The sequence below is a fragment of the Juglans microcarpa x Juglans regia genome, chromosome 3D, assembly GCF_004785595.1.
Source record: "Juglans microcarpa x Juglans regia isolate MS1-56 chromosome 3D, Jm3101_v1.0, whole genome shotgun sequence".
Taxonomy (NCBI): Eukaryota; Viridiplantae; Streptophyta; class Magnoliopsida; order Fagales; family Juglandaceae; genus Juglans; species Juglans microcarpa x Juglans regia.
Genome location: NC_054598.1, coordinates 29,659,761 through 29,781,656, shown reverse-complemented (window position 1 = coordinate 29,781,656; position 121,896 = coordinate 29,659,761). Strand labels below are relative to the sequence as shown.

The following is a 121,896-nucleotide window of genomic DNA, read 5'->3' as shown; positions in this document are numbered from 1 at the left end:
TTTTTATTTTAATTTGTGATTTAATGTAGAGTTAAGATTTTAATTCTATACTCCTATTATAATATCACAGTTAAATCAACACTTATTTTAAAATTTTGAACCGATAAATAAATTTAATTATTTAAATGATTACTAAAGAGGACAAAATATCCAGATCTAAGACCAGGCCTAGCCCATTGGGTGGGCCTCCACTAAGAGACAAGAGGAAAAATAGGAAGATAAGAGAGAAGAGTGCGTCAGAAGGCAAGGGGGACAATGTCAAGAGAAAGTAAGAAAGAGAGATGTGATCGGACACGCATAGCAGATTTCCCTCACCACTACTGAGGTGTACACGAGAAGAGGATCGGATAAAAAAAAGGGGCTAGACGACGAAAAGGGGACTGGTTCAACTTCGACTTCTTCTTCAACCCATTGAAGGGGAGTTCCAGTGAAGGCGTTTTCTCCAGTAACTATATTCAATATCTTTATTGTATAGTGAGAAATGAGAGGCTATGAAAGATTATAAACAAAGTATATTACAGTGAATTCCTCCTCCTCAAACGCTTGTAAACGTAAGCAATATGTCAAACCGCGTAAATCTTCCTGTCTCAATCTCTTTACTTTTCTTACATTTATTTTATATACATTCCCATAGATGTACGTATCAATATCGTATAATCGTACTGAACCATTGCCAGGGTAGCAAACCACACCGATGTCCAAATTGTCACAGCGAGTCAAGAATTACTTTTTCTCGCATTCTGACTTATTGGGCCATTTTTTAGCCATCAACAATTACTTTTAACATAGTCTGTAGCCTTCTAATACATTTAAATACTGATCCATTTTTTTTTTAAACATATATTGGTCTATTGACCTTACTGTTGCGGTGGATTTGAGTAAAGGGTCCGAACACACTACGAGATTGCTGAGGTTTTTCTTTTCAGCGGACTGGAAAATCTGATCAAACTCAAAGTCGAGGTGCTATGACTGGATCTATATATATAACGGTTCTTCTTGAAAAATAATGTAGAATAGGCCATAGGGAGGGAGAGTGCTTCCTGTCCTAAACAACAGCGGTCTGTCTCCTCGAACAACCAATTCTCACACGCACTCTCTCCGTCTCTTTCATTTCCCCCATAATTTCTTCTCCCATCAAGCCTGGGTCGCTAATTTATATAATTTGTTATAGTCTATTTCGTATTATTGATATCCGATTCAAGTTATTGTTGTTGTTGTTGTTCTTCTTCTTCTACCTGTTGTTGCCGTTTTCTTTTCAGTTTTTACTTCGAGAGATTTTCTTTGATTGTAAAATCTTTAAATTGATCACCAATCTGGTAGATTATGATCGTCGTGAGTGATCTTTTGGGAGTTGGTATGTTGCGAGACCCATTTTTGTGAATGAAGAAGGATGGGATTGGAATCGGTTGGGGTTGAATTCGTTGAATTGGAAGAGAAGCTCGACACCCAGTTCGACAATCGGGTTGGCGAGTTGGTCCGATCAGTGATCGGTTAATTGAATTTTTTTTGGGGTTCTCTTTATTTTGTTGCTTGTAAAGAAGCCTATGATGTTGGAGGCATTGGGCGAGGTCAATTTCCTGGTCGGTGCTTGATTTTGGGGCTTCTGGGTCTGGGTCATGGATGAGGTCGGCCCAAGCAATGGACAAAAAGAATCAGGCGGTGGTGGTGCTGAGGAATTATCATCGTCATCGGCGGCGGTGCCAGGGGGTTTTGATTGGAGGCCGAAGCAGCTCGTTTTTAGTCTATATGAGACTGTGAACAAGGCGCAAGCTTTGCGCGTTGTTGTGCGGAAACCGGTTAGTATTTTGACCTTTTGATTTTGTTTCAAGTCTCTTTAGCTTCATATACAGTTGGCATTTGAAAATACGAGTTTTGGGTATTGGGTCTGCTGGTACTTAAAAAGGGAAAAGGAGAGTCTTCTATGTGCTTATGAGTTGGAAACTCCATTGGCATGATTAAGAAAGAGCTAGCTGCCTTGACAATGGAGATGCCCTTACAAATTGACGGTGGGCCAGTTTTAGAGGATTTTTTGCTAGATGAAGTGTTTAGGATGTCCCAGTTATCAAAATGCAAGTTGGTGAGTGGTAGTTTTTTGTTTCCATTTAAGCAAGACCCTTTGATTTTAAATCAGGAAAATGATATCTCCCAGCATTTGAAAAAAAAACTGTAATAATATCACAAGTAATGATGTAAACGATTTCCTTGTTTTTAAATTATTCCTATATGCTTTTTTTAATTGCTAAGTAACATACGGATCACATGAGATTGCAACCTATGAACTCGCCATTTGACCAAAAGGCCACAAGAATGATCCCCTCAATGTGCAAGAATGTCTAGGAGGAATATTTTCAATGAGTGGCCCTTTCTATCTCGAGCATTTTCATCAATAGAGGTATTTTAGAAAAGAAGGGACAGAATGTTTGAGATAGTTAGGTGACTTGGGTTTAGAGGAGACCCTGTTTTACAACAGGAAAGGATTATGATCCAATCGCAATTTGTGGCTAGTTTATATCAATTGCAACATGAGATCATTAATACTTAAATCACCACAGATCCAACTTTGAATTTCATTGACCTTTTGCACCCATTCAATCAATGATGTCTACAGAAAAGTCGATAAAGGGAGGTAAGTATCTATCCATTCAGCATACTTATAAAAAAAAAAAAAAAGATCATGCCTATGGCCCTCTGAACTCTCCTGTTCAGGATGGTTAGACTATGCTTGTAAAAAAAAAAAGAGATATGAGATAACTTTATAAGAGAGTAGAATGTAATAAGGCAGTCTCCTTTATTTGATTATTCTTATAATTAAATGATGCAAAATGTGCTTCATTCAACCTCACCACCATGAATGATGATGTCTATAACCCTTCTGAACTCTCCTCTTCAGGATTGAGTTAGGTATACGTGATGCCCATTTTGCTATACATATCTAAAAGGTTTTCATGTAAACATCTCCCAGCTGACAGTTAATTTGACTTAAAGTGCCATTATCTACTTCCTCCCAACCTTATCTTACTTAAAGTGACATTAAACCACAGTATACTTAGTTTACATGAAATATAGGATCAAGTTCCCACAGGTTGCATAGGTCTTGGTCCTGTCCTCTACCTTCCCACTGGATGTCACCATGCTTGTTCCTTTTTTTTTTTTTTAATTGTGATTCCAAGCAACAGTGTTACCTCCTCAAAGGTATACAGACCAGGCTTAGAACTCCTATCTGCTTAGTCTACATCTATAAAGGCAGTGGTATCGAGATTATTGAGAGGGTTCATTCAAAGAGCATTATCCTAAGTTGGCGTCTTAGGGGTTGCATGAATTGACTCATTACGCATACAGCACAAATAAGATAAGGCCTAATGGAAGTCTAACTAAATTAGTTACCCAGAAGTCTTCTATCATTGCCAGGATTAGTTTACGGCATCCTCGTCTCTTTGAAGCTCAATATAAGGGTAGAGGTCTATCAGAATGCTCGTGTTCTTTAGGTTTTAAATAATTTCACAGCAATGTTTTCAATTAACTCGATCATTTTATTCAAATTTTGCATTATGATAGCATATCATATAGCAAATTGTACAAAGGCACTGACAAGACAGCTTTCATAAATCAAACATAATGATGTGGCATGAGGCACATGCTAATCACTCATAGCATATGACCAGAATTTATCAACAAGGTTTATCGGGGAATTTTTGACAATGTAGTAAGAATGTAATTCAAAAATACTCGGCAACAACTATGAACTCACATTGCTAAAAAAATGATATAGCTCAAATTGTAAATAGTTTTGATTGTCTTTATTAACCTTGAAGACTTGAGTTCCTTTAAGAGTTTAAAACCTTCTCATGTGAATTGTGGGGTATTAAACTTATAGTCTTAGAGTTTGAGCCTTACATAAATATAAAAAATCTTGGGAAGGAAAATTTTATTTTTATTTTTATAAGTAATAATCTTTATTGATGTGAATGAAATTAGGCGAAGCTCAAGTACACAGGAAATATACTAAGTGAGGCACCTAATTACATTCTAGTAGACTAGAAAGAAGATAAAAACTCATGAACATTCCCTCCCTTCAATACAATAGCAGAAAACCACTGGAAAATAGAGAATACAAAAAAGTTCCAGATTTCTCCCATTGCACGCTCCTTGTTATTAAAACACCTTTCATTCCTTTCTAACCATAAACACCACATTAAGCATAAAGGAATCATCCGCCACACGGCTGCTAGTTGGACACTACCATGAGGTCTGTTCCAGCATGCTAATAAATCCACCACACTCTTGGGCATAGCCCAACTTAGCCCAGCTCTACCAAGAATACCAGCCCAAAGCTCCCCAGCCACCTCACAATGTAAGAGCAAGTGATCTACCGATTCCCCACTCTTTTTACCTTGGGAAGGAAAGTGAACATGCAACTTAACTAGTAAACCTTGCATTAAAGAAACATGGGGGATTTTAAACTCGGAATGTGTGGATTGGGCAAAGGTGGTTATCTCCTCCAATTAGCCTTGTCAGTTTTTGAACCATTTAGGATTGTCATTTCTCTTAGCTGCAAATTTGTAGTATGGAACAACTTATGAAATAGGCAGGCTAGTGTGACCTTTCCATTCTTGTCTAATCTTAAGGTTTATCTGAATTTGTTTATGGATACAATTGTGATTGGATTAGTGTTAAACTTAACTGCCCACATAATATACAACAAATTAATGTAGTCTAGCCAGATCCTTCAATCTTCTTCTTCTTCTTCTTCTTTTTTTTTTATTTTTTTATTTTTTTTTAAACTTGAAGTAAATTTCATTGAAAGAATTAAAAGCTGCAACACAGGTATACAGGATGCATACAAAAGAATGTCTATCTAGAAGTAGAAAAATACAACAAAATCATGAAAGTTATGCGTACTAAAATCTATAATAGCTGTTCAAAGGAAGAGAGTATTGAAATAGAAAATATGCAAGTCTGAACTTTTGTAATGCCTCAATAGAAGACCCAAATCACATGGTCTATACTCCAAAATAACTAGTCAATGAATCAATTGGAGTCTCGTTAGAGCACTCTCATTGAATTAGCTAAAAGCTAAATCCAATGAGTATTTAGCTATTAGAGAGCAAAATATGCTCACAATGGATTAGCTAAATTCCTAACTATAGTGACTTTCAAAAGTTTTTCCCAATTTGAAGGTTACTGTACATATATCAAATATATATTTTTTTAATTATTTATCTCTCATTTTCTTTCTATCACATATTTTATCACAATTGGTATATTAATTTGAGTTAGTGATATATTAATTTAATAAGAATATGATTATTAATTAATATATAATAGGTAGAATAGTAAAATATGATAAAATAAAATAAAGTAATAATTAAAAAATTAAATATTTTTGAAATTATTAGTTATTCATTACTATATAATGAATAAATGTATAATCTAATGTGGAGATTTGATGTGAATAACTAAAACGAAATTCATCTTATATTATTTTATTGTTATATAATGAAAAAATAGCTATTTTATTGTGGAGATTTATGTAAATGGAATAGTCAAAAGTCAAATTTCTCTTATATTCATCAAAAATATCTTTTAACTTTGGTTAATCTAATGAGAGTGCTCTTAGAACCTTATAAAGAGCAAGAACTTTTCATTCCCAAGCAATGTAAGATCTCATACACTATCTACTCTTATCCTTATCATATGAGATATCACAATCTACCCCCTTTAAATTTTTGACATCCTCATTGGGCCTGTTCGTTGTAGGTGGAATAGCTCAAGTCTCACATTTCTGGTTGAGATATGCTCTGATATAATTTGTAATGCCCAAATGGAAGACCCAAACCACATGACCTATACTCCAAAAGGACTAGTCAATGATACAATTGAAGCCTCATTGGAACCTTATAAAGAGCAAGAACTTCTCATTCCCAAGCTATGTGGGATTCCATACACCATCTACCTTTATCTAGTCAATGATACAATTGGAGCCCCATTGGAACCTTATAAAGAGCAAGAACGTTTCCTTCCCAAGCAATGTGGGATCTCATTCACCACCTACCCTTATCCTTATCATATGGGGTATCACAATCTCCCCCCTTAAATTCCTGACGTTCTCGTTGGGCCTGTTCGTTGTAGGTGGCAAGGCTCAAATCCCACATTTTAGGTTGGGATAGACTCTGATACCATTTGTAATGCCTCAATGAAAGACCCAAACCACATGGCCTATACTCCAAAAGGACTAGTCAATGATAAAATTGGAGTCTCATTGAAACCTTATAAAGCTCAAGAACTTCTCCTTCCCAAATAATGTGGGATCCCATACACCACCTACCCTTATTTTTATCATATGAGGTATCACAACTTTAGACTTACAGAACGTTGGATGCTAGAAAGGAAAAGTAATTTTTTTTTTTTTGGGGGGGGGGGGGGGAGCGTAACTTGGGGTCCATTTTCCTGATTGGTTATGGTGTTTTAATGGTTGGCGATTCCCTTAGAACACCACTCTGTTGTTCTGCCCAGAAGTGGGTAAAATCCTTGATTCCTCTCATTAAGTTGTATGTAATCTTATTTGCACCCTTCAGTCAATGAAATAGGTAGATATAAAATAAAGGATAATATCCAAATTATTCCTTCTGCATTTCTTGCTCTTTGTTATATCACATAGTGAATCAGTTGCCACTTTTCTTATTAATACACTCACACAACGGACATAATTCTAATAGTATAGCAGCCTTTGACATTTTATGTGGTTTGAAGAATATCTAGATCTGAGTTGTGTGAAATTTGTGATGACATGTTTTTAATTGTGCAGTTGGTGGCAAGACTAACCAAGGGCATAGTTGAGACGTACCAAATATGCAATCCGCAGTTTAAGTATTCAGAGGAACTAAATCCGAAGAGATATTTGACCAGCCCATCCATTGGAGTCCTAAATGATGGCTATGATAATGTGAACTCAGATCTTATTCTGACTGTGAACTGTGTCTTAATCAATTCAGGAACACAGCGAAGGTATGCTATTCTTTAGTATCTTTTTAATCCATTTTCCGTTCATCTATTTGTTTAAACCCTTTTCTCCTCTTGCCATACTACAAGCTACAAAGGGCGTTCCTGATTTTGGTTGGAAGTGAAAGAACTTGAGATCGTCTTCTTGCATGTTAATATGGTTATTTGAGTGATGCGGACGAGTTAAACGTGTCTGGGGTTTAACTGGGTTTAAAGACATGCTGCGTTTATAGGGTCTCCAGGATTCCTTGTCATAAAAAAATAGTTTTCAGCACTGCAAATTACAACTTTTAATCAATTGAGATATGATAGATGCAATCAGAGGGTTCTGGCTCTGTCCAACCTGGAGTGCCTCCCCTCGTGTTCCTATTTCAGTGTAGGATTTTCACTTTTCAATGTGAACCACACCAAATAATATTCTATTTGGTCTTTTGAATCTCCTATATTGATCTATGGATGGGGGATTTAGCAGAGCAAATGGATGAATAAGGAAATGCTGGATAAGGAAATGCAGGATAAGGAAATGAAGGAAGAACTTTATTTAATGAAATCAAACTATGCAGATAATCTAACATGCTCATTTGGCATGTTTGATCTCCATGCCTGAGACTGAATTTAAGTTTCTTTGGTTAGTGTTCATCCCAGAAGTTAGGAATGCTGTTGTCTAATCATTGTCAGTGCTGGACTCGGCATAGTTTTTGAAGATACTTCTGTGAAGTTGCTAACAATGTAATGAAATAAAATTTTTTCTGATAGATTACCTCCCTGGAAGCAAACTTGTAAATTCCTTAAGTTGTATCTGATGCTTGCTTGCACCCGTCTACCAGCATCGCTGCCTAATAATCATGCATCAGTTACTGGAAACAAACAGATATAATTGGTTATGGATAAATGAAGATAAGTGGATATGAAATACCTAAGGGTAACCTTTGCACGCCCCTGTTTCCCTTTGGGAGGCCACATCTGTTACTGGAAACAAACAGATATGATTGGCTATGGACGATTGAAAATAAGTGGATATAGGAGCCCAACGTAACCTTTAACGCGTCTGTTTTCTTTTGGGAGGTCAGGGGTCTATGCCCCGTAGAAACTATCTACCTAAGGCTGTAACTTGAACTATAGGTCTTAACATGTGGTTAAAATTCTAACTCTTTTTAGAGTAGCATCTCATTGGTATCTCATAGAAATATCTACCTAAGGCAGCTTCTTTGACCTTCACCTAAGTTGCACTGTAAAAAATGTTGACTGATCCATAGGCAGGGAGGAATTATTGTAATTCAGTCCAATTTGTGAAGTAAGCAGAGACAAGGATAAACTTTCTAAACTAAACCTCAAGTTACTGGTATGAAGGCTAAACCATAGTTTCTTTCCTGTGGATGATGAGGCTTTACGGGGATTTAGATGTTCTGTTAACACAAAGGGTAAGCAGACCTAGGGAGATGACCCAAACCTATCAGACAATTGGAAGCGGGAAAGATAGTGATGAATAGGTCAAGCAGCTATCCTTGACTCACCTATATATCCATCGAAAGCCCACACTAGAACAAGCACACGATTTATTACCTAGAACAACATTCATGAGTGAAAAAAAATAGTACCTGCAGCCTCATGGACTCATCATTTTTTAAAAGGAGAGGAGTAAGGGATATCTATTTTAAGTCGCAGAAAACGGTTGCATGTATAAGTCACAGAGAGCTGGGAAGAGGAGAGATCAACGACAAAGCTGCTAGCTGCCGACTTTCATATTGATGCCTTTATAAGGCCTGAATCAAGCACTTCCTTATCAGTTATTTAAAAGGCTGGAACCTCTTTGTGAATGGTTTTTGATCCTGTGAGCAGGTCTAGTTGATCGAAGTCGAATTGAAGGTCTTGAACTTGAGACATAATTGTTAGCTTGCCATCATCTTGTGTGATAGGCAAAAGTTCGTCTCCGTGCAAAGGTTGATTCATTCGAACAAACTACATTGCATTTCAATGCAAAAACCCATATTATATTTTCTAAAAGGTTGAGCATATGTTGTGTTCAAAACTTCAATTTAGTCCTTTATCTATTTGGTTTCTCCTTCTTGCATTAAATATTCAATTGGATTGCTATGATTTGCAGATACATTGTCAACGATGTTCTTGGTCACGGGACATTTGGGCAGGTTGCTAAATGCTGGGATGCAGAGACAAACTGTTTTATTGCTTTGAAGATTATCAAAAATCAACCTGCCTACTATCAGCAGGCACTGGTTGAAGTATCTATATTGACAACGGTAATTATTTCCTCCCTTAATGAGATGTTTCTTATGGTAGTGACGTTGATGGTGAAGCTTCTGTATTACTTGTCAAAAGAAAATTAGTGTTGAAATGTGTGCATTTATGCTTGCCTTTTGCAGTTGAATAAGAAGTATGATCCGGAGGATAAGCATCATATTGTTCGTATTTTTGATTACTTTGTATATCAACGACATTTGTGCATCTGCTTTGAACTGCTTGACACCAATCTGTAAGTTACTGGGACTACTATATCTTGTCATCTATACTAGACATACACAATTTTTTTTTTTAAATCTTGTGTGGATCATGGTTATGAAATGCTTTTTTATTTTATTTTTTATTTTTGCAGGTATGAGCTTATAAAAATAAACCACTTTAGGGGATTGTCTTTGAGCATTGTCCAAATGTTTTCTAAACAGGTATCGCATTTATTGCATGGGATTGGATATTGTGGTGTAATGGGATCTACTTACATCTTGCTCTCTGGATTTTCTTTTTCTGAACATAGATTTTATGTGGACTGGCTCTGTTAAAAGATGCTAGGATCATTCATTGTGATCTGAAGCCAGAAAACATCCTTTTGTGCACGAGGTGAGTTACTTTTGACCATGGTTGAGGACTACAACTGTGAAATGGATATATATTTTTTTTTCCTGAAATGGGTTTTTCTGTCTTGTGAACAATAGTGTGAAGCCAGCAGAAATTAAAATTATCGACTTTGGATCAGCATGCATGGAAGATCGCACCGTTTACTCCTACATTCAGGTTTGCAGTTATGCTTACTCCCAGGCTTTTTTTTTTTTTTTTGCTCATAATTTCATGTGGTGGATGATCTCATAATTGCATTTTTTTTTTTTTTTGCATCCATTCTGCAGAGTCGTTACTACAGATCTCCTGAAGTTCTTCTTGGGTATCAGTATCCTTCTCAATGAAGTGATTGCTCCACATGTCAGTATAGTTTTGTCTCTCTCGGTTAATTTCAATTTCTGCAATATTTCTTTTGGCTTTACCTCCCTGTTTGCTTTTTTCCTGGCCTGCAACTTTGTTGGAATCAAACTGATCAGCTAGATTTAGGCTAAACTCTCACAGTCTATGTTGGGAAGGGATTGAAGATAGAACCCCACTACTATTGAGGACAGGTTCAGTTGTGGCACTCATGCAAGGCCTCCAATGACCTCTAATTTTTCACAAATTTTTACAGGCTGAACGATTTGCAAAAGTTAACCAAGGTTAATCCAACTGGAGCCACTTATAGAGTTGGCTATTAGGCTCCCAGTCAACTGGAAATGCATATTTTACATGTGGTACTCTCAACTGGAGAAGATTCGTTGACCGATCCATTAGAATGTCTGTTTTTGAAATTAATTATTGAATGATTCTTTTGCTAGTTTTTTTTTTTTTTATAAGTAAAAAGAAATTTTATTGACTAGTAAATATGCATAGTCTAAGTACACATGAAGTATACAAGAGAAAACACCTAAGTATAAGCTAGGAACTAGAGTAGGCTAAAAGCAAATCATGAAGATATCTCCGTTCAATACAAGAACCTTAGCCCAAATACATAAAGTACTAAAGAAAAACTCTCTAAATTCTCCCATCGAGCGTTCTCTATCTTCAAAGCACTGCCCATTCCTTTCCATCCATAAGCACCACATCAAACATGAAGGAATCATCTTCCATATCGCAACAATGTGATGACTCCCCTTAGAACATAATTCTTTTGCTAAAAATTATGTTCTAAAAGAGAGAAAATTATGTACATGATTTTCTTATTTCTTTTATAGCAAATTAGATAGGTTTTATCTCTTGTATACAACTTTGTGTACCTGGGCTATGCCTATTCTTATTAATACTACCGTTTACTTATAAAAAAAAAAAAAATTATGTTCTAAGAGAGGTAAGTTGTGTGTTTGGTGCATTAGAAATCTTAATCTTGATTTCATTTTTCCGAGTTGTCTGTTTGGTCCTTAGCCCTTTCTTCAGATATACTACAGCTATCGATATGTGGTCATTTGGCTGCATTGTTGCTGAATTGTTTCTAGGCTTGCCATTGTTCCCAGGAGCTTCAGAATTTGACCTCCTTAGTCGGATGATTGAAATACTCGGGTATGCCTTTCTTTTTTTCTTGGTGATTAATATGCAATTGTATGCATTTAAGTTGTCTTTCCATCACACTTTATCGGGGAGTTTACTACCCAAGGTCTTTGATTGTTGCTTTCAAATATGTTTTTGTACTCTGTGTTAGAAAATTGGAATAATTAGTTTAAGGCAATGTAGTGGAGGTTGTTATTGTTATGTACAATTAGGAAATGTTGCAGAGTCATCTTTTTTTACCCCTTTTAACCCTAAAAAGTTTAAAGAGAATGTCTTATCTTAAGTTTTTTCCTCTGAACAAATCTACACGAATTGGTATTATGGTGATCGCTGGCCAGTGAAGCTAGAGAATCAAGAGTTAGAAAGTTTTAAAATCATTATTTTCCTTTCTTTCGCCTTGACTTTTAAATTTCTCTCTCTTTTTTTTACAAAAAAAAAAAAAAATCTTCCAAGAGTCTAGAGTTTATTTTAAAGTATGATTTGCCGTGAATGTTCTCAATTGGTGGATGGTGTCACAAATTTAGCAAAGAATGGAGTGCTGTATGAGGATAAGGGATTTGGTTTCAAATTTCAGAATGAAGGTTGTGCACAAGGATAAAGGAACATAGTGTTTTGGAAACTCGAATGAATTGAAGTATATCCATTTGAAATTGCCCATGCAAAAGTGCAAGAATGGGCGACTACAACCTTATTAGATGCAGATGTCATGATTGCTTAGATTAATTCCTTATTTTATGTCCTTTCTTAATCTTCTGAAAGCCATGGAGGTATCTGCATGCCGAGATGTTTCAAATGTTTCTACACTTAACATATAGATGGCTGCAAGAAAGATTCTCCAAAATTAGGAGCATCTAGACTTGATTGCAAAGGCAATGAAGGAAGCTCAAAATTTATACCATGTTCACACCATAATAGATTTTAGTTAACATGGAACCAAAACAAGTGGGGGAGGGAGACATTTCTACCTTGTTTGGAGGAAGGGAAAGTTCTACCTTGTTCACACCATACTAGATTTTATGTTAAGTTAACATGGAACCAAAATGAGGGAGGGAGGCCTTCTATAAAAGGCAAGAATTTCTCCTTTCCGAGTGAATGGGGATTTTATTCACCACCCTCTCATTCTATTTCAATCTCCTCCCTTGTCGGGCCTTTTCATCATTGGTAGCACGGCTCAAATCCCCTTTTTGTCTGAAATGACCTAAGAAACCCTAGCTACATCTAGGCATATATTCCATAAGGACGAACATTTTTGCTCCACTTGGTTGTAAGATTGATCAAATTGATCCATCTATAAGAGATGCTGCATTACTACCAATGAATGTTTGATACATGTTAGTGGAAAGGCCACATGTGTGCCATGTGTATTAAAAAATAAAAACATTATAAAAAATCTGGAAAATTAAAAAAAACAACTGCTAAATAGAAAATTCTACACAAAATTTACAAATCTTAAAAAATCTTAAACTAACAAAAAAACCTAACAAAACGGTGAAAAAACAACAAAAAATATTGAAATGCCAAAAAAAAAAAAAAAAAAAAAAAAAACAAAGGGAGGTCTGTCATGTTAAAAAAAATTTTAAAAATGTTTTCTAAGGTTTTTGTTATTAATTTTTAACACATGGCGTGCCATGTTAGCATGTTTAACAATTTATTAATGGAAATTTGACAAAGGAATCAATTTGATCAATCTTACAACTAGAGGGAATAAAAAGTTCAACTGAAAATATGGCGCAATTTGACTTAAGATCAATTGTTAGGACCAATTTAGTTTTTAACCTCCTTTCTAGCTTTTCAGATTTTTTGAATGGTTTTTTCTCTTATTCTATTGAATAAGGGTTCTCTTGTGCACTTCTTGTGTCCTAAGGTTGCTTCCCTTTGTGTTTTTTAATGCATTTACATTACTCATATAAAAAGAAGTTGCTTTCCATGCACGTAGATTGGTCTAAAATCTTTTCTTAAACTTCAATTGTTGTTCTACATGTCATTTTTTCATTTATGTTGTTAAGTTGGCATTTGCAAAACCTCTTTTTATGGCTGTTCAACTGGTCTTGATTCTAACTTGGCCTGGTTGCACTTCGGTGAATAGGAATCACTGGGGATACAAGCCTATCCTATTAAAAAGACATGTTTGAGTTCTTTAGGGTAATAATGTCCTGAAATTGGTTTATCATTTGGACTATCTGTAATTTTTCCAATATTTGAGCCACATGCAGGACTCTTTTATTTGCTTGTGCTTTATCATTGATCTAAAATGGAATTGAATTTATTTTGGTTTTATATTGTGGAGACTAGTGATTCCTTCAGTGATGTAAAATGTTTAGAATTAGTTGGATAAACACTAATTTTTTTTGTTTCCCATCCTTGAGGTAATGAATTGTGTAATAAAATAGATATGAAAGGTATTGATATGTTGTTTATCCACCCGCAATTACTTTCTGAGATTGAGTTTGGCACTTCTATTGTATTCTTTTTCTGATGCATTGTCTAAGTAAATGAGTACTCAAAAGTTTTGGCATTTTCTTTTGCTCAGTTTCAATAAAATTTATTACCAGATTTATATATGTGAACCGGAGAATTTTCTTATTAGTCATTATTTTTTTGTATGTTGTTGCAATTGATTAAAAAATTGGACAATGTTTGATATATAGTCAACATTTTGTAGAGGACAACCCCCAGATTATGTATTAAAGGAGGCTAAAAACACAAGTAAGTTTTTTAAGTGCATTGGGAGTGTCCACAATATAGAGACTGGTGAAGTTTCGACAAATGGCAGAAGTGCTTACCGAGTATTAACAGAAGAAGAATATGAAGTTGTAAGTGTTCATATACTATAGTTTTCTTTAATAAGAAATTTAATGTAGAAGTGAAAATATTGATTATCAGACTTATCCAAAATAATAACAAAATATTGACAATAACGATGTATACTTTCTTTCTTATTCGGCCCTTTTGGAAAGATTCTACTTATGTTGTAGTTTTTTCTGTTTGATTATTGTGTTGCTGGTTTTTGTTCAGAGAGAGAAGAAAAAGCCAGTGATTGGAAAAGAGTATTTCAAACATATGAATCTTGAAGCAATTGTCAGAAGCTATCCTTACAGAAAGAACTTGCCTGAGGAAGATATTTTAAAAGGTTAGGTTGTATCTGTCTGAAGTAGCAGACACTAACATTTTAGCTAAATGTTGCTACTAGCTTTTGATAGTGTCACTGATGGCTGTCCGATCATGAACTTGTGGCAGAAAGGCAAATACGATTAGCTTTGATTGATTTCTTGAGGGGTCTTGTTGACTTTGATCCTGCAAAGCGGTGGTCGCCTTTACAGGTTATAGAATTTTGCTTCATCTGTTTTGTTGTCTCCTAAACTAGAGTTCTTATGGGTTGCAATACATAATTCAAGGTTTTGAAATTAGACTTTGAAATCTATGTGCATGCAGGCTTCAAAACATCCTTTTGTCACAGGGGAACCTTTCACATGCCCTTACAAGCCTCCCCCAGAGACCCCTCGCGTTGTAAGTTGATCTGTTCATCAACTTTCTGTATTGATTCATCAAACTTTAACCCAAGTTTTTGCCATTGTGTTTCAGTCTCCCTGTTATTCGTAATGCTCTACCACTTTTGCAAAGTACTTTTCTGTAAAGTCCAAGTCTTAAATTTCCTATGCAATTGCTCTTTATATCGTCATACCATACTTTACCCTTTTTTTCTTTTTCTTTTTCTTTTTCGATGAGTAATTCTTCTACACTATAGATAATATTTCCCTAGTTAGATTTTGGTATATCTTGTCTTCTTCTCTTTTTTCCTCTCTCTCTCTCTCTCTCTAAATCCTTATCTTTTTAAATTTGTTTCCCCATAACGTTATGTGCTTTCTATTCTGTTACTGGTTCCTGACATGTGATTTATTCAAATAGAGAGAAAGAAGAGTATGAAATGTTTAGCGAGTAAAATCTTAATTTTTCGACATTCTGAACCACTATTTCTTTTGGAGTTCACAATGCGTTAATACGAATTTTAGTTGTTCTTTTACTCTCTTATGGATAATACTTCGAGTCCTAAATGATTATTTATAATTCCTTAAACTTTTTACGAGTATGGAAGTTCCTGGATTGTGTAGAATAAGAGTAGTACCAAAGGCATATTGAATAATATATTTTGCTTTTAATTAAAATATCTATTTAGCTGTGAGGTTGGCTCCAATTGAGAGATCCATGAAAGATGGTTTACCCAATGTAGATGGAGACCGATGATTGGTGTAATGAGAAAGAGGTGAAATAAAATTGGGTAAGGGCTGGCAGTAGGCTTAAGTATTATGGATTGACACAGTGGAGGAAAGTATGTGATAGATGGGAGGAGCTGATGCAATGTATGATTCAGATAAGATATAATGGTAGAATTGGATATGTTGAGCCAACCTCAATTAATTGAAAAAGGATATATACTTGGGCTCTTGCCTATTCCTATGATCAATAAAATTTTATTTACTGATAAAAAAAATTAAATGGAGAGCACAGATCAATTGGACCCTTGTATGATTGGATGTGTGCGATATACAGTTTCTTCCCACTTCTATTCTTCTTTTTTGAATTGTTGATTTTATGAAGTTTAGATTGAGTTATTTTAGGAATACTTTTGTACATATTATCTACTTATATTAAGGCTTTGCAACCCCAAGGGGTTGGCCCAAGTGGTGAAGGCCTTGGTTTTGGGGTATCACTCACTTCAAGGTCCAAGGTTCAACACCTCATGGGTGCAAAAAATCCTTTGGGGCCACACCTCCTGGTGAAAAGCCAGCGATTTAACTAGTTCCATGTAGGGAAACTTCTGAGGGTGTGGTGCATGGGACCGTGGTTTACTCTGCAAGGGTGGGTCCGAAGGGCCCTGCCTTGTAGAGGTTCCCCGACATAAAAAAAAAAAAAAGGCTTTGCTGAGTTGAGACTATTAGGATTTTAAGAAACAACACTGTTATCTCCATCCTTTTCTAACATTGAGTCTCTAGACTGTCTCCCGCGCTCACACAGTCAAACCACAATGTGGCACACACTTATCAACCGTATAAACAGTTTCATATTGATATAAAGTGTTCACTGTTTGACCTGATGTAGTTCCCTAAATTGTCTATATAATGTGATATGCATATTGGTTATGTTTTCATATTGTTTTTACCCGTTTGTTTTCACCGTTTTGACCTTATGAAGTTCTCTCATTTAATATAAGTATGCAGTATTGATTCGATTATTTTATGAACTTTCTGTTCCAATATATTTTTCATACATAGGTATTGCTCAATCACAAGTTCTGTAGCAGATGATATACGGTTAACTGTTATTTCTCTTGTCCATGTGGGTGTTTAGCCTGTAGCTCAAAATATCAAGGTGGACCACCACCCAGGTGGAGGGCATTGGTTTGCTGCTGGTCTCTCTCCTAATGTGAGCTTTGCTGTGCCTTTGATCATGCCTTAATTTTAATTATTGTTGATTGTTTATTTCTAATTTTTTTCTTATCAGCATTTACTACACTATTCTCTCACTGAAGGATATCTATGTCATGCAGATTCCTGGCAAGAATAGAGTCGCTCTTCATAATAGCCCACACTTTCAGATGGTGCCATATCAACATGCCCACAGTTATGGCAGTGTTGGAAGCTATGGTAGCTACAATGATGGTACAGGGCTTGGAAGCAGCTATGGAAGTTATGGAGATAGTAGTAATGTGTTTGCATATTATTCGCCTGTTGGTCCATCTGGAATGAACATGCATCCACATAGCAATGTGTCAATGCTAGGAAGTAGTCCTGATACAAGAAGAAGGGTTATACAATACCCACATGGAAATGGACTTGGTATAAGTCCCTCGGCAGGAAATTTTGCGCCACTGCCTCTTGGCACTAGCCCATCACAATTTACTCCACCAAGCTCCTATAGTCAAGTTTCTGCTGTCTTTCCTGGACAATATGGTCCAACCTCTCCAGCAAGAGGTAGTCATGGATCGTCTTTAGGAAAGATGGCTGCAGTTAGCCACTTCAATAGAAGAAAAAGTTCGGGATATTCTGGAAATTCTCAATCTCAAGAGAGCTTGTCATCTTCTCATTGGCAAGGGCAATTTAGCGAGGGCTCCAGCTCTTCACATGCTGAACTTGGTGGTTTTCCATCGCATCTGCAATCAAACTCCAATGCTGCGAGCTGGAAGCAACATCAAGGAGGCACCGGAATCTCAGCTGGTTGCCATGCTTTTCAGAGCATGCCAGGAACCTCTATTCCTGGCTCTCATATTCTATCGGCACAAAATGCAGGAGCAGCTAATGACAAGCCTGAGGCTAACCTCTCACTGCCTGACCCTCAAGATTGGGATCCCAACTATAGGTAAGCAGACTAGATATTTGAGATAGCAATCTAGATTTTCATATACGTGCTTTAGGTAGGATATATTTCGATTAAAAAGGTGCACACACCACTAACAGAACACCTAGCTGTGCCTGTAACTTTGTAATTTGATGTTTGTAGACGAACTTACCATAAAAAAGGTCTTTGTAAGTCAAACCGGTACAGGTAACTGCCCAACAGGTTAACACCATTGCCTGTGCGGTGGGTGTTTGTTATGGGGTGTGGTGACTTGTTTTCCTTTTAACCATATCGTAATTATTCCATAGTTTTTATACGAGCCTAGTTGATAGTCGTTTGTTGTATCATACTCCTATGATGAATTTACTACAAGACTACTAATAAAAAAAAAAAGAATGATGAATTTACTTCAAGACTAATTTTTGTACTGGTTACATGGTGGGGTGCTTTCTAATTCAAGAGGCTGGAGCAATGACGTTTACTCCTTGGCCAAAGAAGCATTGCCCTTTGAATTGAAGGCAGATTCCAGATCATTAGACTGAGCAGTAGTTGGAAATGGATTAGGCAATAATGTAGCTGTGCGTTTGAATTTTCAATAATAACATGCATTTTGAAGCTAATGGATGACATAGTATACTTATCAAGATAACAAAATGGTTAAAGAAATCAACTAGAACTAAGACGTGCAAATTATTCTGTCATTATTATCATCACCCAGACCATTATTGGTTAATCTATAGAAAACTAGTCAATGATATACATGTAAAGAATGTGTAAGTTTTATTTTCAAATCATCATCAAGCTTAAGGTTGTTCGACTATTAGTTTGAAGATCTTGCTTAGATTTTCTGAAGTCCTTGTGTCCTGTGACAAACTTAAGGTTCGACTATTAGTTTGACATTTGCATATTTCTGTTTTAGTGATGATCTTCTTCTGCAAGAAGACAGTTTGGATGTGAGCGAGATGACAACCGACTTCAGAAAAAACATGCGTCTTGTATCTGCAGATGGAAGATTCAATCATATCTCAAATACAGTTTCAATTTCATCCATACAAAGGTAGGTTGTGCCCTGTTTAACTATTCACACAGTTGCACCAGAAAATGTATTTGTGAGAAGTTGCACGGCATCATTTCCTGATATATTCACTATTGTTATTTTTTTATTTATTTCATTTGCTTCACAAGTCTAAAAAATCTTCAACTGGATTTGATGTTCTCAATTATGAAGTACTAAATTTACTACTAGCTTTACTTTATTAGCCGCTTTTATGTTTTGCGCTGGGGGGCGCGGGGGGGTTAATTGGTAAAATGAGGGACCGTCTTCCAATTTCATTATTTTCAATTCTTTGTTTTGATTATGGTTTTACTTATGTGCTTCAGACAAAATGGACCTGTTCAAGCATTTTCACAAATGGAGGTGGGTAGCCCTCCTTCAGGTCATGATCCACATCCTGGAGGATATGTCCGCCCCATGTCAAAGCCTTCTCACATTGCATCTCATATCTCACAAAACTCTCCTAGCCGTTTGGGTCAGCAAACTGTTCAGCGGTTCAATAATGGACGACCCCCCAACAGTCGGACTGACGAATGGAATCATATGAATGTTCATCCTCCTTTCTCCAGCTTTACCTCTGGGGGTCCACGTTCTCCTGGAAATAGCTCATTGAGCAATGGCATGTCATGGGGTATTTTCTGACTTGACTGTGCAGCCACATCAATGTTTCTTAGTTTCCTTTCCGGCTAATAAATTCTAATTACAAATGTTGTGGTCAAAATATAAAAGAATACGCCAGTCTGCATATTTTATCTCTCTGTGGAGGGTGAATAGAGGGGATGTGATGAACTCTGATAACATTTTGAATGATCTTGGCATTCTTTTGTAGGTCGTAGGAGTAATCATCCTGTCACAAACATGCCACCAACATCCCGTGGAAGGAAAGACTATGGAAGGATTTCCTAATGTTGAATCAGCTTATTCTTTTTACCATGAGGGATCTTGTCTGTGAGTTGGAAGAAAGTTGTACTCAATAGTTCAGATGCCCAATGGGCTCATGTTAGAGAAATCCTCCAGACCATGCTCATTCATTGTGCTTGCATAGATATAATTTATGATACAGTTTATCTTGTCTTCTTACGTATCCATGCAATCAATATTCTTTTTGACCCTCCAAGGCCTTGATTGTTGCATCTGTATCTTGAGTGCCTGAACTTTAAGTTCAAATATTGTACTGGTACTATGATTTTTTTCCCTTTCCCACTTTGTAGGAATCTAACCTTATTATTGAAGTATTTTCATTGCAGCTGCCGGAAAGAATTGCAGCAAGGTATAAGTTGTTCTACGAGTAGCAAGTGGGCCGCGTGGCTGATGGCGTGATCGTAAACAGACACTTGAAAAAGATATATTTTTCATGTTTAATTATTTCTGGTTGACAAGCCAAGTAGGTTACTTGCAGATATCCCGAGCCACTGTAAATCCGGTATACCGAGCATGTAAATTAAACAAGTTTTTCAGCCCTTAAAATATAAGATCATGCTAGTGATTTTTATTGACTGTGAATGAACAAGAGTTGAGAGCTAGACTGAACAAACAAAATGTAAGTTTTATGGTTTGCACTACATGATGATATATTTGAATACAGAAGGCTGCAGTCAACTGCGCATACAGTCGAGTGATAGAGAAATGACCAATTACTGGTGTGCATGATTTGTGTCATCTTTATTATCAATTTTACATGATTTCTGTCACCTTTATTCTCAATTTTTGTGAAGCTTTTCCAGAGCCTGTCATCTCCCTTTAACCCAGAAGTTTTGGTCAGTGACTCATTGTTAGAGAGCATTCAAGTGCAGAGTTCATGACCCTTTTTGCTTTTCTGGCAATGGCAACGCCAAGAGCACTTTGCATTGCCCATAATAACACCGTGAATGATGTTCTATCTTCACTGAAACGTGATGACGTCCGTCCCTTGCAATTAACATCTCTGCATCTCATGCTAGCTTCTTGGTTACTTAATCTTGAAAATGTCAGCAAACTCTGGTTATTGAATCTAATGATTAATGGACATATGGAATGAAGAAAAATGCTATATATTACACTCTCATTTCATTCATATTTTACTGTATTGTTGTGATATCAGTACTATATAAGCATGCTGAATGTCACAGCCAACAATTTCAAAAATAAAAATTAATAAGAAAAAAATTTTAATCAAGGAAAATGATAAATGCACAATCATTTTTCAGACGCGTCGGTTGAAATGCATCGTTAAACGGTGACGTATCAAGATGGTGGACATAGTCATGTAGGTCCCACACTTAATAGATTATTACTCTTATTTTGAATAATTTTATATATAATCGTGAAGTGCGTAAATACGACCATAATTATTTTAAAAAAAAGTAAGATTTATTATTAAAAAATTAATTTTTTTCATATGAATTTTATATTTTATTTATTTATTTTTAAATAATTATGTACGATTGTAAATATTTTTTCCTCCCCCTCCTATATGTTGTGTTTGGATGTTAAATTGAATTGAGTTGAGTTGAGTTAAGATGATAAAATATTATTAGAATATTATTTTTTAATATTATTATTATTTTAGGATTTGAAAAAGTTGAATTATTTATTATATTTTGTGTTGAAATTTAAAAAAATTATAATAATAAATTGAGATGAGTTGAGAGAATTTAGCTTCTAAACGAAGCCACCATGAATGTTCAATACAAGCAGTTTTGCGTTGGTTTTTGTGTCTCGATTCTTGCCTTGATTTGGTGGGTTTGGTGGCGAGTGGCTCACCAAATTCCAAGCAGATTTTTGCATAGAAAATAAGAGAGACTCTCAAAAAAAAAAAAGTGACCCATCCAAAAAATCAACCCAAATCGAAATGGATTGGAAGAGACAGACAGATGGAAGCCTAAGGAGCATAGAATGGCACATTCTGCACCACTCGAACCTGGACCCAATATCTCTTCCAGCCAATCGCATCTCTCCCTTCCATATCTTCAACTTTCTTCTACTGCCCATTCCCATTTTTTCCTTTTTTTTTTTCTCTATTTTTCATAACAAATACAAAAAAGAAAATACAAATCTTGTTAAAGATAATATATATGACCGGAAAACAAGACGACAGAAACAAAGAAAAGTTTTCAGTTTCATCCATGCAAATAAAATAAAATAAAAGCAGAGTCGGTTCGAGCTCAACTGGCTGTCCTACTATTTCTCGTCACTTTGGGTTCATCGTCTCTTCCTTTTCTTCTAGACTGACCGAAAAAGTTTCCATCTTGGGGTCTGCCTTTCTCTATAGTGGATTCCGGTATGCCATTCTTGAACCCCCACAGAGCTTTTTTTTTTCCTTTCTTTAATGGATGTTTTTCTAAAATAGTAACTAGATATAATTCAGTTGGAACCACTTCGCTGCTCTGCCTTCAAAATTACAATCCTTAATGTTGAGACTGTTGCAAGCTTAAATCATCTTCTTCCGTTTTCCTTGGTTAATGACTAGTTGGATGATTGGATCTTCTTCCTTGTGTTCACGATCCAGTTGGGACGTAAAGAGAAGGGATCCCAGATAGAGAAACCATGTGATTAGAATATGGAATACCCATGTGTTCATTTCAGATTGAACGACCCTTCATTTTTAATACCAAAACTGTTCATTCGTTGAATGTAAGCAGTAAATATTGGTTTCTGTAAAGAATTTAGTTTAGTATTCGTATATGTTTGGAACTTTGGATACCTGTTATTCTGCAATTCATGAGACGCATTACATTTATGAGTTGTGTCATATCTATGTATGAGATGCTGAATTGGTGTTGTTCTTATGGGAAGAGGGAGGGAGAAAGTTCCTTGACAGATATAGACGGATATACGCTGTAATTTTTCTTTTTCTTTCACAAAGGAGGAAATCCTCGATCATCAGTACTTATTATGAGCTAAATATGCTGTGAAAAAGATGTTGAGTTAGTTTATTCAATATGATATTCGCCTGGTTGTACTTATCAAAAGAAAAGGATATTTGCCAAATTATCAAACTAATAGTTCACCACATAGGGGTCTGCATAATTTGGATACACTCCTTATACCCCATGTCAAACCAATCTTGTAAACCAGTTCTTTGAGAAACGAGTACTTAGCATTTTGTTCCTTGTTTTTTTGGGTTTTAGCAGAAGATATGTTATAAGGGGTACATCTTGGAGAGCAATTTTAACAATTCACCGGGGCTGTTGAAGGAAGCACACTAGAAGAAATAATTGCGTGTATTTGGTTTGACAAAATTGTTAAAGACGTGTTATGTTATTTGTACATACATCAGAAGAAGCCATATGATGGCCGCGGCTGCAGTAATTGGGCTTAGTTCAGGGAAGAGGCTCTTGAGTTCCTCCTACTATTACTCAGATCTCGCGGAAAAGATCCCGTATGCCAATGATCATGCAGGAGCGCACTATCAAATAACTTCATCCAAGAAAGTGATAAGTGCAAAAAAGTCAGCTAATTTTACTCCCGGTTTTCAGTCAGCTATTCAACAAACACAGTCTATCAAGGCTGTCAAAGAACATGTGGATATTGTTTCCTCTCCTTCAACTGCAGAGCCATGGTTTCAGAGATCCAATGAACTTGAAGAGGAAAGTTCTGATCTTCATTATTCAATGGAGGCACTTCTTTTGCTGCAAAAGTCTATGCTGGAAAAGCAATGGAATCTTTCTTTTGAGCCGAAGGTACTAACTGACTCACCAACAGGAAAAAATCGTAGGAAGATACCTGTCACTTGTTCTGGAGTATCAGCTCGGCAAAGGAGAGTGAATACTAGGAATAAAATTCTGAACAAAAGTGGTTATCTGATGCAACCTTCTAGCGGTAAGCAGTTGAGATCCATGATCAGTCCAGAGCTGCTTCAGAGCCATTCAAAGGGTTATGTCAAGGGCGTAGTAAGTGAAGAATTGCTTACTCATGCAGATGTAGTATGCCTGTCAAAGAAAATTAGTGCTGGTCTTTCCTTAGAGGAGCACAAATTGAGGTGATTACATATCTCTCCATGTGATGAATAAGTCTAATTTGGTGAACTTTCTTAATGTATTTAAGACATTAGCCTTTTTTCGAGAAAGCGGATCAGTTTTCTCCTTTACTTATCGATCCACGCGTTGAGAAGTTTAGCCTATAGCAAGTGATGAAGATTTGACCTTAGGATACATTTAGTTTTCCCAATAGTAGAATAACTGATGATGGTATGATATTTGAATAATTCCAATGTGTTCATATCATTTGCATAGCAATATCAAGTGTACTTGAGTTCTTCCCTTTTTATTTCTATCTTTTGCATAACAAAACATTGTTTGTTCCTATTCTATTCCTTCAACATTATGTGAATAGAATTCATTACTCCTGTTAACTTGTTCCATGGGAGGCCCTTAAAATCGTCAAATTATGGTATTCATAATTACAAATAGAAGGTTGAAAGAGTATGAGACAAGTGTATGAGAGAGAGAGAGAGAGAGAGAGAGAGAGAGAGAGAGAGTCATTAGTTTATACTTTTATGTCATTTCTGGCAGGAGAAAATCTCTTATGTCTTTCTTCTAATTTTTATAAATGGAACATCCAGATTGAAGGAGAGGTTAGGATGTGAGCCATCTGATGACCAACTTGCAACATCTTTGAGGATTCCTCTCACGCAATTACAGTCAAAATTCATTGAGTGTTCTTTAGCAAGGGAGAAGTTGGCAATGAGCAACGTTCGTCTGGTCATGTCTATTGCTCAAAGATATGAAAACATGGGTGCTGAAATGTCTGACCTTGTTCAGGTGATTTTCTGGTTCTTGTATGACTTCAAATAAGGCATATCAATTTATGATGTATCATAAACTAAACTGCAGCATGTAATGTAGATTTTTATTATAGATAAATATTGTTATTTTTTATGTAGGGTGGTCTGATTGGATTGCTGCGTGGAATTGAGAAATTTGATTCTTCAAAAGGGTGCAGAATTTCAACATATGTTTATTGGTGGATACGTCAGGTAGGGCTAATATTTCCCTGCTAAGATTGTAAATAACGCAACCTACGGAGAAACTCAAACATTGTCATGTGTTAGAGACTACAACTCAATGCAATCAACTGTGTTAAATTGCTTACCCTTACGAGTTAACCAAGTATAGTTTTTAGTTCCATTTTATCATGGATGAAACAATAACAGCTCAAGATGGTCAATCGGCCTAGACCATCCGCACTAAAATAATCAAGGTGCGTAGATATTCCTAAAACAGATCCTATATGAGAATATCATCTACCTCAATATTGTGGATACACACGTCCATTTTCAAAGTTCATACTGACAAAAGCTCTCAATTATTGAGTCGACGTTCGAGTTGTTTACTCCTGATCATCTTGTTTGACACTACTGATGTGTAAGAGCAGTACAGAGCAAAATGCTGATCACATCAAATTTTGGAGGAAGAAAATAATCAAATTGCTTCTTCTTCTGTTTTTCCTTGAGAGTTTATACCTTATTTGGCAAGTCGGGAATATCTGTTACATGTCATTTTCACAGTAGTATTAAGTCGATTACTAGTGTAAATTATATCTTCCTGCTCATGACTTTGAAACCAATTCCTTCATCAGTTATGGAAAAGCTAATACTGGCTTCCTTACCAGGGTGTTTCACGAACATTGGTTGAGAATTCCAGGACATTGAGATTACCTACCCATTTGCATGAAAGGTTAGGTTTAATCCGGAATGCAAAAGTTAGACTGCAAGAGAAAGGAATAACTCCATCAATTGATGTAAGTTTTCTACAGTTATAAGCAATTACATTTACTATATTTTAACCTTTGCATACTAAAATATCAATCAACATGCCTGATACCACCTATCATGAATGAGGCACAATATAAGCTGCTTTACATTTTTGTTGTTTTCATCTTGCCTACCAATTATCTTGTTGTTTCCACCTTTTTCTCAGAGGATTGCAGAATGCCTGAACATGTCAAAAAAGAAAGTCAGGAATGCTACACAGGTACTAAATGTTTGAAATTGTATATTGTCTAATACATCATGCTTGGTTAAATTGTACAAGCATGCTCATTGTATGGTGTCATTTCATGCAGGCAATGAGTAAGGTCATCTCTCTTGATAGGGAAGCATTTCCCTCTCTGAATGGTCTTCCAGGAGAAACGCATCATAGTGTAAGTATTGTTGATGAAACCTTACTTCTGCAAACCCAATTGTGGAAACTTTTCCAATGTCGCAAAACTGCTTCCCTATGCTCTTGGTTGACCTTTTTTTTTTTTTTTTTTTTCTCTTTACTATTTCAGTACATTGCAGATAATCGCCCCGAGAATAACCCATGGCATGGAGTAGACGAGTGGGCACTCAAGGTAAATAAACTAAAAGAGAATGTATGTAAATAAGTGGTAATTCAAACACCTTTTAGTAGTTCTCTTGAAAGTGTTCCAAATCAAACTGGATTTGTAGATATTAATTGTTGTAATCTCCAAAGTAATTACAAATCCCTTTTAATTTTATTCTCAGGGCCTCATCTTAAACCCTATGGCTCAATTGTTAACACCATTAGTCACAATCCTCATCCCTTTACCGAGCCTTTTTCTTTATTGTTCCTAGCCAATGTTTGAGCCAAGCATAGCCCCAGTGGATGGGGGATTCTACCCCCAGACCCTTACACCAACAGCACCATAAGTACCATAAGGCCAATGGCCTATTGGCGCTTTACCGAGGATCTTATTTTAAAGTATACTAATACCTCATACCATTTCTCCACAGAAAATATTTTAACTCCAAAGCTGAAACTTTGTATCAAGTTTCTGTACGCATTCAAAGTTTTTTCTTAAATGATCTTAGTAATATTTGGGACTACTATCTGTTTTCAGACTACTCAAGTAAAACTCGTGATACTTATGTCATGGTATTTATGCTAACATCTTACTTGTAATGTATTTGCAGGATGAAGTAAACAAGCTCATTAATATGACACTTGGGGAACGGGAGAGAGAGATTATACGTCTTTACCATGGTCTGGATAATGAATGTCTTACATGGGAGGATATTAGTAAACGGTAAGTGCACAAACTAGACAGTATTAAATAGTAAACAAGCATAACTAAAAGCTGCATCATAATTTTCTTTAGTTACCAAAAATCCTTTCTTACTGACCACTCTTGTTTTTTCAAAAAATAAACTGCACATGTTTATCAATGGTATATATCCTGTGGCCGTAAAATCGGATCAAACATCTAGCTCTATGATTGAAAGACTACTGTTTCAATTTCTGGACATGATTGTCTTTCAAATGAAAACATGTTTTATGGGGTTAAATCATAAAGTTTAGATCACCATCTGGGATCCTTTTCTTGCATGCAGAATTGCATTAGTTATTTTTCTCCAGTTGGTTTTGATGAATATATATATTGTGCTTACTCTTCAGCATAGGTTTGTCCAGAGAAAGGGTAAGGCAAGTCGGACTTGTTGCATTTGAAAAACTAAAACATGCCGCGAGGAAGAGCAAGTTGGAGGCTATGCTGGTGAAACATTAGTTTGCTGTGTTTCATCAAAGACGCGATGATAAGATGCATGACTGTATATAGAGAGACAAAAGAAAACAATTTGTTTTTCCCATCAGAAAAAAAATTTATACAAGATTATGCCAGGGTTTTGGACCCCAAGTTTCTGTAACAAGAAAACACTAATTAAGAGCTTGTAATTGGGAGCGGAAATTTTTTTATGTATCAAATTTTAAGAGACTAAGTTCCGTTTGGGTAGTGAGGTATTCTGAGGGGTATTCAGAATACCTGAGAATACATTGACACCCAAACTAGGTAAATCTCTTATGTGAAGCACATCTCATTATCTTTGGTGACGATAATAAACCAAGAATTTCATTGAGGACCTTGAACTACCAAGTCTAATTACTTTTCTTTTTCTTTGTACAATCAACCTTTTTTATTGAAGCACTTCTTCTTTACCAACATTGGAAATGTTCAGATATTAATGCTCACAAAGTAGAGAGATCTATTGGATGACCAATGGGCATTTGGCATTGAGTGTAGAGTTCTCCTTACCTTTTTGATACAGTAAAAATACTCGATAAACTTAAACCGAGTCCAGTCATGGTTGGAGCCGAGGAATGGAGTCAGATTTGCTCAATGAGTGCTTGTCATGCCTCAGATTTGCACAAACGCATCGCCAACTTGGAAAGCAAAACTACCATGGAGGATAGAACATAGTTTGGATCAATAGAAACAATGTTCATTTTGCAGATGATCGATCACTCAATTATTTTCTAAACTAATGCTAAGACAGCTATGGTAGTACTGCATGTAATGCACATCTCATAAACAGGACAATGCCACGACCATGAAAAGAAGTTCATGCCTTCGTTGGGAGAGGCAACAAGGGGGCACAAACTACATTCACAAAGTTTAGGTTCCTCTAGTAGAAGATCTAATAACAAGGAGCCTTACAAAATGATATCGCTTAACCCAGTAAAGGACTACAAGCAAAAGCTTTTTATCACGAAAATTTAGCTAAAACGAGCATGTTTCAAGTCCCAGCCTGCTATAAAAAGAAAAGGTCACATATTTCAAGCATCAGTTTAGTGCAGTGGGTAAATTTAGAGGGAAAATTGATTAATTATAACTAAGTATATAACTCTAAATGACACTTTTTGGACATATATGCATTAACTCTTAAAATATCATTAAAAATGCTATTTGGACAGTAAATGCATGTCAATAATCTGCTAATGATGGCACCAATCCACACCACACATACAGTCATACAGGTTCTTAGGAAGGTCAAATGCAAATGCACAACAATGCGTTTTTGCTCTAGTAGACAACAGATTGTTTCATTAAGAGGCTCAACTAACATACTTTGTAATAAGTTTCAATTACCACCTCAAGGTTCAAAGTTTGATATTGAATAAGAAATTTAGCGGATAAAGTAAATCATTTGCTAGAAGATATGTAGACGTCTTGGGAAACATCGAACTTGGCCTTATCCATGATACATGTCAACAAAAGAATGTCATCAATATCTGGAGGAGGTAAACTTTACAACTTTGTTGAAAGCAACACCATCTTCAACTTTAAAGACTTCTTGCTCTTGAAAGTTGACATTTTTGGTGAATATTTGGGTTCTAAAGCTTCTAGAGAACGATAAAAACGCACTAAAAAGGCTCTGTAATAACCTTTCCTAGGGGTCAGGGAAGTCCTTTTTGCTGTGCTATATGGAGGTGCACATGAAACTCCCATGGTGAGGTGTTTCCAGTATTCATTTAATATATACTCTGACTGTGTACTATGCTTACCAATAAATTAGTAATTGATACCAGTATTATAGAACCATCTCTATTGAAAATAGTATTCAAATTGTACAGATGAGGATCCAGTCACAACTATGTATGCATTTCAATGAATGTATCTACTATCCATTAAACAAGCTACCTTAAGACCCAATATCGTTAACACGAAGAAGATCCATATTTACAAGACCAGAAAACCGGAGAAAAGCGAAATGAAAACCTATGTTAAAGTCGCTTTTCCAAAAAAAAAAAAAAACAGAGAGAAAATCTATGCTGGTGTCAAGGAAAATTAGACTTGCCATTTCAATTCGTACAACAAAAATTCTAGCCACCACAAGCTGGAAGAATCAGGACAAGCTAACCTTTTGAGTCCTGAATCTATGCATAATGAATAAGGCCTACAAATCAGAAACACCGTTCCACCTCAGCACAGAGTTTCTTCACAACCTAACAACTTTTTGTAGGGCACTCTACAACTCAGCGTCTCTTTGTAAGAAAACTATTGTGCTTGTCCAGCAAATCTTGAAGGGATACAAGGGACCACGCTTCATCGGTTTGGGAATACACCTTTTGATTCAAAGAGTCCATTATAATGCTTACATTACCGAAACCATATATCTGGTGACCATTGTGCATCCTGCCAGGTTTAGGCTTAAATAGTAATCCATGCTGTTGGGCATGCGCCTCAATAACTTCTTTCAAGCTCATGTCAACGGCACCACCCATACCATCCATATTTGTAACACCACTGAGGCTTGCAGCTGCTTGCTGTGCCGCTGCTTTCTGCTGAGCCTCAAATTGCCTCTGCTCAAGTACCCTAAAGTAGCTGATATTCTCTTTCAGACCAGGTTGGACCACCTCCAAACCTTCTACAGCCTGGTTCATCATCTCAAGACCAAGGTTAAGCTGATACCGGATACTTTCATTGGCCAGCAGCTCCTTTGGAAGAAGTTCCTTCCAGCCCAGGTACCATTTTGTAATCTCCTCAAAGTTTGGGTTCGACTGTAACCAGTGATATAAGACCTGTAGCCACTTGGGAAAAAATAACTTCTCCATCATATCAACCATAAGATGAATTGGTACATCAGAAGCCCAGTTCATAACCCAATAAAATTCATCAAGCTTCTGAATTGACGGGTTTACTTGGAATTCCTGAAGAACAAGCTGCAACTTAGGAACTATAAATCTACGCATAAGCTGATCCCAACTCACTGAATCAAACACAGTCCTCCAAGGCGACAATATAGTATACGCAGACACATCACTCGGATGCCAAGCACCAAGAATTTGACTCAACTTGACACGTATCGTCTGATACATACCCTCCAATTTGTGTCCCAAATACGGTAACCATGGATGCATCCAAATGTGGATCGGAACAGTTTCCCGCAGTGGTTCCCAAGAACCCACAGCACTACTCAATTTCGGCATCACAATGTTATCTAAGATATATTGGAGAACCGAAGGAGGTAACAACTTTTCCCAGGAATCCAAAAACCGTAGCATCGGTTCCGGGTCTCTGGCCTGCCAAGTATTGACGCCAGAAATTCTCACAGCCGGTAACACAACTTCAGATACCAATTGGGCATAAGGCGACGAACCAGTATCCCAGATATCGTGAGAATTTTCACCCTGAAGCAAAGTCTTCCACAAAGACACAACCTCCAACCCGTGAAAGGGATTCTGAAGAGGGTCCCATCCCTGAAACACTCTAATAAACAAAGGCAAAGCATATGAGCATGCAATGCAGGACAAGTTACATAACTTATAATCATCAGGAAATTTTCTCTGTAAATCCCCGAAACACTTCGCAAGCGAGTCCAACGTCAACTTTCCCATCGAATTCTCATCTCCTAAACGGTCCAACACGCCCAATATCTCCTCCATACTACCCAACTGCTGCTTCTGCCTCTCGGCCTCAACAACAAACTTCTCCTTCTGCTTGCTCAGCATCTCCACCGCCTCCTTCTCGTGCCTCAAGTCCCTGTCAATCTTCTCAATTTCGAGCTCCGCTAAGTCCACAACTAACCTCAAATTGTGCTGAAGCTCCGGCATCGGCACGTCTTCCTCCCTCGCCTTCTCCTCTGCATTCAAATTCTCCAAATTAGTAAGCACCCGGACCTGCGGACCCCTCATATCATAAACCTTCTGAACCACTTCACCGAACCCCTGCTCCGCCTTCCTTTCCAACAACTCTTTGGCAGTCACATACTCCTCCTTCTTCTTCCTGGCCTGCTTCGACCACCGCCTCTCCTTCACTCTCCCCACATTCTCAGTCACACCCCCCGAACCCTTCTTCTCCTCGAGCTCCTTCAACGCCGGCGGCAACTTCTTCGTCTCCTTATAATCGTTGAACCCCATGCCCATATTCTTAGGCCGCAACTTCGCCTCAATTGGGGCCACAATCCCTTGCGCATTCTTCCCAAGCCCACCGCCCTTGTACCCCATTTTCTCCAACAACTTCATCCCAATCCCCTTCGTGTGCTTCTCAAACCCACCAACATCGCTCCCACTTACAAACCCTTGATCTTTCACTCTCTTACCCTTATCCACTTTCGACTTCTCCGCTCTCTCCTTCTCCCTCCTCATAGCCCCTTCCTTAATCTTCTTTCCAAACGCCGATGGCAAAAAAATGTCATCGTCATCATCTTCACCTCCACTATTACCCTTGTTACCATTACCGTACTCTTCATTCTTACGAACCCCGTTAGAACTCGAATTGAACCCTAGACCCAGCCCAGAGCTAGAGGAATCGAACCCGAGCCCCAACCCAGGTTTGTCGTCGTCGTTCTCATAATCTTCGTTGTTTTCTTTCTTGGAATTCTGATCGATTTCCTCTGTGGGCAATACGGTCCCGGTGGAAATGAAATTGACGGGCTTGGAGAGGTCGGCCTTCTTGTAAAGATTGGGATCCTTACGACGCTTTTTGGTGGAGTAATCGCCATCGGAATCGGAGGCGGAGTCAGCGAAGACGCCGTAGAGTACGTCGTCTTTGGTCTGAGTGCGCTTCTCCTTGCGCTTCCTGTAGTAGAACTCGCCGCCGATCCATTGCCCGTCGTCGAAGTCGTTCTCCGTCCCGAACCTCTCCATCTCCTGGTAATCATCCATCTTGACGTAAAGCCAAAAACAAGAAAAAGAGCTAAGACTTGAATATCCTATAAAACCAAAACCCTAATTCTGTACGCAGAGTCGGAGATTGGCACTCGGGTACATCAGATTTCTTGCCTGAAAATGGATCGTTGTGGTATTCTTCGTCTTGAATAATGCGGATCAAGCTGATCCAAACCGACTACCGGGTGAAATGGGCTTCGTCTTGGGCTTTGGGCTTGGGCTATTGTAATCACTTCTAAAGTATTTTCCTTGTCTTATATATTATTCATCACAATTATAAAATAATTAAATATTTTGAAGTAAAATATTATAAGAAAGTCTTACATTACGTGTATCCATCAAATCAACATATGATTTATTATTTTTATCATTTTATTTTTCTTAACTGTCAATCATTTAACATTACGACAAGAAATAATAAAATAATAATAAAATGGTGAATAACATATTTAATGGGAGGAGACAATTTATTCCAATTTTATTTACAAGTTAGTATGAAAAACATATTATACACCCTACTAACATGTTAAAAAATATATATATTTTAAAATTTCTCTAACAAATCAGATTATATTATATTGAATCTTGATTAGGTGAAGGTCACAAATCGTGACAATTACAAACATGCAACACTTCCTTCCACTTTTACATATAGGAAATTTATGCCTAGTTTTAGTTAAATAAAGTTCCTAACTCTCTAAATCAAAGTTTTAAATACCGTGTCGTACAGGTCGGTATGGTCAGTATTTATTGTGCCAGGTAGTGATCGGTATAGGAAATATATGTGTTTCGTACTGGATCAAATACCGATCATACTGGTGTGTTTTGGTCAATACCGGTCGGTTTTCAGTGTACTGGCCAAAATTAGTGAATTTTTTTATTTTTAGTGTATTTTTATAATTTTCACTCAAATTTTCACATTTAAAAACTATTTTCTTGACTTTTTTAATCCACTTTTCTCGAGGATTGAAAATCAAATCTCTTCTCTCCTTTCGTGATGAAGATGAGTGAATATTTTTTTTAATAGTTGGATTGAGAACTTAAAAGTATTATTGAGTTTTATAAATATATGTTTTAACTTTTTAAAACTTGCATTAATGTTATTTTGAAATATAATTTATATATATAATTAATTTATCTATATATAAACTATCCTGAAATAGTATCAGTATCGAAATATTTTGTTTCAGTGCCTTAACCAAAACAGTCACCAAAACGGTATTCAAAACTTTGCTCTAAATACCATATCCCACTGTCTTATTCTAAATAGGGGTGTAATTGATTCAATTCAGTTTATTTTTAGACCTTTTAGTGAATTGAATTGAACCAATCGATTTCATAATAATCAAAATTGAAACCTCAAATGTTTTGATTTTTTTTTTTTTATTTTTTTATTTTTTTTCAATTAGGTTCGGTTCAATTTTTATGCATTTTTTCATTTTTCTCCTGAATTTTATTTTATTATTATTATTATTATTTTTACATTGTATAAATGAAGTTCCTTAATCTAATTGTGTGTAATAAAATGTTAATGTCATGATACTCTCTAAGATATTAAATTACTAATATGTAAAGTAGCATGTAATGGAAGTTGAGTTATACTTAGATAACTTAGGGTTTAATATATCATTTAATTAATGAGTACTATATAATGTAGATATGCAAGTGCATCAAGAACATGGTTGGCCAGATCTACTTTTCGCTAGAGCTCCTCATTCTCCTTCTCTCACTCCTCCATTCACCTATATTGTTTATCAAGGTTTTTTTTTACTTAATTTTATTTTATTTTCTTCAAGGTCGAAAAAAACAGATTTATAGTTTTCCGGCAACTCCCAAGAGACACACGCGATACAAGCAGATTCACAAGTCGAAAATTAGTTGGAGGAAAGTGGTAGTTTTGCGAAAATCATCGTGTGTGGTTCTCACGCACCACCCACATATGTGTGTGGTCTTCACATATCATCCCTTTCGGCAGCTCTTTTCGACACACGCACCAAATCACCAGATTTGCTACCACTAGACCTTTCAGATTTGACATTTATGGCTGAAAAGAGACAAGTATGTTGCTTTCATAGGCCGTCACAAATTTTGAAGTCTACCAAAGTTGGTCCAAACCATAATCCGTCATTTTTCGCATCTATCTTATTGCTTTCATTTTTAGTTTCCTTATTGTTAATTAAAATAAAAAAGAGTTTATCTCTCGAACTTTTATCTGTAGAGGTTGAATCTTTATTTAGGTAGAGAGTGTTGTCTCTTGAAAGTTTATCTGTATAGAGTATCAGTAATAGTGAAAACTAGACTAGTCACAAAAGAAAATAGTGTACTGGTAGAGCTCCAAATGTATTATTTTGGTTTATGATGTCATGTTTAATATGAGGACATTCTAGAATATATCCTGTTATAAATGTAAGTTTCTCTAATGAATGAATGATAACAATTTCTCTTAAAAAAAAGTAAATGATAGGTGATAAATTTGATAAATACTACCTAGCAACCATAAATAGTAGCATATTAATATCTTAATAATAATGATACATACAAATTTTAAATATACAATTTTTGCATAATTTTTTTGTGAAAAAGTAGACCTTGTTATAAAAAAGTGTAAAAAACTCACTAATTCCCGGTAGGATTTACTTTTTTATAAAAAAACTTGTATAAAATTTGTGCATTTAGATCTTCTCCCATCATTACTCATATTTTAATATTAATATTAAGTAATTATAAATAATAAAACTAAAATTTCGTGATATAATTAATATCTATTTAATATATAAAATTCAGCGACTTCATTCCACGTGTCCTCTCCGCACTCCCACATTTCTCGCTACCCAATCTGGAGTGAACAACTTTTCGCGCTGCCACCCTCCTCCACTCCCTCTCTCTCTCTCTCCCCTTCAATCATCAAGCTCCTTTCGTTCTTCCGTATTGAACGACATAATCCTATCCTTAATACTTCTTCAATGGCCAAGTCTCTCGTGGTTTCCTTTGGTAGTCAGGCGCCGGTTGGTCCTCAACATCCTTCCTTGTCCCCAAACTACTGCCACGCACTTCCACCACCAAAGCCCTTCCTCTCTTCCACCCTCCAAAGCCCCCTCTCTTTGAAGTATGATTCTTTCACTCCTTTGCTTCACCGCCGAAACATCCGTTTTCCGGCTCCTTCCGCTCTTGAATCCGACGTCCCACATCCCCTTCACGAGGTACTTCCACTCCGACTCCGAGCTCTTTATGTTGTAGTCTACAGTTTTATTTTCAATAAGTTTAACCAATGCAGTGTTTGTCGGGCCGAGAAAATGGAATGAGTTTACCGATAAAATAAGGGAAATCCCCGAACAGTTTCTGGGCTTTCCATTTCTCATTCTCTAATTCACAATTTCAAGCAAAATCAATAGATAATCGGTATTTATTTTGTCGTGGTTGGGGGATAGACAGTTTACAGAAGACCGATATCATTAATCCAAGCTAGTCAGCTGAATAATCGTTGTACTCACTTTTCCAAAAGATTCGATTTAGTTAACGTGGCGTAGTGGAAGAGCCATTTCTTGTTCTCTGATGGTTAATCTCAAGAAATTAATACCTAAGCAAATTTCTGGTTGAGATTTTCTTTTTGGTGGTGGAGGGGTACGTACAGGACCGGTCAGTTGAGCAAAATGATTGTTGACACCTAGTTGAGTAGGATCTCGCTTTTTCAAAAGATTCAATTTCCTTTCTCCTTTTTCACAGTTGGCGCCAACGGAAAAGCTAATAGATATGATGTTATAACTACTAAAGCTTTGGTTATAGGAATTTTCTTGTTTTTTTTTTTTTTTTTTGGCTTTGATATATAACTTGGTATAAAATGTTAATGAAATTTTAATTCTCAGTCCTGTCTATGGTAGAAATTAATTTGAGGCCTTACGTCTTGTGTTTTCTGTTTCCTAACAGAAGCTCAACTTAGTTGAGCTGAAAATTGTGTAAAGTGGCTCAATTAATCCTCACATTTTCTAGAACCAAAAACAAATTGTTCTCCTATGATGTTGCATTTTTCATTTTTTATTTTCCTCTTATCCTCTGGCTGAGGTTTTAATTCAATGTACTAATGGATTCCATTTGGGGGTTTTGAAAGGGATCAGTGAAATATGGGGGCAGTAAGAGCTTTGAGCAATGGGATTCGTTAACTGCAAAGTTCTCTGGAGCATCAAATATCCCATTTCTGTTACTGCAAATGCCTCAGATCATCCTTAACGCTCGCAATCTTTTGGCTGGTAACAAAACAGCCCTTCTAGCTGTCCCATGGCTGGTAAATCATTACAGCAGCGTCTTTGTTATTTATAGCAATACTATGTAATTTTGTCATGCTCAGCTGAGTGATGTCTCGATCCTCTCCCATGATTTTGTCATGCTCAGCTGAGTGATATCTCGATCCTCTTCCATTATTACATCATGGAGAGTCTAAGATTCAAAACTTCAAACAATTTTATTTTCCTATTTTTTATAACCAACCAGGCAGATAATTTGCCTTTGAACTTAAGGAACTGAATGTTGCAAATGCAGGGGATGTTTACTGGTTTGCTGGGAAACCTTTCACTCCTCTCATATTTTACAAAGAAGAAGGAGAATGAGGTGATCGTTGTACAAACATTAGGCGTGCTATCACAATATGTGGTATTTGCACAGCTTGCACTGGCTGAAGCCATGCCTCTGCCTTATTTTGTGGTCACTTCAGTTGTTGTCGCAGCGGGGCTCATATTGAATTTCATGAATTATTTTGAGTGGCTCAATTCTGGATTATGGCGTCTTTGGGAAGATTTTATTACTATTGGCGGGCTGTCTGCACTTCCCCAAGTAATCTCCCCCCCCTCCCTTCTATCAACCTGTCTATTAGCACTCCCAAACACATGAACATCAAGTATATATTTTGGTATTTAGATAATGATGATGTTTCTTAAATTTTTGGTTCAATATTGACAATGAAAACATGTAATACAGATTATGTGGTCTACCTTTGTCCCATATATACCAAACAGTATCTTGCCTGGGGCAATAGCTTTTGTTATAGCAGTGGCGGCTGTTATTATGGTAAGTTTACACTACCTGTGGGCTGTTTATTTGTTTTTATATATGTCAGACTGATGAGTTATGAACTTATGAGTCATACATGAGGAAACCATTGGCACACAGCTCAGTTTAATTCTAGGTGCATAAAGGTTCCTTTCTTTTGTCTATGGCGTTGATAAATTAATATTCTTACTCATGAAGGAGGAGAGAAACCCATCCCTAAGAAACCATACATTAAGAGTTGACAGAGAAATTGTGGACATTGTCTTCCAACATGATTAAACTTTTTGTGCTTTACAACGAGTGAATCTCTTCATCAAAACAATCAAGACATTTAATAATTCTTCATTGTTAGATTCCTTAACGTTTCACATTGTTGAACTCATCGACTAAGACCCACTTTAGAGTCACTTTCCAAACCATAAGAGTTCCTTCCCTTTCTTATTTTCAAAGGGACTTTTCAATATTGTTGCCTGTCATGCAAATAGAATTATGGATATAATGTACTTCTTGTTATCACGTATTTATTTCATGTAAAAAATTACCAAAGGAAAATGCATGATATGATTTGTAGATAATCAGTCACAAAGAAAAATTGCTCAATTTCGAATATGTGGTCAAACTAAAATTAAAGTCAGAAAGGGTCCTTTATGTATTTCAGTTGGTTTAGATCAATAGAAGTGGAACAAAGAGAAGTGTAACTGTGTCAAAAATTTAAAAATTTAATCACATTTCTTCTATGGATATTTAATGAGAGAAGTGAAAAAGGCTCCATTATATTTCTGTCACAATTGGAAGGATTTGTGAGAGGTGGAAGGATATTGTACTAGGTGTTAGAGGGCATTACTGTAATAAGTATAACTCATGAGGGTATAATCGTCAATTGTATTTTTAGTATATATAGTGGAACAGTAATGAATAAACAGTAGGGTTTTGAACAAATGGTTTTTCCCTCTTGTTTCTGTTCTCTATGCTTTTCAACACTAGGTAAGTGTAACACACCCTTAGTGGACCCTATTTTTTACACTTATTTTCTCCTCTCTTCCTTTCATTACTCAAACTGTGACGCCCCGACTCCTACATACAAAAACACGGAAATCGTGACGTCAGAATGATGACAACACGGGTCACGCATCCCAACGAAATGTGCTCAAGTGTGTGCAACATGCACAAGTGCACAATAAAAATCGCAGCGGATAATATAAATAAGTCATCTAAGTACCAGAAGTTTAAATACAAATATTCAAAACATATCATCTTTAAAAGGTTATACAGTCATCCCAAAATATATTACAAATGCAAATACATAATAATTGATAAAACGAATCTCGATATACGGGAGCAATCCCAGATCACTCCTCAAACGGAGCCAAACTTAAGGCTCGTCATCCACATCTGCATCAAAAGCTGTGATACCATAAAAAGGTACCACAGGTAAGTAATAATCCAAATAACTTTCGCGATAAAAACGCATTAATGCAACCAACAAACAGATCCCAAAACCTCATTTTCTCCGAAAATGATTATTTTCTAATACAAGCCAAAATCCCAATTTGGCCCAAAAATATAATCCGTAATTTTTTCAGAAAATGATTCACACAAAAATCAACCATTTATCGGACACTGTAGGCGGGAATCACAGGCGGGACACAACCACCATCCCTACCGCGTGCACCGTAGGTGGGAATAACAGGCGGGACTCTACCACCATCCCTACAGTTCCTTTCCACACAATAAATACTTATCAGAGTACTGTAGGTGGGAATCACAGGCGGTACTATACCACCATCCCTGCTTACCACCATCCCTACCGCGTGTGCAGTAGGCGAGAATCACAGGTGGGACACAACCACCATTCCTACCGCGTGCACCATAGGCGAGAATCGCAGGCGGGACTCTATCACTATCCCTGCTTACCACCATCTCTACAGTCACCATCCCTACAGTCACTTTTCCTTTTTTCTCAAACCAGTCAATCCAGTCAAACACATTCAAAATCATTTTATATGAAAATTCAATTTTCAAATAAACACATGAATATGTATGCAATCACGCGAAAACCCAATTTTCATTTACAAACATGAACATGCGTGCAAATGCAATGAACAAGACATGACACCAATATCCAACAACCAACAATGTCAACACAATCCAATCACATAAATAACTCCATCCTCCAATCCATCTGACCCTCGTACTCCTCGGACTCAGTCCGGCATAACCAACCAGTTCACAGATAAAATAAGTTAGTGCAAAAATACATTTAAATCACGAAAGTTCTTTGGGAAAATACTTACAGTGCTATAATATAATTTCCGAAGGATCACGGAGTTGCAAGAAATGGTGGCTCAGCAATGTAACAGTGTAAAATACACTGTGGCCGTGGGTCTCAAAAATGCACTTTTGAACAGGGACAAACCAAGACCCGAAATTGATAGGGTAGGGCTTAGAGATGTCGGTGAAACTAGTGGTGTGGTGGTTTGCCGTGGGCGGCGGCGTAGGAGGCGGTTGAAGACCAAATTTCTCAAATCGGAGATGGAGATAGATAGGCTTCATCGGTGGTAGATCGGGGCTGAGGATGGGTGCATTGGGTTGCTAGGAGGTTGAGGATGAAGTGGTGAAGAAATGGTGGCCGGAGGTGGTGCAACGGCGGCGCGCAAGCTCAAGAGGTGCCGCGGCTTGGTGAAGGGCGTGGGGGCTAACGGCGGCGTGGAAGGAGCTTGGAATGGATGGGGGTGGTCGCCGAAGGGAGGGGAAGAAGGTGGGCTGGGCGGTGAGATGCACGGTGGCGCGCGGTGGTGGTTGGGTGGAGGAGAAGAAAATCGCACGGGAGAGAGGGGAAGCAGCGCGCAGGGAGAGGAGAGAGAGAGAGGAAAGAAAAAGAAAAAGGAGAGGAAAGAAAAAGGGAAGGAAAAAGAAAAAGGAAAAATGGAGGAAAAGAAATGAGGTACAATTCTCACATCTTGGGTCACAAAAATGATCAAACAAAAAAGATTTTAAAACAAAAAGTCAATTAAAATAATTTAAACGTAATGATAAAATGAAAATAAAATAATTAAATCCAACAATCAATTAATTTAAAATAAAGAACAATTTAAATGCATCACAATAATAAATATTAAGAAAACATATCAAATTTAATTTTCACAATTTAAAGATCATCAATTAATTTAAAATAAAGAACAATTTAAATGCATCACAATAATAAATATTAAGAAAACATATCAAAGTTAATTTTCACAATTTAAAGATCATAAAATGAACCATTTAAAAATCCGACAATTTTAAAACAAGAGAATAAATTTTTGAATTAATAAAAATAATCATTCAATAAAAATATACTAAAATACGGGATGTTACACAAACAAAATAAAATACTATAAAAATTAATTCTCTTTTCTTCCTTTTCATCAATTCTTTTCTTTACAATTGAAAAATTAAAATCAAAGGGGCTTATCTTGGTACATTTCCATCCAGACAAATTCATCTCAAAACATACTGTGAGATTAGGCGCCTTTGATATGAACATAAACAATTCAAGGTTTTTAATCTGGTAAAAATGCTTGTGTTTAAATGCTTTTTCAGATTTGAAATTTCTTTAGAAGAGAGATTGAAAATTTGTGTCGTTTCTAAACATGTAGCTGCTAAGATTTGCAGGCAAGACTGGGAAAACTTTCAGAGAAAGGTGCAAAGTTTGTTGGAGCAATTTCTGGGTGGACAGCTACCCTTCTCTTCATGTGGATGCCAGTTTCACAAATGGTAAGCTAAGCTTGTCTTGCTGTTATAGAATTGCAACATATTTAACAGGGAAATCTCTTTTATATTTACACTGAGAATATGTGCTCCTGTTCAGTGGACAAATTTCCTAAATCCTGATAACATCAAGGGCTTATCAGCTTTCTCAATGTTGCTTGCTATGATGGGAAATGGACTTATGATCCCACGTGCACTCTTCATTCGTGACTTTATGTGGTAATGCTCTTGTCCCTCCAGCCTTTTTGTGTTTTCAATGGTGATATAAGATAGTCATTGTTCTGTATAACTTTGCATCGTACGGTACATCTATATCTCTTACTATATTTTCGAAACAGCACGCTTTGTATGAAACCACACATCCTTACTCAAATCATAAATTTTGGAAGCTAAAATGTTTGAACTCAATCATGACCACTCAACCTTTAATCCATTAGAAATTGTGGTAGTTTAGAAGTCATTTGCTATTTCAGGTTGATTATTCCTCCACATGAAAATTGTTATTTAAATTATAATTAAATAAAATATGTTACTAAGTTAAAGTCATTTAATGACAAATAATGTATCTACTTTAATTACTAACTTTTATTTAGGAGTACTGGACTTTTAGTCTCAAAAGGGATGTCTTTCTGGTTTTCTCAACATAGTTTTTTTTTTTTTTTTTTTTTAAGTTTTGTACAAATGGATTTATAAATTACTGTTAGTCCTTCCCTTTACTCAAGTAAGATTTGTGAAGATTCTCAATACTAAGATAGAAACAATGGATGATAAGGAGAGAGGAGATCAAAGTTCTCAACCAAAATTTTGGGTATCAAAATGCTAGCATTGACACTCTTTTAAAGGTTTTATTTATTGCATAATCCTAGCATGACATATATTGCAAAGACTACCATATACCTTAGTACTTGCAGTTAAAAGAAGGGCTCTCCTATGAAGCAATTGTGATTCTTGATGTTTATTGACTCCAAATCTGTTGGTGAAATCCACCTTTTTTTTGTGGGAAAAGAAAGGTTGTTGCAGTGGAGTGGTCTGTCCAAATGGCTACTCTCTCCATCAACAGAAAATCTACATGCATAAATTATCTATGATCAATGTAAAATATTGTTTTATCATTTTTTGATTGAAATGGAAAGTATCACAGAATTCTTGTACATATATCGTTTGGCTTCTTTAGACCGCCAGGAGGTTATATGCCAACCAATAAATTTTGATGAACTACTTCTCGACCTGGTTTAACACACCCTTTATTGTTGAACTTATTCTTTGATGTCTAGGTGAATTATTGGTATATACACATTAACAAAATGATGGTTCATCTACGATTGCAGGTTCCTTGGTTCATCTTGGGCTTCTTTGTTTTATGGATATGGGAACATTTTATGCTTGTACTGGTAAGAAAACCCTAACTACTGGTCCATATCTACTGGTATCTTTAATGTTTTTTGAGCAGCCATTTGGATCTCAAACTGAAACAAGGTATTGTATTGTGATTGCAGTTTCAAAGCTATTAGTAAGGAATTCTTCTTTGCAGCATCAACTGGTTTGTTTTTGTGGATAGGTTGTCCCTCTTCCTCAGCAGTACAACAAGCCGATTACTTTTTTAGAGTTATATACAGAAAAAAAAAAAAAAATGTTTTGGCCCATCTATTGATTATAGTGTTTCAGGTGGAAAATATCTCTGATATAATTATCCTTGTAACAGGAATGGCTCTGTGGAGAGACACGGTAGTTTATGGTTATGGCTCACCTCTGACATCTTTAAAAGAGTTGGTTTTTGGATCTTAATCCAAGGTGATTGCTGCAAATAGATCCCAACTGATGCAGAAGTGACCTGGCCTCTAAATCCTGAGCATGAAATGTAGCAAATTATCCTCCGATGTGATGCCAGTGCTAGATTGACAGACATCTGCGACACTAGAATGCCAAGAGGTTCAAGTATAAAGCATGTCTCTCATATCATAATCATTGCCGAAATTTTATCTCCAGGATTTTGCTGGAATGAATACCTTGCAACTCTTACAGGTTGGTTATATAGGGGTTGTTATTGTCAATCAATTATGAAACCACATTCCAACTCGGAAGACAATTGTGCTCAAAATTTTTTCGTGCAGTTACGTGTAACATTGTATAATCTCTTATAATTATTTGTCCGATTCCACACCCTGCTTGTTTTTTAAGCTCTCTCTCTCAGGGTGGCAAATGCCTTGTTGTGTGTTTTAAACGAGTTTCCTTCTGGTTGACAAGTTATGGAGCCATTATATTGAACTGATAATCTCATACATCTTCTATCTCAGTCTTAAGAGGAGTTTGCTCTTTGACTACATTATTAGTCCAAATCCAAAAACTACACTCAAAAAATGTTGCAAATGTGAAAAATTTGCTCCTTTTGCCATGTGCGTTGAAGAGGAATGCCTGCTGCATGCTTCTTTTCATCAAACAGTATTATTTAGGCCCTGTTTAGATAGTGAAAGTATTTTATCTCATCTTATCATTATAATTTTTTTAAATTTCTACACAACATATAATAAACAATTCAATTTTTTAAAATCTCAAAATAATAATAATATTAAAAAATAATATTCTAATAATATTTTATACAATTTTCATCCCAACTCACTATCTAAACGGCATAAATCATGGTTGTGGTATGAATATGAGGTATTAATCGATTCCATAGGGTCATAACAAGAGAATTCTTATCAATAATAAAGAAAACATAAGTAAAGTTGCATTACACACAAATATATAAACATAAAAAATAAAGAATTAAAAAAAAAAAAGGTAAATAGAAGTGCTACATATGAACTATCTTATGCCCTGAAAAATGCAATTTGCATATTTTCAATGTGAAAAAATAAAATTTGATCATCAGAAACGAAGGTGTGTTTGTATGTTACCAACTAACTACTTGTATTCCCACGCAATGTACATGAATAGTTTGAGCTATTAAACAGAAAAATGTAAGGAATTATGTAAGCATACCAGTGGCCATTATGCAATAAACAAAACATTTACAGGAAGAATGTTAGCACCTTAATTTCTAAAATATTTTTAGTACCTTGATTTTCTTTTCTCTAATCATCCTTTGCAATTCAGCCCATTTCTTAGAAGTATAATGTTAGGTATATAACAGAACTACCCAATTCAACTATACTTCTAAAGGGAAATTTTTTCCCAAGTGTCCCTTTCATCTCCTGGTGGAAGTCTTCAAACGTCTTGGAAGGCAGCTCCAAGAAAATGCCTCAGCATTCTCTCTCTTTAGTCCAGACAGCTCTTACATTGGTACTAAACCCCTTCCAAGATATTTGCAGAAGTGGGAATGCATGCAAGACCACATAGACCCTGTCTTCTTGAAATAAACCAATCATGAATTTTCCATGAATCAAAGTGTTTTCGATGATCCAAAATGAAAAAGCCCAAGATGATTCTGCAAAACAATGCATGTCAAGCGCGCCACGAGAAGCAATATCCAGGGACAACTAAAGCGATCCATAAAGAGAATAATCAACATGAACTTTAAACTATGGGTGGATTGAACTAAACTTAGGTTTAATCTCAATTCAAAATTGATAGCAAAGATTCAAATAAAACATGAGTAAGAGGATATCAAATATAACATGAGTAAGAGGGTTAGCAATCAAGTCTTCCTAATTTTGCCCCTTCCATCCCTTGAGGATTAATGATGGGTATTCTTGTCGACTCGAGAACTATGAATCAAGGATTCACTCTTACCTATTGAACCAGAAACTAGGGTTGGAATTATATGGAGAAAAAGACACTTGGCATCAACAAAACTTCAATCAATTCTAGAAAGTTATATTACTTTTCAATTCATAAGTTGCGATCAGAAAATCGGGAATTTTATTAAGGACAAAGTTTGGTGACAGAAGATAGAGTTGGCAGAAGCCTAGAAGGTCATATAGGAATAGATATGTCAGAAGCATGATTTTAGTACCTTAGGCCTATTTCAGAAGGTCTTTGATGTAAGCAATTCCCAAATCTGACATAACTCTAGTGCGCATTTGATGCTAACAAGAGAACAAAGAAATTTCAAGTTTCAAATAACCACTTTCATTTATAAAGATATGGTTGTAAAGCAGGAGTGTAATACTACTAACAAGAGAACAAAGAGATTTCAAGTTTCAAATAACCACTTTCATTTATAAAGATATGGTTATAAAGCAGGAGTGTAATACTAAAGTGTAATATTATTTAACTAACCAGCAGTAAATATCCAGTTAACAAAGATATACAAAATAGTGGAATGAATAAATCATTGTATTACCTTCTCGCATCTCTGTCACCTTAGTCCCGTTTTGTGCCCTTCAAACCAGTACTGAAATTCCATACAAGACAACAAGGTTTGAATTATACAAGTGCTTTTTAGAGCTTTCGATATGCCAGCATATGAGGCTTTCAGTGGCTCCTTTTCAGGGCCTATCTTTCCTCTCCAACAGTTAAACCAGCACAACATGGCTGGAAAGATTATGCTGAAAGGCCAGAAATGACCTAAAGCAGAGTGAAGAAATCAAGGAACAAAACCTCTAGAGCACTAAAATAAGTAATTTATTAAAGATTGTATAGTATAACACTTACAAGCAACTAAATTCTGTATAATGTAGTCTGTCCTTTGCAAAATGGCAGAGCTATTGACACTTCACTATTTGCATCTGCTGCTCACAAAGTACAAAGGGTACAGATACCCATGGAAGGGGGGAATGCATGAAGCTAAAAGGGGGAGAAAATAATCGCATTATGTCAAAATTGGTTTCATGACTTTGTTCTCAGTCCCATCATGCCAAACGCACAGAAGGACCAAAAACTTCTTATAGAGGTACATGTGCAGCCTAAAAAATAACGAAACGACGTTTCAAAAATGCAGGGTATAGACCACATGTTTCCGAAATGATGATTTGTGGATCTTTGTCAAGACTATAGTGAAAAAATCAAGAGCAGAAAATAATGAATCCTGTGTCCATAAGGGGTGTTCCTTGACCCTAAATTTCTTTTATTTTTTTTTATTTTTGTTTTTATTCATGGTCCCAAAACACAGTATGGGAAATCATTACCTCTAATTAGGAAACAAAGTTTTCCAGGGTGAATGTTCCCCCCTTCTAGGAGGGCAGGTCAAATTCTCTTTCTGCTCTGAAGCTTTGACTGGTAGTTCAACATTTCTTTTCCTTCCCTTGATATCCAAGAACCCAGAGAAATGGAAATATCCTTTTCCTATAGACTGCCAGAAAGGGATGAAGAACTTCTGCAAAGTTAACGGAAAAATATATTATTTGTAAAATGTAGAGGGTAAGTAGCAAAAATTGAAAAGATTCACCATGTCTCTGGGAGACGAAGTCAAAAGGAATGAATGCAGAAACTGCTCTTTCAACTGCAATGATTCTACTTCACCAAAATACAGGGCATCTCAAAGCTAGAAGAATCAACAACTAACGAAACTAGTCAGGTACAATAATTTGGATTGTAATTAGAAAATTTGAATATAAAATAACTTACAAATATTTCAAAAATAAATCAAAATTAATGACAGGGATCTAGAATTGGTGCTTTCCTTTCTCAAAGCAGGAAGCATAAGTGTGAATGTGTGTGTGTGTGTGTGTGAGAGAGAGAGAGAGAGAGAGAGAGAGAGAGAGAGAGAGATGGTATCAGTGGATGTTAAAATAACAGTGAAGAAACCATGCACGAACAGTATAATGAATGTGATGATAAAGAGGAAGAAGATGAAAGACATAAATGAGCATCCTGTGTCACGAAAGAATCTACTGAGTGCTTAAAGGTTTCAGTAAATTCAGTTCATAAGAACTTCAATGGGAAACTACAAAACTTAGGAGCCGTCATCCCTGCCATGCAAGATGAAGATATCCAGAATAGGATAGAGCCATGCCCTCTGCAAATTATAAGTCGTATCGGTTTTTGTTAGTGTCCTAAACAACATTTTCTTTGGCCTTTCTTGTCCTTGTGATTACAACATTTCATGATATTTGGAAACTGTACACCTCAGATGTCCTAGAATTAAAGAGACCGAAAATCAGTAAAAGAGATACTGACTGTCAAGAATACAAATAAACTCAAGGTGGTTTGAATAGCAATCTTGGTACTGTAAAGTTGAGGTGAGGGGGGGCTTGAAGAACGATGTGATAGTGGTCACAATACTGCTGAAAATGATACTGGCTGCAGCTGTTTCTGAACACTTACCAAATGAGGAATTGGGAAGGGAGGTGAGGCTCCAATGCAAAAGATAATACAAGGGTGATAAGTAAAGGGAGGTAAAATTATAAGAAACAAGCAGGCCACTTCTCCTTGCAGCTGCTTTTTCCTCATTTAACGCAATAAATGTTTTTCCTAAAAAAAGAATAAAATATTTTTATACTTATTAATGCAGTTCAGAACTCTATTGTTCAGCTTATTGTTAGTGTTAATTACGAAAAACACCAAGTAAGAATAGATAATGGCTGAATTCTAATGCTCTTAAGTTTTTTTCTTTTGGGGGTAAAAAAATGCTCTTCAAATATAGAAACAGACTTTGATCAGTTTAGAAGAAATGCGATCTGATAATATAAATGCTCTAGGCCAATACAAAGGCAGCAAGAATGCATACCGAAAATACTTCAGGACCTGGTGTCTAAATATAGAATTGGAATGTTGCAGTAACACATACTTCCATTAGTGCTCAAGTGGTAGGCTATCCACAATAGACATCTCCTGTCTTCTGTTTTGAGCCAATCTATCATATATTCTTTCTCTTATACATTTCCTTTACCAGTTTCTGAGCATCAACCTTCTTTCCTGGTCTAGCAAACGTAGCACTAATTCGTAAAAGGGTACTTTCACATGGAACAAACCCTTTCTCTTGCATCTCTGTGAATAATCTTTTTGCCTCAGCTCGATATGGCATTTTCCATGCCATGTCCAACTCTGGCCGATTAGATAGATTGCACCAGCCACATATCAGTATGTCATAAGTTGAAGAATTTAGAGACACCCCTCTTGCCTGCATCTCATTTAAAAGCTCTCTAGCTTGGTCCATCTTCCCCACCTTAGCAAAATCACTAATAAGCACATTGTAGGTGCTAGTTTTGGGAACAAAACCTTTAGTTACCATTTCGCAGTAAAGTTTTATTGATTCCTTCTTATTTCCAATCTTGCCATGTCCAGAAATTAAAGTATCATATATAGCAGCATTAGGGACAAATCCTCTTTCCTGCATTTCACCAAATAAATCATCTGCCTCTTTCATCAAACCAGCAGCCGAAAGACCTCCTAGAAGGAGATTGTATGTAGCAATATTCGGAGAAACTCCTTGAACCAACATCCTAGAATACACAGTGAAGGCCCTCTTTACATGGCTGCTTACACAATACCCACGTATAAGGGCATTGTAAGTAATAGTATCTGCTTCAAGCCTTCTTTGTGTCATATCTTTCAATACTGATGTGGCTTTCCTGGTCATCCCTAGCCTGCATAAGGTAGTGATGAGAGTGTTATAAACCGCCCGATCAAGTTTAAGCCCCATACCTACTAGTTGCTCATGCATATGCAAAATTGAATCTGCCCTCATACTCTTTGCAGATGCACCAAGCAGAACTCTATAAGTGGTTAAAGTAGGGTGATGACCCAGCATCAACATTTCATTCAAAATGTCCATTGCTCTCTTAATATCACCATCTTCACAAAGCCCCGTAATCAGAATGTTCGAGGAGATTGAATTTGGCATCAAGCCTTGGCTCTTCATCTCATTCCAGAGTTCAAAAGCATTTTTGAAGTTCCCCCGCTTACAATAAGCATTAATCATGGTGTTGTAAGTAGCATGGTCTGGAGACAAACCCAAATCTCTCATTCCGGTATAAACAGGTTGTAGTTCATATTTTCCCAGCTTCAATAGACCGTTAATCAAAACATTATATGCAACAACATCAAACCTAATATTTCTCTGTGTCATTTCTTGGGCCATGTTAAGAGCATCTGACTCCTTACCAACTTTGAAGAAGCCGTCCATTAAGGACGTATAGTTAACTTGGTCAGGCAACAAGCCCCTAGACATCATTCCTTTGAATAGTCCCTCAGCCTCCACCATGCTTCCTCCTCTTTTCCAGTTGTTCACAAAAGCATCAAGTATAAAACGGTTTTCTTCTAATCCTCCCACTTTCATCTCATTATATAGATCAAGAGCAGCTGCTTGCTTACCTGCCTTGAAATGACCATCAATTAGTGTTGCGTAAACAAAAGCATTTGGCAAGATATTTTGCTGAACCATCTTCCTCAGTGCATTAACAGCTTCACCAAGCATTCCTTTCTTTGTATACCCATTTATGATAGAGGAGTAGGTGATAACATTTGGAAAAGCATGCTTCTGCACCATTTCTTGCAGCACAGACTCTGCAGTATTCATGTCTCCTAACTTGCAAAGCCCATCAATTAGTGCAGAATAGGTGATAGAATTTGGAACTACGTTAAGCTTCAAAAATGTTCTGAACATGCGTGCAGCCTCACTGGCTTTCCCAACCTTAAAAAGTCCATCCATAAAAGCACTAAGTGTGACCACATCAAAAATAATGCCACGAACTACCATTTGGTTCTGAAGAATAAAAGCCTCGACATCTCTTTCTGCCTTTAACAGAGAATCAACAAGGATAGTATATGAGACGTGATTGGGATCCACACCCATCTTCTCCATCTCCATCAGAAGAGCTTTTGCTTCAGCTAATCTCCCATGCTTGCAAAGGCCATACATAATGGAACTGTAAGTAACAACATCGGGGAAGAACCCGTTCATAACCATTTCCTCGTACACAGAAAGTGCTTCCTCAAGCCCTTGCTGCTTACAGGATGCACTGATGAGGGTAGTGTATGTAATAAGGTTCGGCTTCAAATGCACACTGTCAGCCCCATCCTCAATATCCTCCGTTTTCAAAACCGCACACTCCTCATTTGTCTGAGACCCCAAAACCTCATCGATAAGACTCTTGGCCTGAACAAAATCACCCATCTTGCAAAACCCATTTATCAAAGTATTATAAGTAACAATGTCAGGCAAAAAACCGTTATTTTTCCTATTCTCCATCCATTTGAATGCGTGGTCAACTTCCCCCGCTTTGCAATACCCATTAATCAAAGAATTCAAACCCATAGTATCTCGACGAATCCCCCCACTTACTAAATCATCCATGACCCACTCTGCATGCTTTACCAGCCCAATTTTGCAAAACCCATTAACCAATATGTTTACAGTAATAGAATCTAGATACACCCCTTCTTTACCATTTCTGACAAAAACCCAAAAGCCTGATTAGCCAATCCTTGTTCACAGAACCCCCAAATGACAGTATTATAGGTAACAGTATCAACGTCCGCACTCCGAAGAAAATCCAATGCCAGACCCAACTTCCCCACTTTGCACCAAGAATGAACCAATATGTTGAAGGTGAAAACATTAGGCAGAACCCCACAAGCGAGCATGTCATTGTAAAGAACCCATACCTGATCAACCAAACCAGAGGCATTGAATTCGTATAGTAGCCGATTCCACAAGGGCACAATGGGAACGATACCGTGGTTTCGCAGAGAGAAGAAGGCTTGAGAGGCTTTGGAAAATCTTCCACACGTCAAGTAGAGGTGGATGAGGGTGCAGAAGAAGGAGGCATAAAGATGGGTCTTTGATGATGAGAAGGGGATGACATTTGTGTCGCTACTGGGATAAGGAAGGACGTTTGTGAGAGAGGAAAGTGGATTTTGATTGGGTTTTACGTATGATGAATGGTTGGGGTGTTTGGTGGAGGAAGAAAAAGAGAGAGACTGGAAGAGACATGTAAAGGAAGTGAGAGTCTTTGTTTGCTTCTTCAAGAGCTGCACCATTTTGCTTTGATTCGCAGCAGTCAAGACAGATTTCCACTAAATATCCTTCATTCGTCCGATAACAGAGGCAGAGTAATATAGTGAAAAAATTCAAACCGGACTTGGTGTTTAGTTGTATTTTACACCTCCTAAAACAATGGATCCCTTTCTCCTCTCTCCGTGTCTCGATTTCAGACTGTCAATTCTTCTTCCTCTGCCAGGCACTCGCGCCATGCCGTGACACCAGCGAGCCACCCACTTCTGGAAGTAACCACCCAAGGACCATGATGCCGCCCAGGACCTCCCCCGCGACAACTACCGTAAGCCACAATCACCCCGGTCTCTACTCTTCTAAACAGAGCGTCTTCTTACTCCTCAACCCAGCCCCGTCGCACGCCACCATACTCACATTTGCTTGACCACCAACGTCGTGCGAGAAGCTCCCTCACCTCCACTCTCTCGGATGCAACCCGAAGCCACCACAGTGGACGTGACTCAGTCATCCTCCAGCAAATAGGGAACTGCCCTAGAACCGCTCATCGCCTAGCCGTCTTTGACCACCGCCAGGTTGCGCCTCCATTCGCAGCCAATAGCCCTTGCCCAATTCAATGGTCTAACTTGGGAAGAAATTATCGGCCAGTTGATTCAAATCCGACCTTTGGTTTGAGGGTAGAGAGAGAGAGAGAGAGGGTGGGTGTAAACCCGTGTTTTTGTTGTTGGGGGGGGGGGGGGGGGGGGGGGTGGTTATGGAGTTGCTTATCGATGTTATTTTTCTTAGGGAAGTGATATTCGCACTTACAAATTCACCAGTTTTTTTTTTAAAACAATATAGATATAAAATAATCACATAAAAAGATCTCACAAATAGATGTGACACACTAATAATATGCCACGTCTAGTTAAGTTTTTTTTTTCTTTTTTTTTTTTTCCCTCCTCAGCCCCAATTCCCCTTTCCCCTCCCCCTCCTTTCCCCGTCGCAAACCCACGCCGTTTTCTCCAGTAAAGAGTCAATGTTCTCTTATATTCATTCTATTTTCTTTTGCAATTTGTCAACAAACAAACAGATTAGGATTTTCCCTCTCAACAACCAGACAGAACAAATTTTATTTTCCATTCATTTTCTCAACAACCCAACAAGAACAAGCTGCAATTTTCTCTCTCAACAATTAAATAGAGAACAAATATTATTTTCTTTTCATTTTCTCAACAACCAAACAAAATTTTCTATTTCATTTTCTCAACAATCAAACATAGAGAAGTATTCAACAGCAGAGGGATGGGCAGAGGGATGGGCAGCGGGGAAACAAAATGGGTTGTGGGCGACGATGGTACTGGGTTGACGCCAGAAAGACGTCGGGAGCGACACTGGGTAGAGAATCTCGTCAGCAGCACTGGGAGGGTCATGATTGTCGGCTGGCAGTGAGGAGAGTGGCAGAGGAGGGGCTTCCGTGCGTTGCCGGCTGGTAGTGAGGAGATTGACAGAGGAGGGGGCTTCTGTGCATTGTCAGCGGAGGAGAGTCACGATCGTTAGCGATGCTAAGGAGAGTGGCCTTCGTAAGGGTAAGGGGAGAGGAGGGGAGAGGCACGAGAAGGAGGGGAGAAGGGGAGAGGGAAGTAAAAAGGAAGGAAAAAAAAAAGAGATTAAGAGAAAGGGACGTCGAGGAGAAAGGAAAAAAAGGAAAACAATATAGATATAAAAGAATCACACAAAAAGATCCCACAAACAGATGTGACACACTGATAATATGCCATGTGTTATTTTTTTCTTTTTCCCTTTCTCCCCAACGTCTCTTTCTCTTAATCTTTTTTTTTCCCCTTCCTTTTTACTTCCCTCTCCCCTTCTCCCCCTTCCCATGCCTCTCCCTTCCTCCCCCTTACCCTTACGAAGGCCAATATCCTTAGCACCGCCGACGATCATGACTCTCCTCCGTCGATAACGCATGGAAGCCCTTTCTTCTGCCACTCTCCTCATTACCAACCGACAACGCATGGAAGCCTCTCCTTTGCCACTCTCCTCACTGCCAGCCGACGATCGTGACCCTCCTAGTGCCGCCGACGAGATTCTCTACCTAGTGTCACTGTCGACGTCTTTCTGGTGTCAACCTAGTACCACCATCACCCACAACCCACTCTCTTCCCCCCACTGCCCATCCCTTTGTATCCGAATACTTCTCTATGTTTGGTTGTTGAGAAAATGAAAGGGAAAATTTTGTTTGGTTGTTGAGAAAATGAAAAGAAAATAATATTTGTTCTCTATTTAGTTGTTGAGAGGGAAAATCGCAGCTTGTTCTTGTTGGGTTGTTGAGAAAATGAATAGAAAATAAAATTTGTTCTGTGTCTGGTTGTTGAGAGGGAAAATCCTAATCTGTTTGTTTGTTGAAAAATTTGCAAAGGAAAATAGAATGAATATAAGAGAAAGCTGGCTCTTTGCTTGGGAAAACGGCGTGGGTTTGTGACGGGGAAGGGATCAGGGGGAGGGGAAAGGGGGAATTAGGGCTGGGGAGGGGAAAAAAAAAGAAAAAAATTTTAACTGGACGTGGTATTGACACGTTAGTTTGTGGGATCCCTACGTTCCTCTAGCAGTCCTCTGTTTAATAGTTAAACAAGTATTTTTGTGATTTTTTTTAAATATTATTATAATTTAAAAAAAACTAAGAAAAATATTTTTGCACTATCATAACAATCAGTGAGATTTTTTTGAGTAATATTATATACAGTCGTGGAGTACGTAAGGGTCACCCAATTATTTAAAAAAAATAGGGGTTTATTATTAAAAAATTAATTTTTTTCATATAACTCTCGTATTTACACTTTTTTAAAAAGATTATACGATAGTTACATAATTCACAACTGTAAATATCATTTTTCTTTCTCGATATACAAAGTAGGATCTTTTTTATTTGTTAGAAGGTATAGTATCATGAGAAGATTGGAATGTAGAAATTGAATGGATAATGATCGACTTATTATTTCTTACCACTCATTTATTACTCCATAATGTATTTTTAGTTTTATTTTTATTATTTTTAAGTATTTTTTTTAATATCCTTAATCATTAATAAAAAATTAAAAATATACAACTTCACAAATAATCACTTTTTAACCATTAAGTAAAAATAAAAATTTTAAAAAAATAAAGAGAGTAGTAAACAAGTAGTAAGTCTATCATTATCCAAATTCCGTTGAATCCCTAACGCCTCTTGTAATATTATCTAAGAAAGAGAAATGATATTTGGAGTCATAGAGTACGTAGGCGCCGTGCACTTTTTTTGAAAAAAAATGATTAAATATGAGACTCATATGAAAAAAACTAAATTTTTAATTGTGGACCTGACTCTTTTTTTAAAAGAATGCACGGTGTTTGCATAATCTATAATTGTATCTAACATTAATTTTTCTGGAAATGGAGAGAAAAAAGTAAGTGGGGTCTTCCCTCTCGATGTCCCCATTAATTGATGAGCGGTGCTATTCTACCGCCTGAGTAGCATCGCTCAGTCTTACCTTCAGTTGCTTTTGCAACTTCTTTTTTTTTTCATTTTTTTATTCACACGTTTTTAATATATTTTAATAATTTTAAAAAAAAAATACATGAATATACTTAAAATCACTTTCTTAATCATTAAATAAAAAAAATTATCAAGCGGTATACTTGAGCAGTGTCATTGGGGCAGCAAAAATAGTGTTTCTCTTAATTGATATACGGAATTGGAAAGAAATTTTAGATCATTCAAATTTCAGGCTGGAAATTAATGGAATCGGGAGGGAGGAAAGAGTCCGGTCTCAGGCCCATTATCTCCTTCTCCAAAATCATAGAAAATCCACATTCCTATTGATTGATTTATCTCCTATGATTCTTACTTTCTGTTGTATGATATAAAGAGTCTTGTTATACATCAACAACTTTTTCCACCCCACACTGCACACAACTTTTTGTTTTTTTTAGATGTCAGACCCTCATCATTGAATCCAACCGATGTCTCTCATCTACATCTCCCTCCTCAATCTCTCTCTTCGACCTCTCTCTCCTAAAGCTCTCTCTCCCCCTCTCTTTCTCTCTTCGACCTCTCTCTCTCTCTCTCTCTCCCCTCAAGCTCTCTCTCGTCAAGCTGTTCAGTTGATTCAACAAAGAGGAGAAACTCAAAATACAGAACCAGTTGACACGTAGAGTATGGGGTGTAGGGTTTGGCACAATGGCTGATGCATAAGAAGGTTTTCTCTAATGTAAATCCCGTAGCGGATAAATTCCAATGACCATTTCAAACTATTACTTTTTGTAATTGACTCTATAACTTCTCAATAAACGCTGGTTCTTCGATCAAGTTTTGAATGACAGATCATTCCTGCATTTTGGATATGAAGTCTCATTTGAAGCTTTAGGTGCCATTTGGATAATGAGTTGAGATAAAAGTTAAATAAAATATTGTTAGAATATTATGTTTTAATATTATTAATGTTTTAAGAATTAAAAAAATTGAATTTTTTTATTATATTTTGTATTGAAATTTGAAAAAATTGTAATTAAAAAATGAGATAAAATGAAACACTTTCACTATCTAAACGTGATCTTAGACAAACGTGCTATTGAGATATTGGGCCCTTATGGTATCTCGTACACATTCCGACAATTGGCCGAGCGAATAAGGAGTCGTTTAGATTGAGAAACACTCTTAACTTATCTCATCTTATCTCATCTAATTATTACAATTTTTCTAGATTTTAACACAAAATATAATAAATAATTTAACCTTTTCAAATCTTAAAATAGTAATAATATTAAAAAAATAAAATTATAATAATATTTTATTCAACTTATCTAAAACCATCTCATCTCATCTCACTATCCAAATACCTCATAAGTCAACTTCAAACTGGATTTATTGTTTTCATTAAAATTAACTTCGGATGAGAAAGTTTTCATGAAAATTTTCTTTTATAAACTTAATAAGAAAAGAAAATACGTAGTCGAATTAAAGTCTATCACATGCCAATATAATTTCTTTTTTAAAATATAAGTTAATTTCTTTATAACAGAAAAAGATTGATTTTTTATTTAAAAAAAACACTCTACAACATAGTTACTGGCTTCTTGTAATCGCTGGTGGATCGAAATCTAAGAGTATTGGCATTGGTTTAATTAAAATCATCTCTAAAATTTAGATAAAAATACATATTTTGTATAAAACCAAAATCATTAAGATATAATTTCATATTGGATTAGTCAAAATAATAATATAATATTTTTTAATAGTTTTTTTTAAATTTTTTTCATATTTTGTAACTACACTAACCATATATTAATTAATAATTTAATTTTTACTTAAATTATTTGTTTCCCAACTACTATTTTTCCTCAACCTATTATTTTTCATCTATAAAAAACGTGTCGAAACCATACCTCCTGCTTGTATATTAGTTTGCACAAAACTAATATATAAAAAATGTTACATTTTTTAGTTGCTTTATTAGTTGCCCTATAGCGCTGCAAATGAACAGAGAATCTCGTGAACAGCTCGAACTCGACTCGTGTATACTTAGTTTGAGTACGATTCATTTAATACTGAGATATTTGTAAACACTAATATAGGTTCAAATATTAAACGAGCAAAACTTGTATAAAATTAACTCGATTTAGGCTCGTGAACAAAGCTCATATAAGCTCGACTTGACTCATTTGAACTCATTTCAAAGCTTGTAATGTGTTATATATGTATGTGTTATATTTATTACATATTAGTTATATTTTATATATTTAATTATATATTATTAATTTATTTATAATTTACATTATTTAATATCTTTATTATGTTCTCAAAGTGTGTATAGGATAATTTATATAATAATATATTATACAACTAGAAATTTTGATTTATTATCTTATCTATATATATTAAATGGTATAGTTTATTATATTTATCTTATGTATTATTTTTTAAATTTATAACTATAAGTTAATTTATTTCATAAAAAAGTTATACTATAAGAACTTTTTAATCAAAACTATTTCCTTGAATACTTAAATGTTACTGTTGTTTTTAAAATTTAATTTTTTTTTTATTAATGAAAACATAAGATTTAGAATCTTAAAAAAAAAAAAGCTTCGGTCGCTGTTTATTTTTAGTCAATTTCGAGCCGAATTCAAACAACATTAATGATTAACAAGCCGAATTCAAATAAAGATATTTGAGTTCGAGTCGAGGTCGAATGAGTAAACATGCTCATTGAACTCGAGTATCCTTGTTCAAATCCGACTTGACACGATTGGTTTGCAGCCCTACTGCCCTTTGAACATGCTTGATCTTCTCATTTTATAGTTTTGACAACATCTAGTATCATAGATCATTTAGGATATTCATGATATTGTTCACTACTATCCTTGAATCCTCCTCCAACTCTAACTTTCCTATATCCCCAACTCAGAGAAAACTTGTGTAGCTAAATATGCACCCCATGATTCTGCTACAAGAGGATGCAGATTTGCCGCCATTGGTACTTGACCAGGAATAACTCTTTATAGTTCGACGTTCGCTCAATGCAGAATCCTCACAACACTGTTAAGACTCTTCAAAGCTCTTAATGCAGCAAGTAGCTAGGCCATTATACAATATATTAATGCATTTGAACTGGTTTAGTCTATGAATTTTCATGCTGATCTGTTCTTATTTCTGAGATTTTCAGATTGAAACTCCAAAGGATGTCCGAGAAAAGTTTGGCCGGATTGTTGTTGAGAAGTACTTGTTGTGATAATTCGATTTTAGGTCCACTGCCATGCTTCCAATTACCTAGTCACATTTTCTTGAATGGGAAATAAGGTTGCACTCCTTTAATTTACATATTCGATGCTGAATATGTAGATTTTGTTACATGATTATTTGTTCTTTACAGTGATTAGAAAAAAGAAAAAAGAAATAGAGAAATGTTCTTTACCCATCTATGTAGGTAGTGGTTGTTCTAGTCACTGCAATTGTTTTTTAAAAAATTCTTCTCATCGGTTACTATTCACTATCTTATACCTCACACCATATAAAAAATATACACATTCTATAAAAAACACCCCTACACCAAAACTGTAAGTGTGAGGTGTGAGAGTGAATAGTGACTAACGAGTAGAATTCATTTTTTTTTTCTCCGTTTTTGTTGTTGTTGTAGGTATGCAGCTTTGAATTCACCATCTCACCTTTGATACCATTCTTGCAAGGGAGAGGAAGTGCCTTTTGGTTTAAAGAGCATCTATTGTTCTCTTGACGATAGAAAGTGATGAATGTTGTTGTCATAGTAAGCTTTTTATTGCTCTAATGAAATAGATAAAAACAAAAAAGAAAAAAGAAAAAAGGAAAAAAAACCAACCAACCTTAGTACAATGATATGGATATCATCAATCATGTTCCTATAACTCTTTTCTTTAACTTTGGCTAAGGTTCTTTTGTTTTCTTTGTAAAAAAAAAAAAAAGTTAAAAAGAGAAATTCCCCTGTGGGAGGAGTATGTGGAATTATGAGATTGCATATACAAAATCCGGATTATTCCTTTCACTCTCCAGAAAATAAGCATACAATCTTGAGTAACGATCTTCTTCATCCAAGATGCTGTTATCTCCAATCATACTTGCTAATGTCTCACATTTACTGGTTGTCATTTAAGTAGATCATAGAATAAGCCACTCGAAATGTGCCACGTCAACAAGTGTGATGGGAGATGACAATGTTTAAAATGAAAAGTAACATTGTTCTACAATCTTTGGGTGCCTCCTTGGCCAAGAAGCTTTCTACTTTTATTGTCCAAATAATTCTTTAACTCTTTACCAGTGTGAATAGACAATATGTTTTTTTGTTAATACTCCTTATTCATTAAGGTCCGGATTGGATACAAAAGTCCTCCTAACTCGTCTTAACTTATTTCATCTAATTATTACAATTTTTTAAATTCTCACACAAAATATAATAAATAACTCAACTTTTCAAATATCAAAATAATAATAATATTAAAAAATAATATTTTAACAATATTTTATTCAACTTTCAACTTTCATCTCAATTTATCTCATCTTAACTCACTATTCAAACCTCATCTTATATCGATTAAATTCCTTTGAGAAGGTATTAACAGTCTCCATACGCGAAGCATATTCATACTTAAGGTGTAAGAAGCTCATGGTTGTGTTTATATATTCACGAGAAATTTAAGTTATTCTTGAATTTAACTCATTTAATACATTAATATTATTAAATTGACTTGAATACTATCCATTTTTACCAATCTAATTAACACGATCTTATATCTTATAAGCATAAACTATGTCAATTATACAAATTTCCAATCAAATTCATGATAAAGTAAATTTGATAATTGATTTCTATAGCAGTAACTAATAAACATAGTCCAACTTCAAGGCAAATATCTAAGGAAAATTATATACACCGTAAAATCATCTAACTTTCATCCCACTATATAAAATGTATCACATTTAGATTATTCAATGGTGATAAATGTGTTACATCTTAAATAATAGGATAAAAATGAGATTGAAGTGTGATATATAATATTACTCAATATCTAAATATCCCACTAAATCCAATAAAATTCATATAAATAAAAAGAATAAAAAATAAAATCACATTCCAGCAAATAATAGGATAAAGCCTCCTCACATGGCATCATCATTAATTATTAAAAATAATTCTTAAATTGGTCTTATAGGTTTAATTTTTAATTATTTTTAATAACAAAAATCTAATCTAATTATGCGAGGTTAACACAATTGATTTATTTATCAAGCATACCTAATCAAATTGATCATCTAACCCAAACTTTATCATAATGAATTATATATAATTCTTCAAATCTCATGTCCAATCACTTGATCTAATCCGACGTCAAGTTTATGCAAGATATAGGGTTGGCGATAAAAAAAAAAATTAAAAAATTTCATTTTCATTTTAGATTTTATCATTCTCGATCATATATGTTATATAATATATTTTAAATAACTCTTATATTTAAAATGCTACATATTAACATAATTAATATTGTAAATTTTATTTTCTTTAAAAATATAAATTTAAGAAAAAATAAAATAGCATTTCAATTCTGTTAAAGTTGAGAATTGATCTCAACTCATCTTATCATTACAATTTTTCTAAATTTTAATATAAAATATAATAAATAATTTAATTTTTTAAAATTTTTAAATAATAATAATAAAAAATATAATATTTTAATAATATTTTATTTAATTTATCTAATCTCAATCCAATCTAAATGGATGATCATATTTGGGAAGAGAACATCCTCCACAAAGGGAAGAATATTCTGCATACCATTGATAATGGAAAGATTCAAAAGAAAACAAAGAAAATGGACACCTCACCCCGGCACGTGTCATTTGATAACACCGCCAACACACGACAGCTTCCGTACCCTTGTACATAAAAATGAAAACTTTCCTGCGCAAACACAAAATCCCCCATTTTTTTCGGTATTCGAAAGTATAGACTCTCACTGGTCGGAGGAAAGAGTACGGGAAGCAAATCGGGGTCTCGCCAAAATGGTGTCGTCGGAGAGTGGAGACCCAAACCCGGTCCGGAAGCTGCTGGGGCTTGGGTTCTGGGTGCAGGGCTTTAGGTGCTTTCCTTGGATGGCGGTGAACTTCTTTCTCAAGGACGGCCTCAATGTGGACCCCTCCACGCTTCAGCTCCTCCAGAACTCCGCCAACCTTCCCATGGTCGCCAAGCCCCTCTACGGCCTCGTTTCTGACGCCGTCTACATTTCCGACCAGCATCGCATTCCCTACATCGCTGTCGGAGGTAATGAAAAATGAAAATGACCGCTTTTTGCCTTCTGATTTCTAAATTTAGATCTTTGAGAATTGAGGATGATCCCATTTCCATTACGTGGAAATTAAAGTTCTTTTGTTTTCTGAATTCTGACATGACTATTAGAGTTCAGTTTCAACTTAAGAGTTGTTGCAGTTTTTGAAGAAAATGGAAATTATTATGCTAATTTAGATTAAAGGTTTGTATTTTCTTCACCAAGAAAAAGCGAAAGTGGCGGAGATGCAATTCATGAAATCTTTTTATAATTCCTTTCTTTATGGAAAGCAGATTCTTCTCTCTCTTTTTCTAATCATTTTTCGTACTTAGATAACGTAGCACAGAAGACCTAGCCGATTTACTTGTGCCTAGTTTCTACTGATGCTTGTGTTTCTAGTTGCTTTTCGCAACCCGAAGATCTCTGTTCGGATGCTGTCTGATTGGTGATGAACCAAATCTTTGATTTTGAGTTAAATGTCTCTGCATTTTCCTCAAGATAAGATGGTCAATCATACCTCATTGTGTTAAGGGCTTCGAAAACATAAAGCATGGGCTAAAATTAAACCATGTCTGTGAACCAAGAAGCATGATAAAGTTGATTCTGGCAGCTTAAACCTGTTTAGTGATGATTTTAGTGTTGTTCATTAGTTTTTAAAACTAGTCGTTTTTTTTTTCTTAAAATATGAAAGGAAAAATTTGCCCAAACCACTCCATGATACACAGTGGTGACTTTGTAAACATTTTGTAGTTCATGATTTTGACATTTGAGTTAAATTTCACAGGTTTTCACTTTCAGATCATGAGCAACACCTTTGCTTCCTTGCATCATGGTCACCCTATACATATGTGCATTATTCAGATGTTCCTACCCGATCTCTTAGAGATGGTTTAGCCTGTGCCACAAACTCAAATTTTATGTCTAATAATGCCACCTCATCTAGGTTCATGGTTACCGACTAAACAAAGTAGCTAGAAACTTGGGCAAGTTCCCACTCAGAAGTTATTTTTGGATTAAGTGGTCAATCACCTTTATTTTCAAAGGAAGATGAGAATTTGGTCAATCTAGAGATCTCTTTCAGTCAATTTCTGATTCACTCAAAAGCTATTTTGGGATTGATCTCTCAGTCACCTTTCTTTTCAAGAGGAAATAAGACATCTCTCATGGAGCAAATGCTGGTGTGTTTTGGAACTGTATTGTTATCTTCATGAATTTGATTTACAGCTAGAAGTTTGATACTGAGAGAAAGGGGTTTATACTGGAGATAGACCTTGAAAAGTGATTATCTAAATTTTATCATGTACTGATTTGCTTGTGCTTGTAAAAGGTAGGTCTGATTAGTACTGTGATTACTTATAATTCTGATCTAATGAGTTTGAGAAGAATGCCCTTGATGTGTGGGTGCGGGCGGGTGTGTTTTACTTTTAATATCCTTAATGTTGCCTTCCCCATGCAATATAATTTTATTTGTTTTTCTAATTAGTTCAGCGACTTTGTTGGTGCAGCTTTCTTACAAGCAGTTTCATGGCTAACTATAGCAGTCCTATCACCATCAAGCGTCTCAATCTTCACTGTCACCCTATATCTCCTCCTTAGTAACCTTGGTGCCTCAATAGCTGAGGTTGCAAATGATGCCATTGTCGCAGAGGTAGGAAAACAACCAAGTTCCTCTTCCAAAAGTTCTTCACCATCTTCCTCAGGAGAGCTACAATCATTTGTTTGGATGGCATCCGCTGCTGGTGGGGTCCTTGGAAACCTCCTGGGTGGTACTGTAATTGATCGGTTCTCCCCCCAAACTATGTTCTTTTTTTTCGGCCTGCTCCTTGCTGTACAGTTTTTTATCACCATTAACGTTCGTGAAAGCTCTCTTAACCTTCCCAAGATCAAGGCTGATGTGGGGATTAGAAAACAACTTTCACAGCTCTCAGATGCATTAACAAAACCCGAGATTGCTTACTCAATAACATGGTTTGCATCATCTTATGCCATAATTCCAGCACTAACAGGCACCATGTTCTTTTACCAGACAGAATATCTGAAGATGGACTCATCAGTGTTGGGTCTATCTAAGGTGTTTGGTCAGGCAGCAATGCTGTTATGGAGCATCATTTACAATCATCAATTGAAGTCGGTCTCACCGAGGAAACTGATTTCAGCCATTCAGATATTGATGGCCATATTTATGTTATCGGATGTGTTGTTTGTGAAGGGGTTCTACAGAAAGATAGGTATGCCAGACTCTGTATATGTTGTGATTTTCTCAGGCTTATTGGAGGTTCTCTTCTTTTTCAAGATTCTGCCATTTAGCGTTCTGATAGCGAAGTTCTGCCCGCCAGGGTGCGAAGGATCTTTAATGGCATTTGTTATGTCTGCAATAGCCCTTGCATTCATAGTGAGTGGATATCTTGGTGTTGCACTTGCATCATATGTTGGTGTTACAGAAGACAACTTTTCAGGGTTTCCGCTTGCCCTCCTAATACAGGCATTATGCACGATTTTACCACTTTTTGGGTCATCGCATATACCTGATGATGTGAAATCCAAATCCAGGACTAAAACGGAGTAACTTTGTGACACTTATTTTTTTTCCCCTTTTAGTATAGATATATGTTAGTTCTTAATACATTTGTATTTCAATTAGCAAATAATCGTGTTAAGTAATATGTTCAACACTAGAATTCTACATTTTATTGTAACGATTTGTGTATTAATTTTTAAAGGTAACTTTATTATATTGTTTCCAGACAATGAATGATTCGGGCTATTCGTTTGTTTCAGAGAACTATGAAATTAGTGGATGCGGCTGAAAGAAGTCCATCACAATGGTTAGTCCATGGCATAACAACGGATGTGCTCACATCTAATGGGGATGCTCACATCTAATGCATGATCATAATGTTCAAACAAATATGGAAGGAAGAAACCTCAATATGATAGAAAGAATCATCTCAAACCACATATTGACAAAACAAATTCGACGTTATTCACAGGTAAAGAAAATTAATTATTGCAACACAGAGTAATTACTAGGGCTTGTTTGGAAAAAGTTTTCATTGCAAAATTTTTCATCTCATCTCAATCACAAACATCACTTAAATACAAATACTTGCAAACTAATCATTACAACTTTTCCAAACATTCAAACAAAAAATAAAAAACAATTCAATTTTTTCAAATCTCTAAATAAAAATAATATTAAAAAACTATATTATAATGATATTTTAATTTTATAATATTTTTTATTCAACTTTTTCTCTCTTTTCAAATTATCTCACTATAATTCACAAACCATCTTTCGGAGTACAAGATGGACTTCATCATCATTGCCTTTTCACAAAGATTATAGAGCAGATCACGATACCTTCAATGTCAAAATCTATTATACTCCTAGTATCAACAAGCAACCTAGATGCTAACCATTTAAAAAGTTCAACAGTTTACATCATTTAAAAGAAATTAACAACATATCCATAACGTTATGAATCCTTGGCCAGAGGCCCAGAAATAGAAAGACTTGCAAATTAGCCAAAACACCATAAGCTAGAGTCTTTGATAACCAAAACCATCTTCAATTTGGTTAACATTCACTTACATGTTTGAGACAAGCAAAGCATAGGCAATTAGGCATGTTCCAAAGTTAGAATCCCCAAAACCTGAGACAACTATCCTTACGCTTTGCTTATAACTCTCAATCACGCAATGCAGCACATAATTTGTGAAAGAAAGTCAGACAGACCCATAATCATATACCTATTAACCAACTTTGGATAGACAAAAGGTCTTGATCAGAGTAGATACAAACATCATCTAAAACGGTGCGGTTCATTACAGCCAGAGGCTGAACACGCACTTAGCTAAAAGCACAAACTTCTCCGTCAGTACATAGCATTCTAAATACCATAGCGGCACGAGATTTTCTAAACACGGCCATCCCACAAGCACTGGGGCTCAACTTTACCGGCCTCCAAAAGGCGCTCGATTTCGTCGGGAGGGTTCAAACCCAGACGACGAGCACGCTCCCACCGAGCCTGTCTGGTCATCCCGAGGCAAGGTCCGTACGCCATGTTCAAGTCGAATTGCCGCAACACCTCCTCACTCTCATCATACTCATCTATCACACCAAAACAAAGAGCACATTGAAAAAAGAAAAACAACAAAACCACGTTTTGAAAACTTTCCGAGTCTTGATTACATAAAATAATCTAAAAACAAAAAACCGAAATTGCATTTGATGAAACCCTAACAAACAGGGCATAAGACAATACACGACAATCCAAATAAAGCCCAACCACTATAATCAAGAGAGAGGGAGAGAGAAGACCTTTGAGATCAGGGGAGCCGTGGGAAAGGAGAGCCGGGGGCTGAGTGACATCGGAGCCGAAGGTCGCAGAGTGTTTGGGCGATTTGTTGCTTGAAGAAGAAGGATGAAGAGGCTTCTTCATGACGCCGCTCTTCTTCCTCTGTCTGTAGAATCCCTTCATGTTCTCTGACCTCGCTGCCATCTCTCTCTCTCTCTCTCTACACTCAGCTTTCAAATTTTTTTGAATTTCTGTTCTCTATCGTAAAATGAAGAGAGGGACAGGGTTTCTATTGACTTAAAGCGACCTTTCTTCCATTTCTGTCCTTGTGCTGCAATTAGTTCCCATATTTCCCAACTCTTTCCCATATTCCGAAGAATCATATGCATCAATTATTATTTATTTTGCCATTTTATATTTATAATTTTTTTATAAAATATAAAAATATTTTTTATAAAATATGAGATGATAAATAGTAGTTGATAAAAATTTTTCCCTTCAAATATACATTTCTTTAAAAAAAAAATACTATTGCTGCTTCCACAAAGTAATTTTATAAAAATAACATCACAAATTGTCTTAGTTTTATCTTATTTGTTATATCTATTCTATAATAATTTTATAATATGATAAACCACATCAAATCACGTCACTTTATAAGATTATTTTTCTCTTTATGATTAGAGTAATTTTTTAAAATATTATATTTGTATCTTGTAGAGGCTGTGTATTATATATATATATATATATATATATATATATATATATATATCTTTCATGCTGATTACATGTTACGATTGACTTACAAGAAAAACTCTATATTACAATTTTCAAATTAAATACAATCGTTTAAATTACTGGATGGTATATTACTCTACTCTCTACTTTTAAATAGAAAGACTTCTTAAGGACGGTGTTTTTGTCTGAATTGCGTGTAAGCTAAGAGCACTCCAATGGCTATTGTAAAATAGACTTTTCTTCAAAATATAAAGAAATGGTCTTAAAAAAGACTCCATTAGATCTTGTATTTTACAAATATTTTACATTTTGATACAGTGCTCCCGCTACATATACAGAATCTTGTTCATGATTGTAAATTTTTTGATTAATTTCTCTTTCCTCCTCTCCTCGATTTTCCTCATTCCTTCATATTATTCTCATTTCAGACCTCCTCTCTCTCGTTCCCACGCTTTCTCCGTTACTTGGTGCCAAAGACAGAAGCACAGCCTTCTTCCTCGACTACGCTCACTGCTTCCATCTCCGATCATCCAGATTCAAGCTCTGCTCTCATTGTTGAGGTAAACATTAGAATCTCTCTCTATGTCTCTCACTCTCTCCAAAATAAACATGAGAATCTCTCTTTATGTCTCTCACTCTTTCCAAAATGCATGAAAGCTTAAATTTTTTCTTCTTAGAATATGAGTGTAGGAGCTTGCATGGGTACATGCGTATACTGATTTGTAGAATATATGAGTGAAATATGTTTGCTTTCTTGGAATCTCTCACTCTCTCTATCTCTTACTCTCTCTAAAATGCAAGAAAGCCCAAATTTTTTATTCTCAAAATATAGGTCTATGAGTTTGCGTGAGTACATGATTGTGGGATTTTACAACATACGGAGAGTTTCTGTATACAAGTTTATTCTCTTAATTATTTGTTGGTTTCATTGAGTTTCTGTATATTGATGATTTTTTTGATGATCAGTCTGTTCTCTCAACGATTTGTGCTTTCCTGCAACTCAACAATAGAGAATCTCCAAGAAACTCACCTTACCACTTACGCAAACAAACTTTCCATCTTTATGCTTTGCTTCAAGACTTTTCAGAAAAGGTTGAAATGTAAAACGAGTACTATGAAAAAACTTCTTCAGATGCAAAAAAATTGTTTCTTTCCCTTGCTATTAATATCATTAATTGTATCCTCAACATTTGATTGATTTTATGCAATCTCACAACCCACTACCAAGTTACGAAATGAAAAAGAACAACTAGCTCTGACTCCCTGCAAGAAAAACCATAAAAGTTATGTATAAAAAAGGATTCCATCTCCCTAATGTTCTAAACAGTTACTGACTTGCACGATTGAAATAGACAAAATCAAATGATCTAAAAAGATACAAAATATTAAATCAAAAGTAAATATGCCAATTGATGTGGTTTTGAAAAGGTTGTTTTACATGGAGAAAAGCACAATTGTGTATAATGCAAACCATTTGCGCTGTGAGAAATATGAATGCTTTCGAAATTATCAAAAAAAGGAATCAAAAGTGCTCTTTAGGGATCATAGCTCATGTTTCCCAACCCTTTCAAAATGAACAATTATGACTACAATTATTGACTCATACTGTATCAGAAAAATTAATAAAAATTTATATCATACTACATCATAAGACTAAAAGACATTAGGTAAACTTTGCTTCATTTTCTAGATCAAACTTTAGGATTTTGGTTTGGATTTTTGGTGATCTATGTTATTTTTGTTGTGGAAAGTATCTTGGAGGGGTTGTGTAGATTTAAATTGGATTGAAAGTATTTGTAAATATGTCAAAAACAAGAAGTGGAGAAAAAGATGATCACTTAATTGCTTTTGTTCCCCAAGTCCACCTCCATTCAGGTATATCTACTGCACCCACACAATGAGAGGTATACAATCAAACAAAGCACTCACTCCCTCTAGAATTTCTATGATCATGTTTGTGTGGCCCTCAAGAAGTGGCTATATATGGTACAAATTTTCTACAGATTCTCCCAACCCATCTGATTCGGAGGATATTTCTTTTAGGGTCATGGGGCCTAAAGTTTATTATTACTTCAATCATTTTGAGGTTGAAATATACTGTTTTGGGAAGGAAATCATGTACATTTTGCAATTACTACTGGCAACCTCTGTTTTGCTTTTGCCTTTGGGGACGTTTGCTTGCTTGCTTTTATAGCTTATATCTGCTTGCTTCTTGCTTAGTTTTGGTTACAACTCGTGGTTCCTGCCCTCTCAACTTCATTAACCCTACACAAACCAACATGGTTACAATTCCCACATTGCATTTGTAACGCCCCGATCTCCAAGGTCTGGAGAGTTAGCTCTTAATACTTAATATCAACTTTAATAACACAACTATAAAATTCAGAAAACTCCATAAAATATTAATTTATTTACTTAACCCAAATATCTATGTTCTTTTATAGGGATAATAAATAAATTCTCAATAACATAAATTAAAAACTCTCCAAAGATTCGAAAATATCCTTCACTCGTCAAATCAAAATAACCGAAAATAAATTAATTTACTAACTACGACTCTCAAATAAGCACTTGTACCCTCAAACACTTATTCCACTACGTTCATCACACCTTGCTAAAACTTCATACTCTTGATCTCTAGCTGAACCATCAAAATTATCTGAAAAATATTTGGAGATAAGGGTAAGTTATCAACAACTCAGTAAGCAGAGAACATATACTAGTGTGCAAACATGAGTATTTATCAGAACTCAGAATGTTGAACAAAATATTTTCTTTTAGAATGTAGAATCTGAATACTTGTTTTTAGAATGTAAAATTATAATATATTACTAAAAATGTAAGAGTGAAACATTCAGAAAACATTCTTATACAAAATTTCCTTTGGCATAACATAACTGAACATATTCATTTTATCTTATCATATCAGAATAGAGACTATGTTTAACCTCTGTGGTGGGGTTGTGCAAATCCTAGTAGCTAATTGAGCAGAAACAGAATGTGAATCTTCCCCTTATTCATTCTCGGAGCCCCGAGTGTACACATAGGAAAGACGATGCAGAAAATCACTTTGTTTCCAAAGTGGGTGCACTAGAAACAAAAAAATTGGTACCAACCCGAACAGAAGCCACAGTTTTACACCCGTGGTAAGGTCAGAACGGAACAAAAATAGAACCAGAATGTTATGCCAGAGGTTTTCAGAAATTACATCATATCATATCAAAGTACAAAACCTCTTCAGAATAGAACATATTCATATCACAAAAACATAATTTATGAACGAAATTTCCTATTCGCTCTCTTTTATATAGTTCAGAAACAAAATGTCAAAATAGCTCATGTCTACACTAGTCATGCCAAAAAATATTTTATTCTTAAATAAAATCTCATGAGTAATGTAGAACAAATAACTGAGGCAACTCAAATTTCTTTTCATAACAAAATATGTATACTTTTCAAAAATAACCTCAGCCCATTTTATTTTTTTATGCAAAATTTAGCATAGGAACCCCACTTATCTGGACTTCTTAGTTTTTTCAAAATTTTCTTCAAAAATGCCAAACAATAATTAATCTTCACCTATAAAATAATCACTTAATTTTTATAAATTTCCAATCAAGCACGTATTTCGATATTTAAGTCTAAGTTTCTAAAATAACTTATTTTAATTCCTCAAGACCTAAAATTCTCATACCTCAAAATAAATCATCACTTTCTAAAATCATCAATATCTATTTAATAACTTTGACTAAAACATTTAAAAGTTTGACCTATTTACTATTGAAGTGTAATTATAAAATCTGATACTAGATAATATAATTATACTAAAATATTTAAATTATACAGCAACAATATAATAAGGTAGATCATAATAAAAAAAAAAATACAACATTATTATTTACTTTTTGAAATAAAAACCTTGCTTAATACCAATTTAATATACTTAAACGATTTCTGTAAAACATAAATAAATTAGAGAGTAGTAATACATAATAAAAGTTTAAAAGCACATTAATACAACTTGTAGTAAATGGTACTAATGTAATTTCATTTAATTAATAAACCAAGCATTCGATAAGGTATAGTTAAGCATTTTGTTATTTGAAAACATATATAACATGTGTGAAATTAACTTTGCATGGCAGAAGCTCACCAAGAAGGGAACATGTGACGACGCATGGTGCGGTGGGAGGTGGTGAACTCAACGGTTGTGTATTGGACGAGAGAGAGAGAGAGAGAGAGAGAGAGAGAGAGAGAGAGAGAGAGAGAGATGAAAAAAAATAGTGCGCACAACGAGAGAAAATGGATAGAGAAGCAGCGTAAGCGTTCGACAATAGCTCACCGTCAGGGACAAGGCAGAATTGAGGCGGCCCGAGGCTGATGAAAAGGTGACAATCGGTGGATTCTGTGGCTAGCCTAGTAATTTTCCCGTCGTACGGCGGTAATCAACCGGATTTGTGCTGTTGCTATGTTTTCGAGAGGAGAAACAGGGGCTCTCTCTTCCTCCTTTTTTTTTTTTTCCCTGTGATGGCCAGCGGTGGTTCCACGTGGGTTCACGACTGGGCTATGGTGGTGAGGTATGGGTAGTTGGTTACGTGCGATGGACAACCCAGGTTGCTTCCGCTGACGGCAAGGTCATACGAGAGCTGGTTTTAAAATGGAGGGCTCACTCGTGGCAGTGGGAAGCCGAGTGAAGCATGGGTAGCACAGAGGTTTAACGACAATGGGGAGGGCTTGACAGGGGGGTTTTATGATGGTCGCTGACCAGTGGGGGGAAGGGTCCAAGAAGGTTAATCTCGTGGTGCGATGGCAGTGAGAAACTATGAGAAAAGGGAGAAAAACTGAAGTGGCTAATCTAGTTTTTGGTTGAGGCTGATGAATGTGTAAATATAAATACAAAATAGATAAAATCCTAGAGAAAACTAGAAGGAGAGACGTGCATGAAGAGGGGAAACATGAAACCGTGCATGACATGGTGTCTAGAATCATTTTCATGGCTTGGGCTCTTTAGCCTAAAACAATATTTGGCGCACGTCTCCGATCTTGTATGGGATTATGCATGGGCTTTTTGTCTAAGTTTTGGGCCTCGACTCAACCGAAAAAAAAAAACAATTTCACTTGTCCCATAAATTTTTCGGGTGAAACTCTACTTGGTTTATTAAAAGATTCAAAACCTAATTATCAAACTTATTCAAAAATCATAATCTGCCAATAATAAAAAAAAAATCCGGGCTCAAGGTCCATAAAAAAAAAAAAAAAATACATGTTAATCCGAAGTGGCCTTTTCTTACCTATAAACCCAAAAATTTTGTAAAGTAGCCTTGGCTGAGCCCGGGTGTTGCAGCATTGCCTCCCCTAATATATATGTATCATGTATATACATACATACATACATACATATATATATATATATATATATATATATATATATAGCTAGAGGAAATCAAAGATAGATCAAGTTGAATATTTCGTTTGGGCTTGCTGAGAACCATAAATTGCAGCCTCGTTTTGGGTTTGCTGAGGACCACAAATTGCTACTATTTATGGATTATTTTCTGAAGTTGTTTTTTCCTGCTATTTAGCATGTTCATCTACTCTATTCTTTGTTAGTTTAGCCTGCTATATGTTTTAGTTTAGCATGTTCATTTATTCTGAAATTTGTTTGAGTTTTTATCAAAACAAGTGGTATTTATCAAAATTTAGAATTTCATAAACATGAATATTGAGTTTGATTGAGTTCCATGAGCCAATTTTTTTTTCTTTTTCTTTTTTCCTTTGAAAGATGGATTCACAACTCCATGGAGTTCATTCCTTCACTTTTACAAGGGAAATAAACCTACTATGACTACCTCCTCACATCTTTGAATGACTTAGAATCCCAAGTTACACAACTCAACCCAAAACAAGGGACTGCTAGAAAAACTAAATCTAGACAAGGAAACTTTAGTCCAAAAGAGGACAACTTACTAGTGTTAGCTTGGCTTAATACTAGTTTGGACCCAATCAATGGGGTTGATCAATCTAAACATTCATTTTGGGCTAGAGTTCATGAATATTATGAGAAAAAACAAAAAATTCACATCTTGTGAACATAGTTCCAGCTCTCTCACAAATAGATGGTCTACCATCCAACATGCTACAAATAATTTTTGTGGGGTCTTAGCTCAAATTGAAGGAAGGTCTCCAAGTGGGATTACTGAGCAAGAAAAGGTGCACAAAGAATATCATTTTATTTCATCGTTTATAGGACATTGTATTAGATATATTTCACATCTCATTTACTGATTTTTCAGATTGAGCAAGCAAAGAAGCTCTATCGAAGTAACTAGTCCGCAACATTCAACTTCCTTCATTGTTGGACTATTCTAAGGCACCATCCAAAATGGAAACAAACTATGGCTGAGGGTAGTAGTGTGAAAACTAAGAGAAGATCAGTAACCCCAGATGGTCATGTGCCATAATTTACATTCCTAGATGAAGACACATATCTCCATCTATAGATGTGAATCTAGAGAGACCCATTGGAAAGAAAGATGAAAAGAAGCGAAAGAGGCAAGATAGTACCTCTTCCAATCTTGCTGATTTGGTGACTGAAATGAGATAGGAGAAGAAGAGAGCAAATGCTGAAAAGGGAGAAGATAGGAAAGAGATTATCCGCCTTACAAAAGATAGGCTTGATTTGGATCAACGGAGAGAAGATAATGAACTTATGAGGATGGACACCTCAAGTTTACCTCTAATGCAGCAAGAGTATTTCCGTAGCCTCCAATTGGAAATATTTGAGAAGCAAAGGTCTAGAAAGCCATGAATGGGTGGTGTATGGGCTGCTATTTTGGGTTTTTTGAAAGGTAACAATGCAGCCACTTTGGGAATGCTCATTTGTTAGTTTTTTGTATAGAACATTGCACAAACCTGAAGCCACAAATTCAGCCACATTTGGAAGTTCTAATTTGATAGTTTTTTGTATAGAACTATGCACAAACCTAAAGCCACAATGCAGCCAGTGGATAGTCCAGATTTTATTTTGTATAGAACACAACACAATTCGCACACTAAACTGTCTTATTAGTCTAATGTGTTATTTGTTGGGGGAATTATGATGGTGGCACACTAAAGTGTTGTTGTGAATGGTTTGAGAGTATTATATGAATGAATGAGCATGAATGTGAATGAATATATTTGCAATCTGAACCTACTTATTATAGAGTTTGCTTTAATCACTATGTTCAGGATATGACAATGTCTCATTTTATTGATGAAAATGCTTCTTTTCCTTCTTCCACAATGTGAAAGAGACATATTGGATGTGTTTTTCTTTTCCTTCTTCCACATGGTGGATTCTGTTGCTTGCTATACTTTCTTTACCATACTACGTTCAAATACTTGTTACCTTTGAAGATTAATTTCTTTTAGGATGATCATTGTTTATTAGATAGCACCAGATATTTGAAATAGACGTGGTGCTTTCCTTTATAGGCTATCTTAAAATAATTTATTTTTCATTCTATTTCTCTTTAGATTTAGGAAGATTATTATATATATATATATATTGTCTCATCAATATGCTTGCTATTTATAAGCTCCCACCTTCCTCTCTACACTGTTGAAAAGAAATAGGATTGGCTTCTTGTTGTTATTCAAAATAGTTGGAAGAAGTATAGTCATTAAAAGATAATTGCTATTTATAAGCTCCCACAATTGCGTTTGAAAGAGACCCAGAGGTTCTCAAAACTGTGGTGTACATAGCTATAATTATTCAATTGGCTTTGACTACAAAATAAGATAAGAGACCCAAAAGTTTGACTTTGACTGCAAAACAAGACAAGAATATAATATTAGGCTTAACGTAGTGAAATCAAAGTTACATCTTGTACAAAGCAAGAATATAACATTAGGTTAAACATAGTGAAATTAAGGTTACATCTTGTGCAAAACAAGAATATAACATTAGGCTAAACATAGTGAAATATAAAATACAAGTACTTAAGATTGACTATATATTTCCTATAAATGTTCGATAAGATCTGATTGGAGTTGAGAATGAAGTCCTCAATCTTGAATGTGATAATGACGTTGAATAAAGTTTACAAATTCATTTGTATGATCATGGGACACTAGCTCTTGGGATATTTTATCGCTTTGTTCATAAACGAAGTCTTATACTCGAAAATAAGTATGCCACTCATCTTCTACGATCATATTATGCAAAATTATGCATGTCATCACAATCTCCCTTAGTGTTTGTCGAACATAAAATTGTGCGAGTCTGCGTACAACTGCAAATCGAGCTTGAAGCACTCCAAAAGCTCGTTCTTCATCTTTTCTTGTTGATTCTTGAGCTGCATCATTTTTCTTTCTTTCTTTTTTTTTTTCTTTTTTTCCTTTTTTTTTTTTTTTTTTTTATGCCCATGTGAGCATGAAGAATTGTTTTGACAAACGTCGACCACGAAGGATATATACCATCAGCAAGATAATATCTCATTGAATAATCATTTCCATTTATTGAGTAGTTGACCTTCAGAGTATGTCCTTCAGCGAGCTCTCTAAAAACAGAAGAGTGTTCTAGGACATTAATATCATTATGAGAGCTTGGTAATTCAAAAAATGCATGGCATATCCAGAGGTCGTATGACGCTATGGCTTCTAAAATTATCATTGGTTCATGAATGTGACCACAATACATTCCTTTCCCCGCACTTGGACAATTTTTCTATTTTCAATGCATGCAATCAATACTTTCTAACATCTCAGGAAGCCCACGACTTTCTCCAACACTTTAACAAATTTACTCAAACACTTGATTGCTGTATTTTCTGCAATCCTTAAGTATTCGTCCACAAAATCACCAGATACTCTATAAGCTAATATTCTTATTGCAATAGTTATTTTTTGAATGGAGGAATGCCCAAGTCTTCTAGCAGCATCTCTTCTTTGGATGAAGTATGGTTCGTATACATATACTTCAGCTTGAATACGCAAGAAGAGATGACGTTGCATTTGAAACCTCCTACGGAATAGATTCGGGAGATATATGGGTGATTCAGCAAAATAATCTTGGAAAAGACGTTGGTGGCCTTCAAGCGAATTTCTTCAAATGAATATACGGTGCAGAATAGAATTACGACGCGAAGTTGAGCATCTTTCATTACCCAAACGTTCTGCTTCCATGCTAAGAGCTAAATTTAATTCAAACTCCTCGTCAGATGACGAAGAGTCAAATACCTCAAAGACGGAATCCATAAGACTATATAGAAAGAAGAACAAGAAGAATTGTGTAAAGAAATGGAAATGAAGATGTTGGTGAAACTTTTTGAAAAAATAGTGTTATTTATAGTTGAAGTTTTGAGAAAACCAAATGAATATTCTTAGTATATACTAGAGAATATATTAAGAATATTCTTTCACAATTATCGAAAATAAATATTCACGGAATATACCAAAGAATATCTTAGGAATATTCTTTTACAATTATCGAAAATGAATATTTACGGAATATACTAAAGAATATCTTAATAATATTCTTTTCACAATTATCGAGAATGGATATTCTCATAATATACTAGAATTATATAATCTCTTCTTTTTATTTTTTGAATTAATTTATATTTTGGTTTAGCTTATAAATTTGGATTAATTTAAAATAGAACATAATTATATGACATTATATATGAGGAGATATTGCAAATATTAAAAGACTTGAGGATATTATTGATAGTTAGAGAAAATATTTGAAATGAATAAAAAAGATTAAAAATATAATATTTAAATGATATGAAGAAAAAATAGATAAATTGATGTATGGTATATTGTAAAACTCAGTATCTAAAATAAAAAAAGTGAGTTTTGGTGATGTATTTTAGATGATAGGATAAAGAAGCCATTGAGAGTGCTCTAAGGTATTCCAACAATGTATGACCATTTGAACAATCTAATCAATTTACGCAACAAGCTGCTTCACTAAGGGTTCATTTAGATAGTGAGATGAGATGAGATAAGATGGTTTGACATGGGTTGAATAAAATATTGTTAGAATATTATTATTGTTTTAGAATTTGAAAAAGTTAAATTGTTTATTATATTTAGGGGTGTAATTGATCCGGTTTGGTCCTGTTTTAAACAAAATCTAGAACCGAACTGGTAACACCGATTTTGCATTTTGAAAAACCGATTACGCACTAGTTACTCCTCCTAAACCAGTACTTCCAGTTTTATCGGTTTGATCCAATTTTTCGGTTTTAATAGTAGGTATATAGTATATAATGATTTATATAGTTGTTTTATGTTTATATATAGACTTAAAGTGGATTAGTGGATTACTAAAATTATTATTTATTTATCAAAAATTCGTATATAATTAAATATAAAAATTATATATACATAAAATATTTTATATAATATTCAAAATTAATTTTCATATATTAATTTTTTGACAAATGGTTCGGTCCCGGAAAGGGAGAAACCAAAATCGGACCAGTTCCAGCCGATTTGCAAACATAGAACCGGTCCTAGAATCGGACTAGTTATGAACCGGCCAATTCGAAACCAGTTCGGGCCGGGCCGGTCCACTGGTTTGTCGGTCTAAACTTTCATCCTTAATTATATTTTATATGAAAATTTGAAAAAATTGTAGTGAAGAAATGAGATGAGATGAGATGAGTTGTGAGTGTTTCTGTATCCAAACAGGATCTAAATCATATTAAACCTTTTTTAATAAGAATTTTAAACTTTTAAAATAAATCCTAAAGTTCTAAATATCTTATTACTAAATATTTTTTTTAAAAAAATCACTGTTCACCATTATGACTATTACTTGGGGTAGCTGCTAACCGACCACCCTTAGAAATGATTGGAATAATCATAAGAAGAAACTAATATACTTGTTGCTTGGAAGGTTGCCATCATGAGCGGCGGCCATTGAAATTTTTTTTAGCTTTATATCTGTAGGGATCCAACACTTGGGTGGCCAAATATATCAGGTTTGGCAACACCCAAACACCAGATGTGGTAGACCTAGTACCACCTAGGCGTCGAATCTGGCCAGTCCAGCACCACCATGGCACCAAACCGAGGTGTTCTTCCGCTACCCCTGTGCCGAAGGTGGTGATACACCATCTGGAGGTGGCTTCCGACGCTGAACAATGCCTTTTTTAGTTTTAATTTAAATCTTTCAAAATTGTAGGATTTTAATCCTATGTAGGTGGGTTTATTTGAAGAGAAAAAATATTTGCAACTATGAATTGTGCAACCACTATATAATCGTTTTGAAAAAAGTGAATAAAATATGAGACTCACATGAAAAAAATTAATTTTTTAATAGTAGACCTCACTACACTACAACAGAATGTGTGTTTTGTGACAGAGGAAACTGTCACAAAAAAAGGGCAAACCGTCACTAAACATATTTGGTGACGGTTTGAAACCGTCACCATGACCGTCACCTAAAGTGCGTCACAGAAAACATTTGGTGACGGTTTACTGTTCAACCGTCACAAAAAATATTTTTAGTGACGGTTGGAAGTGTTCCGTTCGGTACAACGTTCGAACGTTCCTTTTTTTGTGACGGTTATGAACTGTCACAGAAAATCACGTTCAGACGTAAAATCAAATGTTCGGACGTTATACCCGATCGATTGGCGTTCGAATGAGAGAAGTTGACATTCGTTGGATATCGTTCGAACGTATCATATTTACGTTCGAATGTTAATGCGTTCGAACGTTAATTACAATAAACGTTCGAATATTTGTTCAAACGTAAACGTAAATGTTCAAACGTAGCGCGTTTAATGTTCGGACGTTATTTCGAATGTAAACGAAGGAGCGTCCGAATGCAAGTTCTTTGTTTGAACGTTAGTCGCTTTACCGTTCGAACGGTTTGTTCGTTTTAGCGTGAGTACGTTCGAACGTATAGTTTAACGTCCGAACGATTCAATTGTATTTACGTTCGAACGTTTGTTACAGTGTGAATCAACGTTCGAACGATTTTTATTTACATTCGAACATACAGATCAGAAATACTAATTTCATAAAATTTAAAAACATAATACCAATTGTATCATATTACATACTCAATTAACAAGTAACAATGTCTTATAAAAGCACAAAATTAGATATTAAAACTAGTCAGAAATATTGATAAAATTTATTTCTTCTTTTTCCCTCGCCCACGGGGATTCTGTTGCGACGACATAATAAGCTCCATTTGCACCATCATCTCCTGTTGCACTTGCTCTTGCACTTCACTGTGTATTCTTTCCTCCTGGTCTCTCTGTTGGTCCTGCAAACGCGTCTCTAACTGAGACTGTCATTCTAAGAGAGACTCTAACTCTTGCTGTCTCGACCTTATATACTCATTCTCACGCCGTGCAACTTCTAAATCTACCGTAAGATTATTAATTTGTGAAGCCGATGAGGTTGAGGAGGATGAACATTTATGCTTGATAGATCGTCCCAAACCTCTTGCCATAGTAGACTGTGGCCCGAGCACTTGCGTGAATATGTCTATGTCACTAGAAGAGGATTCCTCAGAAGCCAACTGCATCTCCAACATTTTGCTCTGCAATTTAAAAGGTAATGATCGTAAATAATTAGTAACGTATTAAAAGAAATAGAAATAAGAAATAAACTATTAAAATGTTATATAAATAATTTATTTAACAAAATTAACACTGCTTACATAATTATCTGCAGCGACATGATCCATCCACTCACTATGCTCATTAGTGTGAGTAGCAGCATAGACATGAATGAGGGAAAAGTTTTCAGGATCATCACGTTTCTAACAAAGCGACAATATTAGCAATTTTAAAAAGATAATGTTAGTACTTATTAGAAAGAATATCAGGAAAATAAATGAATTCTATAATTTTTTAATTACCATTTTTTCAGTAAGACGGTGGAATGACCTTGAATCGGCACGATGGTGGACAGTCAGAATGGATCTATTCTGTGCATTTGTAGAACTCAAATGCTACAAAATATATTAAAAATGTTAATTGTAATATGTATACATATAATATATAAAACGAATATGAATGTAAATAATTAAAAGATATAAATGTAAAATACCTGATAATCTGGAGATGCGAAAAGATTACAACACTTTCTCCAATCATCTAACTTCATCTGCTGAAAAGGAGACTGCGCAGCCTCTTCCAACGTCTCAAACTTCTTGAAGTGGTCATGACATCGTCCTTTGTGACGTCGGAATAGTGTAGCCATCAACTCATTCACGGTTCTCAAATCCTCGCTACGGCTAAAGTCGAGGTCGAATTCATCCTAACAAGAGAATCAGGTCAAAAATATAATATATTAATCTAGGTGAAAAAAATGTACTGAAAAGTAAACTCACCAGCACACGACTTTGAATGTGCTCCTTAATCTCATTCGGAACATCTCGCCATGAGCGCACATAAAATGTAGCATAAGCTCGAACTACTGTGCCAATATAGGAGGAAAGCGCTGCTGCACTATCATCCACTTTTTCAGTGAAATTATCAGGAATTGTGATCTTCAGTTTACCGTGCCTTCTATTTTTTTCAAGAGAGATTCCACGTGTATAGCCACGACCGCGACGTGCAGATGCATCAACTACATGATAATAGATATACTATAATTATAATTATATAGTTATTGAGAAAAAAGTATTAACTATATATATATAATTATCAACGACAATATTTCCTTACTGGTAGGTGTCGACTGGCTGTTGTTCTCTTCTGTGTTAGCTTGATCTTCAGGAACGGATTCCTAGAGTGGAGAGTCCTCAATGGATTCAGGACTTGGACTTGGCGGAGGCACATTTCTTCGTTGTCGTTTTGGCGGCATTCTTTAAAATAATTAATTATATCAAAGAAAATTAATTAGAAGAAATTATGAAAATTCAAGATATTTTATAGTCACCTATATATTTAAAATATTTAGTACTTTTATTCTTCAGATGAATTTTCCATGCTTGTTTCAGAATCTCTATCAATAACATCTTCATCATCATCATGCACCTCTTCTTCATCATCTTTATCCACCTTCTGCCTGGATTCTGATTCGTCTTCATCTTCTGACTCGTCTTCTTCTTCTTCCTCCTCACTGACTTGAATTGAATGATCCTTTAATAAGACGGGTCGAGATGTACGGGTGGGACATCATCTCTACACAAGGGGAGCAACTCGAGTGCACCGAGGTCAACAAACAAGTTAATACCCTCTCCATCTTCCTGGTATGCCTCAACAATCGGAGTGTCATCTTCATCTCTACTATTCTCGTAATCTGCACTCGTTCCTGCTTCATATATATTTCGAGGAACAAATTTTTGTACAACTCGCCAAGTTATCTCCCCACTATCTTCATCAGCACTTTTCATTGGATCAATCAAGTAATAGACTTGGGTAGCTTGACAAGCCAATACGAATGGATCATCTTCGTACCATTTAGATGCAGTATTGACACTCGTAAAGTGATTATCCCTATGTATCGAAACCCGACCACCGCCTAGATCCCACCAATCACATTTAAAAACATATGTTACAGACCCACCCAGATATTTCAATCCGATAATATCACGTATGACACCATAATAGTCAATATCATCTGTTCCATGACTCCCCTCGACCAACACACCACAGTTTTGAGTCTTTCTATTACGTTCACGGTCCAAAATATGGAATCTATAACCTCGAACCGTGCATGCAGTATATCGAAGTGCTCTATTTGAGGGACCACGGGCCAATGCATACAATTCAGAAGAAATTGATCCGGGATCACGAGCACGTTGTTCCAAAATCTATAATTGAAATAGTATATATTTATTATTTCATTATCTTGAGTTAAAAATTTCACAATATAACATATATATAATTTTAGTTCATACACGTTCTTCAAACCATCCGGGAAATTCTTCCTCGTGTCTTGCCTCTATATTTTCTACGCCTTCCGTCCTAAGTTTGTCCATGTGGTCACTGTTATAACATGTTGCAAAAAAAGTATATTTTGAGCACAACAATTCTAATTAATTTAAAGAAAACTATAATTATTTAAAAAAATGAAATGACATACCTAAGATAATCATCAATCTCTCGGCAGTTATTTAGCACATACCACCGAACTTTACCCAACTCTCCATCAATTAAATCGTAACCTGTTTGTGCACCCAAGGGTCGTACATTCTGGGAAAACACTGATAGCTCACGAGGAGGCGGAGTAGCAAGATCAACATTTCGCTCTTGACGATTAAATCGTGTCTCAACACCATGAAGATATAGAGAGCAAAATGTTAACCATTCATCGTGTATATAGGCCTTTGCTATTGAACCCTCAGCTTTGGCTTTATTCCCAATAGTGCGCTTCAATCGATCCAAATATCTTTCAACTGGATACATCCAACGGAACTGCACCGGTTCACCCAGAAGTACCTCTCGCGGTAAATGTATTGCTAAATGGACCATGACATCAAAAAATGATGGTGGAAAGATCTGCTCGAATTTACATAGTATAGTAGTAATGTCTTCTTCCAATTTCGACAACACATCTCGATTTACTACTCGAGCGCACAAATCCTTGAAAAACATACATAGTTCAGATATGGCGACACGTACATTAGATGTCAGCTTCCCACGAATTCCCACAGGTAATAACTTCTGCAAAAATACGTGACAATCATGACTTTTCAATCCATTGATTTTCCAATCATCAGGACTTACGCATCTACCAATATTTGAAGCATAACCATCTGGCAACTTCACACCTTGCAACCATTTGCAGAAATCCATCCTCTCCTCCCTCGTCATCGTAAAACATGCATGCGGCATGACCACCATGTTGCCTTCCACCCGCAAATGCAGGTTATGTTTAATTCTCATTCTCTCAAGATCTTTCTTCGTCTTGATCATGTCTTTCGTCTTTTTGTTAATACTCATTAATGTACCCAGTATATTATCACAAATATTCTTCTCTATGTGCATTACATCCAAACTATGTCGTAACTTGCATGACGACCAATACGGCAAGTCAAAAAAAATACTACGCTTTGTCCAATTCAATTCTGGTACGGCTCGTTTTCTCTTGTTCTTTTCCCGACCTTTGCCAAAATTGTTCGCTCTAACATGTTGCAGCTGTTCCACTATCTCTTCTCTAGACAACTCTTTTGGTACAATCCTATCCTCTACTCTCCCATCAAACTTGGCACATTCTCTTCTCCATGCATGATTTGCTGGTAAATAACGTCGATGACCCATGAAACACAACTTCTGAGAAAATTTTAGCCACTCACTAGCAGTTTCTTTATTACACGTCGGACACGCTAACTTCCCTTTCGTATTCCAGCCGGAAAGATTCCCATACGCCGAAAAATCATTTATGGTCCACATTACCGCAGCATGCATCTGAAAAGATGTCGACTTAGATGCATCATAAGTTCTAACCCCTGTTTCCCATAACTCTTTCAGCTCTTCAATCAACGGCTGCATAAATACGTCAATATCATTCCCAGGTGATCTAGGGCCAGGGATGAGTAAAGTTAACAAAAAGTTTGGAGCCTTCATGCACCTTCATGGTGGAAGATTGTACGGAATCAATACCACGGGCCAAGTGCTATAACTTGTACTCATATTTCCAAAAGGGTTGAATCCATCGGTTGTGAGTCTCAGGCGCACGTTCCGAGCTTCTAACCCGAACTCCGGATACTGATTATTGAAAGACTGCCACGCAAGTGAATTAGCTGGATGCCTCATATACCCGTCATTCTTAACTCTTTTCTCCTCGTGCCACCTCATATCATGAGCTGTTTTCTTACACATATATAGTCTTTGCAACCTAGGTTTCAAGGAAAAAGACCGCAACACCTTAACCGGCACGTTTTTCTTACCTTTCCACCTCGACTCTCTACATATAGGACATGCTTGTTTCTCCTCGTCCTCCTTCCAGAACAATACACAATCATTCTTGCATACGTGTATGGACTTGTACTCAAATCCTAATCCCTTTCTCAACTGTTTCGCTTCATAAAAGTTCTTGGGCAATGCAGACCCTTCGGGAAGCACCTCATTAAATAAGTCCAATACTATGTTTATTGCTTTCGTCGACATCCCACACAATGATTTAATGTGAAGCAACCGCACAATAAACGACATTTTGGAATGTTTTGTACAACCTGGGTAAAGCTCGCGCTTTGCATCTTCCCACAGTGAAGGAAAATTTTCACAATCAGTCCCTGATCCACCACTTGAGGCATTGTCGTTAACCTCATCCATAAACATCCCAGCTCCAATGTCACCCAACATCTCCTCCATCTCATCATGCTCATAATCATCATCCATGTGCCGCAAATAATTGTGATGATCGACCAATACATCTGCTGACCCTTCATACGGCTCACCATGCAGTAGCCATCGCGTATACCCCAGATCCATACCGTTCACAAATATATGACGCTCTACTTCATCCAATCCTATCGCACACAAATTTTTACATCCTCGACATGGACACTTAATGTAACCACGACTATCAGCAGAGGCCCGTGCAAAATCAATGAAAGTTCTTACTCTACATGCATAGGGTACGTAATCCTTTCCAAGTCTATCGTCCAGACGCATCCAATTTTTGTCCATTTCTAAAAACATCTATATATTAATAACACGTACTTTGAAAATTCACATTCATCTCATGCTCCAATTCTCATTACTTTTTTGATAAGGTAGTTAGTCCTATCCCATTCGAGATTATATTCTCTATATTGCACAAATCTCATCACTATACTAATTTCCATGTTAGTAGAAATTTCGGCAGCACCTCTCCATAATTCTCCAAGTATACATGTTCAAATATCGGGATTGTGACCCTACGAACAGTATACCCGAAGAACAGTAGAAGAAGATACCGAAACTTCATATTAAACGTGGAAAGTAGCGAGTAACAAAAATGTGCAATACAGATAATATAATCTCAAACTGTCCACACTGGACAATTCAGGAATCAACGGACACATAAATGTACACTGATTCCCAAACGGGTCTAAGGGTGTTTATGCAATGTCACACGCATCTAGCAAAAAATCATACAACAATATCTCCATGTTGTTTAAATTAACAATGTCACCTTCAAGTAGTGTTATATTGTTAAACTAAAGAGGGATGAAAGATTATGTGACCCTACGTTTCGTGTCTTGTACACAACGAGGGAGAATGATCTTGAAGAAATGTTTAAATTTTAGTCTAATTACTTAACCGTCACAAACTGTTTGACCTTGACAACTCTCAAGGCCGAAGAGACTATTACAGTCAAGTAATTAGACTAAAATTTAGAGATTATAATTGTTATATATAATTTTAAAGGTTATTATATAATTTTAATTATTATCATTCCACAATTATAATCTTAATTGTTATACTTAATTGAGTGAGTTATTTACTTATATAGACAATAAGTATATAATTTTTATATAAGAATCTATTTGATCCTTATTTTCTTTCTTTTTAGTTTATAATAAATAAGTATATTTACATATTCAAACTCTACTTATTTAGTAGGTTCAAAACTTTTTTATTGAAGAGTATTTTAAAGGTTATATTATAATTTTAATTATTATTATTCTTAAAATATAATTTTAATTGTTATACTTAAATTGTAAAAGAAGTATAATATAATTTTAAATATTATAATTCTTAAAGAGTTACTTTTATTTTTTATTACTTAATTTCAAATATTATTATAAATATTTAATTATCATACTTAAATTTCAATGGTTATACAATAATTTTAATTATTATAATTCTTAAAGAGTTACTTTTATTTGTTATTACTTAATTTGAAATATTATTATCACAATTTTTCAAATCCATATCACAACATATTCACAATAACTCACAAACTATTTACAAACTATACAAATAATAATCACAATATTTCAATTGTAAGCATAAAATAACATGCCACATGTATTAACAAAGCTTAAGGGCAATATATTTGTAACAATGTAAACATATTCAAACGTCATTCACAAATAATAATTTAAATATTTAAAGTCCATATCACAATATATTCACAATAACTCACAATATATTCACAAAATAATATGCCACATGTATTAACATATTTTTAAACTTGAGTAAGCAATAAACATGTATTAACAAAGCCTAATGACAATATATTTCTAATAATAAACACAATATTTCAAATTCATATCACAACATATTTACAATAACGCACAAACTATTTACAAACTATACAAACAATAATCACAATATTTCAAGAGTAAGCATAAAATCACAACAACATATTGATAAAGTTTAGAAATATACATAGCACTCACAATATCCTCTTACAAATCAAAATCTTCCAAGTTCCCAAAACAAGCAATCCTTCAAAAAAATACAACACTAACTTATTAGAAATATTCTATAACAAAAACACATTCTATAAATATCATAAAATTCAAATAAAGACAAGAAATAAAAAATTTTTCTTATCAAAACTCAACTCTCTCTCACTCTCTAACTCAACTCTCTCTCACTCTAACCCTCTTTCTCTCTCTCTCTCTCTCCCCTGCAGGACACTCTCTCTCTGTTGCGCGCACGGGAGAAGAAGAAATGATCTGCTTCTGTGGCGCCCTCAATCCCCCTTATATAAATACACAGGAATCGAGACGCCAGGATGGTGACAACACGGTCACACATCCCAATGAAGTGCCAGTGCGTGTACATGCAACAGTGTACAAATAAAATAACACAGCGGATAGTCAACTAAGTACCAGAATTTATTTACAATCAAACATCAGTAAAAATTTAAATAGCAGTTATACAGTCATCCATAAAAATATAATACAATAGTTTTCAAATAAACAAATGAGTGATCCCAGATCACTCCTCAGGCGGAGCAGTCTCCTCAGGCTCGCCCTCCTCCTCATCATCTGCATCAAAATCTGCGTTACCACAAAATGGTATCGCAGGTAAGTATAACCCAAATAATCCTCAAGAATAAAATGCATTTAATGCAACCAAAATGCATGCATATGATGAAATATGCATTTTACTCAACACATTATTTTCCCTGAAAATAATTATTTCAACACACGCCAAAATCTCATTTTGGCCCAAAATATCTGTAAAACATTTTCCCAGAAAATGATTTACACAAAATCCAACGCACACTATTTTTCCAGAAAATAGCCAATTAATCCGTTATTACCCTATGCACCATGGCCTCCCCTATGGACCATCCGCACGTCCTGGCTTCGTAGCGGTGCTCAGTTCCACGCTTGGAGCGTATATGATCAAGCACCCACACTACGCAACGAGCGATGCTCAGTTTCGCGCCCAGCGCGTACGTGGCCAGACATCCTCTAGTCCCCGCCAGCAGAAGGACCACGGAGTCGGCACGAATCTCTCGTCCGATCCCATTGTCGCCTGACGACAATCCAGGGGACGTTACTCAGTATATTCCGCTCCCGAGTAACCAGAGGAGCTCCACCGAGATAATGTCCCATCTCGGCTTGGGGTCGTGATACACACGCACCCAAATTCCATACTCACATGAAAACCCAGTTTTCATAAACACATGAACATGAATGCAATACACGAAAACCCAGTTTTCCTTTACAAACATGATCATGCAATACACTAAAATTATTCCCGCCCAGAACGTTCGGACGTTTACAGTACACGTTCGAATGTACCCTTCTTATGATATAACATAAAGTCTAGCGGGAAAGTTCCCGCACTTTCCTCATATATGTTCGAATGTATCACAATTTTTCGTTCGAACGTTCGTAGATTTACAGATGAATGTTCGAACATTTAACTTAAACGTCCGAACGTACATTTCATCAAAGTGTTATCATATTTGAGCGGGAAATTTCCCGCACTAATTTAACTAACGTTCGAACGTTAACAGATTTGGTGTTCGGATGTACATAATTTTCTGGTGATTTTCATCAAATAACGTTCGAACGTATAGTATAAACGTCAGAACGTCTGAATAATCACACAGATACCTTAATTGAGCGGGAAATTTCCCGCCTCTTAGTTTAACGTTCGAACGTTAACTTGAAACGTTCGAACGTACGATTCCTACTATACTAACTTATAATATAATATATATAATACATTTTATATATCTATAACTATATACTACATTGTATAGTATGATAGCATAATACTTTAAATGAGAACATAAATGTATATAATATATAAACTATACCATATATATAAATCAATAATATATATTAACTTGTTACTTATTAAATTCTTTATTATATACTAACTTATACTATAATATATATACTACATTTTATATATCTATAACTATATACTACATTGTATAGTATGATAGCATAATACTTTAAATGAGAACATAAATGTATATAATATATAAACTATACCATATATATAAGTCAATAATATATATTAAATTGTTACTTATTAAATTCTTTATTATATACTAACTTATACTATAATATATATACTACATTTTATATATCTATAACTATATACTACATTGTATAGTATGATAGCATAATACTTTAAATGAGAACATAAATGTATATAATATATAAACTATACCATATATATAAATCAATAATATATATTAAATTGTTACTCATTAATTCTTTATTATATACTAACTTATAATATAATATATATATACTACATTTTATATATCTATAACTATATAATGTAAATAATGTAAATAAATAATGCAGTAAATAATTTTTTTTCCTTTTCTAATTTCAGGATATGGCTCTTCCACTGCATACTAGGAAACGATGGAGGGAAGGAGCCACGTCGGACACTGCCCGTATCGGAGCTCGTACTGTTATGGTTGAGCGAGAGGTCTTAATTAATGAGTTCGACGAACTCTGTTGGCAGCAGACGAACCTGAGAGATGTTTTCCTCAGTAGAGGCTGGGGAAATATCTGCACATTGAGGGGGAAGGTATACCCCTCAATGGTTCAAGAATTCTATATGGGGATGTGTGACATGCCTCATGATGCATCCTCTCACACCGTGACTGTACGCGGTGTTTCCATTGAGGTATCAGCAGATGTCATCCGCGAGCACCTCGAGATTCGTCGAGGAGTTGAGACATTTGCACACTCGACACCCCGTGAGGATGTAGGCACTTCTACATCATCTACTGGCCGCCCATTTGAGCCAGCATCAGCCAGAGATGCAGGCCAGTCAGAGGCTGAGGATACTAGCGTTGAGGCTCAGGATGATGACCGAGACGAGGATTTCTACATCCTCACCGGGAGGGACCGCATGCAGATCGAGAGGAAGAACGCCTTCAACCAGAACCATCTGCTGCATTTCTTCCGCATGTTGCACCTTATTGTTGCAACAAATGTCGATCCTGTGGCTCATAAAACCACATTTAGTCGGCTTCGGGCACAATTTTTGATACGAGTGGCACGTGGAGATCCTATAGATTTGCCACTGCACATCTTTGAGAGGATTCGTTACGAGGTAAGCATCGTCTCCACGGATAATCTCCCATATGGTGTCCTAATCAGCCGACTATTACTTGCACGGGGAGTGCCGACCCAGCCAGAGGAGCGGGTCAAAGATCAGATGAACCCCCTCGACATGACCACTCATCGACGTAGCATTGGATAGGCGAGGGGACGTCAGCCACCCCCTGTAGAGGATCTAGTTCCTCCGACGCAGCCTGAGCCAGGTCATGTCGGGAGTAGTAGTCAGTATACGCCGAGTACATCTGCAGGAGATGTGCGGCCTGCTTGGGTTGATGCGGTCATCTCACAGCTGACTGCGCATATCAATCATAAGATCGATCGATCGCTCGAGGCTATATCGGCGTCTGTTGCCGAACTCACCCATCGTGTAACTATCCTCAACGACAAGGTTGATACCTTGACTGAGGAGGTACGGAGTTCGACTTTTGCGGATAACGTTATCATCTGACTGTTGTTTACTACATTTTATCAAATTTTGTATTTTATTTTTAATATTTGTAATGAAAAATATTATTGAATATTTCTATCGTTTTTTTAATTTCAATTTTTAATCTTCTTTGATGTTATATTTTCCAACTTTAATACTAAATCACTGCATTTCAAATATATATAAATCAATAATATATATTTATATATTACAAAGTGTGTATATATAAATATATACAATTCAATTTTTTAGACTTGTTCACAAATTATGCACAATAAAAACCACATAATTTTTAAATTAAAGTCATTTAATTTAAATTTACAATGAACGTTCGAATGTTATTACTTAACGTTCGAACATTGGTGCAAATATTTTACGTTCGAACGTAAAATTAATAACATTCGAACGGTTGCGCCAAAACATTTTACGTTCAAACGTAAACAGACATAACGTTCGAACATATATGTGACGTTCGAAAGCATATTTCCCATACGTTGGAACGTAAAAAAAACACATTCTATCTTTAGTGACGGTTTTCAGAAACTGTCATAGAAAATGCCTTTTAGAGACGGTCTAGGGACTGTCACAATTTCCCAACCGTCACTAAAAAGCAATTGTGTTGTAGTGCTATTTTTCAAAATAATTACGCTGCATTTACTCTCTTGCAAATCAAATTTTACTATATCAATAATGCAAAAAGTATATTTTCTTCACTGACTTGGTAGAGATGGACAAAGACAAGATTTAAATGAGTGTTTGGTTAATATAATAATTGAGAGAAGGGTTTTAGAAAATACCATAAAGAAAAATAAATGGCCCATTTGTTGCAGAGAGACTTTCACCTGATAAGAGAGAGAGGAGAGAGAATGCTTTAAATGGTACCATGTTCTAAAATTTGTCAGGAAGAAAAGAATGTGTAAGGTAATTGCTAATGCAAGAAATCACATAACAGGTTAGAACGGAGGAAAGAGTCATTCCTGACCCACAACGATTATTTGGGCGTTGATACGGTGCTCTTCGCGTTTATACATTAAATAAATAATAAATAAACAAATAAAAGATAACGAAAGAAACAGATTTACGTAGTTCGGCATAAAAGCTTACGTCCAAGGGTCATTTGGAGGGTAAATCTACTATAATATAAGTATTTTACAGTCTCTTATAATCTCTCATTTCTCTTTGTATAATGGAGATCGGAGACCATTTTTCTAGAGAACATAATATCTTCGACGCTCTCTTAGTGATGTTGAAGATAATCCCTTGAAAGAAGATCCTTTAGAGTCATTATGTGTGGTGGAGTCTGTGCATAGAGAAGTTGTAGAGAGCCTGTCTAGAATTCTGGAGATCTCCTTATATAGAGATCTATTTTCTTCCTTGATTGAGTTCGACTTGCTTTATGAAACCCTTTCCTTTGAGGAGTCTGGATCAACTTGTCTTATCTCTTATTGCCTTATTTTTTAACTTTATCTCTTCCTTCATTATTAATGATAGATTTTCAATAGGCTAGACCCAGTCAACTTTAACTCTAACAGATGCCCGCAATTTTTAAGGTCGATTTGCTCAATAAGAAGGCCTTGAAAATCTTCAAGTCAATAATCTGCAGAAAAATTAAATTCCAGGAAGCTTGTTTGCGTGAACATTTTCCTAATAATTGAGTGTTCAGATGGTTGCACGTGACTGTTTATCATGAGCAATGAGTGCGCATTCCTGTTGATAGTAATATTTTTCTTTTTGATGGCATTAGCGGATTTTTTGCCCCTTGAGGCGATTTTCTAGTGGTATTGATGTCAGAGTTCATATGCTATAACCTACGCTAAATAGTCAAGGAGCCCCTCGACCCATTCCTGAAGGTGACCCATGCAAGACAGTTGTGGAGCTTGGGGCTCATTCTTAGAGATAACTCATTGGCGGCAATTGTGGCACGAGTGCAAGGGCACTCGACATTGTGGGCGAGGGTTAGAGCGATAAAGAGATTGTCATCACCCATAGTTTGGCGTGAGTCAAGGGCTTGACTTTGAGGGTGAGGATCGAACCAGTCAAGGGACTGGCATCGCCCATAGTTAGACGCAAGTCAAGGGACTCAACTTTGAGGGCAAGAGTAGAAGCAGTCAATGGAATGCAATCGCCCATAGTTTGCCACAAGACAAGGGATTCGACTTTTGGGGTGAGGTTCAAAGCAGTCAAAGGACTGCCATCGCCCATAGTTCGCCACAAGTAAAGGGGCTCGACTTTGAGGGTGAGGGTCTAATCAAGGGATTGTCATCGCCATAGTTCGCCACTAGTCAAGGGACTCAACTTTGAGGGCGATGGTCGAAACAATTAAGGGACTATCATCTCCTGTTGTTCGCGATGAGTGGTCTTGAGTTTTGCTTATGTGAGGGTCAGGCAGTCAAGGGCTTGTCACCATTTGTTGCTCGTGGCGAGTCAAGTGAATCAACTTTTGTTTGGGCGAGGTCCAAGCAGTCAAGGGACTATCACTGGCCGTTGTTCGTGGCGAGTCAAGGGATCAACCTTTGTTTGCATGGGGGCCAGGCAATCAAAGGACTGCACTGCCCGTTGTTCGCGATGATTCAAGGGATTCAACTTTGTTGAAAGTGATACTCGATCGTGCTGGTGAGTCAAGTTGGTTAGTGTAGATAATCCAAATCACGAGTTTGATATTTACAAACCTGAGTCGTTTCCTAGTCAAGGGACTTGACTTTGAGGGCAAGGGTTGAAACAGTTAAAGGACTATCACCTCCTGTTGTTTGCGATGAGTCAAGGAACTCGACTTTTGTTTATGCGAGGGTCGGGCAGTCAAAGGATTGTCACTGCTCGTTGTTCGTAGCGAGTCAAGTGAATAAACTTTTGTTTGGGCGAGAGTCAGGGCCTGACCGTCAGGCAGTCAAGGTATCGTCACTACCTGTTGTTTGTGGCGAGTCAAGGGATCAACGTTTATTTGCATGGGGGCCGGGCAGTCAAAGGACTGTCACCCCCCGTTGTTTGCAACAAGTTAAAGGATTCAACTTTGTTGAAGGTGATGCTCGATCGTGCTGGTGAGTCAAGTTGGTTAGTATAGATAATCCAAATCATGAGTTTGAGATTTACAAACCTGAATCGTTTTGAAAGAATGCGGTGGTGGCTTGAGGTGCTAAGATGAGACCCACGGGCAGCCAAGCTTTTGCAATGATGAAGATTCGAGGTGCCCGCGATATTGAGTGATTTTATTCTGATGGAAAATATTTAAGATGCATGAGCGGTGCTCAGGAGAGGCGTTGTAGTCGGTGTTTAGTGCCACATGGGTGATTTTTAGTAAAGTATGTTCTCGAGGTGTGGAGACACTAGGATTCCCATGGAACCGCGAGAAGTTTTTATGGAAAAAAGCTCCAAAAATCAAATTTGTTAGTAAAAATTTGAAAGTTAAATAGGAAGTTTGAGAGAGATAAACCAAAGCAATTTTGTTGCTACTTTCAATTTTTTCCAATTGAGATTGTTCGCTGATAAATGATTTTTGCATAGGGAAGTTGTCCATCTTTGAGAGTTTTTGTAGCAATGGTTTGACTTAAGATGTTTTATTGGGTTTTGAGAAATGAGAGGAAAAAAAACTAATCAAAATATTACAAAATTAAAAAATTGTTTGAGTATAATTTTTTGATATTACTTTTATTTTGAAATTTAGAAAAGTTATATTGTTTTTTATATTTTATTTGAGAGTTTGAAAAAGTTTAATGATTAGACGAAAAAGTTAAAGATTTAAAATTAAAAATATTTTGTTTTCTAGTGATGTTTGGAGCGGAAATATTTAAGAATACTTTAGATATGTTGTGTTGCCAAATAGAAACTCAATGAATGGAGTAGACCATGTTATTAATTTTGAGCGACCGACCTGTCGCATTGGTTTGATTTGGAAAATCCCTGCACATGGTTGTGGTATGAGATTCGGAGAATATACTTTTAATAAATAATTGCAGATCATATTGTTTTTTATATATAAGATAATAAGATTAAGATATAACTCTTTATTGTTGTTGCAGATAGATGTTGATCATTTTTTTTTTTTATGTTTGGTTTGGTAGAGACAATTTTTTATTTTTTTTGTTACTGGTGATCAATAACTCTTTATTTTGTTGTGTAAAAGGTTGTAAAAAATGATTGCGTATCTTTGATTACTATATATTAGTACAAGGATTTTATTATAGATAGAGGGTAAGGGATTTTTTACAATCTTTTGGCAAACAAGTGCTACAATAAAAAAAATAAAAATTATTAAAGTAAACTTACAAACTGACATGGTTTCATCTGATACATTAAATCTATTTTACAATAAAAATAACTTTATAATTTAATATATCGTATCAAAACATATGAGTTTGTAAATTTATTTTTGTAGAATCTCTTTATGGTTAAAACATTTCTCAATTGAAAAATTATATTTATCATCTCCACAAACCACATTTATTTTTATTATTTTTATTTTATTTTCTTACTAAATGTGTGGTATATGAATGATGAATAGAAGAATTCAATTAATTTAAGAAAAATAAAACCAAAATAGATTTAAACAAATAATAAATAAATAAATAAAAATAAGTGTCGTGTGGGGGAATGATGGATAACAAGGCTCTTCTCAATTAATATATGATAATATTTTGTCATAGATCAACATCAATATTATTGATGTTATTTTGTTTTTATATATATAGCTTAGAAGAAACGTTAAAATATCATTGTTAACTAATTAATGCAAGTCTCCCATGGTCTCTAACTTCTACAACGCGTTATGAACTTTCCAAATCTTCTCCTCTCTACTTACCGACTTTATTTTTTTGTTTGATAAAATTTCATTGGCAGTTTTCAATTCGTAGTTTTTTTTTAAAGGAAAATAAGCGTCCTTTTGATGTTATGGACGATAATGATTATCAGAAGAAAGTTCAGTATGTCACTCTTTTATTTTTGTTTTTTGGCCACAGAGCGTTGCATTACGAGGTTGCAGAGTATATGGAGAATTCTCCAAGTAGAATTTTTGCGTAAATTTCACGCAAGTTCTCTACTAAGTTGCATGCATACTTCAATTGGAAACCTTAATTCTTTCAATCTCTTGTAGACTGATTATCTCAATTTCTCTGGATCCGTCCCAAATTGATTCTTTATCCTTATTCAACTCACTTATTAGAACCATTCAGGGAATTCATTTAGCGATTTGTCATGCCTCACCAAATTAGCTTGATCTACTAACACTCTTCCACATTTACAAATTTTATTTTTGAGTTCTCTCAACTTAACAAGGTTTCCATATTTTTATGAAACTAGGAAAAATTGGTGAAGCTAAATCTATCCATAATAATCTTCAAGGCGAAATACCCAATGAATATGTGATGCAAGTAAAGAAGTTAATTTTCTTTCAACTTTCTCACAGGCTTTGAAAATTCTTGAGATGTTCAAACATTCACCAATTTAGAAAATATTAGACCTTGGTGTTAAGATATAAAATAAATAATAAAATCTAACTCTTTCCATCAGCTTAAGTTTTTGGGATTAGAGGTGATTTCACATGGTATCAGAGATAATAAGTTCAACTCTGAGTCAAGTAGACTTAGATAAAAGCCTACGTCCATGGGTTGTTTGGGGGAAAAACCTACTTGATAAATGATTTTACAATCTCTCATGGTCTCACATATCGCTCAATACAATAGAAAAATCTAAGATTTCAGGAGGTTGAAGACGATGTCTTCCTTGAGATAGATCTGGTGGAGTCATTATGTGTGGTGAGTTTGTATGTAAAGAGCTTGTGGAGAGTCTGTCAGATTTGTGAGGATCTCCTCCTTATATAGAGGTTTATTTCCTTGTGGTGATTAAATCTAACTTACCTTGTAAAGTCTTTTCCTTTTAGGAGTCTGAGCTAACTACTTTTAATTTTTCTCTTCCTTGCCTTATATGTTCTCTACCTTATTTATTGACTTTATCTTTTTCTTCATTATTAGTGATAGGTTTTCAATGGATTGGACCTAATCAATTTTTTCCTTAACACCTAGATTACCATCAAATGAATTGTTCGGAAACTGTCTCAAATTGATTTCCATGCAGTGTGGGACTTGTGAGAAGATTGTTGAAAAAATTGTTAGAAAAGAAAGTTGGGTTAGTTGTGAGATATTTCTCCAAACAACTTGTTTTGAGAAATGTCCAATGATTATATTTATGTCAAGTTCTCCAACAATGATGGAATATGACCGGAAAGAGTGTTGTTGGAAAAAATGAGAATGTGTATAAGTCAAATAGATGGTGATGGAATTGGGAGAGAGAGGTCTTTGGAGGCTATTATTCTCAAGGTCTAACTCTTGTAGATTAGGTTTGGGAAGAACTATTTAGTGAATTTTTAAATTTCGTGTGAAGGGGGTTTAAATTTTTTATAAATATGACGAATGTTCAATAAACATAGTACATGATTTTTTTAAAAGTCTAACTTAAAAAATTGACATGTTAAAAATATTTACTTATCAGGTATATGAAGAACACTTATTATATTTATAAATGTGTTGGAAGAAACTTTTTTCAAGGAGTATTTAAATTGTTAGTACACTGCCCCATGACCTCACCTCATCAATTGGTACTATGAAAGTACAAAATTAAAAAAGAAATCATAAATTCAAGACTAAAAGAAACGAAAAAAAAAGAGTTCCTCTTTGGAACAGTATATCCTATACAGTGGGTTTATCAGGAGCTAATAAAGAGCTGACACGTCAACTAAACACATAGAAATATTTTGAACCGCATCACACCATAGTGGAAGAGATGAAACACTGAGAACCCACCTACAGAAAAGAACGCATCACCACTTTGGGCCAGAAGAGCTGTAGGCACCACCATAACCCACACAACAAATTTCAGCACTACTACTTCTCTACAAGTTTTCCATTTGTCTTGTTTACAAGAAAACCAAAGGCTTGGAACAAAAATCCCATAAAAAACATAGAGCAAGAAAATAGTACCAGTGGTATCTCTGGTTGGTGCTTTGAACGTTGCTTCATGTCTCTAAAGATATAAACACTGGTGACCAAACAGTACAAAAAAAAAAAAAAAAGACAAAGAAAGAAGTAGCTCATGGGCTTCTTTTCCCCCATGGCGATAATCATCGATCATATGCTGAAAATCCTCTTCTTTGTTTATTAATATCTCAACAAACTGTAGTCCTTGAGACTGTTTACCCGTGGGCAAAATCCTTTTCCCCCATGGCAATAATCATCGATCAGATCACCGGCAACCAGTGGAGAACTATACAGCAGCTGAGATTGTTTACAGTGAGCGATTGCTTCCTCTATTGAACCCTTTGCCTCTGGATTGGTGCTGCAACTCCTCTTGAGCAGCTGCAAATCGTAAAAACCACTTGAACTAAATGAAAAAGATGAAGAACCAGATGAAGATGTAGACGAAGATGAAGACTTTGTTGCAGAATGCTGTTGAATCACACTAGAAAATGACCTCCTGTGGGTAGTAACACTTTCCTCCAGCATTTCTCTTTCAATGCTCTAGAGAGGGGTTTCGGTAGGTGACCTGAGCTCCAAAGAGGGAACGTAAAAATCGTGAGAGAGGGGAAGCATGAACGACGAGAGCTGCCTGTGCGAAAATGTCGAAAGAGGGGGGAACTAGGGAAGCCGAGACTTGAATGGGGGAAGAGAAATTGTTTTTTTTTCTCTTAACCGCGGGACACAATAGTTTGGGTTTGAGGTCTACGTGGCACCTTATCATTAGAGGCTATTGTTTGGAGAAAAACAGAGCTTCCTATGTGAAGATTTTCTCAAAAAATAAAAAAGAAAAAAAAAAGATAAGGAATGTGGTTCTCTTTATCTGTGGCTTCAACAGATAGGCGAGAAGGGCAAGGGGGTTTTCCCTTCACCACTTCTAGTGCCTTGCATTGGGGGGGGGGGGGGGGGGGGGGGGGGTTATGTGTTTGGGGTCAGGAGCAAAGAATCTCCCCCCAAATCCAATTACTTTTCCATACTATGCCCGCACAGTATGTTAAGATAGAGAAATGTTACTCAACATACCTTTTATCATCATCGTCTTATCATGTCATGATGTGTATTAAATGATTGGAAGCTATTAACTATATTTTACTTGTAGACCTATCATTTAACGACAAACATGTTGAAACGATGATGATAACAAGATGATCAATAAATTTTTCCGCTAAGATACTCAAATCATTGCTTGTGATCCAGATTCCAAACTGTTATATTTATTATAAATTGTGATATTAAATATGTGAATTTATTGAATGCGGATTATTATTTATTTACGTGAACTTCTATCTCAAAGAGATGCATTGGCTCAATGGTAATGATATGTTGTTTCAAATGAAAAGATAAGAGTTTGAAACTCCAAAGGTGCAATTTGGTTTATTTTGTGAAGTTTTGGACTTGGACAAACACAATGCTTGGGCCGGTCAAGCCTTGCACATGGACCAACCAGTCACAACACTTGAGTGCTTGCACATGGGCTGGATAGGTACTTTGATAGGGTGCAATGCTTCAAAAATCTATTTAAGTGAAACATCATGACCTTTAAAGTTGAAAAGTCACAAATGAATAGTTATGATCTTTCACATGGTGCCACTTCATTCTCTATAAATAGGGGATTAGACCTACGAATTTATTCATTCCATTCTCCCATATTTTCAGTCACTTACACAATTTTGTTGAGAAACGTTGAAGGAAAAATTTTAGAATTGTTATCTGCAGTTGGTGACTTTGTTGTATATTGGAAGTGAATTGCTTGTAACCCGGTAGCAGACTTTTTCAAGTGGGGGCAATTATCACCTTAAAGATAGTGTTCTACACATCTTAAAGTTGTACTTATTTTTCAGATTACTGTATATGCACAATTTTCTTCAACAATTTTAAGGTGATAATCGCAATGGGATCAAATTCTAATATGACGACTTTCAAGATGATGAATCAAGACTTTTTCAAACTAGATAAGTTTGATGGAACAAATTTTAATCGCTGGAAAGACAAGTTGATGTTCATTCTTACTACATTGAAGATTTCATATGTCTCGTATTCAAACTTGCCGGTACTTCTAGAACCCAAATATGACGATAATGATCAAATCCAGGTGGAATGCAAGAAGCGCGAAGAAGATGAATTGGTATGTAGAGGACACATTCTAAATACACTTTACAATCGTCTCTACGACTTGTTTACATTAATCAAGTCACCAAAAGATATTTGAGAGGCATTGGAATTAAAGTATAGAACCGAAAAATAAGGTACGGATCAATTCCTTATTATGAAATATTTTGAATTTACAATGAATAAATAATACACTTCTTTGATGGATCCAGTCCATGAATTGCAAGTTTTAGTGAATAAACTTTGAGATCTTAATGTTAAAGTTTCTGAACCTTTGCAAGTTGGGGCTATTATTGTCAAACTCCAAGTTGGGATAATTATAGAAAGAAACTTATGCACATAACAGAAGATTTCACTATAGAGCAAATTCAAAAACATTTATGAATTGTTGAGGAAACTTGAATTCGTAATAAAAAATTATTTTCTCAAAATGGCTCTAAAGTGATATTTGTTTATGAGAAAAATAAGTTTCAAGGTAATTTTGGAGGAAATAAGAGAAAATATAATGACTTTTTTCAACAATAGTGACAAGTCCAAGAAAATAAAAACTTGTTACAAGTATGGAAAGAATGGGGCACTTTAAGCGTGAATGCAAGTACAAAAAGAAATACAAAGAAGAAAGAGGCAATCCCAATAATGCAAATCTGACCAAAAATAAGATTTCAGAAATTGTGGTCATGGTCTCTGAAATGCACTTTAGCATGATTACAGAGTTAAATATGGCTACAACAACCGAATCTTCTAATTGGTGGTATGATTCAGGCACTACCATTCATGTTTGCAGTCAGAGATGTCAATTAAAAACTTATGAAGATGTAGCTAGTAGATGGACGTGTAGTACTAATGAAAAATCACAACTCTGAAAAGTTGTGGGAAAAGGAACTGTGGAACTTCAGCTCACTTATGGGAATAAACTTATTCTTGTTAATGTTCTTCATGTGCCAGAAATAAAAAAAAAAAAATCTTGTATTTGTAAATTTGCTTTGTAAGAAGGGTGTTTAGACAGTAATCAAATCTGATAATGTAATTCTTTCCAAATGTGGAGTGTTTGTTAGAAAATGGTACTCTTGTGATGGGATGTATAAACTAAGTATTGATAAAATAAGTTCTAATTCTACTTATATAATTGAGTCTTCTACTTTGTGACATAATCGTTTAGCACATTTGAATTTTAAATCTTTAAAGTTTATGTCTAAATATTGTTTAATTTTATATAATTATGGACATGGTGCTAAATGTAAAATTTGCATCAAGCAAAACTGACAAAGAAACCTTTTTCCTAAAAAGACAGAAATACACAATTATTAGAACTTGTACATTTTGATATTTGTGAACTAAATGGTATTTTAACTAGAGGAGGCAATAGATATTTTATTACTTTTATTGATGATTTCTCAATATATACGTATGTATACTTGACGAAAAGTAAGAATGAGGCCTTCAATATGTTCAAATATTATAAGTCTATTATTGAAAATTAAAAGGAAAGGAAAATTAAGATAATTAGTAGTAATTGAGGTGGTGAATATTTTCCAACTGAATTATCTTTGTATTGTGAGGACAATGACATAATACATCAAACTAGTGCATCATATACTCCACAACAAAATGGTTTAGCAGAAAGAAAAAATAGGACACTAGTTGATATGTTAAATGCTATGATTTTGAATGTAAAACTGTCTTTTAATTTGTGGGGAGAAGCATTGCTAACAATATGTTATTTGGATAATATAATACTTTATATGAAATTCAAAATTTCACCATATTAATTGTGGAAATATAGGAAACCAAATCTGGAATACCTAAGGGTATGGGGTTGTTTAGCCTTTTATAGAGTTCCAAACCTAAAAAGAACAAAATTAGGTCCAAGGGCAATCAAGAGTGTTTTTGTAGGATATGCTGATAATTCAAAAGCATATAGACTTTTAAATTTTGATTCTAACGTTATAGTAGAATCAAAGGATGCGGATTTTATTTAAGATAAATTCAATAATGATTTTAAAGCAGTATTAGATCCTACTCAAACACCAGAATCTGATTTGAGTCGGAAAATGAATTGTATAATTCCTGACACATTGACTGAACCGAGAAGAAGTCAAAGAGTCAGAAAAGAGAAAAGTTTGGATCCAGATTTTATGTCATCTCAGGCTATTGTTTTCCTTTTGGAAGGAAATAGAGATGATATTTTAAATAAGATACTCATTCTATTAAATATAGAAGAAGATCCAAAAAGATTTAAAGAAGCTATGACTTCTAGAAATGTTGCATTTTAGAAAGATGTGATAAATGATAAAATTGACTCAATATTGTCTAACAATACTTGGGTTTTAGTAGACTTGCCTATTGGATCAAAACATATTTGTTGTAAATGTGTATTTAGAAGAAAATACAATACAGATGGGTCACATCAAACTTTTAAGGCCAAATTAGTAGCCAAAGGTTTTAAACAAAAAGAGGGCATAGAGTATTTTGATACGTAGGCTCCAGTGGCTAGATTTACATTCATTAGAGTGCTTATGACACTAGCTTCAATATATAACTTATTTGTACACCAAATAGATGTTTAAAATTGATTTTTTTTAAATGGTGAATTGGATGAAGATGCATACAAGGAACAACCAGAAGGATTTGTTATGCATGGGCAATAAAAGAAAGTTTACAAATTAATTAAGTCATTGTATGGATTAAAGCAACCATCACAACAATGGCATAAGAAATTTGATTTGATAATTTTATCTCATGGATTTAGGCATAATAATACTGATAAGTGTATTTATTTTAAATTCATGGATTGTTATGGCGTTATAATATGTCTTTATGTGGACGACTTGCTTATATTGGGAACAAATATGGAAGGAATATCTGAAACTAAGAAGTATTTATCTTCAAAGTTCAAAATAAAGGATCTTAATGAAATTGACATTATTTTGGGTGTCAAAATAAAGAAACATAGTGGGAGTTATTCTTTATGTCAATTTCATTATGTTGAAAAAATGTTTCTTAAATTTCAACACTTAGAAATTAAAGAAGCAAATACCCCATATGACTTTTCATTTAAATTAACTGAGAATGCTAGTAGAGTGGTTACTCAGTTAAAATATGCTGGTGCAATTGATAGTTTAATGTATGCAATGCATTGCGCTAGGCCAGATATTTCATTTGCAGTATGTAAACTTTCTAAATATATGGGTAATCCTAAGACAGAGTACTGGAAAGCAATTGGTAGAGTCTTTGGGTACTTTAAAAGAAATAGTTCATTATGACTATATTATACCAATTTTCCTGCTGTACTAGAAGGATATTGTGATGTTAGTTGGATTATTAGTGCAAGTGATAATATGGCTACGTCTGGTTGAGTTTTCACCCTTGGTAGTGGGGCTGTTTCATAGGCTTCTAAGAAATATACATGTATTTTCACATTTTACAATAAAATTTGAATTTGTAGCCTTGGCGATAGCAGGTAAAATGGTTGATGAATTTGTTATTTGACATAAAGTTGTGGCCATAACTAATGTCAGCCATTTCTTTGCACTGGCATAGTGAAGCTACTATGTCTAGGACTTATAGTAAGGTTTATAATGGAAAATCTAGATATATTAGCTTGAGAAATGAATACATCAAAAAATTAATAAGTGATGGTATTATCACTATTGTATATGTGCGGTCAAGTAAAAACTTAGCGAATCCTTTCATAAAGGAACTCTCAAGAGATATGGTAAATAATACATCTAGTGAAATGAGTTTGAAACCTTTTTTTTAAAAAAGTCACCTGTAAAAGGAATCCAATCTTACACTATTAATAAATAGTCTAATGCTTAATGAGTAATAACAAGTTACATTTATGAGGCTAGGATAACACTAAAATTTAATGTGAAAAATCCTTCCAGGATAGTCAGTGTTGGTTGTTATTCTAAATGTAGGATGCGTATCATACTCTTAATGAAGTTCAATAGTTGTGTAAGTGTCTGAAGTAACAGAGATATAAAAAGAACTTTACCTATGTGAACATAAGAGGTGAGAACAAATTCTAGCAAAAGTTTAAGGTTTATTTTTGTAAATGTTCATGAATGCCAAGATGGGATAGAGCACGTAGATTAGTGCAAATAATTGGTCAGTTATCTTCCTAAAATTGGATAGAATTATGCGTGTGGTATTTCCGTTCTTAGCATATAGAGTCTTAGTCTAAGCCTAGGCCACCATTGACTTTGTTAAGAATTTGAAATACTTACACTAATTGAAGGTTTAAGTCAAGAGATACCTCCTTGTATGCATGAGGATATTAGTATTTAACTGAAAATTTAATATCGCAATCTAAGTGGGGGATTGTTATATTTATTATTTATTGAATGTGAGTTATTATTTATTTGCGTGAACCACTATCTCAAAGAGATATATTGGTTCAGTGGTAATGATGCGTTGTTTCAAATGAAATGGTAGGAATTTGAAACTCTACAAGTGTAATTTAATTTATTTTGTGAAGTGTTAGACTTGGACAGACATAATGCTTGGGCCGACCGAGCCTTACAGGTGGGCCAAACAGTCACAACACTTGGGTGCTTGCACATGGGTTGAATAGGCACTTTGATAGGATGCAATGCTTCAAAAATCTATTTAATTGAAAATGCACTTATAGAGATTCGAACTAGTGCCCTCCCTTCCCCAAGAGAGCCGCCTACTGATCACTAGGCTAGGCACATACCTTTTGGTCTTTAAGTGAAATATCATGACCTTTAACTACCAGTTGAAAAGTCATAAGTTAAGAGTAGTGATCTTTCATATGGTGTCACTTCATTTTCTATAAATAGGTGATTAGACCCACGAATTTAATGATTCAATTCTCTCATATTTTCAATCACTTACACAATTTTGTAGAGAAACTCTAAAAAAAAAATTTCAAAATTGTTATCTGCAATTGGTGATTTTGTTCTATCCTGTAGGTGAATTGCTTATAATCTGGTAGCAAACTCTTTCGAGTGAGGACAATTATCACCTTAAAGATAGTGTTCTACAAGCCTCAAAGTTACACTTATTTTTCAGATTATTGTATTTGCACAATTTTCTTCAACACAAACTTGTGATATAGTGTCTAGTTTGATATTTTTAAGATTTTTATTATCATTGATATAAGAGCCTTCAAAATACAATGAACATGTTCGGTTAAATCCTTTATTTTTAGGTTTTGTGTTTTTTTAAGAAAAATATTATTGATATTTATAATTTTACTCAAGTCGCCATATTTTGCTGAAGTCATGAGCGGCCCGGTATAAAATAAGGCTTAAAGTGAAAATTGAAGATGATGCTTTTTTATCTTTAATATAATAATAGAAATTAAATAATTATTCTGAATATGTAAACATTTAAAATTTATTTAAAGTTAACAATATTCCTATTTACTTAAATATGATATAATGATACACTAACAATTGCAGTATATCAAAACTCAAATAAACAAATGAACTTGACCATCTCAAGGAGAGGCTAAGGGCATATTTGGACACTTAGATATTCTAAAAAATTATCGTAATTTCTTTCTCAAATATTATCTAATTATTATAAATTTTAAAAATTTTAAAACAAAACACAAATATTAATACAACTTTTTCAAACTTGAAAATAAAAATTATATTTAAACATTTTTTATCTTTATAATATTTTTACTCAAGTTTTTCTTTCTTATTTTTTAAAATCAGATAAAACATCTTAACTTAAAATATTTTACTAATATTCATAAACTATTTTAGTATAATTTACAAAATTTTAAAATATTTTAATTACCAAACAAACCTAAATTTCTGAGAATGGCCAAATAAAATCAATAATATTATGCAAAATTTTAAAGTATTTTAATTTCCAAACGAACTCTAAATTCCTGACATTAGGTAAAGTCTAAGCAGTAGGTAAAGTCTATGCAGTAGAAAAATCTAGAGTGAAAGAGATTAGGTAAGGTCTAAGCAGTAGAAAGATCTAGAGTGAAATTAAGTAAAGTCATAAATCATACGCCAAGCAGCAGCTTACACCTACTGTATTAACCTATTTCCTTGTGAAAAATTAAGCTATATTGCTAGGATTTTTTTTTTTTTATATATATATATATATAGGAAAATGCTTCTCCTACTGCTGTTGGGTTTTTTATTTTTATTTTTTTACTTAATAATTAAAAATATATTTTATATTTTTTAATGATGTTATAAAATATTTTTTTAAAAATATATTAAGTGTTAAAAAATATATGTAAAAAAAAAATATCTAAAATATACTAGCGGGAGACTTTAACGGTGGCCGTAGAGCTACCATTTTTTATATACTAATATAGGTACAACGTGCTATACTTTAAAAAAAAAAAAATGATAAAAAAACTGATCTGATAGAAAATATGCATAAAAAATAAACTACGTAAGAATTGTATTTTTAACTTCTCCAAACCATACTATATTGAAAACAATAAAATAAGTAACATTATGTAGGTCATAAAACCCTTTTGTTACATAAAGAACTCTCTGTCTTTTCTTTCTCGCAAATACACAAAAAAGTTGTCAGATGTATGACCATGCAAACATATTTTAGTCTTATTCAATTGGAAAGCATCGTCATTTTTTAATCTCGGTGTCGGTGACTCTAGCACCATCTTTTTTATTTGTCATGCAGTCCAGTCAACTATGCCTGCCACATTTCCATTGCATTATTTTTTAAAAATGAGTAGCACGCTCGGTGTTACTGTTAGTGGTAAAATTATTATTATTTTTTATTTATATTTTTTTAATATTTTTAAAAAATAAAAAAAATACATTTAAAATTATTTTCTTCATCATTCAATAAAAAAAAAAAACCGAGCAGTATATCCAGCGGCATAATAGAGTTTTCTTTTAAAAATAAATGCACTTATTTTTTTTTTTATTGATTGTTTTATTTTCTTTAATATAAAATAATTACACATATCAGTAGTATATAAATAATAGGTAAAAGTAAATGTACGTAACATTTTTTTTCTTTATTTTCGTTTGCTCTTTTTTTAAGATTAAGTATCGTTTGAATTCGAAGATGAGTTGAGATAAGTTAAGATGAGCTGTGAATAGTAATAAGATTTATGAGTTAAAATTGATGAATAATAATAAATAGTAGTGAGATGAGTTGAAATGAGTTGAAATAAGTTGAGATGACTTGCGAATATTGCGAATATTGTTGAAGTGAGTTGAGTTGAATTGAGTTGAGATGATAAAATATTGTTGGAATATTATTTTTTAATATTATTATTATTTTAGAATTTGAAAAAGTTGAATTGTTTATTATATTTTGTGTTGGAATTTGAAAAAGTTATAATGATGAATTGAGATGAGTTGAGAGTAGTTGAAGATCTAAACAAAGCCTAAAGCTACTCACATCGCTGAGGCTCCCGCTTGACTATTTTTTAATTTGTTTTACTTAATAGTTAAATAAGTATTTTTTAATAATATTGTAATTTTCTTATTTTTTAAAAAATATTTAAAAATATCAAAAAAATACATATAAAAAAATACAACAATTGCACTAGCGAGAGCTTCCAACAGTGGTGGTAGAGCCACCTTATTTTTAATTTTAATTTTAATTTTTAATATTTTGGAGCCATGTATCAGCAGGGGATCTTTAAGGCAGTACTGAAATAGTAAAAAATTTAAAATTTGAAATTTGAAGTTTAAATTAAAAATAAAGAAACAAATAAAATGAGAGACCATAGTTAAATATTTATAATATTGTGCATAAAATTATACTACATGTAACATTAATCTTTTTCAAATATTTTTTTAAATACGTATGTGGTTAAAGGACTTAAATATTTTTTCTTTATACATGTTTGGTTAGGAGTAATACTAGTGTACCTCTAAGTTATATCATTCAATTTGCTCCTTGATGTAACACCATATTGTAGTACTGCATGACTTATTAAAAAATAAATATTAAAGACAAAATGACGTCAAAAAATATAAAAAGAAGAAAACTAAATATGACGTCAAAAAATAAATACTTGTGTTTTAACTTTTTTAAATTGTTTTAATAAATTACGTGGTATCACATTGTAGTATCACATTAAAGAAGCAAAATGAGTGATGTAAATTAAGATAATAGCATTTATCTTTGGTTAAAGTCCTTTATTTTTAAAGTTTTGGATTTGTTGAAATATATTTTGCACTTTTCAAAAGTTTTATTTATTCACTTCTTTTTTCTTTTTTAGCTTTTTTCTGAGCTTTAGGTCTTATATATATATATATATATATATATATATATATATTTATATATATATTCGTCTCCAAGAAATTATATTTGACAATTTAAAAGTATCATTGTATCATCTTTTTCTATTTATTGTGAGACACGACCAACCTCGACCGGCTGAGGATATCAACAAAGGATTGCTACATTGCATATAGGTCAAAGGTTTTGGAAAAGAGAGAATCAACTCAGCCTCCCTCTATATCTTGTATACACAGCACATGCACGTGTTTTTTTTTTTTATTTTTTTTCTTTTTGAGTTCAGTGCGCTCTCCTCTCTCCCCCTGCCGTGTGAGGGCTGTACAGAAACCGTGCAAACCGGTCGACATCAACTCAGGCCGATCGCCGGAGTACGGAACTAGTCGAAACTAGTAGAGAACCTGTTGGCCAGCGGCAGGAATTAAGCAAAACTAACGTCAACCAGTTCGGTCCCGATTTGACTCTGAGAAAAACTGCTGAACCAGCCAACTTCAATTATATTTCTTTTTTTTTTCAAATATATGTACATGAAACGACACCATTTCACTTAAATGAGTGAAACATCACCACTTTGGAAACGCAGGTTGTAAAAAAAAATATAAATGCAATGGCAACGTTTGGCTTAAGCCAAACGACAATGTTTTGAATTAGGGTAAAAGACCCCTACGGCCCTTCTTCCTCATTCTTCCTTTCGAAATTTGTTTTTCCCTCGCTCAGATTCGCCTCAGCGGTAGCCACCCCTCAACCTCCCTCTCCGATGCGGCGATACAATCTCCCTCTCCAATGCGACGATGCCATCTCCTCTCCGATGCAGTGATGCCATCTCCCCCTGATCCCTCCCATCTCCCTCTCGGGTTCTCAGAGCCTCTGTCTCAGGCTCTCCGGTCTCTCATGACTCATCTCCCTTTCGTCTCTCTCTCTCTCTCTCTCTCTCTCTCTCTCTCATGGGATTGTTGATGTTTATTGTTTGGATATGTAAAGTTGATGTTTGTTGTTCAATCTGTAATCTATATTGCTGAAGTGTTGAGAAATTTTTTGAGTGTTAGAATCGATGTTCATGCCAATGAGCCAACGACAACCGGCTAGAACTAAATCGGTCGGTTTTACCACTCTCCATCGGTTGGTTACGGTCGGTTGCTCCACTTATTTTTCTCTCATCAGTTAGTGTCGGTTTTGCCCAAAAACAGCGCTGAAGGTTCGGTTTTCACTCCTACCCCCCTTTCAATCCCCCCCCCCCCCCCAACCAAAAATCTCCTCTTTCACCTCACCCACCCACCCACCCCATTTTCCTATACACCCCCTCTCCCAATTTACTATACACCCCCAAGAATTTTTGGATCTCCTCTCTCCTGTGGACCGCTCTTCTTTCGTGGGAATCTCCTCCTCTCCGTGCGCCGCTCCCCAATAGTGCGAATATGTCCCATAACATGGCAAACCCACACGAATTTGGCCCCTCTCCCTACCCGTGTGTCTTCCTTCAAAATTGGTAAGCATGCTTCCATTCGGTACCCTATATTTACTGTTATCTTTATTTTACTATTTTTTTAGCCAGTGGTAGCACGATTTGTCTGGGGTTATTCCTGATTTTTGTGTGTTATTTGAACACTAATTTTCTGAATTAATATGGAAATTAGTATCTAGCAGTTCATTATTTTTGGGTTTTTTTTTTAATATTATGATCAATAAAATTTATGTAGTTTGTGATTTATTGGGGTTAAATGTTTGGACAATTAAACAACTAGGATTTTTTCTTGAAAATAATTTTCTACCTATTGCTCTTTGAGTTTAAGGCAGTAAATGGTAAACCATTCAACTAGCTTCTTTCAGAGAAGCTATTCAAGTAATCTTAGTGTTTGTGCTCTTCTTTTTTTTTTCAGCAGTTTTTGAAGTTTGCCCATTTATAATCTCACAGCCTATGGGTTTTGGAATTACTTGGCGATGGATTTTCTGTGCATTCATGATCCTTCCATATAAGTAAACTACTCCTCCTTTGTTGAATGGCATATGTTAATAATTTTGTAGTTTACAGTCAATCTGTGAGTGCAGAAGCGGTATAGAACATTAGGACTAAGAAGAATTGCTTAAGAAACACATTGCAATGGACGTAATTGAGAAAGTGGCCCCCAATAGCACATGGGATCAACCTTATAGGAGAAATACAAAAAAATAGTTTCCCTTTTGGGTGTGTCATGGATCATTCTCGCTTGAGAATTGAATGTATATTTTCATAGACTGCCTTTTTCATATTTTTGTGCCTTTTGAATTGCATTTAAATGTGTCATATTTAACTATGAAATTCTTGACCTCAACGCAGGGAGAAACAAGATATCAATTTTTAATATGGGCAGACATACTTTAATTGGTAGAAAATGCAGTTTGGAAGAGGGAGGATGATGTATTTTTGAGCGAGTATGAAGCTAAAAGAAAAAAAGATAAACTAATAGAGAGAGAGACTGAGCTTCACAAGTAAAAGGATGAACTTCAAAAGTGAATCGTATAGAATAGATGTGCACGTATATTGTTGTGTCTGTACTAGGTCTTTATCTATCGTAATGATCTATGATTGGTTTGGACTATAGATGTATGGTGTTATAGATAGTTGTCCTCAAATTTTTAATTTGTGAAAAGGAATACTCACAAATTTAAATTTTCAATTAATGTCATTATGGATATGTATGGTAATGGATGTTAAATTTTCAATTTGTGAGAAGGAATACACTTGTGAGAATGGTAAATGTGTAAATGTTACTTATTCCTTAGAAGGAATTTTCTGACCATAAGTCTTACTTATTTTCTTACCCTCGGCATCAAGTTTTTCCTGGATAGTTGCAATAATACATGTAAAAATGGATAGTTTTAGCCCCCCACATGCAGTTTACTTGCAAAAAAGAAATGGATAGTTCTGCACTTCAATCATGCCTAATTTCACAGCCCACAATCATATAAGCATAATTTGAAAGCCATCAAATCTTAAAAAGGATTAAAGGGAGGATATAAACTATACACTAACAGAGATTATACAAAGTTCATCCCCTTCCATTCAAAACAAACAAATTTCCTTCCATTCACAACAAACAATCATCTACACAAATTGATCTTCGAGACTTTTTTTCCCACAACATGCCAAATATTCACAACCAAACATAGGGGTACAAACTCCCCAACAACCAAAAAATTTAATAATGGTACCAACTCTCCCAGAACTGCACAACCAAAACATTGGTACAAACTCCCCAACAAAAACATACTCCAAAACCAGTACTGCCACAAATCCTCTATGTAATGACATAGCAAACTTGCATTCATGTCTTCAGTTATATATGATCAGTACCAGCACATCGCTGTAAACAACACAATATAATAGCACCCCAAGGGAATTAATATTATAACCAGATTTTTTAGATTTAAATAAAGAACAAATAGTTGACTTTTGTTATGATTCATGTTAAATAGTCAGAGAAGAAATCCAAGGAGATTAATATTATAACCAGATTTTTTTAGATTTATCTACTTCTTCCTTTGTGAATCATATGCATATTCTCCATAATTGTACAAATTCGCAAGTATACTTATGCTTGCATATTTAAAAGCTTTAGTACTTCAGTGACTGTTGTTACTATATATATATGAATGGATTAAACCTAAGAGTAGGATATTTGTGTTATAATTAAAATCATATTTTGTATTTAGAATTTTGACAACCTCATACCTCCTCATTGCTAGATGGTATTGGTTGTGTGACAGAACTACATTGGGTTCGAACAATAAAATTGTCCACAGTAGCAACCCCTGCAGATTCCGGGCTAGCATGCAATTGTTCTTTTTCATTGAATATTTTCCTGCATGTCTAAATTACAGGACAAAAATATAAACAATAATTAGAAAGGTGGCATCTCATACCAGTCCAATAAGCATAATATTAATACAAAAAATTATTAATGCAAATAGTCAGAAATATCCCTATCATACACAAATAAACAATATATTAAATAATTGTAAATATTGGACACAACGACGGACATGACAATATATCCAAATGACGTACGTTTAGTAGACCTGGATTGGTGAAATCAATGTAGAAGGCCTGGGTGACATTCCATCTTCCTCTGTACCTTCCATCTTGTACTATTCTTCTCTAACCTTACAATATTTACAACTAACCAACGTCATAGTGTCATTACTCATAAGTGAATCCATGACATCCACATGGAGAAAACTTGTTATCAAAATAGCATGGCCAAACATTCATATATATATATATATATTGATTTAACATTTTTTTAAGCAAGCTTCATAGATAAGCTTAACAAGAGAAAACCTTCCTGCAGGTGTCTCCTATAACCTGCGTATATCGGAAACCAATGGCCAGTTGCCACGTATGCGGTACATGAAGACGCGAAGAGACGCGTATTACAGGGAAAACACTCCCTCTCTCTCTCGAACGAAAACGAAAATGAAAACCTCTCTCTCTGCTCTCTGCTCTCTCTCTCTCTCTCTCTCTCACGAAAATGAAAACACTCCCTCTCTCTCGTCTCTCGCTCTCTCGATCCTGAAAGGCGAAAACCACCATAATAGACGAAAACACTCCCTCTCTCTGTGCTCTCTCGCTAGACGGAACCTCACTCTCTCCGAATTTGTGATTTTGAAGTTTATGCTCTGCTCTCTCACTCTATCTCTGTCACTCTCCTTCCCTCTCGTGACCAAGGAATGACCTCGGTGGTAGTGCCGCCACGAAACCTGCAAGAAAGACGTTGAGGTAATGCTATTTGGATTTGGATTGAAATTTTTCTTCTCCTCACAGTAGATTAGGGTTTTATTTTTTTGTATCCCTAATTTTCGGTTGATTGTTTTTGTAGGTTTTTTTTACAATCTATTTCCCTCAAAACCCTAACCCTCCCTCGACTCCACCGAAGAATGAAGGTAATTTTCTTCACGTTCTGATATGCAACCCAATTCATAGTGTACTAATTTTTATTACGGTTAGTTCTGGAACATTTACCAGAATTGGAGAAGTCAATATGGTAATCGTAATCTTACCCCAGAAAAGGGAATGGTAAATACCTTAGCGTATACTCATTTATGCTCCTCACAATTATTATAATTCAACTGCTCCATCTGTTATGATCTTGAATCAATTAGTGTAAGTTTTATGTTAACCAATTAGTTATGCATTTCTTGGATTCAGTTTGGTTGTTTACAGAATTCTGCCTCTTTAACCATTGATAGTTTTTGCCAAATACGAAAAAAAAATGATGCTACAGTTATATGTAGGCCTGAAACTGCACGTAATGGCTTAAGATTTTTTATATCGAATGTGTTCATCCTTTATACGGCCATATTTGAAGCTTTTAAGCATTATCAGGAGTGTTGGCTCGGTCTTGATATCTTTAGTTTTTCAGATATTCATTATCTTTGGTGTATTTTCCAAAATAAGGGGCTTTATTCATGTTGTTTGTCACTTTATTTGTATTATTTCATGAGAAATTCTAAATGGTATAAGGCTTCCTTGTAGAATAACTCATATTTCATGGATGTTTTGTTGTGTCTCACCTCCAAACCACTTAAGCTTTGGCCAAGGGTCCAACCCCACAATTATTCATCTAAATGTTGCTTTTATTCACTATATGCCACCATAACTGACGTGTAAAATGTAGTATAACAACGATGCTAGTTCTAGTTCAAGTTCTTTGAGTTCAAGAGTAAAAGATGAAGCTAGGTTGGATATATCACTTTGCCATTGTGAGATTCCATCAAAGCTAAGGATTTCTGCCAAAGATACTAGCTTTGGCAGACGATTTTTCAATTGTCCAAAGTATAAGATGGACAAACAATGCGGGTTTTTTCAATGGATTGATTTTGAAATGGAACAAAACAGATGTTGCAAAATTACATTGGAGTTAGCTCAAAAAAGGAATAACAGGATCAATGAAGCACGTGTAATGGCTGAAGAAGCAAAATTCAAAGCTATGGAAAAGAAGTATAAGGAAACATTACAAGTTCTATTGTTATCATGGTTTTGTATTGTTTTGCTTTGTACTGTAATTTTTATGATGGTTTGAACAATAGTCATGTATGTCAAGGTTTGAACGATATTCATGTATGTCATGGTTTGAACGATAATCATGTATGTCATGGGTTTGTATTGTTTTGTATCTATTCTTATCCTACGCGTTCTTGGTACATGAATGAAATTTCAATTCCTATTAAAGCTTTACTTGCAACTGTTATGAAATATCAAAACATGATGACTAGATGACAGTTGCATGAAATTGTTTTTAATCTATTATTCTAGGGAGTCAAAAATCCCTTCAAATGTCCACTTGGCAATTTGGCCATCTCACTGAAAACGAGCACCATTTTTTCATCCCTTGAGAGAAGTGAAAGATGAGTAGAGGAATAAACGAATAAATAAAAAGCACTTCCACTACACCACCTATACAATTCCTGTTTTGATGCCCTTCCTATTACATGAGATTTAAAAGGATGGCAAATTAACCCCAAATTAATGGCACCAAGATATCAATATTTGTTTAATCCTGATTAATGGCACCAAGATATTAATGCCCTTCCTGTAAACGGGATAACCTAGAAAATAACCTGATCTGCCTGCATTCAAGAACATGTGCATTTAGGCGTTTGAGAGGATAAACGGGATAAACTGGAAAATAAAATTATATACATCTTTTGTAATTCATATGACATATCATCGCTTGTCTCGATGTGTAATTTGGAACTACTAGCCTTGTTTGAATGTGTAATTTGGAGCCTCATACTAGCATTAAAAAACTTTGAAATTAATTTCCCAATACTTAAAAAACATTATATATGGAAACATTGCATAAAGAAACAAATATAAATACAAATATTCAAAATAGCCAAAATACAAATACATTAGATGCTCCAAATACATTAAGCCCATAAATTCAACATCTCCAAATTATGATCACATACTCCATGGAAACAATGCCTTTATCGGAACCAATCATTTCCTGTAACATTAAAAAAAAAATCAAATAACTTCCCACAATAACACTACCATCAGAATCCATGCACAGAATTGACGGACAAACAAAAGAACACCAACCTCATGTTTCTTCAATACTGATCCACCCTTTGTGACATTTTGTCATTTACATTTCCAACACCTCTACATGAAAGACAAAAAACGCATAAAAATGAAGTTATATGAGTAAAATACAAACAAAAATTTGAATATTTGTACTATACCCCAATAAAGGACAGCTGTTCTTGGTATGACCCTCAATCTTACAAATGCTACAACGCATTTTCTTCACTGATTGAGTCTCTCTCGGGTTCTTTGCTCTCAAATATTTTGGTCTTCCTTTTGTTGGCACCCGTTGAGGATCTTGTATAGTTTGCGAGAAATTTGATATTACTTGTGATCTTAACGCAGGGGATTCGTTACGTGACATGTCTTTGCCGTCTAAATTTTGTTCTTCAATACTATCCATGAGAAGCAACTCCTTGTGTACCTTGTCCAAGGCAAGAGAAAGGTGGTCCATTTTAAACCTTGATTGTGACCCAAGTTCTGCAATATCGTAAAACTTCATCATCAAATGGCTTTTTCGCATGATCGGATCTTCTTGTATGGAAACATGCCCCTCGGGATTTGGTATTTCACGAATAGCTCGATTCTTAGCATTGATGGTCCATCGCTCTAGAACATACTGATGTGACAAATTATCTAAGTTTGATTTCTTCATGAATACACATAGGATATGCCTACAAAGAATACCCACAAACTCAAACATATGATATATACATACTACCTTTGCTTCTTTACAGTCCAAAGTCACATAATAGATATGTTTGTCCCTGGCCTTAGGTGCCACGTCATACATTTTACTCTCACCCTTTTGCTGAACCTTTGTTGCTTTGTATCGTTGGCAATTGAATAGCTCGTCTTGAAAGATATTGAAGGACTTCCTTGTATATACTTTGGCCGCCTCTTCTTCAATTTCCCAACATGTTTTCAAAACCGGCCTACTCGATTTCGTTCTCACATCATTCTCTTTCTCCTTAAAATAGCGTGCATATAAGGCTTTCTCGTACTAATGCACAAAATCACTCACCATCGTGCTCGATCGCACATAATCCTTGAAGAATTTAGTCATGCTCTCGCTCCTTTGCTTGGTTGACATCCCGGCACAAAATGTAGTTCGTAAGTAAGCCGGGACCCACTTCTCCCTTCGGTTGTAAAGATTTTGGAGCCAATCATTACCTACTAGACCATATTTCACTAGTATTGAAACCCATTCCTCCTTGAACTCATCAGATGTTACAGTATCATAGATACAATGATGGAACTCTTTTTGAAAGTCTGGAAACTTGTTATAGACATGTGCCAAATATTCTGGAAATTTTTATAAAATATGCCACAAGCATAACCAGTGAGTTGTATTTGAGAGTACCTCTGCAATGGCTTTGGCCATTGCTTTGTCATCATGGTTGACGGGGCACGCCCAAGCATTGCTTCCTGCCATGTTCTCATTAACCATATATAGGATTCAGCTATCTCATTCACTAACAACGCACAACCAAACATTATGATTTGGTGATGATGATTAACTCCTGAGAACGGCACAAATGACATCTTATAAACATTTGTGAGGTACGTCGCATCAAATGTGACAATATCTCCAAAATACTGATATGCAGATCTTGATCTTGCATCTGCCCAAAAACAGCTTCCCATACACCCATTCTCATCGACCTGCATTGAGTACACAAACCCAGGTTCTTTACACTGTCGTTCAAGAAAGTATGCATACAACCTTTGTGCATCTCCCTCTTCAAACAATTTTTTTCTTTTATTTCCCAAATAATTTTCGACGTCTTTTCCAATACAACCAATATTAAAATCACCACCTGCTTCTTTACTTAACACCGATATTATCTTCCTTATCGGTACACCAGACTCATTCAAAGTCTGAATGAGGTTTTTTTGCACGCGTGTCACTCCCCTATATCCACGGAGCATACTGGTACTTCTTGGTGTGAGTAGCTCATGATTGTGTTGAGGGTAAAACTTGCATACTACCCACCTTTCACCATCTTTTTTTATACACATGGTAGCTTTACACCCAATATTTGTTTTAGCTGGTTCGGGAATTTGTCTTTCTTTTTGTTTCAGACTTTCATGCCTAAATCCTTCCCTTGTACAAACATAGTGTACTCCAATTAATTTTTTGTCCCCTTTCAATAATTGGGTATGGTTGGTCCTCATTGTAAAACTTTTTCGTCTTGCATACGCCTTGTAAAATGCTTGGGCGTCCTCAACTTCATCAAATTCCTTCCCAATGAACGGTTTAAAAAGTCCACTACTAGAAGTGGAAATGACTTTGACTCCATCTCCATCTCCTATATTCACTCCATCTCCATCACCATCTCCCAAATTCATGCGATCTCCCATATTCAATCCTATTCCCAAATTCACATTACATTATTATCTACAGTTTCATCCTCAATAGTTTCATACACAACTTGTGGACAGATTCTAGTCGTTAGTATCTCAACATCATCATTATCCGAACTCCACCCAAAATCCTTCATTCCAACATAAAACAATGTAATCAATATTAAATTAATCCCTTAAAAACTAGAGAGTATAAAACAATGTAATCAATCAACTTGTGGCCGAGGTGTTGCTGGAGTAGTCTAACATGGATAAATACTATATGTCAGTTTAATTTGATGGTTTCTTGGGATGCATTTTCTGTGTGTGACAAAGTGGTATAGAATATATGCCACCAATGTAAAAAAACATAGACCGATAATGCATTTTCTGTGTGTGACAAAGTGTATACACTGATTTTTCATTCTAGATTACAATTGGAAACTAGAGAAAACTAGAGAATAACAAAACACAAACCTTGATTTTGATTGGTTTGTCGTTGTGCAGACAGTGAGAAATCAACGCCAAAAACCCCACATCAAAACACACAAAACACAGACCATTAGAAATTAGGGATTACAAAAAATTAGGGAAATTAGGGATTACAAAAAATTAGGAATAAGAGAAAATCGGAGATTAGAGAAATTGGTACCTGATTTGAGGTCTTCCGACGGTGAAGTTGCAGGTCAGAGTTTCGGGGTCATAATTCGGGGTTCTTGATCGAAGTAGAGAGAAAGAATGAGAGAGAGGGAATGAGAGAGAGAGAGAGATTCTGAACTTTGTCTTAGGGTTTCTGTGAGGGAGATTGAAGGGGAGAGAGGGAAGGAGAGAGATTCGAAGATTGGTTTAGGGTTTTCATGAGGGAGAAGTCAGATTGAAGGGGAGAGAGAGAGAGAGCTTATGGAGATCGATTATGGTGTTCGAAGAGGGAAGGAGAGTGACGGAGAGCGAGAGAGGTTCCATCAAGCGAGAGAGCAATGAGAGCGAGAGAGCACAGTGAGAGCGAGTGTTTTTGTTGAGCGAGAAGGGGAGAGAGCAGTGATCCCTTGCTATGCGTGTTGAATGGTTTACTAAAGAACACCTACGTGGCAGCTCGTGATTCGTCTCTGATAAATACCGTTTATAGGTGCCACCTGCCCGAAGATGCTCTGGCTTAACAAACACATAAAGTTCTACAGCGCTAGCTTTTACAATTTGGTTTTGAAATTAATGGAGAGCATTTTTATAAAATAACGATATTTATATTTACAAAAAGCTTCAATTTAAAAAATATATACATAGCCGTTAAAAAAAACTGTATCTCTATGATTACTTCATAGAAAACTCTCAAAAGTAGAGAAAATCCTCTAATATTGAATGAATCTAGAAATAGGTGTATATATGGATGGATTTTTATAAATTCCAAAGGCCAATCGACACATATTTCAATCATGTTACACAAGATGGTTTGGTGTTTTCATGATCCTTCTATATTAACAGCTTCATAAAAATCTCGTAATTATTTTAAGACTTTTAATAGAATTAATTACTTAATTGGTTATCAAAGTACTCATGTTCAACAACATAACTGAGCTAATTATATCAAGGAGCTAGCTAGCACAGAAAAAGATCAAGAATATTTATGCTAGCTATTTGTATGGCTTATTTTTCACAAGAATTCATGCATTTTTTTATAAAGAGAGATATTGTTTATAAGAATGATAAAAGTTTCAAATGAAAAATAACATGGTTTGAATGCACATATCGCCCCAACACCATCAAAAAATATTCTGCTCAATGCAAAGGCAACAACTGGTTGAGCCATAAATTCAGACATGCAAACACATAACATTTTTCTCATCATCAATCTGTTCTTACAATCAATTCTAGTTCAACCCAATGAGTACTTAACAAAAGCAAAGCACAACAAATGTGCTTTTAAATGAAGCACAACACAGCAAACTTACCGGTGGGGGAGGAGCTCGCACGGACTGGTGCAAGCAGGGGGCTTCCGTTTGATGTAGGGGAGGGAGCTTCCGTTCGACACGGGAGAGTGGGGAGAAACGCGAGAGGAGGGGGAAATGCAGGGGGTGGGACGCAGGGGCCTGAGAAAAATGCCAAGGGGAACGCTTAGGGGGCTAGGGCAAATGCCAAGGAATGTGTTGGGGGGGGGGGGGGGGGGGGGAAGGGGGAGAGAGGAATTCGAATAGGAATAGGAATAAGAAAAAAAAAAGATGTCAAAAATTCACGCAATGTAGATAAAATGGGAAATATTTGTCCAAATCTCATATTTGTCTATTTTTTGTTTTGTTGTCTTTGTTTTCTTCAAAAACCACATCAAAGGAAGGATCCCTTTCGGAGAAAAATATCGATTTTAAATTGATTGTAGTGAAAAAAAAAGAAAAAAGAAAAAAAAAAACAGAGACAATGCTTGGATTTTATCAATATAGATAAAACAAAATCTGTAGCATTCATAATTTTTAGTCTTTTGCTTTTCTTGTTATTTTATTTTTCTTAGGCATCTTTGTGACGCCCCGACTCCCACGTGCAAAAACAAGAGAATCGTGATGTCAGGATGATGACAACACGGGTCAAGCATCCCAACGAAATGTGCTCAAGTGTGTGCAACATGCAAGAGTGCACAATAAAAATTGCAGCGGATAATATAAATAAGTCATCTAAGTACTAGAAATTTAAATACAAATATTCAAAACAAATTACCTTTAAAGAGTTATACAGTCATCCCGAATATATTACAAAGGCAACACATAGATTGATAAAAACGAAACTCGATAAACAGGAGCAATCTCAGATCACTCCACCAACGGAGCCAAGCTAAGGCTCGTCATCCTCATCTGCATCAAAATCTGCGTTACGATAAAATGGTACCACAGGTAAGTATAAACCAAACAACTCTCGGGATAAAAACATATTAATGCAACTAACATGCATTCATATGACAAAATACACTTAGCCATAAAATACCATTTTTCCCAGAAAAATGATTATTTCCAACACACGCCAAAATCTCATTTTGGTCCAAAAACATAGTCTGTCATTTTCCCAGAAAATGATTCACACAAAACAAACCAATTGTCGGACACTGTAGGCTGGAATCGCAGGCGGGACTCTACCTTCGTCCCTGCTTACTACCATCCCTACCGTGTGCACCGTAGGCGGGAATTACAGGCGGGACACAACCACCATCCCTGCTTACCACAATCCCTACCGCGTGCACCGTAGGCGAGAATCGCAGGCGGGACTCTACCACCATCTCTACAGTTCCTTTTTCTTTTTCTCAAAACAGTCAATCCAGTCGTTTCAAACACATCCAAAAATCATTTCTCACATGAAAACCTAGTTTTCAAATAAACACATGAACATGTATGCAATCATGCGAAAACCTAGTTTTCAGTTATAAACATGAACATGTGTGCAAATGCAGTGAATAAAACACGACACCAATATCCAACAACCAACAATGTCAACACAATCCAATCACAAACCAAACATACAATCAATTCCGTCCGCAATCCATCCGACCCCTGAACTCCTCGGACTCAGTCCGGCATAATCAGCCAGTTCACAGTAATATGTGTTAATGCAGAAATACATTTAAATCACGAAAATTCTTTGAAAAAATACTTACAGTGCTATATAATAATTTTCGAATGATCACGAAACTGCAAGAAGTGGCGGCTTGGCAACGTAACAGTGTAAAATACACTATGGCCGTGGGTCTCAAATACCCACTTTTGAATGGGGAAAAACTAAGACCCGAAATTGATAGGGTAGGGCCTAGAGAGGTCGGTGAAGACAATGGTGGTGGTGGTTTGCCGTGGGTGGCGGCGCAAAGGGTGGTTTCAAGGCCAAAAAGTTGAAATCGGAGATGAGTTTGGTTGTGCTTCATCGGTGACGGATCGGAGCCGGGGTTGGATCCATTGGGTTGCCAAGAAGTCGGGGATGAAGTGGTGAAGAGATGGTGGCCGGAGGTGGCGCGACGGCGGCGCGCGAAGGAAGAGAAGGCCGCGGCTTCAAGCTGTGTATGGAAGAGAACGCCGGCGAGATAGGGGCTGGGATTGACGGGGTGGTGTCGCCGGCCGATGGGGAGGTGGACGGAGGGGGCGGTGTCGGTCACCGGCGGCGGGCTGGTTGAAGAGAAATCGGACGGGGAGAGAGAGAGAGAGAGTGTGTCGCGCGGGATGGGGGGAAAACTGGGAAAAAGAAAAGAAAGAAAAGAAAAAGGAGAAAAAGAAAAATGAAGGGAAAGAAATGAGGTCCAATCCTCACATCTTGGATCACAGAAAATGATCCAACGAAAATGATTTTAAAACAGCAAATCAATTAAATTAAATTAAACGTAATGATACAATGAAGATAAAATAATTAAATCTCACAATCAATTAATTTAAAAGAAGAACAATTTACATGTACAACAATAAATAAATATTAAGAAAACATAACAATTTAATTTTCACAATTTAAAGATCATAAAATAACCCATTTAAAATATCTGATAATTATAAAATAAGAGAATAATTTTTAAATTATTAAAAATAATCTTTCAGTAAAAATACACTAAAATACGGGATATTACAATCTTGCTCTTATATTTCTCCGTGAGTGATGGGCGGAGGGAGGGGGAGGAATGAGGGAGAGGTTTTCACCCTTACAATTAGCGTCAAATGAAGGGAGGAGGAGGAAAGTGGTATCGGGGATCATTTTATTTATTTATTTAATAGCCGTGTGGCATGCCACATTAGTCAATACAATATCTCAGTACCAAGTCTCGGTGGCTGTAGCACCACCTAAGAAGGAAAACATTTCCTTAGACTCTAAATTGGAGGGTCACAATTTAAATAAATAGATACATAAAGTGAATCTACAATATTAATTAAGCAGTTAATAAAATTTTCAGACAATATTAAATATTCAATAAAACTAGTATAATTTGCTTTCTGATTTGCAGTCGCCCTCAAATTTTTTTTTTTTTTTTTTAACACATGTAACAAGTCTTACAAAACTATCTATAACTTTCTAGCGAATTTCTCATACAACATTAAAGCCTTGTTTGGATAGAAAGATGGTTACATCTCATCTCATTTCAGCTCATTTCATTTTATCTTAATATGCAAACATCACAAATACAAACAATTTTCAATTTCAAAATCTTCAACTTTTTCATGTAATCATTACTTAATTTATTACAACTTTTTCAAACTACAAACAAAACATAAAAAATAATTCAATTTTTTCAAATCACAAAATAAAAATTATATTCTAATAATATTTTTATTTAAATATTTCTCTCTCATTCTCAAAATTTCATAAAGCATTTTAATTCAAATAATTTTTAATTTATCTCATCTCAACTCAAATATCTTACAATTATTTATAATCCATCTCAATATATCTCATCTCAACTCATTATCTAAACCAATCTTTAAAATTAAATACTCACTTCATATAATGGTGTCGATTTATGCCTATATATCTTTCTTATACAGTTAAAATTTAAAATTCTTGAACGTATCTAAATTTTAGGCACATAGCAGTTAAAAGAAGACTGCTTGCCTTGTACTGTTTATTTATTTATTTATTTATTTTATTATTTTTAGAAAAAACAATGTGATTTTGGTGGAAAAGAAGAAGGACGAGATGAGTGCAGCGCAAGTGGGGGGGCTGTTTAGCCACCAGAATGACTGCTACCTAACACCTTTGCCAGACCAACCACCGCTTCTCGTTTCATGGATCCCTAATTTGCTCGTCTGTCTATTTTTATTTCTTTTATTAAAAATATATTTTATTATAATATAAAAATACATAAATATTAAAAAAAAAAAAAAAAAAAAAAAAAAAAAAGAGAATCGAGGTGAATCATCTATAGAATTGATAAATGATATACTTTTCCTATTCTTTGACATGGAATTCTAAGAATGTACTCCTACATCTTAAAAAATGGCTCATTCAAATTTGATACTTGGTTATCATGGGTCACCTCTGGCTCTAATTTAAGGCTTGAGATTGATAATACACTTGTTTTCGTACATTATCATATTATTTTATTATTATTTATAAATAATTTACTGTTATTTATAAATTATTTATTATTATTTTTTTATTATTTACAAATAATCTGAGATACTCTTAGATTACATTCGGATGCTGAGGTGATTGTATATGATCTGAGTTGATTTGTGAATATTAATGTTTTGTAAGTTTCATTGAAATGTGTTTGAATGTAAATAGATTGAGATATGTGTTTAAATATATGAAGTAGATTGATATGTGTTTAAATTTTTATGTAAAATAAAAAAAGTAATAGGTCTCATCGATAATTGATTTAAAATGAATAAAATTGATCTTCACATCCAAACATAACCTTAACATCCAAACATAGCCTAAGTGGCCACCCGAGAGCCATCTACTAGGAGGTAATTTCTTTTGAAGACTACTCGATGGTGGCCACGCTCATAGATGGCTCAGATCGAGCTATCTAGGATTATGTTTGATTGTTGAACTAAACTCAATTCATTTCAAACAAATAATTGATAAGGCTCACTATTTTTTCAATTTCCAATAAAATAGTTAAATTCATCTCAATTTATTTCATACATTTCAACTTAAAAAGTTAAATTCATTTCAACCTAAAAAATTTAAACTTATCTCAATGAGACTCATAAAATATTACTACTTACAATTCAATTCA

At 35.3% G+C, this 121,896-nt stretch overlaps 8 protein-coding genes and 2 long non-coding RNA genes across 14 annotated transcripts; 4 read left to right on the top strand and 6 right to left on the bottom strand.

Moving 5' to 3' along the window:
- Nucleotides 1-863: 863 nt before the first annotated feature.
- LOC121253859 (dual specificity protein kinase YAK1 homolog) lies at nucleotides 864-20,324 on the top strand. 3 transcript variants are annotated; one of them, XR_005938511.1, is made up of 19 exons: nucleotides 864-1,796; nucleotides 6,806-7,005; nucleotides 9,104-9,257; nucleotides 9,381-9,490; nucleotides 9,611-9,680; nucleotides 9,770-9,852; nucleotides 9,948-10,026; nucleotides 10,137-10,177; nucleotides 11,245-11,367; nucleotides 14,018-14,168; nucleotides 14,371-14,485; nucleotides 14,593-14,675; nucleotides 14,788-14,862; nucleotides 16,702-16,776; nucleotides 16,901-17,709; nucleotides 18,608-18,745; nucleotides 19,069-19,373; nucleotides 19,572-19,741; nucleotides 19,990-20,324. XR_005938511.1 is itself a non-coding variant. In XM_041153789.1 (19 exons), exons 1-18 carry the CDS (start codon nucleotides 1,617-1,619, stop codon nucleotides 19,646-19,648), a joined length of 2,868 nt encoding a protein of 955 aa, XP_041009723.1. In that variant the 5' UTR covers nucleotides 864-1,616; the 3' UTR covers nucleotides 19,649-19,690; nucleotides 19,990-20,324. The 3 variants fall into 3 exon arrangements, 2 of the variants coding, with proteins under 2 accessions (XP_041009723.1, XP_041009722.1); XM_041153789.1 differs by having other exon boundaries at nucleotides 19,572-19,690; XM_041153788.1 differs by lacking the exon at nucleotides 19,990-20,324 and having other exon boundaries at nucleotides 19,572-19,925.
- LOC121253860 lies at nucleotides 5,822-6,278 on the bottom strand. Its single transcript, XR_005938512.1, has 2 exons — nucleotides 6,053-6,278; nucleotides 5,822-5,953 (listed from the first exon to the last, which is right to left on the bottom strand). It is a non-coding gene; the product is annotated as an uncharacterized LOC121253860 (long non-coding RNA).
- A 1,475-nt stretch (nucleotides 20,325-21,799) lies between the features above and the next one.
- LOC121253858 (RNA polymerase sigma factor sigA-like) lies at nucleotides 21,800-27,578 on the top strand. Of its 2 annotated transcripts, none has more exons than XM_041153786.1 (10): nucleotides 21,800-22,001; nucleotides 22,855-23,702; nucleotides 24,285-24,483; nucleotides 24,606-24,698; nucleotides 25,334-25,462; nucleotides 25,642-25,695; nucleotides 25,787-25,864; nucleotides 25,994-26,056; nucleotides 26,640-26,752; nucleotides 27,121-27,578. In XM_041153786.1, exons 2-10 carry the CDS (start codon nucleotides 23,011-23,013, stop codon nucleotides 27,227-27,229), a joined length of 1,530 nt encoding a protein of 509 aa, XP_041009720.1. In that variant the 5' UTR covers nucleotides 21,800-22,001; nucleotides 22,855-23,010; the 3' UTR covers nucleotides 27,230-27,578. The 2 variants fall into 2 exon arrangements, with proteins under 2 accessions (XP_041009720.1, XP_041009721.1); XM_041153787.1 differs by having other exon boundaries at nucleotides 22,852-23,702.
- A 1,524-nt stretch (nucleotides 27,579-29,102) lies between these two features.
- Nucleotides 29,103-32,247, bottom strand: LOC121253857 (septin and tuftelin-interacting protein 1 homolog 1). Its single transcript, XM_041153784.1, has one exon. It carries the CDS (start codon nucleotides 32,104-32,106, stop codon nucleotides 29,476-29,478), a length of 2,631 nt encoding a protein of 876 aa, XP_041009718.1. The 5' UTR covers nucleotides 32,107-32,247; the 3' UTR covers nucleotides 29,103-29,475.
- A 2,679-nt stretch (nucleotides 32,248-34,926) lies between these two features.
- On the top strand, nucleotides 34,927-43,059 carry LOC121253855 (maltose excess protein 1-like, chloroplastic). Of its 2 annotated transcripts, none has more exons than XM_041153782.1 (9): nucleotides 34,927-35,309; nucleotides 36,215-36,388; nucleotides 36,643-36,933; nucleotides 37,078-37,167; nucleotides 40,804-40,905; nucleotides 41,000-41,118; nucleotides 42,228-42,290; nucleotides 42,396-42,457; nucleotides 42,602-43,059. In XM_041153782.1, the coding sequence occupies exons 1-9, from the start codon at nucleotides 35,073-35,075 to the stop codon at nucleotides 42,682-42,684; spliced, it is 1,221 nt and encodes a 406-aa protein (XP_041009716.1). In that variant the 5' UTR covers nucleotides 34,927-35,072; the 3' UTR covers nucleotides 42,685-43,059. The 2 variants fall into 2 exon arrangements, with proteins under 2 accessions (XP_041009716.1, XP_041009717.1); XM_041153783.1 differs by having other exon boundaries at nucleotides 35,171-35,309; nucleotides 36,222-36,388.
- A 733-nt stretch (nucleotides 43,060-43,792) lies between these two features.
- Nucleotides 43,793-45,011, bottom strand: LOC121253856. Its single transcript, XR_005938510.1, has 2 exons — nucleotides 44,855-45,011; nucleotides 43,793-44,326 (listed from the first exon to the last, which is right to left on the bottom strand). It is a non-coding gene; the product is annotated as an uncharacterized LOC121253856 (long non-coding RNA).
- A 1,114-nt stretch (nucleotides 45,012-46,125) lies between these two features.
- LOC121253854 (pentatricopeptide repeat-containing protein At5g14770, mitochondrial) lies at nucleotides 46,126-51,107 on the bottom strand. The gene is given in 3 exon segments (XM_041153781.1): nucleotides 46,126-46,156; nucleotides 47,510-50,160; nucleotides 50,163-51,107. Coding segments are annotated over 2 exon segments (3,123 nt in total). The 5' UTR covers nucleotides 50,764-51,107; the 3' UTR covers nucleotides 46,126-46,156; nucleotides 47,510-47,638.
- A 9,073-nt stretch (nucleotides 51,108-60,180) lies between these two features.
- On the top strand, nucleotides 60,181-63,276 carry LOC121253852 (probable folate-biopterin transporter 7). The gene is made up of 2 exons (XM_041153779.1): nucleotides 60,181-60,540; nucleotides 62,050-63,276. Exons 1-2 carry the CDS (start codon nucleotides 60,282-60,284, stop codon nucleotides 63,108-63,110), a joined length of 1,320 nt encoding a protein of 439 aa, XP_041009713.1. The 5' UTR covers nucleotides 60,181-60,281; the 3' UTR covers nucleotides 63,111-63,276.
- An 812-nt stretch (nucleotides 63,277-64,088) lies between these two features.
- LOC121253853 (DNA polymerase delta subunit 4) lies at nucleotides 64,089-85,110 on the bottom strand. Its single transcript, XM_041153780.1, has 3 exons — nucleotides 85,092-85,110; nucleotides 64,866-65,064; nucleotides 64,089-64,655 (listed from the first exon to the last, which is right to left on the bottom strand). Exons 2-3 carry the CDS (start codon nucleotides 65,044-65,046, stop codon nucleotides 64,462-64,464), a joined length of 375 nt encoding a protein of 124 aa, XP_041009714.1. The 5' UTR covers nucleotides 65,047-65,064; nucleotides 85,092-85,110; the 3' UTR covers nucleotides 64,089-64,461.
- Nucleotides 85,111-112,716: 27,606 nt separating this feature from the next.
- On the bottom strand, nucleotides 112,717-115,226 carry LOC121255201 (protein FAR1-RELATED SEQUENCE 5-like). Its single transcript, XM_041155479.1, has 3 exons — nucleotides 114,226-115,226; nucleotides 113,287-113,536; nucleotides 112,717-112,782 (listed from the first exon to the last, which is right to left on the bottom strand). The coding sequence occupies exons 1-3, from the start codon at nucleotides 115,224-115,226 to the stop codon at nucleotides 112,717-112,719; spliced, it is 1,317 nt and encodes a 438-aa protein (XP_041011413.1).
- Nucleotides 115,227-121,896: the final 6,670 nt, after the last annotated feature.

What these genes read in the sequence shown, in the direction of transcription:
- LOC121253859 (XM_041153789.1), top strand. Translation starts at nt 1,617, where the DNA reads ATGGATGAGGTCGGCCCAAGCAATGGACAAAAAGAATCAGGCGGTGGT. An exon ending in CAGAAGAAGAATATGAAGTT is followed by an intron (nt 14,169 to 14,370) that starts GTAAGTGTTCAT and finishes GTTTTTGTTCAG; the next exon opens with AGAGAGAAGAAAAAGCCAGT. An exon ending in TCAATTTCATCCATACAAAG is followed by an intron (nt 18,746 to 19,068) that starts GTAGGTTGTGCC and finishes TATGTGCTTCAG; the next exon opens with ACAAAATGGACCTGTTCAAG.
- LOC121253857 (XM_041153784.1), bottom strand. Translation starts at nt 32,106, where the DNA reads ATGGATGATTACCAGGAGATGGAGAGGTTCGGGACGGAGAACGACTTC.
- LOC121255201 (XM_041155479.1), bottom strand. Translation starts at nt 115,226, where the DNA reads ATGGGAGATCGCATGAATTTGGGAGATGGTGATGGAGATGGAGTGAAT. An exon ending in TGGCCAAAGCCATTGCAGAG is followed by an intron (nt 113,537 to 114,225) that starts GTACTCTCAAAT and finishes TATTCTTTGTAG; the next exon opens with GCATATCCTATGTGTATTCA. An exon ending in TTTCTCTTGCCTTGGACAAG is followed by an intron (nt 112,783 to 113,286) that starts GTACACAAGGAG and finishes TTAATGTTACAG; the next exon opens with GAAATGATTGGTTCCGATAA.
- LOC121253855 (XM_041153782.1), top strand. Translation starts at nt 35,073, where the DNA reads ATGGCCAAGTCTCTCGTGGTTTCCTTTGGTAGTCAGGCGCCGGTTGGT. An exon ending in GGCTGTCTGCACTTCCCCAA is followed by an intron (nt 36,934 to 37,077) that starts GTAATCTCCCCC and finishes CATGTAATACAG; the next exon opens with ATTATGTGGTCTACCTTTGT. An exon ending in TGGTTTGTTTTTGTGGATAG is followed by an intron (nt 42,458 to 42,601) that starts GTTGTCCCTCTT and finishes TCCTTGTAACAG; the next exon opens with GAATGGCTCTGTGGAGAGAC.
- LOC121253852 (XM_041153779.1), top strand. Translation starts at nt 60,282, where the DNA reads ATGGTGTCGTCGGAGAGTGGAGACCCAAACCCGGTCCGGAAGCTGCTG. An exon ending in TCCCTACATCGCTGTCGGAG is followed by an intron (nt 60,541 to 62,049) that starts GTAATGAAAAAT and finishes TTGTTGGTGCAG; the next exon opens with CTTTCTTACAAGCAGTTTCA.
- LOC121253853 (XM_041153780.1), bottom strand. Translation starts at nt 65,046, where the DNA reads ATGGCAGCGAGGTCAGAGAACATGAAGGGATTCTACAGACAGAGGAAG. An exon ending in CGGCTCCCCTGATCTCAAAG is followed by an intron (nt 64,656 to 64,865) that starts GTCTTCTCTCTC and finishes TTGGTGTGATAG; the next exon opens with ATGAGTATGATGAGAGTGAG.
- LOC121253858 (XM_041153786.1), top strand. Translation starts at nt 23,011, where the DNA reads ATGATGGCCGCGGCTGCAGTAATTGGGCTTAGTTCAGGGAAGAGGCTC. An exon ending in TTTATTGGTGGATACGTCAG is followed by an intron (nt 24,699 to 25,333) that starts GTAGGGCTAATA and finishes CTTCCTTACCAG; the next exon opens with GGTGTTTCACGAACATTGGT. An exon ending in AAGTCAGGAATGCTACACAG is followed by an intron (nt 25,696 to 25,786) that starts GTACTAAATGTT and finishes CATTTCATGCAG; the next exon opens with GCAATGAGTAAGGTCATCTC.